The following is a 143,098-nucleotide window of genomic DNA, read 5'->3' on the forward strand; positions in this document are numbered from 1 at the left end:
TATAAATTTTTTTTTCTTTATTTATTAAATTATATGCATATTTATTTTAAAAAAAATATTTGTGCGTGGTTGAAACCACTTACTAATTTATATGAATGTACATATATACACATATATAATAAACATACTTATATAATTATAATTTTGTTACATGATATAATTAAGATTAAAAAGATGCTTATTTTTAATTAAACATTATACTTTTAATGAATATTTTTTGTTTTATTAATTTTCATAGTTAGCTTCAATATTAAAATAATATTCTTATTTCAATTACAATGTTTATTTTTAAAATTTTATTTATTATGAATTTGACCTGAACACACTTGAATGTGATAGAAGAGATTTTTTGTATACACAAAAACTCAAATTTAAGTTGTTTGCTATTTAGACCAATCTTTTTAAATGTTGAGTCTTTTGCAAAATAAATTTACATTATATAATATAGTTTTTATAATGTTTGTCTAATGGTACATATCAATTTTTTTATTAATATTAAAAAATATGAATTATTTTAAATAATAAAAAATTCAAAAAATGTTTTTACAATAATTAAAAATATTTAATAAAATATATTTAATACTTCATAATATATGTTTTTAATGTACATTAAAAATTGTAATAAGTAATCTTTTAAACATGCATAGAAAGAAATATAATAAAAAAATATATATGATAATTTTTATTAAAATCACAAAATATTATAAAATTTAATAAAATTTTAAATTGCATTCACTAAGATTGAAACATAAAACTTAACATGGACCAATCTTTTATTAGTTGATAAATAAATGATATTCAATATAATAATTTTTAATAAAAGTATTATTTATTATTTTTTATTGTATATCTTTAAATGCACTTAAATAAATATACAATAAAAATAATTATTTTTCCTTTAACATAAAAGTGCATTTAATGTTGCTATTTAATGTCTTTGGCATTTTTTTTCTATATAATATACTTTTTTATTAAATATTTATATACTGTCACTTAAAATATAGTAACTTCAAAAGATAAGAATGAGATAATATTTTAAAAAAATAGTAATTGTACCAACTACCCTGTTTCTTAAACAAGAAAAAAAAATATTCCTCTAAAAAATAATTGAAGTACACATCTCAAAGTGGTTTTGTCACAGAATCTGAGATTTTACAAGAAAATCTTGAATACTTGTTTAGTAGATTTTTTTTATCATCCTTATCTTTTAAGAACAAATCACTCAAAATACCCCTTTCTCCTAGTAATTTTCTGCATATAATAGTTAAATTTAAATAAATGAAATAAATTAATTTTGTGATTATTTCTGTAAGATTCTCTCACATCTTTTTCACCTATTGAAATCTGACCCGTCCATTTCTCCATTCACCATTCCGCTTCACCCAAAGGACCACCTCTTTCTAATAAACAACTTTTACCAATTATCGTGTACTTTCCTTAATTCTCCAATCAATTTTGGCCACGTCATCCTCATGATCCTCAAAACTGCATCCCTTCGTGTTCTCGCCAGCATCTGATCATTTATTGAACAAAATACCGACATTGAAACAGAGAAAACTCTCTCTCTCTGTGTCTCTCTCCTCCGAACGTACGGAACCAGCTTTGGTTCGGGAAGTTTCATGGACTCAAAGTGAAGCTCACAGAACTCACCTTAATCCGCAAAACCCATTTCAGGTTTGCTTCGTTTTTCAGTCTTGCGTCTCAAAGTTTCAAACTATATTAGCCAATTTCGGAGCTCACACCCTTTAATTTGATTTTCTTTCCCTTTTTTTAAACCCTCTGATCTGATCTGAGGAGGCATATTCGTTTCTTGTCAGATTTAAGACATAAAGTTTGCATTTTTTTTTTTACCACCTTTCGTCCCTTTCAGGGTTGTCGTTTCGCATGGTTTTGTGTCGTTAATTTTTATTTTGTATTTTTAAATTTTAACGTCCATTCTCTGAGTGGGGGTTGGTGTTAGAAATGTTATGGGTCATTTTGGCAACCCAATTTTGTTTTTTTTTTCTTTGGTTAAATTTCTCTCTGTTTTTATCATTTCGGTTAGGTCTCTGACTCAATATTTTCTTGCATGTTACAGGAACTGTGTTGTTTTTGCCAGTGTTGTCTCGAAAGTTTATATCGTTCATCCCATGTGTTGTGATTTTTGGTACTTGATTAATGTTATCTAGCATTCCATTGATTATTTCTGAACATACCAGCCATAAGAGTTGTTATTCTCTTCCTTTTTAATCGTTGGCTTGTCCTGTACACTGAGATTGTTGGATGCAAAACTTTGGGGAAGGTTGGTAGTAGTAGAGAGAGTGGTTGAACTCTTGTAGAATTGTATCAATGGAACACAATTTGGGTCAAGACACTGCAGCTGCATCTGGGTCCTTTGATAAGTCTAGGGTTTTAAATGTGAAGCCATTGAGGACTCTTGTACCTGTGTTCCCTTCACCATCTAATAATCCCTCTTCATCTTCAACTCCACAAGGTGGTGCTCCTTTTGTTTGTGCTTCTCCTTCTGGCCCTTTCCCTTCTGGTGTTGCACCTTTTTACCCTTTCTTTATCTCGCCCGAGTCCCAGAGGCTTTCTGAACAAAATGCGCAAACCCCGACTGGTCAGCGTGTGGCTGCTAACCCAATATCTTCTGCAGTTCCTATTAATTCATTTAAGAAACCAACTGGTGCTGCAAATGGAGATGCGGGCTCGTCGCGAAGGAATGCTAGAACTCGTAGACAGGTTGCGGAGGAAGTTGGCTATGGTAATGATGAGATGGTTGATGTTGGTGCTGAAGACGGAACTGGAGATAGGAGGTTAACGCGCAAATCACACAAGAAGGCAAAGGGACAGCAGACTGGTGGTTCTGTTGATGTTGATCCAGATGCAGTGGTTAACGATATTCTTAAAACACTTAACCCCATAGTTTTTGATGTACTAAATCAACCTGAAGGTGGCAAGGACTCAGTTGCATATACACTTATGATATATGAAGTGCTGCGAAGAAAGCTTGGACAAATTGATGATTCTACAAGGGACGTAGGTTCTGGAGCAAAACGGCCTGATTTGAAGGCAGGTACACTTATGATGAGTAAAGGGGTTCGGACTAACAGCAAGAAACGTATTGGAGCTGTACCTGGTATTGAGATTGGAGATATTTTCTTTTTCAGATTTGAATTGTGCCTAGTGGGTTTACATGCTCCTTCTATGGCTGGGATTGATTACATTGGTAGCAAAACCACTCAGGAGGAGGAGCCATTAGCTGTAAGTATTGTCTCATCTGGGGGGTATGAAGATAACGTGGAGGATGGGGATGTGTTGATTTACAGTGGTCAAGGTGGGGTTAACCGTGACAAGGGAGCAAGTGACCAAAAGCTTGAAAGGGGTAATCTTGCATTAGAGAGGAGTCTTCATAGAGGTAATGATGTGAGAGTAATTAGAGGTATGAGGGATGTACAACATCCAACTGGGAAGGTATATGTCTATGACGGTCTTTACAAGATTCAAAATTCATGGGTGGAGAAATCAAAGTCTGGTTTCAATGTATTCAAGTATAAATTAGTCAGGTTGCCTGGGCAGCCTCAAGCATATATGATATGGAAATCCATTCAACAATGGACTGAGAAGTCTGCTTCAAGAGCAGGGGTTATATTGCCTGATCTTACTTCTGGGGCTGAAAATGTACCTGTTTGTCTTGTGAATGATATTGATAACGAGAAGGGCCCTGCGTATTTCACTTACATCCCAACTCTCAAGAATTTGAGGCCAACAGCTCCTGTGGAATCTTCTGTTGGGTGTTCTTGTGTTGGTGGATGTCAACCTGGCAGTTATAACTGTTCTTGCATTCAAAAGAATGGAGGCTATCTACCGTATTCTGCCGCTTCATTACTTGCTGACCTAGAATCTGTGGTATATGAGTGTGGTCATTCTTGTCAGTGCCCTTCTAATTGCCGAAATCGGGTTTCCCAAACTGGCTTGAAGCTTCGTTTGGAGGTTTTTAAAACCAAGGATAGAGGTTGGGGTCTTAGATCATGGGATTCTATTCGTGCAGGAACTTTTATATGTGAGTATGCAGGGGAAGTCATAGATAATGCTAGAGTAGAAGAGCTTGGTGGTGATAATGAAGATGATTACATTTTTGATTCTACTCGAATTTATCAGCAACTGGAAGTTTTTCCTGGTGATACTGAAGCACCAAAAATCCCATCCCCCCTTTATATTTCAGCAAGAAATGAAGGGAATGTTGCTCGGTTTATGAATCACAGCTGCTCTCCAAATGTATTATGGCGTCCTGTCATACGTGAAAATAAGAATGAATCAGATCTCCACATTGCTTTCTATGCCATTAGACATATCCCTCCTATGATGGAGTTAACTTATGATTATGGGATAGTTCTTCCTCTCAAAGTAGGTCAGAAGAAAAAGAAATGCTTATGTGGATCTGCAAAATGTAGGGGTTACTTTTGTTAATTTTCTGATGAGTTTTGGATGAGATGGCCTCTGAATGATTATACATAAAGATAAGGTTAGTATTCATTTTTTCCAAATTACTTTCTTATATACTAAATAGTTTTTCATCTTTCTCTGTCCTTATCTTGATCTCTATCTCATACTTTTCATGATCAATGATTAATCCTTGGTGTTGGTGATATATTGTAACATTAGGAAGTTTATAACCTCTATTTTTACTTGGTCCAGTTTACCGGTAAACGTCTAGAGAAGTTCTTATAGGAAAAAAAAATCAGTATAATAGTAAACAAAACTTTTTTCCAAGTTAAAAACAAGTTATCTCCTCAAATTTTAGAGGAGTTAAGAGAGTTTCTCAAAAAATTGAGAAGTATAAGTTGTTTCTAACTTATGAAAAAATTTTGATTAACTTTTTATATTAATTTTTTTTCTTATAAGTACTTCTCTAGAAATTTATCTAAACTAGATCTATCTTTCTAGTCCTCTTGCTTTTTATCATACATGAACCTACAAGGTGCTTCCAATTGAAATATTGAAACTTAAGCCAGATGTTTAGTGGATTTATGTCATTACAAGTATATGGTTAATTTTGAAAGTCTTTTTAGCTTTGTTTGGATGAAGTGATCTTGAGAGGAAAGAAATTGAGACAAGTGGTTTTGTGTAGAAAGTTAAAATTTTGACTTGTTTGGATGTTTTGTATTTTAGTGAGAGGAAAGAAACGAAAGGGGTGGGTCCCAGATTTCTTTTTTTCTCTTTCCGTTACCTGTAAAAACAACAGTGAAAAAGGGGCTTGAATTTTATTTAATTTTTTATTTGTATTAAGTAATTTTAACATGATGTGTTAATATAAAAAGTTTTAAAAGCAAATATTTAGAAAAAAATTATATTAAAAGGTTTAATTTTTAATCTAATCTAATTTATGATTCATGATTATTGTTATAAAATTGTTTCTTGTAAAATTTACTTATTTCTTTTCACTCTCTTTTTCGTTTATTTAAACAAGTGGAGAGGATTTTCCACTTTTAACTCTCCTATTTCTACTCATCCAAAGATTCCAAACAATATATCTTTTCACTCTATTTCTCATATTATTTCTTTCCTTCATATTTCATCTCTCTTTCAAACAAAGCCTTGATGTTGCAGGGAAGATTATCTTTGTGGATTTCTGTTTTTCATTTATATCGGTGACTATTTTTTATAGCTCAGGTCACTTTTATGGCTAACTTTTATGCAAAAGTTAGATAATTATATTGGTATTTCCTTCTGTCATTGAAAATTTTTCCCTGCAAAAAGATACAGAGAAATAGAGAAATAACATAAAGAGCATTATAAATTGGTAATACTTTTAATATGTTTTCAATCATGGAACAGATATGAAACAAGTATGGATATTTGTATTATAGTTTAAGTATGCATATGGGAGGAGGGTGATTATTATTATTTCATTTTTCAATAATAAAGATAGACTGTAAGAAGTTTGCCGCATGACATGATATAGTGTTGATGTAAAGAGTTAAAGCTATAAAGTTTGAAGTCCTGGGTTACACCTGCTGCCAGTGTTTCTTAAATGGTTTGTGGTTCATTCAGATGAAATGGTGACTGCAAATAGAACTGAACTGTTGAACGTATAATGTATGAAAACAAATCATGATAATATTATATTGTGGTTATCCAAAAGTAGACACAATATAGATTTTTTATTTTGATAATTTTATAACTAAATAGTACTCCCTTTGGTCCTATTTATAAGAAACCACTACTACATACTAATACTTTTTTTGTCTAAATTATAAGAAACAAAACTCTATTTTCAGATGCATTAATTGCTAAATTCTTTCTATATCCTTATTTATTTTGAGATGTGTAAACAAGACATCCACCTATTACCTATACAAGTGAATAATATTCATATAATGTTATGAGTCATCAATTTAATCATTTATTACTATGGGTATTTTCATAACACTTCAAATTTATGGCATATAACTCTTTTATTAGTCTTGATGAATTTGTTATTTGCTTCTTATTAATAGGATTGGAGGAAGTATGAAATTCTGTCTTTCCGGTGTAGAAATAGCAAAACTGTTTAGATAATTCGGATTTCACATTGTTAGCTCCCAGCCTCAAAAGAATGGAAAGTCTCATTTATGCCATTGCTTGTTTCTCAGCTCTAGTTATGGCAGACAACAGGATGGAACTATTTAGAAAGATGTTGTTAGCAGACCAACCTTTCCTTTTGGCAATTCAAGTGAATTGGCACAAAAAAGATCAGGTTGCCTACTTACTAATGTGGGTAACTAACAAAAGTTAACTGTAAGGAACATTGTGTAATTTGTGTCTTTTTTCTGTTAGCTATCTTTTCTTTTTACCTCTCTTGGGATGGGAAGGATTTTGAGTAGGCCTTTTGGTCCATATGGTAAGGATGAACTTGACATGTAGAATTGAACATTTAGTTTGTTGCCATCATTTCCAAAAATCATCCAGATATTCTATTCTTTTGCATATGGTTGGCCTGTGGATGATCCAGTCCCGAAAATAATTATTAGCGTCTTGTTGGATGGATCAGAAATTTTTGAGTTTCTATGTTGGAAAAGGAACTAGAGAAAATGAACATTTGGATGTTTAGAAATATGTACTTCAATAGAAAGGATTTCTCCTTTATTGATAGTAGAAATCTGTTTGATATCCTTTCTTCTCTCACTTTGTCCCTGCTATTGGAAAAGAGAAAAACAAAATCTGTTTTTGTTATTTTAATTATTCGTTGAACCATCGAATTTAAATAATTGTGGTTTTTCCTTTCTTTTTATAGCATTTTAAGTTTGAATAGCATTTGGTTTTTAACTGAACTCAAAGACGAACGCCTTCTATGTAGTTCAAGCAATGGAATAAAACTTGATTATCGTTACGTTTTAAGTTGATGTATGAGAGTTATTTTCTTGGTTGTACAAGACGTACTAAACTTATCTCTGTGGCTGCACCTTAAACTTGATTTGTATGGTATGGGATTATCTCAATTTTCCTGCTGAACCCGAACCCAAATACAGGGAAAAAAAAGCAATAGTTTTCAGTGTTTAATCGTACCAAAGATTCCACAATTCACATGGAGGGAAAGTAAATATCCTACTAATAAGACAAGCTAATTTGTATGGACAATGATAATGGACTTGACTTTTATTTATTATTTTTCCATCAATTAGTCTCATTAATTAACACCATGTCTCTTATTTTTCTTTTCTTTATTGGGTACACAAGTTTAGGCCACCGTGGAGCAGGTCCAGGGACAGAATCACTGCTTATAAATTGGTATCATGGAGAAAACTATTAAATTATCCTTTTAAATATCATCATAAAAGGCTTTTAGCTAATGGAAAGATAACTCAAGTGGTACATGCCTGATTTCTTATTTAAAAAGCATGTATAAAAGAATTGCTGAAATTACAAAAATTATATATAATATTTGGCAAAACTTCCTTCAATACAATGCACAATATTATAAATCCAAAGAGCCCACAATTCCACAATAGTTATATAATATATTTGTAATTTTTATTAATTTTATTTAATAATACTGCATTGTACAGAATTTCACTCGTTAATATTTATAATAACAGCCAAAATCAATTGCTCTAAGCAAATTTGGAATATTGAAGAAAATTATTTGCCACCCATCAATTAATTTTAAAGTATCCATGTAGACCTTCACTCCCTATAATTAATGGGAACTATTTTGGGACCAAAAAGGATAGGAAGGTGAAGTTAGCAGTGGCACATGTAAATACTGAGATGACACGGCACTACTTTTGGTGCAGAAATTTTAGAGTACTGGTCTCAATATTCTGATTATGAATGTAGAGAGCAAGGATGTGCGATGTCGTGTACTAGTGGGAGAATAATATAAGTAAGATCTGTGATGATTACTTTGGATGAGGTGGTGCTTGATGACCCTTCAGGATCATCGTTAAAATCATCATTGTACTTGATCTTGTAATGTCTCAAATATTCTCTCGTGTAAGATCTATCTTATGATCTACCTTTTATGTGACGCGAAGACAGCGAATCCAATCCAATAAAGTAATGTTTGAGAAAGAGTACTAAATTCAGTCCTTAGCAAAAGTACTGAACACTGTGATCCTTAAAAAAATCATTTAGACTGTGTTTAAACAATAACTTTCTTGAATGTTTATTTAATTTTTTATATAAAAATTTGTTATAAATTTGACATTTATTGAAATATTTTTTTTTTGTAAAAGTTATATTTTTTATGCTTTCAATAAATTTCATTTTTAGTCTTTTTAAGATTACAAATATAAGACATTTTTATCCTTTTTACAATAAATAGAAAGGATCTGCCATCTTTGTTTTAAATTCTAAATTTATTTAGAATTGAAAATTTGTTGCTTTGGAAAAAAATTGGATTGGAACAGAGATATTTGTCTAAAAATTTGTGTAACCTCTTTTTCCAATATAAAGTGTCCTACCGACGTTGTACTTTATTGTTAACAGGGGTTATTTAATTTTTAAAAAATAAGTTTATATTGAAATTTTTTACATATAATTGTTTGATTTAAAATTTTGATGATGAAAATATTTATCTTTGCATAAATTATGAACGTGATTAGAATTACTGGGAAGATAATTTAGTATATAAAAAATTAAAAATACTAGAGTTAATATTTTTATCAATTCTATAATTATCATAGACTAACAATTCTACAAAATATTTACGTTTTGAATACTGAATACATATCAAAAGGGAGGTTAAAGTAATATGTTTCTACGGTTATTAGGAATATATGCATAATTAGTTTAAATAAATAAGTATAATTAACTGAAATATAAAAGGAAAATAATAAAATTTGATGTAAAATTTAAAATTTTGCAAGAAAATAATTGGAGAAGTAATTTTTTTGGTTCTAAAAATTTTGGTAAGAGAATAGAGTGTTTCATTTTAAAGTAAGAATAGTAGTCCGATTCTTCTTGACTTGACTGACCCTTCTATGTTTAATTGAAGAGTATACATAGTTTTCATTGGAGAAAAAATTAACGTCAAACCAAAAGCAATTAATAATTTGAGTTTGCTTAAAGATGATAAATAATGATAAAATATTTATTTTATTTTAAAAATGCTAATAGTATATTTTTTATTATCAGGTAAAATGTATGTAACATTCATTGAATATGAAGTGAGACCCCCTTCATCTTGTGAGTGAGATTCATATATATATTTTTAATTTTGTCACACTTTTAAGAATTTTTTTATTCCTAGTTATATAGATTAATCTTTTATCAATTATACCCTTAATTTGAAATAAAAAGTAATTAATTAATAAAAAGATATAACATAATTTTAATAATAACAAGAACATTAAATTTATTTTTGAATTCATGACTCAATCCCTTAAAGTGTTAGATATAAAAAAAAATTAAATTTTAATTAATAACAAAAAGTGAGTTAAAAGATGAATTGCCAGCCTTCCTGTACGATGAATTGATCATGACTAAGAATGTGTTTGGCTTTGGTGAGAATGGAAGAGTGAGAAATGTTTGGAATATACGTAACTGATAAGAAAAAGGAAGGTGAATGCCAAGTCATTTGAACATACTCTCCCAAAAAACAATTTTTACCACTTAGGATTTAGCTATGTTATTCTAAAATAGTAGTTGGTACCCGCGAAAAAGCCGGTGGAATTTGAAAAATCGTTAGAGCAAAGCTTGTTTCATGGAGAGAAAGAGAAAGAGGTGAAGGGGTGTGGTGTGGGAAAATGATATAGTAAGAAAGGAAGGAAGGAACCTGAGAAGGGAAATTCAATTCCCTTCTTCTTGTTCCTCCACCAGGGCTAATTGATTGGGTGAGGGGACAGCATAAACAAAAACAAAAAAAGAAGCAAAAATCTTAAAACAACAAATGAACGTGGGTTTTTGCTAACAAAGGAGACTCATCATAGTATTTATCAATATAATCGAAGGTCATAATGTTCACAAGCACCCACATCCCCAATAGTTTGGCCTCTCCCTCCCCTTCTGTGGCCGCCTCAGTGGAAACTTCCAATGTCAAAACCAGAAGGCTCTATCAAGTTTGGAAAGGAAACAATGTACACTTTTTTTTCTGAATTTTTTTTATAGACCCTTTTAAGTTTTGGTGTCACTGTTGTTTTTCTTCGATCAAAATTAAAACGTTGGCCATGTATGTTGGTTTTCTTCCTGTGCCCACAGAAGAAAATAGGTTATTGTGCAGATATTTTTCAGGGAACAAACCAATAGGGAGGGCAAAAAATTGATATTTTTTATAACCCTTTTCGTGTTTTTGAGGTTATTGAACGGCACAGGATTAATGTGAGGTATCTGATACTCTAGGGGGGTGGGGGGAATGTGATCTTGAGAGGGTTGGAATGAAAATGTAGGGTATTTGATATGATGCGTTTCTGAATGAATGTAGAGATATATTTGTGCCCTTATTCTTATTCTTCAGAATTTTGACTTTTTACGGGTGAGTGGAGGGAGCAATTCAAGTAACAGGTAGGTGTATTCCCAACATTTAGTGGAAAATAAGAAAATTCATTTTGTAATAGGTATTTCATTTTTGGGGTAGAATAGTGGAAAATTTGTGGAGTGCAAATGGTGATTACATGCATGTTACTAGAATGCCACTTGATGCTGTTTTCTATTGCATTTTATGTGTCGCTAAAAAAATTATATATGTAGGGTTTGCATTACATTTCCCCCCCAGAATTATTGAACCATTGAAAAGGTTTGAGTTCATGCATGGAATTGTGTAGTTTTTATGTAGACACACGATGAAGGGTTAGGGTATAAGACGTAATGTGAGACATATTCATCTTAGTGAAAGATATATGACTTTTCATTTGAGTAAATGTGTAATTTGTTTTATTAGTTCTGAAAATTTATGTCAACATAAATTGGTATCCAAAGGATGAACTCATTGGTAACGTGACAACTTCAGCAAGGTAAATTTTTTCACGAGTTATATAGATGGAAACTTTCAAGGACTAAGGCAACACAAGTAACATCTTCTGGAACCGAATTGTATTTTACTCCTTTTAATTTATGTGGATTGTGGAACGTTCTGAAGATTACTTTTTGTGGCAGTTGAATGGGCGAATTTCTTCTTGGACCAGACTGTTACTTGGGACCTAAGAAAATGGAATTACAGAATAAAAGAAGAGAGATAGAAAGTTGACGTGAGACAGCTATCTGTCTCTTCCATTCACCACCTTAGCAATCTTGGTTCATTTGCCTTCTTTACAAGGAATAAAACCGTTTGATGCATTTACCCCTTACATTATTAGTCTTCCATAGCAAGACAATAGAACCCCTTAAACACACAATCTGGAAATTTTGTTCTTTAGATATCAAACATATGGAACTTGTAAATTTAGAAAAGTGAATGGTCACTTTGAAAACGGGACACAAACAAATCATATCTGAAGGGTGATTACTTGAATTTTTTATGAGGATTCAGTCTATAAGGCCTTAGATTTTAAGTGAACTATCATGTAAACTGATCTTTGATAAAACTTGTATTTCATGTCAGAAATTTCTATGTGGTGGAAGATTAGTGTTTGGTCAGGATGCATCATCTCTTTATTTAACATCGTTCCTGATTGGAGGTCCTGCAATAACATTCTGCATAAGAATGCTATTAACATTAAAAGATGAAGATCCTCTCTTTAGCCAACCTGTACTGATTGCGGGAGCGGTTCTCACAATTTTGGTTGGTAAAGTTAAAAGGTTTCCTTCTCAATAATGAGTAGTTGGCTTGCTCATGATATTTTAAACATGACATTGAACTTGTTGATACAGGATTTTATGTTTCTCTTCATGACATCTGGTAGAGATCCCGGAATTATTCCCAGGAATGCAACACTACCTGATTCAGATGACTTAGACACAAATACAGCATCCATGGAGTGGGTAAACAATAAGACCCCTAATCTGAAATTGCCCAGAGTGAAGGATGTGATAGTGAATGGCCACACCGTGAAGGTGAAATTCTGTGACACTTGCTTGCTGTATCGTCCACCACGCGCTTCCCATTGCTCTATCTGCAATAACTGTGTGCAGAAGTTTGATCATCACTGCCCTTGGGTTGGTCAGTGTATTGGATCAGTAAGTTGTCCAAACCATCTTCAGTCTATCAAACAAACTTTACATGTATATTCAGCATCTGCAGCTTTCTTTAGCTGAGAAAAAGGAATTTTATGTCTTTTTCTCTGTAATCATATATAGCCACAATAGTGACTTTTATGCTTTAGTCCTAATCATTCATGGTAAGATATAATGATCAATATTTGTCCTTTTCACTCTCATAAAAATAGTCCTCTCACATTCGTCTCTCTCTCTCACTCTCTCACTCACTCACACGCACATATTGCATGTATCATATTTTTATGTGTGAAAAATATATTAAAACTATATGATTTGCTTTGGTTTTTTATTTACATTTGCTTATATTGATACATTTATATTTACATGCTTTATTATGTTGAAATCGTTTACACAATAAACAGTGAAATTTAGTTTAAATTTCTAATACTACAAACTATGCAGACTAGTTTATGCAAGAGAAAGAGAATCTGATATAGTTTATTATTGCATAGTTTAAAGAATCATCCATCACTATTGAAAATGCAAATACCCTCAAAGAGAGGCCAAGCTTTCTTTTTCTTTTGTGTGATTATTGACAGCCGTTTGCATCATTTTTCCTATTGAAAATCTGATTCAAGGTCCACTTAATCTTTTTTTTTTTTTTTCTCCAAGATTGATTTCATTTGTGAGGATAGAATTTCCTTTTTCTTTGATGATTTTGAAAGTCCTTGGAGGTAACTTTAAGGTCATGGATTCAAATCCAAGAAACAGTCTCATTGTTTACAAGGATAAGACTGTATACATCTACCTTCCCAGACTCCAATAGGTGGGAACCTCATGCATTGGGCCACCCTTTTTTTTAATATGAAAGTACTTATTTTAGTTCCTCCCTTCCCCATTATAGATCTGTTTTCACTTTTCACTAATAAATTTGGCATACAGAAAAAAATCGATTGGATTGGGAAGGGCATTTCAGGGTTCAATACTGGATGTCATATTTCCCCATTTTGGTGCCTTTCAAGAATATTATTTCCTCTTTCTTAAGATAAATTTTTGCTTAAGTTGCTGCTTGCTGAAGACTAAGTCATCTCATTATTATTTGTTGTTTTCTTTATTTATTCGCAGTTCACACTGTACTAATTTTTGGAAAGAGAAATGACTTTTGTTTTGGTATGGACTACTATGGTCATATTTCGGTTTCTTTCCTCTTTGTTAGGAAAGTGTTTCATGAACTATTAAAGTTTACAATAAAAAGTTATCCTAACTTAGGATAGTATTTTTAATTTAAGTGTATACAAAAAAGATTAAAAAAATTAGAAAGAGACAACCAATTGTATACAATGTCTCTCATACAGTGTGAATTCTTAGATGTTTAAATAACAAAACTGTCAATGTTACCAGAGTCTATTTATCTTTATCCTTCTCATCCTTTCTTCATCAGAATCTTACACTATTCCTCCTCTTCATGTTTTTTCAGCGTAACTATCCATTCTTCATATGTTTCATATCATCATCAACCTTGTTGTGTATATACGTATTTGCATTTTCTTGGGCTAACCTTCTTCGGCAAAAGGGTAGATTGTTGGTCATCATGTCACATGATATTCTATCGGTTACTCTCATTGTGTATTGCTTCATAGCTGTTTGGTTCGTGGGAGGGCTAACAGTGTTCCATCTTTATTTGATTTCTACCAACCAGGTATTCTCTTTCTTTATTTGATGATCCATATTATTTGATTCTATAAGCTGTGGATGGATATTCATTATTGCAATATCTATGAGTTGCTTTCTTTCTGTATGCATTTGTGAGATTCTTAGTAGTCATTGATTCATTATGAGTTTAGGAGAGTTTAGAATTGGTCTTAGTTATAAATAGTAAATTTGCTAGTCCAAGTTGTAGATTATATTCTAGGGACTGTTTCTATGAACTATGTTTGCTGTTATATGCTATATATATGTGGGAGCTTTCTAAGTTACCAGCAAATGGAGACAAATCCTTGTATCGGTTCTTTCAGTTTCCTTGGGAAGAGTTGTGAGGATATAAAAGATGAAGATAGATGAACATTGTATATGAGAATTTCTTATTGTGTTCATTTACTAAGTTTAGGGTCCATCTTTAGTATTCTCATTGTATATTTGCCTATAAATTTGACCCCTATGTGTGTCATGCAGCATTACACCAACTTTTTTGACATTTTATTTTGTTACAGACAACTTACGAAAATTTCCGGTACCGCTATGATAAGAAGGAAAATCCATATACAAAAGGACTAATGGCAAACTTCAATGAACTTTCCTGTGCTAAGATCCCAAGAAAATTGGTCAATTTCAGAGAATTAGTTGAGGTGGAGGATGATGTTCAAGATATGTCCTATACTTCGGATCTTGAAAAAGGTTTTATGAACCCAAAACAAAAATTCGACATGGAAATGGGAACAATGTATGGCAAGGAAGGCATGCGAGATCCTGGCATTTTAAAGGATTTGGATTACACTGACATTGATGATCACCTGAAGAAGAAGGCAGGAGAAAAAGAAGGTACATATGAAATTTTTGTTCCTGTTGATCAACGGAAATCCAAAACTACAGGAGATAACACTCATGAAGAAAGGAAGTAGCTCCTGCTGATTCTTTAGAGCAAGGTACCATTTTGATGTTTACGTTGGTCTCTATGTACACATGAAAAAAACTCTACATGGGGCATAACATTATTCATGCACAACTTACGTCCTAAATAGTCAATGATCAAGAACTTGTAACAGTCACAGAAGCTTGAGGACCTGCATGATTCAGATTGTGTTGCCTACAATGTAACTGTGTTTTGGCAAGATCCATTTGGGCATATCCTTAAAGGGAATATTTGTAGGCAGAAAATGATGAGTACGTAGGGTGGCAAGAAAAAAAAGGGTAGGAGTGAAACTTGATTTATAATAGAAGTTGTAAAGTGAAACAAATGATATGTCTCAAGGAATGGAGAAAAGGTCAACAATTTACAAAAATATGGCACATGTTCACATATCAGTGCAATACAAATAAATCAATAAATAAAGGAACTACATCAATTCACACTGCTCTGTTACTTTTGGTAACACGACTTATAACTGCATCCTTGCTCCTTCAATATTTGAGACTAAAGCTTATGAGAAGAATTAAGGAGAAAATGTTTTATATTTTTATTTGTAATTGTGAAAATGCCACATTTTTTATTTTCTTTTTAAATATTTAAATCGAAAATGGTGAAAACAACTTTCTCGTTTCAACATCCTAATAATTGGTTGTTAACAAGTGCATTTGAGTTTAGGTCTTTCTTTTGAATTTAGGAAGGCATTTAAAAATAATAAGAGAGAAAATAAAAATAAAACAATATTATAAAAAATATTATATAAGTAATGTAACTCATTTTAAAATGTTAATAATTTGACCCTTTTCTTTCACGACCCTCCTTGTTGTCTCATTCAAAAATACAAACTAGAAATACCATTCTCAATTTGGATCAATTCGGTTTGTTTATTGGGAATGTTATTAAAGATTTATAATAATATAGTTATAATTGGGTTTCCCTCTTAGCTCCAAAATTAGTCATTAGCAATAAAAGTGATTAAAACTTCAAATTCGTTCTTAAATGACGTCTTTTAAGAGAGATAAAAATAAAAATAATTCGTTATCTTATATTAAAATATTTTTAATTGCATCTGCATCTTTATAAAAATTAACTACAAAATTTTAAAAAGAGGTACTAAAATAAATAGCTTATTACATGAAGTTTTAACATGATGAAATTCATTGCATTGTTTTTTTCTTTTCTTTTCAAGAAGACAAATGATAACTGATATATCTGTGAGGTTTATTTTCCAAATGTTATGCAGTAAAAAAAAATTTAAAATGAATTTTTTAATAAAGTAAAAGAAATGAGACCAAGAATAAAGAATTATTTACTATAAATTTAATTTAAAATACATTAACTCGTAAAAATTTTAAGGTGAATAATTCCATGTTTTTTTAATTTACAAATAAACCTACTTGAGGGGAGTTTAATTTTCTCCCCTTAGGCTTGTGAATCCCGCCTTGTGCTTTGTTTTATAATTAATGACAAGTATCGTGTGTGCGTTTTATAATATAAATAAGTATAAAAATTTTAATTCAAAAATTAAGTATAATACAAAAAATATAAACGTTTATAACTTTCAATTTTAAAATTTTTTAAAGCTAATTTAATCATTAGAATAATTTTTTCATGATAATTTATAAATATTTCATAATACTTAATGTTGATGGGAGAAAACCTGAGCATTAAATAAATTTATAAAATAAAAAATTAATTAAAATTAATTAAAAAATCAAATTAACTTCGTTATAAAATTTCGTGACATGTGTTATAAAATAAAGGTTTAAATAATTTTTCACTAATAACAATTATTATATTTAAAATTAGTGCTCAAAACGTTTTTTCTGCAATTTAGTTTCTAATAAATTTTAAAAAAATAGTTATTGGTGTTAACTTTCATTTATTAAAGGTTGGCAACAAAGTTTTAATTCAATATTGTCTTTTATTTTCATCAACACACAATATTTAAAATTATCTGAAAAATAAAGGCTTAGTTAAAAAATTTGTCTTTATGAAAGTTGAGTTTAAAATTAGTTCTTAATTATTTTTTTAAGATTCAATCTCTAAACAAATTAAACAAATAAAAAATTAATTCATATCTTTAATTTATTTTTATTAAATGTTGAGTTACCTAATGAAATATTTATTCAACAATGTCACATGTTAAATATTCAATATCGCATTAAAATTTTAAAAATACTTTGAGCACAAGCTTAAATGATAAGAAATCTTCTTTAAACCACATGTCAAGAAGTTCCTCTTGCTATCATTAAAATTCATTAAATACTTTAATAATGATTTAAAATCTATTATTTTTGTTTATTTATTAAGCTCGAAGATATTTGTATTAAAAAAATATTTAGAATTGGAGTTTAAGAAAATTTTTGAAAAATACTAAAAAAATTATCTAATAAAATTTTAATAAATTATCTTAGTAAAAAATCTAGAACGTAGTATGTAATTCCTTTGAAGTAAATTAGGATAAATTCTTCTTGCTTTGAAGTAAAAAATCTAGAATGTGGTATGTAACTCCTTTGAGATTGTTTCATTCTCTTCTTTTGCAACTCTTTGTCTAATCAATTTTAGCTTTCTATTCAACTGTTTTTAAATTGTGTTGAACCTTTGACAATTAATTGCATATTTTTCCAATATATAGTAACAAAATTATGGAAAAAAAAACTAAGTTAAATTAAATTATAAATTAACATAAAATCACCATAATATTTTGTAAGATAAAAAGTAACAAGGGTTAAAATGAAAAATAAAAAAATAAAATTATGAATATAATTAATAAAATATTATATTCATTTAAATACAATTTAGGAAGTAATATAATATAAAATGATAAAAATAGGAGTTTTTGACCATCTAACATTATTTTTTTAAAATTTTTCTTCTAATTATTTTTATTGGATTTAGTCATTTATTTATTTATTTTTCGTATTAAGTTAGTCTTTTGTTATAACATGATTAACTCTTGGAATACTAAACTTTTTTATTATTATTATTTCAATGCTTCTCGAAATTGATCAAAGGATTTTATATATACCATATTACGAATAACATGTAAAAAAACATGGATCATTTTATCAGTTAAAATAAAAGATTAAAGCGTAAAAATTGGACATCATTTTTTTATTAAAATCCAACTTTGAACATCCATTTTCTCAGGTTATCCTTTCAACAATTATTGAAATTAATTGTGGGTTGACCTTGAATTGTGACTAGTATATCAAATTTTTGCATACTTTCATTGATTAAAATAAGAGATCAAATTATTTTTCAAGACTTATTTTACTTCAAACGTGAAGTCTTTATATTTTAATAATGATTAATCAAATTTTTTAGAGCTTTTACTATTCTCAAAATTTATTAAAAAAGAGTTAAAGGATAAATTTGAAATAAAAAATAAAATTAAAACTGAATTACTAAGTTTACCATATTAAATTTACATTGATATTAGCAAGGTACGGTGGTGGTGTAGCGGTAATTGTGTTTTAGTAACCATACAAGAGCTACGTTTGATACTTCAAAGAAAAGCTTTCAATCTTTTCTGCTAGAAATCGACAAATCTAGTGTTCAAAATTATGCATTGCACTGTGAGAAACTACCCCAATACAATATGTAGTTTCCATTGTAAGTTTTTTCTTTATGCTTAATTATTTAGCTATTAAACACTTGCCTCTGATGCATAGTACTTTAATTTATACAAAATTTTATGTCTCTGTTATATATTACCACTCTTATTTAAATATTTTTTTATCAAAATATTTTTTTCCTTTTGGTTATTCAAATCAACCATAAAATAATTAAAATTAAAATTTCTTAAATTGGAATGATAATAAAACATTCTCCTTTTCCATGTTTTTTAAAATGAAAATTTGCTTATGGGTTAATAATATGATTTTTAGACACATTTGGCTTCAACTTCAACAAGTTACTATTATAACCGGCTACTTATCATAGCATCTCTTAGCGATTTTTGTAGATCAACTAGTTATTTTAATGCCAGCAACATGGGTAGGGCAAAACGGGATTCCTTTGATGGTAGGGTGGGCCTCTAGAAATATGAATGATATACTACTAAAGAATAATAATTTTTATCTAGAAAATATTTCTTAGACAATCAAGAAGGTGTACACTTCCAAAAAGTGATATAAAGAAAAGAGAAAAAAAGTGATAGGATAAGGAGATAAAGAAAATTAAATAAAAAAATATTATTAAGATATTTATAAATCATATTCAATCTTGTATCAAAACCTATAGCCTAGGGATAGTCCTAATAGACATTTATATGAGGCATAGGGCTCTCCCAAAATAGTAAAGACTTTTTCAAGTTAGGAAAAAGATTGGTCCTAATTGCAGAGGCACAAATCAAAGAATATGACCGGAAGAATGTTTTAAAATCTCTTTTTTATTATATTCTTTTTCAACTAAATAACAAAATTTGTATAGTTAGTAAAGTGCTCATTCTATTTTAGAACACCTTATCATTATTGCTCACAATAGTTGGAATTAAATACTATAAAAAGATAGCCTTTTATTTTTCAAAATAAGTGTAATCACTGCAACCTTCTAATATTTTTTTAACATGTTTTTCTTTTTCTTTCTTCTTTCTTCTTTTATAAACACATTTGTCATCCAAAAGCATTATTCTAAGATTGTAGTCTTGAACAATATTACTCTTGCACCTAAGGAGACGTTAATTTAAAAAAACTGCTCATTAATAGCGATTAAATTTTTTAACTCATATTCATGATAGCTTTACTTGTCTTTAAAATTATTTTTTTTAATAGTTAAAAAATTAATGCTAAAATTTATTATATTAACACTAGTGAAAAAAAAAAAGCTTTTTACATCGATTAAAAGAGGCCTTTTACATCAGTTCTGTATCCGATGTAAATATAGGCGATGTAGAAAGTTTAAGATTGTTTACATTGGTTGTTAAACACTAATGTAAAAAGTGTCACATTCTACATCAGTTGTATATAATAATCGATGTAAAAAATATTCTTAATGTTCATCTTTGTCAATGACGTCAGTATTTCTCTTCTCTAGGAGTTTTAATGTTTGCGTCAATATTATCAATATATTTTCTTAAGTTAAATTAAAATCCATAAATGTCAGTGTTTATGATGTTCTTCTTGTTCTTCATGATCATCATGTTCTTCATGTTCGTCGTGTTTGTCATGTTGATTGTGTTCATCGTATTTTATTATTGTTCATCTTTATTTGAATCTAAAACATAAAAAAGATGCAATGTTCATCAAATCATTTAATAAGGAAGAAGAAAAAAGTGAAACAACAGAAAAATGAAAGAAATTAAAATAATTGATATACCTGAAAAACCTTTACATGTTTGTTGTCCACCTAGCTAACAGAACAGAAGTTTCAGAAACTTAAAAAAAATTAGTGTTCAAGTCTCCAATTTATACTACTTCGCTGACGCGTATATCCAAATTTAAAATTTGTATTGATTCTACATCAGTTCCCAGAAACAACCAATGTAGAATATACATTTTACATCGGTTGTTTTTATAACCGATGTAAAAAAGTTTGCATAAATTTTAAAAATGTCACTGCATTTTTTTATATCGGTTATTTTTACAATCGATGTAGAAAGTACTTTTCACATTGATTTTTTTGACAAATGATGTAGAAAAGTTTGCAAAAATTTCAAAAATGTCACCACATCTTTTTCTACCTCGTTTTACAAAAAATTGATGTAAAATCTTGTTGTAAAAAGTGTTTTTTGTACCAATGTAAACTAAATAATAGTGGTAGTACATGATCATAAAAAAATATTGACGTAAACTTTATAGCAATTATTTAGTGATAATTTCAAACTACTAGTAAATTTTGAAATTCAAATGTCGGAAACTAAACACGCGGTAGAGAATATTGCTTTATTTGAGAAATACAAGGTTAAAAGACTCATAAGATATGTCATGTTCATGAAGGTGTTAGCTACAAAAATCAAAATCTACTTCATATTAGAGTTTTATTTGTGGGCAGTAGCCAAATCATCTTTACAAGAACATCTAAGCTCAATGGGAGTGGCAAATTCATGGTTAACTGGTCATATCCATGCTAAGATGGCAAACCCTACCATTCCTCTCCACCATAGCCAAATGCAACTTCACATAAGGCATCACTCTCGCAATCTCAAAAAACACCTTTACTTTTTGTTAGAACACCATTGTTTATTTAGTGTTTAGGAAAAAGAAAAAGTTCATGCTTAGTTGCCTGAGGTTATTTTGTTTGTTCTTGCTACTAGGTATTTGCCAACTATTGACTAATAACCAATGTTAGGGTAATGTCAAACTAATGCTAAAATCCCTCTATTCTGTATGCAGTTATATAAAACTGACATAAAATTTCTTTTCTTTGTTGGCGATTATCTCAAATTGATGTTAAATTCCTTATTTTTATTAGTGGTTGCTAAAATTGATATTGAATGTTATTTTTCAAGTGTTTTGTTGGCAATTATTGGTAACCACAGTTAATGAACCAACGCTAGATGTTGTAGTTCTTATAGTTTGTTCTTACTAAAGATGTTCTTTTTAGGTGAACCCTTTTTAATATCATCTCCATTTTCCAAATATCTTATCTCTTCACATTTTCAAATGTCATGCCTAGTAATTGGTATGATTAAGGTGCTCCTAACTTTCTAAAGAAAGTAAAATGATTCTTTTGATTGTTGCTTTTCCTTCTTCTTCTTTTAAAAGGGCTTCCTTTCTTTCTTTTTTTCTTCTCACAATTTTTTTTACCCATTTTACTTCGCTTCTAAATGCATATGCAAAAGAATTATTTCCCATTTTTTCTTGAAAACTATCATTGTTTTTTATCAATTGTTTTTCAAGTAATCATTGATTGTATATAATAGGTCTTTTCATATGTTAATTGAGCTCAATTTCACCATTTAAATGAGGTCTTGTGATGTTGGACCTTTAATGGACTAATATGCATTTCTTACTTAATTCTCAAATTCTTCTACATCTTGACCTTTCCTCCTTGTGAAGAAAATATTTAGAGCTGTAGATATTTGATTTGAGAGATCTTGGTGGATTTGAAAAGTTATGATAAAGATCTAAAATTTCTCTTGGAATGCTTGTTGGCTAATTCAATCAAATGCAGGGTCATTTAGGCTCAAAGTTAGACACAAAGTTCTTGCTGAACAACAAGACCTTCCTTCACTTAAATAAGCATATCTCATTACATTTTAGGTTCAAATCAAACAAACTATATGTCATTGGAAAGCTTATTCAAAGGGCTTTTAGTTGGGTCAGAGGTAGCTTAGGAATTTTACTTGTATTCAGACAATTATTTCTTATTTGGAGGGAATCTGAAAAGACATTGGACATTAATTTAATTCATTTTACACTTTTCTTGTTTTTAGAAGAGCTTTCTTTCTCTTTGAACTTCTGGGTTTTGTGCTTCCATGAAGATGACCATGAGAGACTAATTTTCACACTCAACCTAAAGGATTCCTTATAGCATTGATTTGATTATGAGGTTTTTGCACTTAAACTTTGAATTTGAATTCTGATTCTCCCTTCTTCTTTCATTTCTGAATTTATTTTGAATTAAATTTGATCGAGTTTGATTGATTTGATCTAATTAGAACAAAACCTTAATGATTCAAAAATCACCTCATCAATTTCAAATCGATCAATTTGGATTTAATTAGGTATAATCAAAGGCTTGATTCACATATCTAATATCAAGGTTAATTGGATAGGATTTAAATCAGTTTACCTAACATTGATTATGTGATTGCTAATTGATGTATGTACATTAATTAAATGCTTGAAGATGTTCATGAAAATAATTCAAAATTAATGAAATTGAATCACATATATACTAGAATTGGTGATGAATTGAACCATTGCATTAGAGCTCTTTAGATTGAACTTTGTTAATTGATTTTTCTGAAACAATTCTTGTTTTGAACTTTATTAATTAATTATTGTTGAATGATAAATCCCCCAAACATATCTCTTCTAATTGTATTAAAAAATGTTAAGTATTGTCTGAAGTTTGACTTAGGTTTCATCACTTACTGCATTTTTAAAATTACTAGTTCATTTGATTTGTGATTGCGATTTAGCATATTAGTTTCCTTATTAACCAATTTAATCTTTGCTTTTAGATAGTACAAATAAAAGAACCAATCTTTGCCTCTTATCTTTCTTTGGTTTAGATTTTTCCCTTTATGGTATTGCACATTTCACTCTCTTATACTAGGAGAAAACTAAGAGTATTTATTGTCTTGAGTTTTGGATAATGTGCATACCACTTTACAGCTATATGATGGTGATTTATCATCTTTTGCTCATTTCTAGGCAGTCAAATAAAAGCAATATGATAAGGGCAAACTGTTTAGGGAGTGTGCTAATTATAAAGTAAGATAGCTCAAAAGTGAACTTGTCTAAAGGAGTCTAAACAATGAACTATATGAAAAGAGCATAGTAACTTCTTCTCTTTTAAAAGTCAAGTCTAGGAGTGTTTCATGACCATATCCTTAGGCATGGTCATGCTTCTCTCTTAATGTAACTAATTAAGATATTTTCATAGGTCTATGAGAGTGAATTTGAAATTTAAATTTGATAACAGTAACTCGTATGTTTCGTTATAGATAAGTCATATCTTTTGTTAGAGATAAAACATATCTTTTGGAAGGTTAAATCATATCTTTTGGAGGCCAAATTATTATTCTTAAATTCTACACTTTATATAAATCACTTCACACCGTGGATACAAAGACACTTAAACACTTGGAGACTTTGGCTTGGCTAACTTTTGACAACTTTTGAAACTATTTGAGAGTAAAGATCATTGGTGAAGATGAATGATACTTTTTTGGGGTCTGAGCAAGTGATCGAGAGTGTTTTGAGGAATAAAAACTCTCTTCATCTCTTTTCCTTTGGTATTCCTTTAGTTTGTGCTTTCTTTTTGAATGAATATAGACTTATTTACAATTATTTCTCTTCCTATTTCATTATAAGTAGTTAAATCTATAGGTAAGGTTACGTTGGATATTTTGCATATTTTATGTAATCTTTATGTTTAATGATAATTACAGTTTTTTTTTAGATTAATTTAGCTCTAATGCGTTTATATTTATATGTTTAGAATTGATCAATCTTAACATATCATAATTGATTGCACTGTAAGCTATCGTATCACATGTAGTTAATGAAGCTATAGGATAAAATGGGATAAAAAATTAAATAGATCAAACCTAATTTTTCTCTTTCAATCAGTTATTAAATTAATAAACTTATAGTTTCTTTATGTTTTTCCTCTCTTTTTACCTTGCATGACCATTAGAGATGATAGTTTAGGAGAAAGAATATTAATATATATTGCATGGTGATTATGTGCTATTAGTTTTAGTATGAATGATTGGTGATCATAGTGAAACCATGATTAGAATTAAACTAAAAGTGAACATAATAAAGTGTAAAGGTAAAATCCTATACCTTAGGTTTGTCTCTAATAATTATCTTGTCAAAAGTTATGTCATGTTCTTTTCTTTTTTATTATTATTTAATTTAAATTATTCATAAAATTTCTTTAATCTATTATGCCCTATTTTGGTTCATGCAATTAAATCATAGTATTTTTTGTACTTGAAAACAACCTCTGCACTCCTCTCATTCCAGCTGCTTTGTTTGTCCTCGAATCACACACTTTCTGAGAAATTCCCAGAAGGTCACCCATCTCATAATTTCTCCAAGTTAAACACACTTAACTTTGGAGTTCTTAAGAGATAGACTACCAAAAAGTAAATGCATTTTGTTGGTATAGATAGTCTTAATTAATTCCTTTAAGTTATCATCAACTGTATACACAGTCTCTGGATCCCTTTTATTCCAGTGTAAGTTCGATTCATTCATATGTCACTTGCCGGAAGTCTGTTAGGAATTATCCATGCCACATTGCACCAACGATCACTCCCTGCACTTGCCTAGCACCTGGATGTCACAAATCTCTTTATTACTTTTCAACGAGTCACTATCTCACAAACAAAAATTCACACTTTGCCTTCCAAGTCCTTTGGACGCTTTCACTTATTGATGACTGACCTTGGGAGCATTATAACTTTTTGCTTCCTAAAGTGTACTTGACTTAATAGATCTAAACTTGACTTTCCAATTTCTTTTAGACATCTTTTACTTATGTGAGGAGAGTTGGGCTATTAAGCATGCTTTGGAAAGTGTCACTCTCTGCTTTTTCTAAATGTCAAACACTTAACCCTTAAAGGTATATACTTGCTAATAATCTTTTGTTAAATAGTTAATTATTCTAAAAAATGTTTTTTCAATAAACAAATTGTCAATCAAGCAAACAACTTGAAATTGAAAACTAATTTCAATAAACAAATAGTCAATTAAGGAACCATAAGGGGTTCTGTTTTCAAATTTCCATGAAATCCAGATGCATTTGTTGTAAGATCCATCTCTAATTTTGTTAAGTTATAGGGGCATCTTCTATTCACTCCTTCCTTGTTAGATCTTCTCCAAAGCATTGGCCCGTTCTTCGCATGGAAGTCAACATTTCATCCAAGCATTGCTGACTTGTCATAGTAAAATCTATCACCAAGAAAGACATCATAACCGATGTGCTCATTGGTCTTACTTTCACCAAAAGCGTATGTAGTTTATGCAACATATTTAGTTTAGCTCATTTCTCTCCTTCCTTGTTTCAAACTATTAGCCTTTCTCTCCTTTCATTATAAGTAGAAAATCCTCCAAGTTGAAAGATAATCTCCTCAATTTCACACTAGCCCTTCTTTATTCCTGTCTTTTTGTGCACCTCCCCAATAAACTTATCAATTATCTCAAAATCTCTTTCTTTCTTTTTTACTTCTTTCATAACTAAATTATAAGGTTCTTATATTTAAAAAGATGGTTATCCCATTTCAAAACAACTTGCACTTCTTGTGCATAGTATTTTGATAACACTCTAGCAATCATATTCATTAACTTTCATTTCACAAAAGAAAAATTGAAGACCTTCGTATATTAGCAATTGATGCTTAATTCCTTTCATTAATCTCACTAGCATCTATGATGATCAACCAAGGGCTAGAAAAATTCATTGTTATACATCATTAAAGAAATTAATACTACTAAATATTCCAACAATACTATTTTTTGGAATTTTAATTGTATTAGTTTATAAGAAATTAGTAAAAAAAAAATATTAAAATTATAAAAAGATTATTAATGATTATTTGAATTAGAGAATTAATTAAAACTTCAGTAAATTGTCATCTAATTATAAACTTCCATATCATTGAAAATGAATAAATAATCATTTTAGTTCATCAAATTGCAAGCATTAATTACCTTGATCCATAATTGTATAAAAATCCCACTTTAATAATTATTTTTATATAACTAAATCATTTTATTCTTTTATTTATTTTACTTTTTATTGTCTTTTTGCATTGGAAAAAATTAAAACGAATGCTATTTTAAAAATTTGAGAATCAAAATAGAATTTTTATAAAACTAAAAATTGTAATAATCAACAAGTTATAAAAGTGAGGTGAGTATTAGTATATGGTCTTATTATTTTAAGCTGGCAGGCTTGCCATGTTGTCCATAGAGATTCTAGGTTTTTTAAAACATTTCTTGTTGAGAAAAAGAAAAGAAAAAACATTTCTTTCTATGGATCATTCTATGCATCTTAATGGGTCCCTTTAATTAGATATTAAAATTTGCGAGGATGTATCTTTAATTCCTTGAACAAACAGCCATTATTTTAGGTTTGACCTTAAGAACCAGGTTTCAATGGATAACATACAACAAAAAGAAGACAATTCACTATATTGAGATTTGTGAGTTAAAAATTGAAGATGAAACTTGACCAAGCAAGTTGTAGTTAGTTGCTATTGGATGCCACGTTGTGCCAAATGCCAGCTTCTTCCAATAAAAGCAGCATCTTTAGTTGAATAATAAGTATAATATAATATCTCTCTCCACCATTCCATTGCCATCATATCTGCCTGTCAACTAAGTACTCATTTAATTTATCGGTTTTCTACATTTTTGTTTTATTTTTAAGTATTTAAAAGTAGTAAAATTATGTTAAGAATGAAATATTAAAATTATAAATATGATATATACATAATTTTTTAAATATTACCTTTATATGTTTAAATTTAATTTTTAAAATTTATGACAATAAAATAAGAATTTTATTAACCTTAATTTTAGCATTGAATTTAAGTTAAAAAAAAACAATTTATAGAAAAAATTCACATTTATTATTTAATAAATTTTTATTATTTATGCATGTTTAAACTCAATCTTTTATGTTGAAGTTAACAAAACTCAAAATAATTATTTTTATTAGAAAATGTTAATGAATTTTCTCAATGTATATTAATTAAAAATTTTAAAATAATTTTTTGATAAAAAAATACCTGTCCTCATCATTTTTAGTATATCTTAATATAAATTTTAATATTTTTTTATTTTTTAAACAATATATTGACATGACTCCTAATTTATAAAGGATATTCTAGACCCACTCCCTTGGAAATTTCGCCTCACATTCATGGCACCCACCATTACAAGATGTGCGTGTTATATATATAATCAATATTTAAATATTGGATAAAAAATTAAAAATAGTTTTTATTAAAAAACATAAAAAGTACTCATTCTTATATTTTTATTATTTATTAATTTCTCAACCAATATATTGTTAAGACCCTTATTTTATTACAAATTGGTCGCACATTCATTCGTATTTATTCTTTCAAAACAAGTGTTTTAAAATTATAAATTAAAAAATTAACAAATAAAAAATAATTAAGAAACTTAATTAAGTATTTAATTATACAAAAGAATTTGAACTTAGTCTCCATAAAATATTTTTTTTATTATATAGTCATTACTTTTTCACAAATTGATTTTATTTCTCTAAGAACACATAAGCTAAAATGAATAAAAATTTGTGAAAAAGTAAAAACTATACCTTAACGAAATATTTTATAGGAATTAAGTCTAAATTATGTAATTTTTATAAGGATTAAACGCTTAATTAGCTTAATTAAAAACTACAGTGAAAATATTTTAAAAATTATTATAAGAATGTATATATTAATATAATAATATTTTTTAATATTTATTTAATTAATTAACTTACTAAGAGTATTAGGGACAGATCTAGAATTCACTAGAGGTAAATTTAGGTTAAGGACAAGGGAAAGATGATAAGAGATTAGGGACATACAAATAGTACAACACTCTCGTGTGGATGTCGAGAATGATTTGTAAGACTAATTATAAGTACATTGTCCAAATTACTGTACATACTAATAAAAAAATTATATTTACTATAAAATTCAGTTCTAGAATTATTTTTTCTGAATAGATTTATGTTATGCGTGAATAGTTTTTTCAGTACTATGAGTTTGCAACATCGGACTTTTAGAAAGTTCATTTTTATTTATTTTTTAATAAATAAATGTAGTTTTTATTCGTTATCTAAAATTTATAAACTGAAACAAGGATGGCAACAATAAGCAACGGAACTACTACATGTTTAATAACGATGAAAGATCACGCATCTCATTCAAAAGTTGTTTTAAATATTTAATTATAAGTGGAAATGAAAATTTTATTTGTAATTGTAAATTTTTTTTTTCCATCATCGGTACCGTTTTATAGTTTTGTAACGGAAAAAGACAGATTACGCGCGTAAAAGCCGCGAAGAATTGGGAAATCCGTCAGAGAGCCCCCAAAGCTGCCAGCACTTTGGATTCCAGGGAGGGAGGGAGGGAGAGAGAGAGAAGAACAAAGAACAAAACTTAGAGAGAGAGAGAGAGAGAGAAACAATAACATAAAAGTTCGAAAACTTTGAGGAGGGATTGATTAGAAAAAGGGACATGGAGATTCTCGTCTTCCGGTGATCCCTTCAATTTCCGGTTTGGATTTGGTGTCACAGCTTCATTCTCAATTGCGGTGATCCCAACATCATCGTCAACAACAATAGACATCTCTCTCTCCCTCTCTCTCTCTCTCTCTCTCTCTGCATTGCCCCTTTTCAGTGCAAAAGGAGGCTTATTGGAGGAACCCCAGAACGAAATTTTGGATTTTTAAGAGGATTCTGGGTCTGGGTGGGACTTGAATTGGGTTTTATGGGTTTTGTGAAGGGGAAAGGCCAATTTTGGTGACACACAACACAAGGTGGTGCTGTTGCCATGGTTGGGGATAGAAATCAGCATATGGGGGCTTCTCCTTCAAGCAGTGTGGTCCACAATACGAAACAATGGAGGCTCTATCAAGTTTGGAGGGGAAGCAACGTGAGTTTTTTTATTTTTTTTATTGCTTTTCATGACTCAAAATTGGATTTTGATGGTGATTTGATTGTGTGTTTGGTCACAATTCAATCTCAGTTTGAACTCGTTGTGACTTGTTTGTCTTTGCTTTGGTTCTGTTTTGTTGTGATTTTTGGACTTTCCTTTTTATTTTTATTTTTTCTGAATATGGTTTTTCTCGCTGTGGAATCCAGCCCTTTTGGTTGTCGGGTTAAGCATGTTTCAAAGTGAATATTGTTTTCTACTTTTCTTTGCATAATTGAGAACTCCATGTTTCAAAGTGAATGATGATGGTAAATTGGCTTTTCTAATATTTTACAGACAAAAACTAATGCTTGGAATTGCTATTTGCGAATGTCTGGTTAATCTTTCATTTTTGTTGTTTCCCTTCCCTTATGTCCATTTCCTGCAGACGTGAGGGTAAACCCATGATTCTTTGATGTGGGGAAGCTTTTGAGTTATCGGTGACACTTCAATTCAAGCCCTCTTCTTATTTCATTTCCATAGATAAATTTTGACTTGGCTATGGATTATTTAAGCTTGTAAATGTCTACCATCTGAAAGTTTTTATCTTTTTGTATTGGATTGAAAATAAACATGATTTGATATCTTGAGGCAATGGAAAGCATGTTATACTTTATTAATTCTTCTTTGTTTGAATTTTTTCAGAAGTTTTTCTGTGGTGGGAGACTGGTTTTTGGTCCTGATGTAGCTTCCCTGTTTCTTACATCATTCCTAATTGCTGGACCTGCAATTGCATTTTGTGTAAAGATATATCTTAAAATCAAGAAGGGTCCTGGTAATGATCATTGGTGTCCTGTATTGATTGTGGGTGCAGTTCTCACTGTTTTGGTAAATACCCTTGGCATTTTGTCCTTGAAGATTTTACAGAAACTACTTTTCAACTCATAAGTTCATTCTGTGTTTTTCAGTTACAAAACTAGAAAGCCAAAATTTCATAATGCATAATTATATGTGTGGTGTTATCTAATGCATAAATAAGAAATGATTAAGGTTACGCAGTAGTAAGAAATTATAATATTGAATATATATAAAAAAAGAAAATTAATTTTACATAGATTACAGATCTACATATTTTATCAAATATGATGTAATTTAAGTAGTATGCATCTGCTTTACTATTTATTAAGGAAAAAATAAATATATTTCAAATTGTTTAGCTTTTACAAAATATCTAGCTTTTCCCTGAAACTTGAATACCTTTGTCCAAGATGAAAGGCACACTTTCCTAAAAATTTGTGCCAATAGTTAAAGGCCCAAGGTCCAAGGATGTTATATATCTTTGACATGCCTTTTCATACAAGGGCCCTTTAGTAATGCACCGTGGGTATTACACATGTTTTATTCATGTTATGCTGAAATTAAAATTTAATTATGGACAATAGGGGAAGCAATGTTCAAACTTGTGACCACTCAGTCATAATAATGGCTCTAATACCATTGAGATTATAAGGAAAAGATGGGGAATAGAGAAAACAAAAATGAGAGAAAAAAGGACTCTGACTAATATTAATATGTCAGTATGTGATGTTACTTCAAACTCAGTGCACCTATTTTTTATATCCAAGGTCAAGTACTGATGTAGTACAAGTGGTGCAAACGCAGCCCAATAATACCCCTGTCATGATAAGTTTCCGTAAATATAATGACATGATTTCATTTTCATTCTCAGGATTGATTGATCCTTGATCCTTTTCATTTTATTCTTTCCTCATAGCTTATGATGAGAGCTCCTTTCTTATTTTGAAAGTAAAAGCTGATATGTCAGACAACTCGTGCAGGATTTAATGTTCCTCTTCTTGACTTCTGGGAGAGATCCTGGAATTGTTCCTAGAAATTCAAGACCTCCTGAATTTGACGATACATATGACATACCTACTCCTTCCATGGAGTGGATTAATGGTTCAACCCCTCATATGAAACTACCTCGAACTAAAGATGTAATGATTAATGGTCATGCAGTGAAAGTGAAGTTCTGTGATACCTGCTTGCTTTATCGCCCTCCTCGTACTTCTCATTGTTCTATATGCAACAATTGTGTCCAGAGATTTGATCATCACTGTCCCTGGGTTGGCCAGTGCATTGGAATAGTAAGTTCACTATAATGTAACAAGTGAAATTTAGAAACATTCAAGGATATAACGTTACATGTTTTTATCCGACAAAACATATATTTATGCTACTTGGAACTTAGTTTAAACCAATTATAGAATGTACTTGAAAGTATACAGTCTTGAGCTTCTGAATCCTTTTGATGACTACAATTTAGCTGGTTAATGAAGTTAGTATGTGTCTTGGATTGTAGTGACAAGCTGGTTCCATACATCTACTTACTGCAATGTACCATTTCTTTAAAAACTCTCCGAACTTAGATCTAATCAATTGACACTCAAACCTCACAATTGAACAAGAATGTTTGGATTGTTTTAATTTTTTGTTCTGCAAGAAAGATGAGTACCTCTAGGCTCTGCATGCTATTACTTTTTGAAAATTTGTCTGATTGGATATTGGAGTGATGATCACCTTAAATCAAGTGGCATACTACTCAAGTATCATTTCATAGAAAGATTGAAATATAATTTGCAATTTTATGTTGATTTGGGATTGAGGAAGTCCTGCATTTGACATGTTAGTTAATATTTTGATGTCCATGTTCCTTCCGTGGAAGATAATCTAGATTTGGACTCTTCTTAGCATCTTTTCCTTGGAAACTACAATTTTCCTATACGAGCTACTACTATGTGGCAAGAACTTTCCTAGCCAATCCATTCTTTAGCAGAAGCTATGAGTAATCAATTCCTCTAAGTAATGCAATTGAAAAAATTGTAAAGGTGCTGAAACTAGGGAATCCATGAAAACTCTAAAATAAAATGTTTAATTATAGAAAATGATATCATTTTCCTAATAATGCAACATGGATGCATAAGGAAATGAGCATAAGGTTACCCATAGAATATGGCAACATTCTTCTATAAAGGCAGTAATTGTTTTATCAAGGACCATTTTGATTTTTGTTTGGTAGGGGATATTATGTTCACCTGCAGATAGGTTTTGCTGCATTTAACTCCATCCTATCCTTTAAGGGGAGGATGAGAGAGAGCAGAGTGCCCAGTTTATATGTGTCTTCTTCCTAGTGATCCCTTTTCCAAGTGTTCTACTACATTCATTTCTTACAAGTACTAACGTTCTCTTACATAATGACATAATTGCAGCGAAACTATCGGTACTTCTTCATGTTTATATCAACATCAACCATTTTGTGCATATATGTCTTCGTGTTCTCTTGTATCAGTATTTCCCAGAAAAATGTTTGGAAGAAAATAGCACATGATTATGTATCAGATTTTCTGATAGTATACTGCTTCATTGCTGTCTGGTTTGTTGGTGGCCTCACAGTTTTCCATTTCTACCTTATTTGCACAAACCAGGTGACTATTTTACTTCTCCAAATGTGAAAAATTTCTTAATCATTTCTGATTCTTTATTCATCTCAATCACATGCTTTAGCCATTTTTCTGTGCTCCCTCCTATGGTATTGCTTCAAATTTCACATGGATGAATTTGTCAGAAAACAAAATGATAATGTTTAATATATTATTCAGGTGATAGATGCTTTAAATTTTAACGAGTGATTAACTATACTCTGGCAATCCTCATTTTGTCGGAAGATCAAATATATTCTTCAATGGTTACAAACATTTTGAGCATCAAATGAATAAACCAGTCGCCAGACAGGATCATTTCAGTTAGCGGGGTTTAGGGAAGGGAAACTGTTTGGTATAAAAAAAATAAAAACTAGAAATTTGGGAATGATAAAAAAAAGAGGATGAAATGATAAAAAGATTTATCTTTTCATCATCTAAGAGGAAGGCAAATGGAGAAAAGGTGAGACAAGAATAGAACACTAAGTTCTGTAGCTGAGTTTGAAATAGATATTTAACTTAAAAGCGACTGTATACTATATTATCAAGTTCATCCTTACTGTCTCACTATTCATGGAAAAATGAATTTTTTTCCTGGCTTTATGCTAGCTATGGATAATAACGTATCATTGCTGACATTGGGATATGGAGTTGGCATCTTCAGCAGCTGAATGAATCATACTAATAGTTATGCATCAGTTAGGATGGCTATCAAATTAAATAACATGATTGTGTAGTTTTTTCATGAATTTTGAAAAGGACTTGTAACTGGGAAAGAAAAAGCAATCCTAGACATTATTTCCTGGGAACTGGGTTGAACTTATTTTTATTTTCTTGGTTCCAGATTAAATAGGCAATTAAATTTTGGCCTCCAAACTTCAATTCTGATCTTGACCAAGGGAGTGACTGCATACTATTTTTTCTATGGTCATGCTGAACTCAGGCTTGAGTTTGGCCATTTTAGTGTCAACTCCATTTTCTTTGAGCGATTGTTATAAATTTGATTTTCAGGATACTCAAATTATTTTACTCATACTTTCATATTCAAGATAGTTTCTTTTTCTTTCTATTAGAAAGAGGGTCTGCTGATTATAATCTATTTTATTGCAACACTTATCTACAGTATGTATCTCCCATTCTTCAGAGACTTGTCCATATGATGATTATTTTAATAGATATATGTTGATACTAAATTGTTGTTTATTGATTCAAGATTACTTATACTTTTTTTGCTTTTGTTGTCATGCAGACAACTTACGAGAACTTCAGGTACCAATATGATAAAAAGGGGAACCCATTCAATAAAGGATCATTGAGAAATATCAGAGAAACACTTTGTTCTAGTATTCCCTCTTCAAAGAATAATTTTCGATCATTTGTTGTGGAGGATGAGCATATGATGGATGGGTCTTTCACTCCAAATATTGCAGATGGAATGTTGACCCCCAAGGAGAAATATGATATTGAAATGGGATCTATGCGTACAGAAGATGGACGTATGCGAATTCCGGAACTCCTGCAAAATTTTGATTTTGATAATTTTGAGGATGAGATGAGGTTTGCAGATGGGGAGGGACAACCTTCTTTTGATCCATTCTACAGTGTTGAGGATGGAAAAGACTCATCCCGAACATCGAATGCTACAGTTTTGAATTTCCAAAGCATTGAAGATGAAACAGAACAGTCTGGGCAAAGCTCCCGTGGTGGAGTCAAAGTCAGAGAATCTGCAATTACAGAAACCAATGACAGGAATAACTAATGTTAAGCCACAATGCCAGGTCTTGGTTTTTATTGAATAGAGGTTTTCTTCTCACTCTTCATCTTTTTCTTTCCTGAAAATTTTGGTTGTTGTTTTGGACCTGTAAAATGAATGGAATCATAAACTGGATTAGGCCTACATTTGTCCATGGATGAGATGTTGCCCAAGTTTGATCATTGTCTATGAAAAATGCTTTTTTCTGACTTAATACAGTAAAATGACTCTACAATCACACTCAACTCTACTCGAAGTACCCGCATGCTGAATATGCATAATGTACCATATAAAAAGGAAAGTGATTTTAGTTTCATTCTTGAACTGTTTCCTTGATTGGTCTATATTTCAGGTCCTCCCTTTGATTGCTTGTGTGCCTTGAAGTAGAGACTCAGGATGGTTTGCTTCCAATGTTGCAACAATTTGTGGTTCGTAAGAATTTCCACTGTGCTGGACTCATACAAGTTCTTTGATGCTATTCATGCTGGAAATAGGGAGATTGACCTTGCACTTGTCTCTCATTTTAGTATAAAAGTGTGGCAAGTGTTTGTTATAAGATGTAAACGTCACTTGCTTTCAAAATAATGCAGAAAGATTGTCTGGCTAAGTTTATGATAGGTATTGTGCTAGGTGTGCCTATCTCTTCCACTCAGTTCTTTGTTAAGATCTCTAGATTGGATGATTTTTTCATTTAATAGTAGAAATTTAGAATTTCTGTATGTAGGACACTGATTTATTTTTGTATGAAACATCTCCTCTCCTTAGGTCCTCGCTAAAGAAGGCTGAAATCTTGAAGGAACAAAGCTAAAATTATGTCACCTTAAAATTTTAGTTGAGGAAAAGTATCACTTAATCAAAATTAAAGCAAGAATTAGAAAACGGAAATGACAGTTCAGTCTAACTTGGTGCACCTATTTAGTTTACGTTAGGAAACACGTTAACCAACACAAATTATATTTGATGATGTTGGAATAAGCATAAATTTATGACTAATCAAATGTGAATTTAAAAACTCACTTGCTTAACTCATTTGATAAAGAATAGTTACATTATTTATATTTAAATCACCTCAATTGTTAACATCAATCTTTAAAAAATGATATTTGATAATGCTGAAAAAATACACTCATGAAATGTTTCTTCTGGTATTGTCTAACCAATTTATCTTCTTTCTTTAAAAAATAATTGTTAACATCAATCTTTAAAGTTAGCTATAAAGTTTTAAAAGTAATAAGTTTTTCTTAAAAAACATTTATTACATTTTATATTATTGTTGTAATGAATATTTTTTAAAACGTTTAATTACGTAAAATAAGTCTTAAAAAATGATATTAATATATTTTTTTAATAAGTATCTGAAGAGAGAAGCAAAGTTCTGCAAATCTAGTTGTTTATTTATATATTAAAAAAATTATCTTCCTAACACTTTAAAAAAACACCCAAATTCACATCTTACCTAATGATTATGCACGTAAAATCTGTTTCTATTTTTCCAAAAGTTGTATCTAATATTTTGTACCCAAAACAAAAGAAGGGAATTTTTGTGGTCGAGCTTTTGTTGTTTCTTTTCTGTCAGTGGGTCCTGCTATGTGTGGTTTACATTGCTGTTGTAGGCTTTCTGCCCCAATTGCTGCTATTGGTGGTGCTTTTGCTCCCAGAGAAGAAAAAATCTGGATTTTATTATACTAAGATTATTAATCTTCAAAAATATCAAATGCTATATAGTTGATGGAGGCCATTAGTACAACACTCTACAATTTGCTAGGGATAAATCCTTCTATCTTTTTCAAGATAGGTTCTTATTTTTCTACCCTTTATTTTGGTTGTTTTCTTTTACTTACCATTTTTTTACTCTAATAAAAGTAAGAACACTATTCTGAAAAAATTATAATACTTATATCTATACATAGTTGACAAAAAGAAACTTATATGTATAGTTAATTTAGTGCCAGGAAAAGAAAATTCTGAAAAATGAAATATCTAAAATAAACTGTTTTAAAGAATGCAAATTAAATTTCATCTTTGAATCAACACGCGTAAAATTTGAGCTGTGGTATGTTTATCAATGTTTCAGTCTCAAAACATAATTTGACTATTTTTTTAATAAAAATATTTATATATAAATCACTCTATAACAAGTTTAATTTAAAAACATAAAATTACAAAATCAATTTCATTTGTCATCAATTCTGCACCCTCTAACTATAATCTAGAGAAACACTTACTTTTATTACTATGTACTAATAATCTAAACAAACCTGAGTTCGAAGTTAAAACACGTATCCGATGTAAGGCACAAGTTGTCATCCACATGTAATCATCACGACCAATCACGAAGCAAAGAGAAGCTTACAACACCTGCCACGTGTCAAGTTGCAATTAACGTTCAAAGATTTCATTGGATGAGATTCTATCACACTCCATCCAACTTATAACTCTTTCTCTTGTTGTCTTGCACACTTCTTAGTCCTCAACCTCAAGTTCAAACCTTTGCTTCTTCCTCCACAAGCCCATCAAAATTATGGCAGCAGAAATGGCTCTTGTGAAACCCATTTCCAAATTCAGCAATGTGACACCCAAATTTGGCACACCCAGAATGGGTTCATACTCCAAATTCAGCATCATAAGAATGTCTGCTAGCCCAACCACCACCACTACTTCAACCTCCACAAAGCCAAGCAAGAAGGGGAACAAAACCTCCATCAAAGAGACCCTTTTGACACCAAGGTTCTACACCACTGATTTTGATGAGATGGAGACCCTTTTCAACACTGAGATCAACAAGAACCTCAAGCAGGCTGAGTTTGAAGCACTGCTTCAGGAGTTCAAAACTGATTACAACCAGACACACTTCGTGAGGAACAAGGAGTTCAAGGAAGCTGCTGACAAAATTGAAGGCCCTCTAAGACAGATCTTTGTTGAGTTCCTTGAGAGGTCTTGCACTGCTGAATTCTCTGGCTTCCTTCTCTACAAAGAGCTTGGAAGGAGGCTCAAGGTTTGGTCCATTTCTTTTTCTTTACAATATGATTCAACATTCAACTTGGCATAATTGGTAATCCTCCTTTTAATTAATATCGAAGGTATAATTAAAAAGAATGATATATATTTTTTTTCCAGAGAAGTGCCTTGGGGGAAAAATATAAATAACGACTTTTATAATGTGTACAAGGGCATGTAATGAAAAATTAATAAAATAATATTTTGTATTAAAAATTATAATATTTAATATCATTAATATATTAAATCTTGTGATATTATGATTTTCAATAAAAATCTATTATGTATAAGTTTTTGTTTCATGTATTAAAAACTGTATAAATAATCATAAGATAATTTTTGTTCTTTCTCGATACAGTTCTAATTCTAAGTTCTAGGATTCCTCTTTTATGATATTGTGGTTGTTTGATGTGATTCTGTTACATTTCATGTCTTACAATGAGCTATCTTGGATAATATTGTTCTTTATGCACTTCTGGTCTCTAAATCTTGGCCTGATTTATTTCTTGGGATGTTGATATTACAGAAAACCAACCCTGTGGTGGCTGAGATTTTCTCTCTGATGTCTAGGGATGAGGCTAGGCATGCTGGGTATAGACTCACCTTGTGCCTTAAATTCTTAATTCTCCTTCTTTCATTTTCTAGTTTATATCTTGTTTGGTACTGCATGACCTCATCCTTTTGATTCTATGCAGGTTTCTGAACAAGGGTTTATCTGATTTCAATTTGGCTTTGGACTTGGGTTTTCTGACAAAAGCTAGAAAATACACATTTTTCAAGCCCAAATTTATCTTCTATGCTACATATTTGTCTGAGAAAATTGGATACTGGAGATACATTACCATATATAGACATCTCAAGGCTAACCCCGAGTACCAATGTTATCCCATTTTTAAGTACTTTGAGAACTGGTGCCAAGATGAGAATAGGCATGGAGACTTCTTCTCTGCCCTGATGAAGGCACAGCCACAATTTCTAAATGACTGGAAGGCTAAGCTGTGGGCTCGATTCTTCTGTCTATCGGTAATTTTTTTCTCTTTCGTTTACAATTTTTTCGTTCTTCCTTTAAGATTCTCAAGTTGAATCTTGAAACCTCAGTACCTAGTGACAATTGGTGCTAAGCTAAAATGTTATAAAGAGTGTAATGGAGATTACAAGAGAAAAATAGGTATTCAGAATACTACAGACCTTAACTGATATGGATGACAAGTATACCCAAGATGCATAATGTCATTCACCTTGACATTCCTTAGAATCATGAAACAATTTATACCAACCAAAGAGATCACATTTGCTGTGTCTTTCATGATAAGGTTTTGGTTATTATCCTTCATAACCCTGCTTAAAACATAATTATCAAATTTGTCCTGCAGGTTTACGTCACAATGTATCTCAATGATTGCCAACGCACAGCTTTCTATGAAGGCATTGGACTTGACACGAAAGAGTTTGACATGCATGTCATAATTGAGGTCAGTTTGTGTTTGCATATTTGCTTCAATCACTGTCGACAGCCATATAAATTTCATTGTGCTACTTTCCATTACTATGTGCTATAATCACGGTTTGTCTCAATTACTCACTTACAAATTTAGTAACTGACTGACCAAATGAAAGAAATCTGGAAGCTTGAGTTACCATTAAAAGCATGTGACAAGTAAGAGTTGATCAACAAAGAACAAATGCGGAATGCGCAAATTACAAGCAGTTACTCAAGCTTCATTTCTGGATTGTTTTTCAGACAAACCGCACAACTGCTCGGATTTTCCCAGCTGTTCTTGATGTCGAGAACCCAGAGTTCAAGCAGAGGTTGGACCGGATGGTGGAGATAAACGAGAAGATTCTTGCTGTTGGTGAGAGCAATGACATGGCATTGGTGAAGAACTTAAAGAGGATCCCACTGGTTGCTGCCTTGGTGTCTGAACTCTTGGCTACATATCTAATGCCACCAATTGAATCAGGATCAGTAGATTTGGCAGAGTTTGAACCACAGCTTGTGTACTGAAGTTGTGTATAAATTCCTCATATCCTTTCGATCTCCATCATAATGTTCATCTTGAGTACTACTAGTATTGCTGCCAAAGTAAAACAAGGTTGTACAAGTCAGTGAGGAAACATTTACCATGATGAGGTCCTTTTTAGTTTTAATCATCTCTCTTGTATCTCCTTTTATTAGTATTTTTAGAAGTACATTAGAAGTCTTAACCTTATGAGTTACTTATCAAGAAACGATTCTTTCCTCACTCTTGTATTCCAATTGGAAGGTGTAAACAGCAAACATTGATCCTGTTACCCTCAGACCCCATTCCTTAGCTGTTGATTTTGTTTTGTCTAATTTTGTCATGCTTTTAGCAACCTTTCTTTTGAATTCAGCTTAGTTTCTTACACATTAAATAAAGTGAAGAATGTGAATACAGGTACCCCCAGCTAGCATCAAATATTGAAAAAGGCACCAGGAAATTCCTTTATTCTTACAGATAAATGACAAGGACTTTTGTCACCATTGGCCAACAATATTAACAGAACATAAAAAATCGATTCCTTTTAGTTGGAGAAGTGCCTGTTTGTATCACCATTTGATACAATCAGAACATAATTTTATGCTTTCCCCTAATTGCGTTTACTGAGAGCCAATTTTTTTAAATTCTCACCAACTTCCATTGTAATGTGCTAATCAACAGGCTCGAAGTGGTTTAAGTTAGAAGATAAGCAGTACTAAGAAAATATTATTGATGGTTTTATACTTTGCTGTAATTATTATATGCATTTAATCTTAATTCAATGAAAGTCTTAAAAGCTTCTCATTATCAATTCAACAAATTGTTTTATTCTAAAGTTGATTATTCTCCTAAATTATATTTAAATCGGTCCTCTAAAATACATTAGTCATTATGTTAGTTTTCTTACGATTTGAAACTAAATTCCCTCAATGTTTAAAATGGAATTTAGTACCCCCTATATATTTTTGGACACAAATTTAGTCCCTAAATTGATATTTATTTTGCACAGTGAAGAGTCAAGTCAAATGTTCAAAATCCATTGCAAACTGGCTTGACGATATATATGTTTGAACGATCATTGAGTATTTACTTTTATTTTTATTGGTGTTCTCAACAGGTCAATACAACCGTTTCTTATCAAGTAGAGCAATTTTAGAGAAAGACACTCTTTTTTTACAAGACAAAGAATACTATTAAAGATGAAGTGCAACGGATACTTCTGCTTATATACATGATTACAAGATAACCATAATCTCAGTCATAACATCAATACAGGAACTCCAAACCAACAATAGCTACATCATTTGATACAATAGGACTGAAGACATAACAAATGGAATAGAGAAAGACAAATTCATTAACGACAGTTAGACAAATGGGAATGCATTGTAATTTGTGGCATCTCTTGGCTAAAGTGAAGCCTAGAGATACTTAAAATTTGAATCATATCGTATTGTTGAACAACATAATATAGTGCCTGTCTGTTTCCATGTTGGATCAAAGGAGTTTGTACTTTGTATTAAACGAAAATCCAAAATCTGTAAATATAAATGACACAAAATATGAGGTAAGTTTAATGGCATCAGATATTTTCTTTCTACTTTCGCAGGAATAGATTCCAAGCCTTACGCAAAGGGCACGGGCCCATAATCATTTTAGAGAGAAAAAGTTCCATTTTGTTATCAGATAAGAGCATGTTATGACTGGTTACAGGACCCACTAATTAATTTGATAAAAATTATGTCATTTTCCCTGTAATATAACCATAACAAGCTATTCAACAACATAAGAGGATCAAAATCCAATTAATTATGCCTTAATATTCAATTATAAAGATGGAAAATTATAATTGGAAGCCATATGAATAATGTGATTTGTCATGAAAAACTCAAGAATCAACACACTTCTCAGGCCTAAGACAACCCCTCGCTTGACAACTGACAAGTTTGAGTCCTTTACGCTTGTCAAAAGTGTTGTATTGGAGTTCTGTATTTCAAAATTCACCGATTTTACGGTTAAACCCTCTTTCCCCATTTGAGTTTCCTCTCCTTTCAGCTTTGTTTTATCATATATCCACAACTAGGAAAAAAGATTGTATTTTCCTCCAACACCACCTACTAGTAGTGGCATCACCCCAATAATTACTGAATTGAAACCATAAAGCTTGAAGTTTGAATTTCTTGGTTTACATGACTTCGGAATGAACTAGTGCTGGGGTGGAATTGAGATATTTTATTAGGGTATTGTTTAAGAAAAGGTAGAAAAGGATACTTCTGATTATCTAAATAAATTAGTTAATCAATTGTGGAATGTGGTTAGTGTACACAAAATTAAGGTTCATAGTACATTGCATGAGAATGCAAGAGAATGTATTGTACAAAAAGACTGTTTCTGGACAATTGATAGGGTATGACTATGAAGTATTTACACAGAACTTATCATTAATACAATGCACAGTGACCCATGATTATTAGTCACCAGCAGTTCTTGGCTTGGCACACATTCATCCCATCAACTGCACAAATAATAATGGAAGCGAAAACAGAACTAGATACTTAGCACAACATGGAGTAAGCTTCAATCTGATTTACTTTTTGAGGCTGCTCTATCTTCTTTCACAGGTTGGACTAGTAATTTGAATGTCCACACTGCTAAAATAGTTGCCTCGATGGGGGCAAGCCAGTATACAAGGATGTGTTCCTTTGTTATGTGATCTCCGCGAGCATAAGCCCACCCCATTACCTAAACAAGTCAAGCAAGGTTTCTTAGAAAGTAAACAACACAGGTTTTTTCTATGGTTCACATAACCAAAGTTCTGTGAACAAAGTAGTGACAGGTAAACAAGGATGCAACAGTACTTACAGATGCGGGGTTCATACAACCACCGGTCAGATCAGAGCCAAGTACATGAAGTGCTAACTTGGAGAGGCTGGAGATCCAAGTCTTCATGAAGAAATTTTCACGAATTCTAGTGGCAAGTCCCAGTGAAATGGTTACAATTGCAAAAGTTAGTAATCCTTCTGTCAGTGCGCCCTGGTGAAGGTCAATATTCAGACGTGGTCCCCGTCCTACTTCAGGAATTGTATCAATAAGAAGTTTAACTCCAACAATAGACCCAAGCACCTGGGGAGATTAAAACCATGCATGCATATTTTAGAATGATGATCTTCAATTCAAGTTGAGTTTGATATACTAATGTCTATGGTTGAGATGCATAAAAAATGGCTCATTAATACTAAAACTTGAAACGATTGGTACATATTAATATTAGCAATGTCATTCAAAATAATATCCCTAGTTCCTCACTATCACCACATATACACCGATGTTCTGCATCTCGAAGAATATAGCAAATGTGTTTCTTTTCTCTGTTAAATAATACACACATAAAAGAAAAAGACTTTGCAGCAAGGGGTATGCCATGCTTGCTTGTTTTATGCTGACAAAAATCTGGAAAAGACTATATAATATATACAGGCATTAATCCTCTGTCCTGAAGATATGATTTTCATATAACTCATTAACCCGAGGCAACATAACGTTTATATATGCACATTGTTCTAGAGCAGTTTTCAGGGAGGACAGCATAGCGGTCGCTATAGCAGTGATTTACGCGATTTTCAGCCATTGTTCGCTGCACAACAGCTGCGACACTCAATTGCGACGCTAGAGGGTTCGCAATAGCGGCCACTATGGCTGCTATTGATAACTATGGTTCTAATAATGATTTTTAGGCTATCAAAATGGAGACTTATTTAGAAGCTTTGAATCTTTGAGAAGTTGATGAAAAGAATTATGAAGTTATTCTGCTACTGCACAATCCTAGTGTGGCTAAAATAAAAAGTCAAAAGGAGAGAAAAATATGAAAAGTAAAGGCAAAATCATGTCTTTTTGTTGGTGTTTAAACAACTATCTTCACTAAAATCATGACTTTAAAAACAACAAAGACAAATTAGGATTATTTGACGGAAAAATATGTCAAAAATGAAAGAATTTGAAGCATGCAAGTGCTGAATTTGATGAGAAAATTTGAACTTTAGAGAATGAACAAGTCTAAGACAATCAAAGTATACTCAGACAAGCTACTTAGTATAACTAACAAGGTAAGATTATTAGACACTAAATTTCTTGATTCTAAAATTATAAAAAACATCATAATAACAACAGTGCCTGAAAGATTTGAGGCTATAATCACTACCTTAAAAAATATCAAATACTTGTCTAAAATTACATTAATATAACTCTTAAATGCCTTACAAACACAAAAGTAAAGACATGCGATGAGACAAGAAGGTGCTGTTAAGGGAGTCTTACATGTCACGCATCGTGAAAGTGTAAAATATAACAAGAAGAAATTTTATTTTCCATGTCATCATTATAGAAAAAATGATCATTCTCCTTTCAAATATTCAAAAAAAGCCTGATTCACAATGCAATAAATGCAGCCAAATGGGACGATAAAGATGTTATAGGCAAGAATAAAAACCAATACCAAGATGAAGAAGTCAAGATTGTTTATCAAGAGGAAGAAGATCATTTGTTTGTTGTTACTTGTTTCTCAGACTTGAAATCAAATGAAGGTTAGTTAATTGATAATGATTGCACTAACCACATAACCAACAACAAGAAACTCTTCAAAGATTTGATGTCGACTAACATCACCACAGTCAAAATAGGTAATGATGATTCTATTTCAATTAAAGGAAATAGGACAATTGCAATAGCAAGCTATTTAGATTCAAAATTAATTCATGATGTTCTTTTGGTTCTAGAAATTGACTAATATTTTTTAAGTATTGGTCAACTAACTGAAAGAGAATTTAAAGTTATTTTTAAAAACAAATATTATTTAATTAAAGATAAAGTTGGTCAAGATATTTTCAAAATAAAAATGAAAAGAAATTTTTTACTATAAACCTATTGGAGGAGGAACAAACAGTTTTCTAATGCAAAAAAAATATCACAATAATTCAATGTAAATGAAAGAGTCTCAAGGATGCAAAAAGAGTAATTAAAAATTTCAAAGACTGAGGTATCAACTTCAAAAGAAGTAAAAAATTCAAGTTGGCTAATTTTTCTAATAATAACCGGATTGACTCTGTTAATGATGTGAGAAATTTCTTTAGATAAGTTACTTTGAATTAAGTTTTGCAGCAAATAAAAATTTTATTTGATTCTAATTTGAAGCAAAAAAATAAATGCAAGATTCTTATTGATAACAAATCCATTTTTTGTTATAAATTTAAATTAGAGAAAAAAAAAAGATTTGAAGTTTAAAATGCAAGAAAGAGTATTAACAATATGTTTTTGTAACTGTTTTTAGTTGTTTTTTATTGTTTCAGTTTATTATCAGTATCCTAGTTAATAAGTAGTTTATACATTTTAGGAATAATTTAGTATGTTAAAAATCTTTCGGTTACATAATTAATTTCTATTTTATTTGAATTATTATAAATGTATTATTACTATTGAATAAAGATGAGTTCATTTCCCATTTATTCTCCTCAATTCTACATATTTTTTCTTTGTTTATTTTTTTTATGCCACAAAAACCAACAAATACTCTTGTCGAGATAAAAACACATTATAACCCAACAAGTTGATTGGTAAGTGTGATTTGCTTAAAGGAGTAGAAACATATAACAACCAAGTCTAATTCCACTTGGATACATGGATTGTGTGGTGACAGGAAGAAAGGGTATAGAAGGATAATTCATGAGGTTGTAGTTTAATCCCACCATCACATGCTCCAACTAGAGAGGTGTTTGTGCTTTCTAGTTATAAAACACAGAATAATTATGGGCAACGGAAATCATTTTATCATGTCTTGAGAAAAGTCTTTCACTAATCAAAATAACAAGATAATTGTGTTATTCTTTCCTTAGAGGTATTTTTCAGCCATCGTCTGTAATTTTCTAGTCCTCCTAGCCTCTCTTATGTGATATCAAGACAGGGAAAATCAAACATGAGAGAAGTACATGGTTTAAATCTTTAGGGAAAATTTCAAACATTAACAACGGCACACCTTTGCTTCAAATTTTTAATTATTCAAGTATCAAAGGTTAGAAGTCTAAAAACAGAACTAAGCCAACTTCTGCACATGGACAATTTAAAGGTATTCTAATAAAACTTGAAATGCTCCACTCAACACTAGATGATTGAGTTAAAATGGATGTTAGTGCCAGCATATTGGGCACAACAGCGCAAAGAGACAGATAAATATTAGAGACTTCAAGAGCAGAAACATGCTCATCCATTCAAAACCCAAAACCTACTCAGAGATAGATATTAAAAAGAAAAGAATTCAACCAATTAGTATAGTCATAACCACATCAGAGACAGATTCACAAAACAAATTTAATTTAAAGAATAAATCAACCAACAATTTTAAAAATTATATTAGGGTGTGTTTGAATAACAACTTCCTTAAGCACTTATTCATTAAGCTCTTATCGCATAAGGGGTTTATCCTATAAATTAGACCATGAAACTTATTGATATAAGTAGAAAAAAGCTTATTTTGATAAGCTATATGAAGAAGCTTATTGATAAGCTGAAAAGAACTTATGAGAATCGTCAACTACATAAACTTTTCATAAAACAAACCCTTAGTATCTAATTCAACTAAACTTATGAACCTTTTCATTAAACTGATAAGAAGAAAAAGGATTACTATGAAGCTGCATTAGCATGAATTTCAACACAGTAAAATTTTAGACATTACCAGCTATTTTATAAAAATAAAAAAATTCAACTTTTAGATTGCCCATGTTAATTTGACAAAACAAAAATTTGTGACGCAATATTTATCAACACAATTCAAACAATATGCAAGACCCCCGATTATGCATTCACCCATTTTTCTTCACATCTCCAACCAATCCAAGCTATCAAAAAATAAATAAATAGAAAAGGGGCAATTCAGATATTATCATAAAGGTGATCTGTAACAGTAGAAAAGAAGAACCTGAGAGGGAATTCTAGCAGCAACGCAATAAATGAAATCGCTAAAGTTGCCAGAGATAGCACCGGACAAAACGGTGAGGGGGTTGTAGGCCCCACCACGCGTAACCTTGGAAAGGTACGCAAAGAGGAACATGTTGGCAATGGAAAACGCAGTCTTAACGACCTCGCCGAGGTGGTCGTGATCAAAGCCAAGGTTTCTGAAGACAAATATCCGAACCAAAACACCCGACCAAGCCCACATGAAAGATAGAACGAAATCTGACACCACAAGCCTCATTCGTCCCATCTTCAATGACAATAGCGAAGATGGTATGTGCTACATGCCCATGCCCATGCCCGTGCCGATGCTCTGTTAACAAAGGAATCTTATTCTCAAATAGTAAATTCAAACTTGGCCGCTTGTGTTTTGGCATAAAGGTAGCAGAAAAATAATGGATTAGAATCCTTTCAGGACTAGTAATTAATGCCAAAATATCATGTTTGGCAAAGAAAGATATAAAAATAAAATAAAATATCTTATGCTAATGGTGATTCTTACTATATTTATTTTGGCTCCCCTTTAGTTCTTCGTAAAGGGCAATCGATTCCATTAATAAAACAACTAATCACTATTGTAGATAGTACTTTGGGTTTCATGTATAACTTATTCTAATAATCTATTTTTAATTTGAAAATCGATCATACATTTACTGGGACTGGGACGAAAATCTTGTCTTGCTTTGCTGTCTTGTGGCTTGTACCACCAATAAAAAATTGCCACATTATTTAAAACAGCCATATCAGGATTTTGTTGTTTAAATTCTTTTATTTAGTTTATCTTCACTTTGAGAATGTAATTTTATCTTTGACTTTTTAAGAATAGTCCATGGCTTCTCATTGTTTGTTAATCTTCCAAACTCCCTTAATATCCTTTAATGATATGCCTTAAAATTGTATATAATTCACTCTTTCTATTACCTCTTGAATTTCAACTCACGGTGTGTTTAAGAGTTTACGCAAACTAAAAAAAGCTGAAGACATTACGTGTGTTATATTATTATTATTATTATTATTTATTTTTGTCATAACAAGTAGTATTTGTTTAAGTGACTTGACAAATATTAAGAAATAACAGTAAATTCAAGTGAAAGGATATTGTATCAAAAGTCTTCTTAACCATGTAAGTATTGAAAGTAGCAGTGATTATAGTCTTTTAAATGCCAAACGACCTCAAAATGTAATATGGAATATAAAATATGTTTAATGATAACCTAATTTTTATACTTTGGCCAAAATTGTTTTTTATCTCTTTACAACTCTCACGTAATACTATTATATTGTTGTATCAGTTATTAGTACCAGAAATTTCAATTTTAAAATATTAAATTTTATTTGAAATTTTTAATTATGTGTTGTTAAAAAAAATATTAGTATGACGTGATTTGTTAGAAGGTGTGTGATTTGGTATCCTAAATTTTTTTATGTGTACTATACTTAAAAATTTATACCAATAAAAAAAAATATATGACAAGTTAAAAAAATATATTATTATATATAATTATTTTAAAATTATATTATTTGTTATATAATCCTATTATTATTACTATTATTATTATATTGTATATTAAATTTATTTTTTTATTTTTTTATCATTTTTTATAAATTTTTAGTTTTAAATAAAATATAATTTTTATTTATTATAAAAAAAAATTATAACATAATATATTAATATAATAATTAAATAATTGAATATTAATAATAATAAAATTAAGAATATAAAAAATATATTAATATAATATTATTATTTTATTTTTAAATTTTAGTTCATTTAGTTTTAATTGCATCTTGTTTTTGTTTAAAGATTTAGTTGCTCTTCAGCTTGTTTAAATATAATAAATATAATAATTTATTATTAAATAAATTTATTATTTAAACATATATATAAATATTTTTAGTTTTAAATAAAATATAATTTCTATTTATTATAAATAAAAAAATTATAACATAATATATTAATAGAATAATTAAATATTAATAATAATAGAATTAAGAATATAAAAAATATATTAATATAATATTATCATTTATTTTTAAATTTGAGTTTATTTAATTTTAATTGTATTTTGCTCCTATTTGAAGACTTAACTGCTATTTAACTTATTTAAATATAATAATTTATTATTAAATAAATTTATTATTTAGGGTTTAGGGTTTAAAAAGTAAATTTATAATTTGTTTAGAAATTATCACAATTAATTTAAAAAGAAAAAAGAAATCGTCATAATTAATATTTTGAGTGTTGGTTAATTATGAATAGTTAGAAATTGTGACGTTAAATTAGGTATGTTTACAATTCTTTTTATCCTATTAATTAGGCCTAAAATTAATTTTGATAGATTTAAGTTTTAAAATTTAAGGATGAAAGGCTTATTAATTTAAATAAATAAAGTTAGGCATGTTACACTCGCATGATATTTTTATTTATCAGTAAGAAAAAATAATTAAAATAATTAAAAAATACAAACTGTTAAAAATTAACAAGACCAAAATCGTACATTAATCAAAATATAAAGAATAAAGGTGGAATTAAACATTTTAATTTCGGTTGACCATAAATGTTTGTGACATTTTCCAGCTTCAAATCAGAGTTAGATTAATTCATAAAGTGGACATATATAGATGTTAATTACAGTCTTGCAAACTCCACCATGTCGTTTTGAAGAAAACAGACACACACTAATCCACACTTCGTGTTAAATTTGAATTAAATAAAATCTTTTTTATTATAGTTAATTTATTAATTTAACCGCTAACTCATAAGACATTAACTTAATTATTGTACAAATCAGATTTTGGATAATTTACAAATTGTCAAGTCTATAGAAGTAGCTCGTTCAAAATATTGTCATTATTATTCAACTATTAATATTCCATCTAGAGCATGAGTATTTTTAAATTAAAGTAAAATGTTAAAAACTAACTCAATTTCAAGAGCCTATTTTAATTTAATATACAATTACCTTATTTTTGGCTTTTACTTAACGATTTCATTGTGATACTTGCACAAGAGCCAAGAGGACTCTTCCCAGGATGTAACCTTTAACGATTTGTGTAGCATCTAGTCTTAATGTAATTGAAGAACAATTTTGCATGTGGTTTGAACTTCATGATTGGTCTTGAGAAGACTTTTACTTATATTCATAGGCTATAAGATGTTCCATGGTAGCCTTAAGCTTGGGAAGCTTTACCCTTGGGGCTTCAGTGGCATGATTAGATTTAGACCCTTGAGGGCAGAAAACAATGTACACTGATGCATCCAGACCAAGTTCTAGATCATATACCCGTTTCCCTGAAGCATATTCCCCCAGAAGTTGGTAAGATCTTTCTGATCGATCCATTGCAACACAAATATCCTCACTACCTGCTCAAATTCAAAGGGTAAAAAAAAAACATAATTGCAATTTCTTCAAAGCCAAACAGAGTGTGCATGGCAATTCAAGGTTAGAACTTAGACGAGAAATAATAGCAACTGTTACTTTTTTTAGTTTTAAAAAAAATTTAACTAAGAACTGTGAGTATTTTTAAAAAATGCTTCCAGGACTCATGAGACTTAGAATGACTCACATGCGGCTAATTCTATCTGAGTCTGGTAGATAAAATCCAGAACAGCTGAAATCTCTTTCTCAAACTTCTGAAACGGCCCATTTGAGAATTCCATCTTTCTCAGCTTACACAATCCTTCCCCCAACTCCATCATGGCTCCTTTATGGTTCTATTAATTCAGCCCATTAAGATTTTTTTTCTTTAGAAAACAACTCATAATCAAACAAAACCATATCATAAATTAAAGGAATAGTAATTATACTAATTAACCTCTCTTAAGGTTTATTCTAATTATACTTACATCCCATTTGACTGAAAAATTATATAAGAAATAAGAAAGGTACTTGTGCTATCAAAAATAAGAATAATAAATAAAACAAGCGAAATTGGTGCAAGTGTTATTAGAAATAATCTAAATCAAACTCAATGTAATTATACTGAAATAAAATGGAACATTGACACGAGTAATGTATAAAAACCTGGTTGAAGAGGTGATGAAAACCCACAGAACATTGCAGTATTCCATGAATGAGTGTCCTAGCGGGTTCTTCAGCGCTGTTCCAAAGGACTTCAAGATAGTCATGGCACTTGTAGTACTCTCCTCCATTGAAGAGAGTCACTGCTTCATCAAAATTGTGCTCTTCATCGTCATCATCATCATCTTCTTCTTGTTCAGTGAAATATCTATAAGAAATAGCCAAGAGCTTGGAATTGCTGCTTCTGTGGTTCTGGTGTTGCTTTGAATGAATCAGTGGATTGAAAGATGATGGTGGAGCAAGAATGATGGGGTTGTGAAAGGAAGTAAGATAAAGCTGAGATGAGATATGGGAAAGGGTTCTGAGAGAAGAAGGAAGAAGAGCCATAGATGATGAATGGCCAGGAAAGGATTTTCTGACTTAGCCATATTTCCTTTCACTCTCTTTTTGTGGTGTTGGTGGAAACTTTTGTGGCAACCAAGAAAACATGAATTCTTGAACTCATGAAAATTTTTGTATTCACGGCACTATACTTTTAGGAGCTAGATTTTTTGAGGATGGTAAATGTAAAAAGTAATAATAAAATATATCTTCATCTCGCCGCTATTTTTTAATTACACAACTTGTATATACTTCTTTGTTTATTTGAATCATTTTCATCGCATTTATCTATTAATCCTTTCTTCATATATATTTGAACAAGGATTCAAAATATTCTAATTACACTTATCTTATATATTTCTTTCTTTATTATTTTTCTTGTTCATTGTATTTATCTATTTATCCCTGTTTTTTTTTCTCTTTCTTTTTAAGACGTATATTTCTCAAGAATGTAAAAAAAAATATCTACGTAATACTGTCAATAAAAGGAAAGGGAAATTTTGAATTAATAATATTAAATGAAACTTTTTTCTTTCATTTTTTACAACTTTTTTTCTTGCTCTAAGAAAAGTGTTATTCAAAAACATTTTTGGTCTGCTTTTTTTGGTGAAATCCAACCAGATTTGTTTTTTATTTTAGTTGTTGGGTCGTCGAGTGAAATTTTGGACTCTGTGGGCGTGTTTGAGCCTGCATAAGTGTGTAGTTGCTTGATCCTGAAAAAACAAAGGTGTCCACTTGTGTTATGTGGACTTAAAAGACAGATAGAGGAAAGGGCTTGGGTAGAGGAAAGTTAAAGAGAGAGAGAGAGTAAGAGATGCTATTGATGATATGATAGAAAAAGAAGAGGGATAGAAGAAAGATGAGGATAATGAATAACGGATGTAAGAAAAAGTGGATATAAAAATGTAAAAGTTGGATCATTAATCACATCTCTTACTTTCTCTCTCTTCCTTTTTTTATCTTTTTCGTTCCTCTACCAATTTTACACCTAGAAAGAGATGTCAAAGTAAATTTGTCCTTAAAAATTCTCTCAACAAACTAATAATAATAATAATAAAAAAAGTGGATAACTTAATTTTAACTTACTAAAAAATCAAGCTAGATCATATCGTCGGCACTAAAACTTACCAAAAAAAAAAATATTCGTTCTTTTTCTCTAATTCAACTCTATTCTTTATTTCTGAAGGTTAAGTTTTAGACACAAAAAAAAAAAAACAGGGACTTTGATAAATATTATCTAATTTAATAATTTTTGAAAATAAAAAATAAATTAATATAAAATTGATCCTTTATTTATATTTATAAAAATCACATAACTCTTAGTTTAAAAATAAAATTTTTACTCCCCCTCTAAAACTCGATTCTTAATCATCCTATCACCATCCTAATGAAGCAAAATGGGACTTTGTATTCTACAATCACGTGTGATCTCCGACATAAGCATCTACCATATATATATATATGGGTCAAGTTCACACAGTATGACATTATTGTTACTCAAAATAGACAGCTCACGTAACATTAACAAGTTAAACTAACTTGTTTGGTTGACGTTACTAATGACGGATAAAGATGCATTGGATATGAAACTCACAGCATGTCCTACGGTAGTCATTCATTTCTCTTTAACCAATAAAAATAAGTTCTAACTAAAAGTTGATCTTGAGTTTTGGTGCTTAAAAGTTGTAGCCTTTTAACACGAATCACTTGTCTCACAAAACAACTGTATTTAGAATCTTCTATAATTTGTGTGTTTAGATTACTATCACCAGCGTCACACAGAGAGCAGGGGTTAATTCGCAGAAATTAATTATCATGTGAGACAAGAAAAATGCAAATTTGAGCAATAAGAAATTATGATGTTCGCTTTTTGTTGGGCGTTGATGAGGATCAAATAATAGAATATTATACTTATGGCAACCAGAAACCGTTAACTGTAACATCAGCAGAAAATTCTTACAGGTAAAGAGGCTATTTATTTTTCCTAACCAACCATTCATAATATTATAAAAAAGAAGTTGAGGACAGAAGAAAAGAGAAATCAGCAAAGAACATACGAGACAATAATATTTAAGAATTGCAGTACTGCATACGTCACCTTACACATACATGCAAGTTTCCACGGAAACAGATTTGAAACAACGAGTCTCCTCAAACTTCTACGTTATTTTACACACGCACACACGGAATGTGCATACATACTAAGATGGTCCTGAATAAGAGAATCTTATTCCCCCACCTAACAGGATTGCCAACAAAGAAAAAAAACAATAAAATAATATAACAAGAAATTAATAGTTCTCTGCAACCCAAGGGTAAAGAAAGACAGCATCCTTTTCACTAAACGAAGAGTAACATCAATTTGTATTACTCGGCACTATCAACAAAGCTAAAAGTTATGTAAAGTAAAAGATGTTGATAACTTGTTAAAGGATTGTCGAGTAAAAAGAATCTATTATATTATCTGATGGAAAGAATGTAACCAAAATCTTGTTCTAAGGCAAAATGAGGACCACCATCTGATCAAGAGCCATACATAAATTGTCTAAAGGCAGGCAATAAAGCAGTGCATGTTACCTAGAAGGTTAATGGTGACCCACCATGCGCTGCTTCCCAAATCAATCCACCTTTGATAATTGATTTGGGTAAACCCATAAAGACAGTTCTTTATGGTCTCCCAAGAGTTCAGACATACCTTCTTCCCTAAATGTCAAATGGAATGGACCCTCTCACATAAACATTGCTACCTGGCTGATGTTTGATGTCAGATAGGACGTGCTTCCTTGCCTACTTTATTGAATCAACGCCACCAAACTTATCAGGCGACCACAGGAAGAGGAAACTTACTAAGAAAGTAAGGAAAAGAACGGGAGAAATAGTCACAGATCTAGAGTTGGGAAACACTCCATCAAGGATAAAAAGTGTTTCCAGCAATTTTTAGGTCTCTGAAATAGTAACCTCAGCCCTGAAACTCTGAAGTCCTAAAAGCCTTAAGAGGCATACATCATAGGCCTAACATTATTATGCCATTCCAAGATACTGATTTGGACTAGACATAACTATAATATACACTTACACAACACTTCCTCACGGGTGTATACCAACCATTTTCCTACATAACTATAGATCATTGCTTTACTTATAGTAATACCAGCACTCAATTATTGAAAGAGCTTAAAATGTCTGTTCTGTGTCATATGTCAACGTAAAATCCGAAAGTATTGTTAATTATATTTGGCCAATAGTTTTTATATGCGTAATAGCTCTACCTATCAAATGAGGTGTGGTACCCAGTTTGTTGCACATTTAAGTAACTCTGATATGTAATACAGCTGGGATTCCTAGAGCGATCGTCAAGATTTACTACATCTGTATTTCTAAAACAGCATATTATGAATTGAGTAAACTGTACTTGATAGAAACTTTACAGACACATAGAATCATCCACCTATCAAAACTGTGTAGAAAAACATAAATAATTTTCTTGTTGAACCTTCTTTTCTTTGTATTTTACCGTGCTCTACGCTAGCCCGAGCAACTATTATCTGTAGCATACAAATCAAAAGTCATCCAACTTTGTTTCAATGATTAAATTCATAGACAGAGAAAGCTACTAACCGATGGCCATGATGCAACCAAATGATGAAGCATCACACATAATTGGTTATTCCATCACTCTATCTACACAGATATCATAATCTAGTCCGGATATTCTTCTTTTAAAATTCAGGCTTTTGTTGTTTACTTATAATACATCGAGAAAGTATGTGTGAGGCAGATCATAGGTTGGGAATTTGTTTCATTATAGAGGGAAGAAAGGGAAAAAAAGGAAGAGAAGGGCATATGATGTTTCTAGTTTTTACAGCTTCATAATTGGTGTCAGGACAAGTTAGTACAGAGACCTGAACACACATATATATCAGCACACAAGGAATTTCAATCGCAAATAGCTCAGCTTTTTCAGTCACAAATATATTTAAATAAACACAGCATAAAAAAATGGAAAGAGCAACAGTGATGAAGACCCTGAGAGATAGAGATGCATCCTTCTCATCATATCTCAGACCCGATAAGAGTACAATCACTTGCAGCCAACCCCATCCTCGAGTTCTTGAAGACTCCACCTCAGAGCTTAGCATATTCGATGCACACAAGTACTTCAACGAAGTAACCATCAATGACAACAACATCCAAAAGGTTACCATCAGCAGCAACAGCAGAGTCTCTCCCATGGAAAACATAGAACGGATCCCAGAGAGAGGTGACGTCATCACAGAAACCACCACCCCCACAACAACAACCAGATACTCCTCTGCTTCATCCTCAGTGGATGGCTACGCCAACATCAGAAACTCCAGAGCGCGTTCCGTCCACGCGGCTACTCCAACTGCTTCCTCAGAAGCCAGTTGGAACAGCCAAACCGGGTTGCTATCTCATCCCCCAGGCGCAATCCCAGTTTCCATGAAAAACCCTCAAAATCAGAACCCGAACGATCTCAACAACAAACTCAGAACATCACTCTCCAAACCAATTTGGCTCCTTAGGAGAAAATCAAAATGTCCATGCACGGGAAAAAAATCAGTTCAAGTCAAAGAAATAACTCCACAACCCAAAACCAATATTCAAAGAGATTACTCTCTCAAGACACAGGATCACGGAGCTGAAATTAACGTTCATAATCACATCACACCCAACAACTGGGTTGTTGACCAAACCGCAGCAACCCTCGTCGCTGCAAAATCACAAAGATTCCAAAACCCTAATACTCACAGAGTTGTGAGCTCTGTGAGAGTACCATTCACCGATGGCTTCACTTTCCCCGTGCTAAACCCTCACGGCTCAGTCACGAAACTCAAAGTCCCGAATGTCGTCGTCGAGGAAGATCCTCCTCGAGATTCCTTGGAGGTTTTCCGACCACCGGACGACATCGTCGAGCCGAAGCCGCTCAACTTCCCATTCCCGCCGAAGTCGCTCGCCGTCGTCGTAGACGACGACGCTGCGAGCGACGCGAGCTCCGATCTGTTCGAGATCGAGAGCTTCTCCACCGCCACGCAATCAACTTACCCCGCCGTCTACCGCCGCAACAGCAGAGACTCGTTCGACGAGGCTTCCACCACCACCGCAACGCCCTCGGGGTTCTTCTTCGGGCGGAGGAGCATGGACGAAGGATCAACAACTCCGACGATAACGGAGTGTTACGAGCCGAGCGAGGCGAGCATCGAGTGGAGCGTGACGACCGTGGAAGGACACGACGACGCGGCCTCAGGCGTTGGCGTGGGCGGCGTTGCGGCGGAGGAGAAGTGGAAACGGAGAGGGGGAAACGGTTTGCTGGTGAGTTGTCGGTGTGAGAAGGCGGTTAGTGTGGGGCCACAACCGGTGAAATGTGGATCAGAGGGACAGAGAGGTGCCACGTCATCAACGCATGTGAATTTGATTGTGAACGGTAACAGTCTTAGTAGTAGTAGTAGTAGTAGGATCGGGTGTGTAAACAAGGCACCTCTTTCGAGGCCTCACCGCAACGCACCTCGCGTGTCGCATGCTTTCGCGACATAGCGTGCCATATGCGCGTGCATGCATGCATCTCCCACGCTTTCTTCCCCCCCCCCCAACAATAATAGCACTTTTAGAACTGCGTTTCAACATGCTTTTAACGCACAACTTAGAACTCATTATTAGTAGCGTTATATTTGTAAACCTGGATCTGTAACGGATCAAACGGGATCCCCGCCCGTTCCGTTTTGTTCGTTTTTTCCGATTCGATTATTTTCTGCCCTTTTGTTCTTCAGTTGTATTTCATTTCCTCGATCGATGGATAGGATGTGTATCTATGTCGTTGTTGTAACACGAGCAGCTGGTAGCCACTGATCTGAGCTTCTTCATTTTATGTTGCTTTTTCTTCTTCTTCTCTTTGTTTCTGCACAGATTAAGATCGAGATATTTCGTGTTTGTTGAATTCACACATAGATTTTTAACCTAATTGGTCCACTGGTTTAGGTTTTCAATTATAAGTGTAATAAAATAAAAATCAAACTGCATTGCATAAAATTTTCAATATTTAATTTAATCAATTTTTAATTATTGAAAATGAATTTAACAACGAACACCCTGATAGTTGGTCTTGCACAATATTAGAAAATAACAATAAGTAGAACATGTGGGTCCTATTAATAATACTGGGTGTATATCCAAATCACATGGGTTTGATTATTAAGTTTGGATCCCAGTTATCTTAGCCAATATTATGTTTAAAAAAGAAAAAGCTTTGTAAGACATTTTCTGTATATGTTTAAGATATGCTTATAAGGTATAATCAAGGAAGGACCTACAGGTTATACTTATAGTTTACGGGGTTAACTGTTCTCGTATGGAAACATTGCATGTGTGTGTTTGTTGGAAGTCCTCACATGCATCACAAGTGAATCGTTACTTGTAATATAAATCGATTATATACTATTTATTGTTCTCGTTGTGCACTTGCTACCATCAACTTTAAACACAAATTATATCAAAAACCTTTATACAAGACATGTGAATTCATAAGAGAAAAACACGGAAGAAACACTATCTTTTGATTGTATAAAATTAGTAAATATTGATAAGAAGACTGAGACATTGAGATGTTAATTTATAAGAAACTTAACGTAGACTTATTTGTCATTTGTCTTGATTTTAGGGTAGTGTTATTAACAAGCTTGAAACTTATATTTTAAACTGTTTAAATAAGAAAAATGTTGTGTTAATATTTTTCATTTAAATTGTTGGACCACGTATGTAATGTGTGTAGAATTGAATGCGTGGGTCCTATTAATATTGGATCTAATACAAAATCACATGGGATTGGCTAGTACATTTGGATTCTAGCTATGTGCATACAGTATCATGAGAAAAAATGCAAAAAGTTTCTGTATATGTTTAGGATATATGGTGTACAATCACCCGACAATTCATATGCACACGAAAAGAAATAGCGACACAATTCATTTGCTGAAATTTAGAATGTTATTTCTTACTTGATTTTTTTTCCTTATATTTAATTTTCGTGAAAAAGAAAAAGAAAAAAATAATTTTCTCTCTCTTTTAAAAAAACCAAATCTAAGAATATTTTTTTTAAATATCTGTATGATAGATTTTTACTATTATTTTATTCATTTAATTGTTGTTTGGTATGCTTTCTGACGATAAGAATTCACTAAAATGACTTTTCTTGGTAGTAGGGTGAACTGTATGGAGATGGATATTGACATCTGATTATGATTGATGCTACTTATAAACCTGAAATTTTCATTTTTAGTGATAAAAGATGAATATGGCTTAGCTACTAATATTGAAAAACATATAAAAAATAAAAATATAATAATAGTGTAAATTTTATTCATATTATTGTTTAATTATAAATGTCAATACATTAAAAATTATTAATTAAGAGGCATGAGCTTGAAGATGACATATAGTTGTTTGCTTGAAAGTAACAACAGATCCACACAGGCTGAGTTCTAAAGAACAGATCAATCACTTGATTGTTAATCTTGCTAAATGCTTTCGTACTGACTATACTCAAAAAGCTATAATGATTCATTTTCTGTCACATTTCACAAAGCAAGGAAGCAGCTATTGTGGCCAATTCTATAAGTAACTACAAACTTTAATTATGATTTTGAAAAAAGCAGAAAATTAAAACGAGTTCATCCCAACAATGTTTGTTTTAAAGAGTAAAAAGAAATTTCATGATAAAAAAAACACACGAATCGTTAATTAAAGCTGACATGATTAGTTGCACGTAATATCATAACTTATTAAGCACCATGCATGTGGGAGTGTAATGCACAACAACAACAATATTAATTGGTTTAATATTACAAGTCACATTTCAGCTTTTGCTATAAATGAAGATAATTTTTCTAGTGCCATCTTTCGAAAGAAATATATAGGTAATTTCTGGACAATTTTTGCACAGATACAGTGTTGTTGCTAAAATCAGAATCCAAATCAATCAAAACCAAAGCACCTTATGTCACATGGCCAAACAGGGCATCGTTTAACTTTGCTCTGTTCATGGGGCTCAGACTTTTTCAAGTTATAGAGTGATGCTTCTCATCACCAAGGCATACATCTTCCATCAAGCTATTATTTTCTAAAGTTTAAATGAATATATACAAAAATCAAGATGAAATTTTTATAATGCATCAAAAAATTCATTTTGGCTAATATATCTATTTAAAATTAAAGGTGGGAGCTAAATGATGGCCACATTTGTAGGATGGTAAAAGGGAAGTGGATATAAATTTCAGCATCTTGAGTTGAACAAAATCTAAATCAGTACACTATTGGTGATTGACATGTAATGGACAAAATAATGCATAAGAACTATTGAGAAGTTCAAGTCAGAGACAGAGAGGGACAAAGACTTGGGATTTGAAGTGAAAAGGACCTGGGAAACCTATTGACTAGTCGAACTACCTGGGTCCATTCTGATCGTCACAAAAGGAAAACAGAATCATTTGAAGGGCATCCTCAAATTGTGACTTATGAGGAACAGAGATACCAAGAGGCAATTTGGGGACTCAAATTTTGGGGCCTTAACAATGATGGGTGGATAGATACACTCACACTCAGTACATAATTAATGTTAATTCAGAAATGCTAACGTCATGCTTTTTAATCAAATTTTTAAATATATTTTTTATTGTTGAAGATTATATAAATTTTATTGTTAATTAAAATATATTAATGCATTTTAAAAAATATTTTTTGTTAATAATTAAAATCTGATTAAACTTTATAAAAATAATGTGAATCTCATTCTTGAATAAATAAATTTTACTCATATTTTTATAATTTTTATTAAAATTTAATTAATTAGTAAAAATATATTAAAAATAAAAAAGGTGTTATTAACTAGTACTTAGTTTGGTAATTTACATTTCATACACTAGTTTGTTTTAATTTTAAAAGTACCGCTATTCAAAATCTATCTATATTAGATTACCATTTACCAACCAAGTAACAAGTGAAGTGATGAAATGGTATCATTTTAGATTAAGAAGAAGAATGAAAAACATGATAGGAAGGTCAAGTTTCCTTGGAGCCTGGACCTGTAGCAATCATATTTTCCAATCATAAACATTTTAATTTTAAATTTTACTTGGATCGTGGAGTTTTCTCTTCGGTTTTTCATTTTGCTCCTATGGTTAGTAGACTAGAACGAAAATAGAAGGGAAAAAATATTAAAACTAAATTTGAAGGGAAAAAAAAGAAAAAAATACTTTGTTTCTAGAATTCCTCCTTTTCTTTATTTCTTTCACTTTCCATCAATTAAAATAATATATCTCTCTCACTTCTACCCAACCCAAGTATTAGAGATGGCTAGCTCACATCTAAAGACAATTGGCTCGTAGTGAAATTGATGGTGAACACAATCAATTAACTCTTTTAACATAACCTGCCTTGGTTTTAGAGGAATTAATTGTGAACGCAGCCATTTAATGAATTTTTCTAACATAGCTTTCTTCATTTTGGAGATTGATAGTAGTTAGCACATTAGTTATGATGATGGCTAATTAATTATGATTCCTTTTTGTATATAAGTTATATTATTGTTCATTGTAATTATCTTTTATTATATTCTATTAACAATACACAGTTTGATCTTCTTAATTTTTGTCTTTTTTTTTTTAAATTTAGTTGCATGTTTCGTTAATATGATGATACCGAACCTCCCATAACAACTCTATGACCTAATTTCCATCAAATTTTTATTTTCTTTCATTTTTTTCAATAACTTTCTTATAATTCCCTTCTTTTTTTTCAACAAATTTATCAATGCTCCTTAGATTTGTAATCTTTTCTCATTCTCAACTTGTTATACATGGCTTTAAGTGTGTATATAAATTGATTGATATTGATATAAAATGTGTAATAATAGCACATATATATATTCATTAGCTTTGATGTAAGGTGTGTATTTTTTATGCTGGAGTATATATTTTTTAAATTATAAATGTTAGTGTAAATAATAAAAGTGAAAATATATTAAACTCAATCAAAGTAAAGATAGTTAAAATTGAACAAAGAAGTTTCAAAAAAATCTAACCCTTTCTAGGATGGAAGGAAAATAAAAATAAATAAATTTAAATTGAAAAAATTCAAAAATAAATTAAATTTTTACTTCTAAAAATTTAAAATTTTTAATTTTTCATTCAATATAAACAAAAATGCATTATTATCTCTTTTTTTTTTTCTTTCTAACCATGAAAACATAGGAAGCTGTTAGAAAGCGCCTTGAAGGAAGGGGTGATGATAGACTGGCCTTCCATGGGATAAGTAACGTCCTTGTAGCTAAAGAACTAAAAAATATTTGTTTGAGATTCCAAAAAAAAAACTATTTGCAATAAAAGCTTGATGTGATGATCCCGCAAGTTGATCAATCAAAGCGTGTGGAAGATAACATCAAATTTTGGATTTAGTAGTGGCTGTGTCGATCACTGTTTCGACTTAAAACAGTGATACTAATGGTATGATTGTAGAAAGAAAGAAAATAAGAAAAAAAAAATGTTACGTGAGAGAAAAATATATGAAAAATGAGATGGAAAAGATGTGTTGTTTAAATGGATAAACAAAAGTAGTGAAATTTTTTTATTTTATATGAATAAAAAAGAGAATAAAATTAGGTAGTTTTTATAAAAAAAATATTTTGATAATTCAATCAACAAAATTTTAATATAATATATTTTTATATTATTTTTAAAATTATTCTCAATAAAATATAATAAAAAAATTACTCTCCTTATCACATAAAATCTCACCATTTCATGTAAAAAAAATTGCGTGAATCCAACAAAAATATTTTTTTCACTGATATAAAACAAAATATCTAAACGCGTGAATTTTTTCTTCAGACAAAAAAAGCATAAGAGTTGCTTGATTCAAAATTTTGTTTACATGGATATTATTTTCTGAAGCCAAACTATACACTAATGGACATCATTGCTGATAGTAATTTTTCTTTTTAAGTTTACAAGTGCCTTTGGTCTACTTTGTTTTTTGATTGATTTGACACCATTTCAAAGCAGGTTTGTAGATGTTTGATTTGAAAGGCTTATCCCTGTCGGAGGAAACGTACATAGATAACTTGCTTAGATGTCAAATGGTTGGAAGATAATCCTCTTTGCCAATCATCTTCAATTTCTTTTTCAGTGAATTTTTCAATTAATTGATGATGAAACCTGGTTTAATTAAGATTGCTAAAGCCTATCATAGTTATTTTTATGTGTCATTTGTTAAATTTAATTAAAGAAAAAGTTTAAGTCACTAATATAGATATTGTTATTATTATTGTTTATATAAAATTTTTAATTTTAATTAAAAAAAATACTAATAGTATTTATTATATTATATCTAAATTTATTTTTTAAAGTAAAATTTTTTCATATTATTATAAATTTAAAATTTTTTTTACTTAATCTGAATTTTTTATTTAACTTATATCTAATAGATTATAATATAATTAGTGAAATAATATATTATAATATGTTAGATGTAAATTAAATAAAAAATTAAGATTGGGTATAGAAGTTTTTAAATTTAAATTTTTTTAATTAAGCTAATTTTTCTCAAATGAATAATCTTCTTTATTTTAATTATTTTTACTTAATAATTAAGCATTAATTGTGACTTTGTGTGGTGGTTGTACTTTTGATTTAATTGACTTAATTTGCTGATCAATTCCATATTTTGAGATTTGGCATCGTGTGAGGCATTGTTTGGCTGGCGTGTAACAGTTTCAGTGTAATATTTTGTCAATATGATTATGACATAATCAATATGTTGTTCATCCCAAACTGTAAGCACTAGCAAAGGCACCTCCTAACTTGCAGAAACTATTGGAGATTATTAGAAACAATTACCAATTTAGTTACTTATGATGATAGTGAATTGGTTAGTAGACTTAATTGCAATCCCTCTTATATGTAAGGTATGATGTAGTTCATTGTAGCCATTTTTATTCAACTCCTCCTTCTCTTTAGATTTTATCATTTTCTCAACACCTCTTCCTCCAGCATTTCTCGTTTTCCATATAAATGATTAGAAATAGCATTTGATTATCACCCTTTAAATCATGATTGAACCAAGTGTTATCATCTTGCACAGTGAATAAACGGTTAGTTGAAAAATACACGAGTGACCAAATCTTCCATGCTTTGTTGCAGTCTCTAAGACAGTTGAATATCTTTTAAAAAAATTATATTTAACTTTTTTTAAAAATTAACTAATTATAAAATATATTTAAAATAACATGTTGCTAGCAATTTTTCTATTGATCATCATACAAACATCTCACTGATTCTAACATGTATAATTTAATAATGTTTATACAATAAATTTTACTCAAAAATTAATAAATAAAAAAAATACAGCGTTAAAATACTTAAAATAGTCTTTGATTAAAAGATACCTGCATAACATCCCCAACTAATGTTAAATTCTAATTCACGTTTTAAAACTAAAGTCCTGCTGTTAAAACCTTAAAATTAAATCCTAAACATATATTTAAAAAAAATAAAAATTTCCAACATACTAGTTGTGAACTAATATGACGGCGCCAATTCAATCTTAGCCTTCTCATAGTTTTTTAAACAATTGAAAATTTTAAAATCCCGCTCAAAATTTTAACATCTTTTAATACACTCTTTTCTATGATTAGTCTACTTTTAAAAAGTTAAATTAATTTGTAAAAAGTGATAACTTTACAAATTGATATTACTACAAATTTATTTTAAAACAATTAATTAATAAAAAGAATAATTTAATTTTACTTAACAATCAAAGTTATCCTTATTGTCAACAATTGTCAGTCAATTCTAATTAGCGACCGCTAGTATTTATCTTGTACTTACTTAGATTGTTTTTATAATTTTTTTTTTTTTGGAAATTTTGTAAATCGTTAATATAAATTTTTTATAAAATTTTAAGATCATTTATTATCATTATTATTACATGCTTGTTTTTTATTTTTAAAATTTTAATTTATTATTAATTAATATAATAATAGATTTTAAATTTAATAAAAAGATAATTGTGTAATGCTATAAATAAATTTTTTGAAAAATCAACATATTAATACTTTCAGTAAAAATTTTAAGGTAATTTCTATTATACTTTGTAAATTAAGAAGTTTCTATTATGTTTTCTAAATTAAAAAAAATATTTTATACTCTTTTATACATGGAATAATTATTACTATTTATTTTATATTAATAAATAATAAAATTAATAATTTATTTGATAAAAATATAAAAATATTTTAATTTTAAAAATATTAAAAAATTACTATCGTCAATTTAAAGAAAATATAAAATATCTTCTCTTATTTATAAGAATTCATGGACGCTATAACAAACATTAATAGAAGAGCCTTATAATTCTGGTTTAAACACCACATAATTAGCATAACAGAATGACAGCACAGCAGAAGAATCTTTTCTATTTTTTCATTTCTGTTATTCCTTTTAGTGAACATTCTAGAGCAACAATGAGCTGTCAATAGATAGTACAGAATATGCTTTTATCCTCAAAAGTTTTTAGGTCACACCAATTCTTTTGTACAGACTATATATATAATGTAATCATTGAGAATCATAGTAGACAGAAATTTATGCAAATTGTCTTTTCTTCTTTTATCTGTTATGGTATCAAGAGCCCTCTAAAGGTTCAAGCTTTTCTAGCTTACCTCTCTCATGGTCGATTCATGCTCCTCTGGAAATGAGGAGGAAGACATTTCACCTCATCCTCCCTTTGTTGATCCTAGCCAAAATCCTTCAAGCCCCTTCTACATACACCCAAGTGAGAGCCCTTCATCTATTGTGGTTTCTCCACCTCTCTCTGCCAACAATTTCCAGTCATGGTCCCGTTCCTTTCGAATGGCCCTTATTTCTAAAAACAAGATGGGCTTTCTCAATGGCGCCATTCCCATCCTAGAAACCACTGATCCCTTATACCCCTCTTGGGAAAGATGTAACACCCTGTTAATGTCATGGATTCTCAATTGGCTTTTTTAATGGCGCCATCCCCATCCCAGAAACCACCGATCCCTTATACCCCTCTTGGGAAAGATGTAACACCCTGTTAATGTCATGGATTCTCAATTCCCTTTCTCCTTCAATCGCTCAAAGTGTTGTGTTTTTTGAGCGAGCCACTGATGTCTGGACTGACCTTCGCGAACGTTTTTCTCAGGGAGATTTGCTTTGTGTTGCTGAGTTACAGGAAGAAATCTATTCTCTCAAACAAGGTGCGCTCTCCGTCACCGACTACTACACCTCTCTGAAATCACTCTGGGAAGAGTTGGACAACTACCGAACTCTAACCCCTTGTTCTTGCTCTGCTCGCACCTACCATTCACAGGATTTCATCATTCGTTTTCTGAAAGGACTTGACGATCGTTTCACCATGGTTCGCTCACAAATCTTATTACTTGACCCTCTTCCCTCTGCTAATCGTGTTTTCTCCATGATAATCCAACATGAGCGCCAATAGCATAACCCATCTTCTTGTTCCATGGAAACCAATCCCTTCATCAATGTTGTCTCTGGTAAAGGCCGAGGCCATCCACAGCAAGGGGGGACAAAACAAACTCGCAAATGTGAATTTTGTGGCCGCCTCAGACACACTATTGATTCGTGCTTCCAGAAAAACAACATCACTCCGACAAAGTGCATCCATTGCGATCATGTTGGACATAGCAGCGATGTATGTTATACTAAGTTTGGCTATCCTCCTGGACATCCCAAATATCCAGGAAAGCCACACCCTTTCAACAACAAGAACACCTTTGGTGGCGGTGGCACAACCGCTGAAGGCACTATGAACAACGTTACTGCCTCTTTCTCTTCAGATGTTGCGCCGGCCCTAGAAGGAGAAAGAAAAGACACTTCAACTCTGGGCCAAGGTCTTCACATTACTATAGCCCAATTCCAACAACTAATGAGTCTTCTGAACAAAGCTTCCGGATCTGGTGGGGAAACTCAGAAATCCCTTCAAGGGCCAATCTCTCTCACTCAAGCCCAAACCAATCTCACAACTCTGGTTTTGGCAGTAGGTTTATCTTTTCCATTAACACCACACACACACACTTAATAATTTTTCACACACCACACCATGGATAATTGATTCCGGAGCCACTGATCACATAACAACTTCATTAGATCATTTTTTTAAATATTCTGAAATCAAGCCATTAAACATCAATCTACCAAATGGGTTTACTGTTCAGGCCCATATATCCGGAAGCATACAATTCTCTCCGGATTTCATTATCCATGACGTTCTTTTTGTTCTAAACTTTACTTTTAATTTATTATCTCTTCCTAAATTATTAACTACTGCTCCTTGCCGTATAATTTTTTCAAATGAATTCTCTAATATCCTTTGTCAAATACAAGACATGAACACATTGAGGATGATTGGTTCGGCTAACTTAAAGGAAGGACTTTTTCACTTGACAATCGGAAAGGAAAGGAGCCCATCTACCAATAATGCTACTGCCACCACCATCAATAACTCCAACTTTTGGCACTTTGGATTAGGACATTTATCTAGTAGCCATCTTAATGTCTTGAATCAACAATTTCCTTTTATTTCAAAGGGTTCTAATGAAATTTGTGACATTTGTCATTTAGCTAAACATAAGAAGTTGCCTTATTCTCCTAGCTTTAGTAGAGGTTCTAAGATTTTTTATTTGATTCACATGGATATTTGGGGCCCCTTTTCCAAAATATCTATTCATGGGTACAAATATTTTCTTACTATACTTGATGATTTTAGCATATACACATGGGTTGTTTTATTAAAATCAAAAAAGTGAAGTAAAAACACATACAAAATTTTATTAACTTGGTTGAAAATCAATTTGAAACCAAAATTAAATGTATCCGATCTGACAATGGACCGGAATTTTTTCTAAAAGATTTTTTTAATTCTAAAGGAATAATACATCAAACTAGTTGTGTTTACACACCTCAACAAAATGGGAGAGTGGAACGCAAACATCAACACATTCTCAATGTTGCTAGGGCCATCATGTTTCAATTCAAAATTTCATCAAATTTTTGGTCCTATGCTATCAAACATGTTGTTTTTCTCATTAACCGCGTTCCCTCACCCATCATTTCCTATAAAATGCCTTTTGAACTTCTAAATAAAGTTACACCCGATTTTTCCATGATCAAAATCTTTGGTTGTTTATGTTATGCATCTACTCACAATCAAATTCATAAATTTGAACCTCGATCTAGAAAAGATGTTTTTTTGGTTTTCAAAACGGTACAAAAGGATATGTTATTCTGGACATTAATACATGAGAAACATTCATTTCTAGAAATGTTGTCTTCCATGAAACAGTTTTTCCTTTCCACACACCTCCATCACTCTCTACACCCATAACCCAACATACCCTATCCATAGAACCAAATCCAGATTCTCCAAACACACTACCCAGAAAGGCCTCAAAACCTCAAAGCCCCAACCCCAACACGCCTTCACCTTCACTAGAACGAAACTGCGACCTCCAACCCTAACTCCACTTTACCAGAAATTCCAGCCCGCCACACACCGTCCCCAAAACACGACACCCATCCTCCTCCATACCTTTCTGAATATCAGTACAAGCTTCCTTCCCTTAAGTCCGCACAATCATCCACAAGGTGCTCACATCTGATTCAAAGCTTTCTCTCATATACTAATGTCTCTCCTTCTCATCATCGTTTTCTCATGGCCATATCTTTTGAGCATGAGCCCGCCAGTTTCTACGAAGCAGTAAAGCACCAGTGTTGGCGTGACGCCATACAATGTGAGATCAAAGCCCTTGAGTTGAATCACACTTGAGATGTGGTTGAGACTCCTCACTATGTTTGACCCATAGGTTGCAAGTGGGTATACAAAATCAAGAGGCTGCCCGATGGAAGCATAGAGCGCTACAAAGCGCGATTGGTAGCGAAAGGGTATTCACAAATTGAGGGCATCGACTATTTTGAAACATTCTCTCCGGTCGTCAAAATGACCACTGTTCGTATAGTCCTTGCCATAGTTTCTATCAACTACTGGAACATCCAACAATTAGATGTCAGTAATGCTTTCCTCCATGGAGACCTTGTGGAGGATGTCTACATGGAGATGCCACCGGGCTTATCAGGATACCATTCTGGTCAGAGCTGCAAATTGGGCAAATCCCTCTACGGGCTGAAGCAATCAAGCAGAAAATGGTACAAAAGTTATCTAATTTGTTGTTGACATATGGTTATAAACAGGCTCATGCTGACCATAGTCTCTTCACCAAAAGACATGGTTCAAATTTCACTGCTTTGATAATATATGTGGATGATATTGTGCTAACCGGTAACTCTGTTGAAGAAATCAACCACATTAAGCATATTCTTCATAGCAATTTTCATATCAAAGATTTAGGAAAGCTAAAGTACTTCCTCGGAATTGAAGTAGCTCACTCTTCAAAGGGGATTTCGCTTTGTCAACACAAGTACTGCTTAGACTTGCTTATAGATTCAGGAATGCTTGGATGCAAACCGTCCTCCACTCCAATGGACAGTACTCTTAGGCTTCACAATGATGCTTCTGACTATCTTAATGATCCATTGCCATATAGGCGCCTTGTTGGCAAATTAGTGTATTTGACGAATACTTGCCCTGATCTTGCTTTTGCAACACAACAGCTGAGCCAATTCATGTCCAAGCCCACCAAAGCTCATCATGCTGCAGCTATGTGTGTTCTTCGTTACCTTAAAGGTTGCCCAGGTACAAGTCTCTTCTTCCCTAGAATCTATCCTACTCAAGTTTCTGGCTTTAGCGACGCTGATTGGGCCACTTGTGTGGACTCAAGACGTTCAATCATAGGGTATTGTTTTTTTATTGGAAGTTCCCTTGTCTCATGGAAAACCAAGAAACAAACTACCGTGTCTCGATCATCCTCCGAGGCTAAATATAGAGCCCTCGCTTCATCTACTTGCGAGTTACAATGGATCATTTACTTGCTCCGAGATCTACATATTTCCCTATCTCAGATTTCCCTACTTTACTGTGACAATAACAGTGCCCTTCACATTGCTGCCAATCCAGTGTTTCATGAAAGAACGAAACATCTGGATATAGATTGTCACATTGTGCGTGAGAAATCTCAAGAAGGCTTGATGACACTGCTTCCTATTCCTTCTGCTAATCAGCTCGCGGACATCTTCACAAAAGCCTTACCTCCACATTCCTTCAAGCTAAATTTATCCAAGCTGTAGTTACAAAACATTTTTGCACCTCCAGCTTGTGGGGGGCTAATAGAAGAGCCTTATAATTCTGGTTTAAACACCACATAATTAGCATAACAGAATGGCAGCACAGCAGATGAATCTTTTCTATTTTTTCATTTCTATTATTCATTTTAGTGAACATTCTAGAGCAACAATGAGCTGTCAATAGATAGTACAGAATATGTCTTTATCCTCAAAAGTTTTTAGGTCACACCAATTCTTTTGGACAGACTATATATATAATGTAATCATTGAAAATCATAGTAGACAGAAATTTATGCAAATTGTTTTTTCTTCTTTTATCTGTTAAACATCAAATTTCAATATGTATGATTTAGTTTAAAAAATTGTTATAAAAAGGATCGATGATGAAAGTAATTGGTTATTGCGCTTTTCTGAGTGGTAACTGGTAAATAGTCATTACCAAGTGATAATGTTCTTATTAACAGTCATTTGGATATTACAATGGTGTATGTAATTAGCACTAGCCATTGTGTGGTTAATAATATGATATGTTACCAATAACTACTACTTATCTCGTGAAAGGTCATAACATATGTAACTTTTCTAAAAACGATTAACAATAGTGACTTAGATTTTATTATTTACTAATTATACGATCAGTACCTTTCTCAACAATTTCAACTTTTTTCATCCTTTTGAAGTAAATATTGATTTTTAATGCTTCTCGTTAATTTTCCCGTGAAATATATGCTAGCGCTGTTAAGACAGAATCCCAAATCTTAAGAGAGAATCACGTTGATGGTGGATTAGAATTTAGCTTATGTCTTCACTCTTCACTTAACTCGATCTGCTCACACTTTACTAGTCTATGAATTATGATTTCACCCCCAAAAAAATCATATTATACCATTTTGGATCTTCAAAATGAATTTCTAAGAGGCAAAGATTATTTAGGTTTTGTACATAAAACAACCAGAGAGGTAGCAGAATACATGGCAATCTTTCAATATGGCATATGCATTTCTCAGTTTACATATAGAAACATGGAACAGGAGAGAACCAGAACAGAACAAATAAGTGGACAGTAATAGAACAATGACATTGCAATTATGGTAATCATAATTTACTATATAGGAAGATGTTTCACGAAGCAAATCATAACTCTCTGGCTAAATCAAATGAATACAAACTCTTGGCTCATGAAGAATCGTTTCCCTCTCTCCCATCATATCCTTCAACTCGTTGTTGTCTTTTTGCATAGCCCATTTTTGGTGCAAAGTTGAGATATCTTCTATGGCATCCGAAGAGGCATAATCAACAGTGGAAGCTTGGATTCTAACCTTGGGACGCACAAATAAAGAGAGAAGAAGTACAAGAGAGGCCATGGCATGGAATTTAATTTAATCAAACTAAACACATAGCAAGTAGCATTTATTTATATAATATAATTAGAGAGATGTAATTGATTACTTGGTGTTTTCATTTGTAGTGAATTGATTTGGGTATAAAGCTTGAGAAGTTGGTTGGGGGTAGTTGCGTTGTTGGGTTCTCTCATTCTTTTTCAACGTCTGTTTTTTTGGCTAATTATGGGATGGCTTAGCATCGCCTATAAAAGAAGATGACCGTCCTTTCAACCGCTTTTACACAACTTAAACATAATCAAATGTGAATTTATTTTATTATAAATTAATAATTAACAAGAAATTAATATTATAAAATGGAATATATGATTTAGTGATATTGTAATAATGAAATAGTTTACAAAATAATGTAAAAATGGGTTAATGAAATTATTTTATATTATTTATATAAATATAGCTTTATTGAAGTGGATTGATATCCTCTGTGGTTGATTATTTTAATTTTATATTTTTCATCCTTTTTATAACATACACTCTGTGGTTGATTGTTTATTTATCATAGAATATATTGATGTTTTATAGTATATAAACTTTTATATATTTGCTATAAAAAATATTAAAATGTAATTTATTGAAGTGGATTGACGTCATGCAAGGAGTCATGTTTATTAACGACGTCCCTTTTATTGAAAACAATGCTTATGATATTTAAAGACAAAATAAAAAAGGCCAAAAAAACATTTTACTATATTTTTAATAAGAAAACTCATTTAAGAAATCAAGATTAAGGACTCAAAATAAAAAACTACTAATGTTTTAGGAGTTAAGAACGTAGTTACTCCAAAAGAGATAATTCAATTAGAATTCAAAAGGTGTTATGTTAAAATACATAAAATTCATTGTCTCAAACCTTACTTCGTCCGAGGGCACGACCACGACACTTGCTATTCATAAGAAATCACTATTCCATGTTGGGAGTTCTTAAAGTTGATAAAATAAGTCATTTGAGGTTTAAATTTTTAATATCAATTAAATTTAGCTTTTTAGCTTGATTTGATTAAATCTAATGCAAGTGAAACTCACAAAAGTCGAAAATTAAATAATTCTTATTGGGCTTGAGCATTAATTTTGTAAACTCAAATTAAACATGTTGTCTAGCTGCGGCCAGTCAACTCAAATTGGTTAGATAATTGGTTTGTTCAGTTCTAAATTTCTACAGTCACTACTATACACTAGATATCACTGCAGAAATCTTTTTAAGATTTAAACAACTTGGTGAATAGGACATGAGAGTTCTTGTTCGTGTTAGACTTCATTGTTGTCATATGAGCCAACTTAGCCTCTGGTGGGAAGATATCGTCAAATTGCTAAAAGGCTTCTCCTCTAGAAAAAAAAAAATATTAACCATTTTACTATTAACTTTTAAAAGAAATATTAGTAACACATTTTTTTATATATATTTTTTTTAACACATTCTAAATATTATTTAAAATTTATTAAAAAATATACAAGTATAATTCTTAAAGGCTCATTATTTGTGAAAAAACTTTTAAAGGTTATTTAAGAATGAAACTTTTGAAGAAGAGAGAAGGAGAAGACAAAATTTATATTTTTAAATAAAAGATATAAATTAATATATTAATATAAACTTAATATATTAATAAGATATTTGATTATCATAATAAACTATATATAATTCTATTAATTTAAAATTAAAAAAAATTCTTTAAAAATTCGTATAGATAAATATAAGATTTATGAAGCAATTATTTAAAGATATATTTTGTGAAATAGTACTTCATATATGATCAGGCTCGGTTTTGAAGGTAGTTTAAAGTTGCGATCACCTAGGGCCCAAGCTTAAAAGAGGGCCTAAAGTAAAAATCGTGTCTTAATTTTACTTGAAAAAAAATTCAGCTCTTACAATTTGCAGTTAGAAAAAATAAAAAAATAAAAAAAAAATTAATTTATCGCACCTCACTTGCTATAAACGTAGTTGACTCATTGACCTCTGTAAACTCAAAATTTCGTTTAATTCTAAAATTTTACTATTCTTAACATTAAATCTCATGGAGAATTTTAGTTTTCTCCAAAAAATTAAATAGTTATTGAGTTTGTCAAATTTGTAGATTATTATTTAAATGTTTTAATCAATTATAGATTTTTTTTTACGGTCTCGGTGACTATATCATCAACTGAAAGAAGTTTTTTAAAGTTAAAGTTAATCAAAACCTACCTAAGGTCATCAATGTTACAAAAACTATTAAATGGTCTCACAATTTTATCAATCGATAAAAAAATTTTAAAAAATATTAATGTTAATGTTATTATTGATGATTTTGCATCTCAAAATGCTCATAAAACTCATTTTTTATGATCTTCTGTGTTTTTGTAGTTAATTATAACATAAGAGTTGGTTGAATAAAAGAATTTTTTTTTTTATAATTTTATTAGAAAAAATTATAGCTATTTAAGAAAATTATTATTTTAATAAAATTATTAATATATACTTTTATTTTGTTTATTATATTTTATAATTTTTTTAAATGGCCCTAATTTTTTATTTTACCTAGGGTCTCAAAAAAGTCTACAACGGCCCATAATAAATCAAATACTTGAGTTAGTATTGTCTCCCTCTCTATTCTCTAACTATCTTTTTCACTCTCCACGGATGCCTCTTGAATTAGATTTACAGTTTGCAATAAAAAAGAACGATTCTAGGGTGAGCCTTTTAAATGGATACAGATCCAGTGCAGTTGACACGGGAACTGCACGTGCAGTTCTTCATTCGCTTAAGCCATTTTGACACGGCTTAAGCGAATTTGACAATTTTCGCTTAAGCCCGTATAGGCTAGCTTAAGCGAACGAAGGCTTAAGCCAATACCACAAGCATGGAGTGACACATTAAACTAAAGCGAATGGGTGATGCGCTTGAGCTAAAATATACTCGCTTAAGCGAAAAATAACAGAGAGGGATTACAAAATGGCTTAAGCGTGCTTGATTTAGCTTAAGCTGATGAGTTGTGGGCTTAAGCGCATATTTATAAGGCTTAAGCGCGTATATGATGGGCTTAAGCGAAACCTTAATGGCTTAAGTCTAAAAAAACAGAGAGCACACCTCCCAGGATTACACATTCGCTTAAGCCTTCATGGCTTGGCTTAAGCGGAGAAACCAATAGCTTAAGCGGATATGCTTTAGCTTAAGCAAAAATTGCATAAAAAGAATGCAGAGAGAATGCTCTTTTGGACTGATAAACTGGCTTAAGCTATAACATATTGGCTTAAGCGAACCAATACCAGCTTAAGCGAACACTATGTAGCTTAAGCGAAATTTGTGGGCTTAAGCGATTATTGGGGGGCTTAAGCGAAGATGCAGGAAAATTGAAAAACAGCAGCTTAAATTGACAGACATGGATATATTATTTCTGAAAACAAAATACATTTGTCCTTTACATAATTATTTTTGGCAAAAGAAAATAAAATGATTACTATATGTATGTGACAAGTTTTAATTTATAAGATAATTTGTTGGGTTTATTTAGTAAACAAGTCATACAAATTATAAAAGAGAATCAAAATAAAAGGAATTTAGATAGGTGGTTAATAAAGTGAAATTTCATAATTTAGCTGCAACAAACTAAATAGGTCCTTGAAACTTTACAATATGAACTAACTTCAAACATAAACTAAAATCTAAACTTTAAAACCAAATAAAGAAAAAACAAAGTATTCATGCATCTTATAGATCAACATCATTATGAATAGGCTGGTCGTCCTCCACATGGTCTCCTTCCCCATCACCACCTTCATGATCAAGTTGTGCTTCCGTTTCTTCTTCTTCCCCTTCTCCTTCTCCCCTTTCTTCTGGTTCCTCTCCTTGTGGTCCACCATCTTCATGATTTGCATTAGGTTCATTTGAGAAGGAAGGTGTGTCTCCAGGCCATGACACTACACCTGCAAAATCCTCTAGGGTTGGCCATGGAAATGTTGAAGTCTCTCCTGCATGCTGGTGTAGGGTAAAGCGATAGAAAGAGTCATTAAGGCTGGTGTAGGCTCGATGGTTAGCCGCCATCTGGTAGTGTATATGTGTATATGCCCGATTGTTGTCCTCCATTTGTTGTTGTATTTGATTCAGATGTTGGGTGATACGCCATTCCATGGGTGTCATTTGGGGGATGGATGGTTGTGCTGATGGTGGTGCTGATGAAGAAGGATCAGAAGCTGGGTGTGGTTATGGCTGTGGCTGGTCCAATGAGTTAATGCAATAGTTGTTTATGAACTGGGCATTTATAAGTTTTTTCAACTTGATGCTTTGTGTTGGATTGTTTGGTATCTGAACACCTTGGGCAGCACATAAAGCAGTGATTGATGCTAGAAAGCCCAAGGGCTTTATTGCAGATGCATTAGGAGAGTTGGTAGACAAAACAAGCTGGTGAATCTCCTCAGAGATCACAGTTGCAATGTTGATTGTGAGGTTTTTCATAATGTTGAAGACAAGGTAGGCCCGAGGCATGCGGAGATCTGATGTGTGAGTGGTTGGAGCAATGTTTGCAAAGAGAAATGACATCCATATTTGAGTCAGTGTCTTCAAATTCCCTCTCATGAACCTCATTGGCTTGCCTTGATAGTTAGTTTCATATGATTTGTGGGAATGCATAAGGACCTTGCTACATCATCATCATTAAATCCTGTGGTCAGGCGCCTCCGCTGCTGGTATTCGCACAATTGTCCTTCTTGTAAGGTGAGAGGTTCCCCAGTAATGCATTGATAGCATCTCTATCATAGGAGATGGATGTCCTTCTAACGCAAGACTTCTTCTCAGATTTTTGTGGATGCAAGGGCCATGCATTGGCATAAAACTCCTTCACTATGTTTTCATCAATTTTATTTGGTGGGTCAGCCAATATATTCCATTTTCTCCTCTGAAGTTCTTCTATAAATTCAGCAAATTGTCTCTCCTCCAAAATAATTTTCCTTTCAGGTAGAAGTTCCCTTGGGTGTAATTCTAAATATCTCTGAAAATGCGCTCGACTGAAGAACCTATATCTGTCAAAGGTAAGTTGCTGACTGGGGCTCGGTTGTGTTAGAGGTTCATTATCCTGAGTTCCTGTATGGTGTACATGTTGTGAAGCCTCTCCAATATCTGAACGCTGCTTCTTTCTTTGGGGAATTGATTTTTTAGGAGCCATATCTGCAAAGTAACAAATTTCAATACTCAGAAAATTGGAAAATAAACATAATTTTGACAAATCTCAATACTCGCTTAAGCCAAAATGAGGCGCTTAAGCGAGTCAGGCGCGCTTAAGCGTTTCTTTACAGAAAGAACCTTGCTTCACATAAATATTGATGTCAATCTAACAACAAACAGAGTGATAATCCTAAACTCTAAAAACATTAACCCTAAACCCTTGAAAGCATTGTTTCCATAATAGTATCCAGAAGCATGGAACTATCCCTAACCTAAAAGGTAGGAGAACAACATATTGCTGTAAGAGTTCTTACCTGGAATCGTTGGGTTGCTCTGATAATGGGAGAGGAATGCTGCAATGGGGAGAATCCTGGATTTGGGGTGGGGTTTAGGGTTTTTCAATATTTTTTGATATAAGGATGAAATGAGAGAATGGGTTTAAGGCTGGGCTGCGTCGACAAATTCGCAAACTGAGAGCAGTTACGGATTTAACCGATCTCAGAAGTGAACTTGGAGAGCAGTTATATTTGAACCGCTCTCAGAAGTTCACTTGTAGAGAGCGGTTATGAGAGCGGTTGCTTAAGCCACTACAAACTCGCTTAAGCCTTTACTAGCTTAAGCCAATAAAGTATCGCTTAAGCCGTAATGAGCTTATGCGAAAATTCTAGCTTAAAAATTATAACTTTCGCTTAAGCGAAAAAGCGTCGTTTTGGCGCGAATCTTTCATTTGTGTGGCGTAAGCTTGAAGAAAAGCTTCATTTAACCCATAAAATGCTCTCTCTTAAAAATATACATGCTTGGTACAAATCAGAGACTTAAACAAAACAAGTTACATTTAACATATACTAACTTGGAGCTTCATTGACATTGATAACCATGGAACCATCTCCATTGTCAGGTATCTTTTTTCATTTTAACATTTACGTCTTTTGCATTTGCTATATCCTAAATTTTTCATAATGTGAGATGTTTAACATGGGATTTTTTGTTTATGTTTTTGGTAGAAGACATAACTAAAAACATTGTGGACTGGAAGCCAAAAGTTGGATTAGAGTTTGATAATGTAGAACAAGCATGGAATTTTTGGACTAAATATGGTAGGAGGATCGGATTTGGAGTTAGAAAGCAGTATTTTAATAAGAGAAAGGAAGATGGTGCTATTACTTCTTGCAGATACGTTTGTTGTAAAGAAGGTCTTCGAAAAGGGAAGAAACAAGATTGTCAAGTTGCTAAACATAGAGCTGAGACAAGAACAGGTTGTTCTGCCAGAATTGCAGTATCTTTAGGGAAGAATGGGAAGTTTATAATTCATGAGTTTATAGAAGATCATAATCATCCCTTACAACTTGAGGAGACAACTCACATGCTTGCTTCTCATCGTAAGATAAGTGAAGTTCAAGCTTATGAGATTGAAATGGCTCAAGAATCTGGTTTGCAACAAAAATCCTCATTTCAACTCCAAAGCACACTTGCAGGCAATAGATGCAATATCGGATATACTCGGTTGGGTGCAAAGAATTACTTGAAGGAAAGAAGACAAAGAAGTATGGTTTATAGAGAAGTTGGTTGTGTGATGGAATATTTTCAGCAACAGTTGTTAGATTGTCCTTCATTTTTTCATGCATATCAGATGGATTGTGATGAACAAATTACAAATGTATTTTGGGCTGACGCGAAGATGATTTTAGATTATGCATATTTTGGTGATGTAGTTTCTTTGGACACTACATATTGCACTGATCGTGCAAATAGACCTCTTGCCTTGTTCACAGGTTTTAACCATTATAGAACCACCATCATTTATGGTGCAGCTTTGTTATATGATGAAACGGCTGATTCGTTTAAATGGTTGTTTGAAACATTTTTAGAAGCACATAATCACAAAAAACCTATAACGATGTTTACTGACCAAGATCAAGCCATGGCTAAGGCCCTTGTAAAGTCATGCCAGAGACACATCATTCTTTGTGCACATGGCATTTAATGCAAAATGGGATCAAACACCTTGGTAATTTGATGAAGGGTGGGAGTCATTTTTTAAGAGACTTCAAAAAATGCATGTATGACTTTGATACCTTCACTGACTTTGAGAAAGCTTGGACCAAGATTGTTCAAGAGTACAATGTCCATGACAACAATTGGATAAACTCACTTTATGCCATAAAAGAAAAATGGGCATCATGTTATATGAAAGAAGTTGTCACCCTAGGGATGCGGAGTACTCAACTCTCTGAAAGTTTAAATTCTGATTTCAAAGCTTCTATGAAACTTGGTGTTAGCATTAAACAATTCTTCCAAAGTTTTGAACGTATAGTTGAAGCGAAGCGTTACAATAAACTAATTTGTGAGTATGAGTCCCGACATAAGCTACCAATGTTGAGATATGAGATGTCTCCCATCTTGATACAAATGGGAAAAATTTACACTTATCCTATATTCACCCTTTTCCAACAAGAATTTACTTCATTCTTAGCATGTTGCATTTCAAAGAGGATTGAATCTCCTCCTATATTTGAATATGTCATCACTATAGTCAATCAAGAGAAATCATGCAGAGTATCATTTGATAATGTCTCAAAATCAATTTCTTGCACCTGTAAAAAATTTGAAACATTTGGTATGCTTTGTTCCCATGCATTGAAGGTATTTGAAGCAAATGATGTCAAGGCTATTCCTGAAAAATATATCCTTAAGAGATGGACAAAGGAAGGTCGTTCCGGCATTATAAATAATTTCATACGAAGAGAGATTGAGGGGGATCCAAAAGTTGCTACCACACAACGATACAAACAACTTGCTTCTAAAATGATTAGACTTGCATCAGAGGTATCTAGTTCAGAGGAATACTCGACATTAGTGGATGAATGATTAAATGTTGTGTGTCGTCAAATCTTACACCTTCGATTACAAACACAACATGTTAACAGTGACACTGACAATCATGCATCTAAGTCAATGATCAATGATGGTACAATCCCAAAAGGTTTCAAGCACCGACCAAGCTTAAAGAGGAATACATATAAACGATTCAAAAGTTGGGTTGAACTACAAGGAAAAAGGAAAAGAAATAGGATAACGAGAGGTCAATTACAAAACCAACATGGTAAGGTACATATATCAATCAATTTGCTAATGCATTACTTTCAATTTTGATTCCTTATTAACCATATGGTATTTATTTGATAAATATTTTAGGAATATCAACCCAGTCCTCCTTCTGAACCTTGTGATATACATTGTTCAGCACCTCCATCTTATCATCCTCCTCAAACTTTGAACAATCAATTCAATTTTCATTAAATTTCAAAATGAAAATTTAGTGCTTTAGTTCATCGTTGTATAATTTTGTTTGATGGATTTATGTTTTTTTTTTCAGGACCCTTTGGATGACACAACTTGTTCAATCCTTGATTAATAATTAAAAGTTGTTGTATCTTAATCATTTTATTTTCTTTTGCCAAAAACAATTATGTAAAGGACAAATGTATTTTGTTTTCAGAAATAGTATATCCATGTCTGTCAATTTAAGCTGCTGTTTTTCAATTTTCCTGCATCTTCGCTTAAGCCCCCCAATAATCGGTTAAGCCCACAAATTTCGCTTAAGCTACATAGTGCTCGCTTAAACTGGTATTGGTTCGCTTAAGCTAATATGTTATAGCTTAAGCCAGTTTATCAATCCAAAAGAGCATTCTCTCTGCATTCTTTTTATGCAATTTTCGCTTAAGCTAAAGCATATCTGCTTAAGCTATTGGTTTCTCCGCTTAAGCCAAGCCATGAAGGCTTAAGCGAATGTGTAATCCTGGGAGGTGTGCTCTCTGTTTTTTTAGGCTTAAGCCATTAAGGTTTCGCTTAAGCCCATCATATACGCGCTTAAGCCTTATAAATATGCGCTTAAGCCCACAACTCATCAGCTTAAGCTAAATCAAGCACGCTTAAGCCATTTTGTAATCTCTCTCTGTTATTTTTCGCTTAAGCGAGTATATTTTAGCTCAAGCGCATCACCCATTCGCTTTAGTTTAATGTGTCGCTCCATGCTTGTGGTATTGGCTTAAGCCTTCGTTCGCTTAAGCCGTGTCAAAATGGTTTAAGCGAATGAAGAACTGCACGTGCAGTTCCCGCGTCAACTGCACTGGATCCGTATCCCTTTTAAATAGCCTTCCACATCCACTATATATTGTGCCTGTTGGAAAGGCACAACAGGCTCCATACTAACACATGTTGGATTTCTATGTTATAGTACCTTTTGCAATTTAGTTACTGTACCATTTACTTGTATTGATAATATATTTTAGAACTTCACTATTTTGGTAAATATTTTTTCTTTTTTTGCCAACTTTAATTGAAAAGCTGTTATTCGTTTTAGATTATTTTTTTTAGAATTATTCGAACTATTGATTTATTATCAAAATAATGGTTAAGAATAATCTATATCCTTACAACAAGGGAATGCTAAATAGATAGAGCTAGTAAAATAGGCTTACTTAGTGAGCTAATTTGATAACGCTCAAGGGGGAAAAAAGGTGAAAGTTTGAATAAATTTGATTTTCTTTTTTTAGTTTGACTTATTTAGATATAATCTTAGGCAGGCTCGAGGTGGGCTAGCTCCATGTCACTTGCAGCTCACATTACTTTTTCCGTAAGTGAATATGCTTTCTTACCTAACATTTATTTTAAATTAAAATTATCATTTATAAAATTATAATTACTAATTTATTTTATTTTAAAATTTATTAACATAATTAATATTCAATTCTAAATTATGATAATAAAAATGCCGACGACGAGAGTGAGATCGTTGAAATTGAATATACAAAGCTTTTTCAAAAATATTTAAACAATAGAAAGATTAGTTAGAATATTTATTTTAAATATTTGGGACTAATTATATTGTTTATTTTAATTTTTTTGAATAATTTCATTTTTATTTTTTGTTTAAAATTTGTTGGATAGAAATTCAATGTTTTATATTTAATATGCTCAAAAATATAATTCATGCAATTTTTTATTTAATAATGTTTATATAAACTAAACCATTCTCATAAGCCCGTTAACTACGAAGGGTCAATCTTGAAATATTACTTTAAAAATTAAAATTATTTTAAATTTTTTAACCACAACCTACATTAATTCGTTACTTGATGCAGATGGAACCGAGAAGCCTCAATTGAAGGCTAAAAAAATGGAATCAGAAACTTACTGATGTGACTTTTTTGTGTACCAAATGAAAATTCCATAAAATTACAGAGGCACCAACAGTATGAACATCTGTGAAGAAAGGCACTTGGCTTGAAAAATTAAGCATTCAAGTTGTAATAATTTTTTGTTTTATTATTATTCTTACCTTTTAAATTATATCTCACGATTTACAGGAGGGAGAGTGATGGACTGTTCTTACAGACTGAGCCATCAAAACTTGAAGTGAGAATTTGCATTTATGACCAGAATGAGGGATGCCCATGGACCAGAATGGGGAATGGTAGGGACGATAATGGAAATAGGAAATATGTTTTCAAACAATATACTCTAATATGTTTCCCCAACTCTTTTCATGGATTCGTACGAAGGGGCAAAAACCTCTTATCAAGGACCTAACCTGGGACATTAGGTTGACCAAAAAAAGGACATAAGAGATACAACTTAGACTTATTGTCGTTTTTTAACGTTGATTCACTGTCAATTAAAAAAAACTATATTATAGTTATAATTATAATATCATTTATTTAAAATTATTTAAAAGCTATTAGAAATATTTACAAAATTAATTATCATGATAATATAAGACGCTTTCCTTAATGATAGTGTAATCTTTACCAATGCTTGAAGTTAGCTTAGCTTTAAATCAACGAATGATAATTTTTCAAGCTTGTTAAGACCAGTCATTAATAAACTTAAACAAGGACACTCACCCCACACCTCTCAAATAAAACACACACAAAATGGGCACAGAAGTGTCCAGCTATCCACAAACATTATGCTACCAATGTTGGTGTAGCAGCAATTATAACATGCCATAGGAAACACCATTAACAACCATAATCCGGAAACAACTTTGTAGTATAGTTTTACACAAATTCAACATAGTAGTTCATGTAACTCATCATCATAGTTAATTTCTTTCTAAGCCACTTAAAACCATTATTGCTAGATTGAATAGGCAGGGTAGTAGTATTAGTATTTCAGTGGCTCACTAGGAATCTTTTCACATTTTAGCCAGGGGGCCAGTTCATCTGTCGTCCCCCAATGACATGCACATGAATGTGGTAAACTGATTGGCCTGCCAAAAACATCTCAGCTCAATAATAAATAAAAAATATAGATCAAACAATCACAAGAACCTATAAATTAAAAATATATAATTGACCAAAGTTCCTTCCTGTTATGGAGAAAAACACTTACACCCATTTGGCCCATCATTAATTACAATCCTGAAGCCATCATCAAGACCTTCTTGTTTTGCAATCAGCTTAGCAGTGTATAGAAGGCGGCCAAGAATCTCGCAGTGCCTCTCCTCAGCCTGGAAACAATACCATAAAACAGATCATTATCATAAAAGCATAAACATAACCCTGACAAAATGTAGAACAATTCTAGGTGCTAACTCAAGGTGTTGAAAGGATTTGCATTCGGTTTGATTTTCCAATTAGGAAGAAAAGAGTTGCTTAAGAATAATTGACTAGTGAGTCAATGACTGCCATCACCAGATATATGCATTTGCAGTTTCTTTTCCTTTTGCACTTTTCCAGAGCAAGTTAATTGATCCGGCTATGGGCATAGCAATGCAAAGAGATGCCACGCAGGAGAAATAAATTAAGATAGTTTTTGGCACAAGGACAGAGTAGAATAGAATGAAATGGAGCAGTTTTGTCATGTTCTCCACTTCTCCTCAATTGTACCACTTGTAGTAGAACCAAAATATACCACTTTTTAAGTTTCAACCATTATATTCTGTTATATTTCTAAAATGTGTCAAAAATAGAAGGGAACCCATATGTTATATTATGTCCCATTATAACAAATCTACCAAACGCTACCTTAAAATGTCTCTTAACCCATCAATAATCAAACTAACACTTCAACTGGATAGAAAATAGTAACACTGCAGAAATTATGAAAATATTTGAAAAGATATAGGAAGAAATGATGAAATTTTAGTGACACTAACCAACAAGATCTGTTTCAGTGATTGATTGTGAAGGAGCAATTCTCAAACTTGACTACTAGATCATAGATTCATAGGGAGACTGACTTGGCTCAATTTGTTAGCAAGACTAATACTAGCTTACATTGATAATCATCAAATAACAGTTGATTTCCCAGAACGGATCAGGCAATACAGTTAATAGGTTCTTGCACCACTGCTTAGAAAAATAATGATGATAGTATGATTGAAATATGGAACAGGTAATATAACCTGATACAAGAAAAGCATTTGACATCAATACCTACCACAAACAAGAAATAGTATTCTGATTAGTTTTCAGGATGATGTACATCTTGCTAACAGTATGTCAGGATAGCAATGAGAAGAAGCAACTACAGTCTACAAGCAAATAAGAGAGACAGAGATGCTCAAGGAAGTTTGGAGGGAACAACAAAGTAGATGGTGGTAACTAACCAAAAAAACATGATTTCAGAGGTATAGCCTGCTTACAGCTTGGTTTCAGAAAGTTGCTTTCAGTTTTCACTGTTTCTGGTATAAATCTTTATAATAAGGAAACATAATGAAAACAAGGTGACATATTTATAATTCCAAGTGAAATAGAAAATGTTTTCTATGAAATCAAACAGCTCCCAAGTTGCACATCTTGTTCACAAGAAAAAATTAAACCTTTCTGCTATCAGTATGCTGATGCTGAAAGAAATTTATCACTACTATGAATTTTCCTAAATAATATGTTCCTTCTAAATGAATTTAAAAATATTATTTTATTCTATATAATAAATAATGTATTTCAAATGAACATCTGACACAACATAATATGCCTACTGATGCAGAAAAGGCCATTGACAAATACCTTGGATAGACCAGTTAACCCATCCCTAACTTTAGGAATGACTAGAATATGGACAGGAGCTTGTGGAGCTATGTCCCTAAAGGCAAGAACCTGCCAAACAGAAAATAAAAGATGAAAGGATTATAAACTGCTACAATACACCTTCAAATAGAATCAAATAACTTAACCAGAATAAGAGATGATGAAACAGTGCTAGCCAGGACTTGTTGAGTTGCTTCTAAGAAATTTATTAACATTTAACAGAAGGTGCAATTAGAAGAATTTTCTCAAGTTCTTTTTTTTTTCCTAGTTATTGATACTATTTTTTACTTAAACCAACTGTCAGACTATATCATAATACTTGGAGGTTCGAGCAAAATGCAGTCACATTTCCTTTAGAACAAGGTAAGACCATAAGAAAATACATTTTTAATCCTAAAAACAAGACAAAATAAAATGTACATTGATGTCTGCAATCAGGCAAATAATGAAATTAGAAACAATATTCTGATCATGTAAGTAAATCTCTTCAAGGGAGAAGGAAATTTAAAGACAGGGCCAGAATTATTAATAAAAGATGAACCCACGGCTAACAAAAAGAAGTACCTCTCTCAAGAAAGCAACTACAAAACATTAAATTTCAAACATTTAGCTATATATAAGTTTTGGTTGAAAGTAGTGAAGGCAGGAAACAAGACAAGAATACATGAGCAGTAGAAAACTAATGGAGAGAGATTAATAAGAGAGTTTGGAGTATCCCCATAGATACATTAATTAGCAGAAAATCAAGTACACATGTAAATTGATTGGAAACCTTCTTCAACTCTGAACTTGAGCCATGTCTAAATGTGTAATCCAGCAAGAAAATCAAAATTAGCTTTTTTTTCTTAGGTGGCCAATTGGAAGAGCACATCACAATGCTTGGTTTCTTTAACATGGACCACCCATTGAAACATTATACACTTTCACATGATCAACAAGTATAGACTTTAGAGTGCAATAAAATGTTAAGAAGACTTCATTAACAATATAGATGAACCAGGACTTTCATTGAAACTGGAAAAACAAAAGAGAACAACACTTCATAAGGCAACAAATGAATTTCAACACGTGGAGATCTTTACAGAACTGCTTTAGTTTTCGATAACAAACGTCTGTTTGTCACCATCTCTTGCAGGTTGTGTGGAATTTGAAGCAATATATATATATATATATATATATACACACCCTCTATCTGTAATTACAGTCACATCCTCAAACATGTAAAAAGAAAAAGAAAGCAAAGAACTTAATAAAGGTAAGTTGAGGATCCATCAAGCATCAGAATCAGACAGCACCTTATCATCCTCGTAAACCACAGTAGAAGGAATTTCCTTATTGATGATCTTGTCAAATCTGGTCATCATAGAACACAAGAGAAAGGAGATGAATACCAGGAACTAAAAATAAATAAAAATCATATTAAAATTTAGTGTCACATCCTACTCCTGCCTCAAGCAATAAGAAGGAAAAACCTTTTGTCAAACAAAAAATGAGGGAACCTAGACGAAAGAAAGCTACCATATCCGCATAAAATACACTAAACACCAGCATATGCACACGCACATACACCCAATTAAAAACAAGTAATTAAGCATTATAGAAATAGAGAAGTTTCAAACTAAAACGAATTGCACCGAGCATATATGTATACAGAATCAACAGCAAATGATACCCATAACAATATTTTGGGACCAAATGGTATCACATTTCCATTATGTTGAAAGCAAGCTTCAATTTTTGGTTACCCATTTAGCCTAACCACATAAAAGTATAAGCTTTTCAGGATTTTCGCACGTTGACCGAGGAAATCAGAACTTATATACAACAGATTAACAACAAAGAATCTTTGCAAGATAGGCAGATACTAAGCAAAGAAAGAGAGCAATGCATGATGAACATGTGCAGTGGATAGAGAAGAATGAGAAGCTCACACGGTGGGAGCATCAGAGGGAGTGGCTGCAAGAGCAGCTTCTTTCTCGGAAGCCATGGAATGGAACAAATGATGATACCAAAAACACTACAAGAACGCTTGCTGACTCACTTTGTGTTTTATTGCTGCTAAGTATGGCCCCTTCATAACCAAATTGGGTCCTACGTTCCCATTTCATTTCATCCTGTTATTTTCTCTTGTGCCAAATTTGTTGGTCAAACAATAATTTTTAAGAATTAAAATACACCAAATTGGGTTAGATTTTGTATAACTCGAAGTGATCTAACTCATGAAGTAATGAAGTTTATTTATTTGATATAAGTCATTTTTATGATTTGTGGTCTAGTTTAACTTTTCAATACGTTTTGATTTTAAATCAAAAGTGAAATAAATTAATTTTTTATAAATTAAAATTAATTTATGCATTTTTATTTTTTTTAAGTTTTAAATTATTTTTAAAAAAATTTATATATATATTAGATTATTTTAATTTATAAGAAGAAATTTAATTGTTTTACTCCTTTTTTCTATAAATTTTTCTAAATAAACTTACTCAAATTCAGTCTTAAAAACCTCCTTTATAACAAGGTGTTTTAAATAGGTAAAAAAAATTCAATTAATGAGTCAAATTTATATATAAATTAATAGATTTAAATTTTTAAATAAATAAATATATAATCCTATATTATTATTATTATTAGTATTATTATATTTTTTAAATAGGCTGACATGTTAAGCCTAAAAAGGTTTTTGTCCTACCCTTTTAGGTTGAATAACCATTTAAGAACTTTTTTTACTTTACTTATTTAATAAATAAGTTCTTCTTAAATTAGGTCAAATATAAACTAGATCATGGACTCGACAAGCTATCACAAGGTTGTATTATAATTTTATCGATCAAAATAATTATCTAATAAATTTGTTTTTGAAATAAAAATGTGAAATTATATTTTATCGTTTATTTGATTATATATATATACTAAATTTAATAGTAACAGAAGTTTGCATTGCCAAAATTCTATAATCATTTCCTTCAATTATAATATTTATTTTAATGAAATATATCAAATTTAATTTAATTTGAACATGTGTCTCGATTATGTTTAATAATTTAAATCAATTTTACTAAATTCTAACTTTTTTTCTTGCTTTGGGGGAGGGAGGGGGAGATTAACGTGTGCTTTTGGTGATAACAATGGATGAGTAATAATTTTTATTATTACAAGGAACTAAAGTTGTGCTTGATTAATTGCATGCACTATAAGTTGAAAAAACGAAAAAACTTTATTAAAAAAAATCTACAAGCAAATAGGGCTCTGTTTTTTTTTTGAAATATAAAAACAAAAAAAATATGATAAGAGAGATTTTAAAAATCTTTAAAAAAAAAACATTTTTTCTGTTTTTAAATTAAAAATTCAAAGAATTTGCCGAATATTTTGATTTTCTAGTTTCCAATTTGTACTTTTTCTTTTGTTGCTTCATATTTTTTTTCTCTCACTTACTCTTTTACTCTTTTCTAAAAATTAGTTTTTGAAAATTATTTTATAAAATAATTTTAAAACAAAAATAGAAAATAATCAAACGCACACATAATTTTTTATTATTATTTTTAAGCAATATTAGTGTTTTTGTCATCTAATTTTAAAGTAATTTTCAATTTTGTCTTTTAACTTTATTTTTTTTTTATCAATTTTATCCATCTAACTTATAAACATATTTTAAATAAGTCATTTTCCATTAAAAATGCTAACTCTATTAAAAAATTTGTTATTTTTAACATGTAATGTGTGGATATTGTTTATCTTCTTCCTTATATTTCTAATTTTGTTTCTTCCACCTCTTCTTCTTTATTCTCCATTTCATCTTCATCTTTTTATCTCTTTTCTTCTTCCCTTTTTGGTCAATTTCCTCATTCATGAGTTATTTGTACAACAATTTAAGTACCATAATTGAGAATGCCTTTAAAGAATAAAGCAGAAGACTATCTTTCTAGAAGTGCTTGAAAATCATTTGTTACTTCTTCAAGCTTTTTAAACTAAAATTTGATTGAAATACTAACAATTTTGTTATAAAAAAATTACACTTTGTTTGAAACTTTTTTTCTTTTAATCTCAACTGTGACGTTACAATTTTGAATCTTTTGTCCTAAGACGAAAAAGTATGTTAAATGCTAAAAAGTCTTTTATGGTTTCAAAGGGAGTTAGGTTAAGTGACCATTTTTTTGTTTACCAATTTTTATGGAGACTTAGATAAGGAAAGAATTGTTGTAGAATAAGAGAAAAAGTAAGTTTAGATGTTGTTGCAAGGAAAACCTCAAGCAACTACAAAATCTGCCATTATAGCAATTTTTCACTAAACATTACATAATAGATTTGAAAACAAAGAAGAATGAAGGAAAAATAAGAAGAAAAAAATAAAAAAATAAAAAAAAAGGAAAGAGAAAGAGAATGAGATGGAAGAGACATAAATAAAGATTTGAGAAAAGATAATTAGCAGTATCTACCCAATACATAAAATAACAATTTTTTAACATAATTAACATTTTTAATAGAAAATAACTTATTTAAAATATCTTTTTAAGTTAGAAGACTAAAATGAATAAAAAAAACTTACCTTAAAATTAAACAATTAAAACACTAATTTTACTTTAATTTTACTATCAAAGCAATAAAGAAAAAATAAAATTAATGAAATTCATCAATGATTCCTTTATAAATAGCAAAACTAAATGAAGTAAAAATACCTTACTAATTATTAATAATATAGTAAAAATAGAAAAACTAATTCAATAATTGATACATTATCTAAAAAATATTATTTTATGACTTTCCATATTGTTTTAGGTGTAGAAGTCACATAGTAAAAATATTGATAATTTATTTTAGATTATTAAAGTTTTATTTTTTACCAACGATATTTTTACAATCTTGAGAATTAGAGAAAATTAAAAAGACTTAGAGCATGCTTGATTTATTTTTAAAAAATACTTTTCTATTTTTAAAAATAAAATATTGTTTTTAAAAAGAAAATTAAATATGCTCATATACTTATTTTTTTATTTCTTATTGAACTTTAAAGTGGTCCTTACTACAACATATAGAATGGATGCATAGGTATTATTGGCTATCATGAATCATTCTCATTATAAGAAAATTCTTAATCATGATTATTAATAATAAATTATTGATTACATACTAGGAAATGAACTAACCCTTTCAACCAATAAGATTATAAGAGTATCCAAAAAGTGTTGAGGATAATTAGCAGTAATAATAGTCATGCTAGTAGAAAGAAAAACAACTTGCTACTAATATCAAATATAAGAACAAAATAGATATTAGCTTTCTTTTTATGTATGTTACTATACTAAGTCATTTTTGCATACTAGCGTTTGACTAACATATGTAAAGAATCCAGTATAAACTGAAACAAATCTATTGACTAGTTAAATTTGTCAAATATAGTTATAGATGGAAAAATTTGTCTATAAGTTAAAAATTGGAGGAAAATTTGGAGTAGGAGTTACAGACAGAAAAATCTATCTGTAAATATTATTGTTTTTGACTAACTTTTTATCTGACAATTTACAGACGATTTTTTTATATGTAACTGTATTTGACAAATTTATAGACGGATAAATCCGTCTATAATTAAACCTTTAAAACGTACCGTTTCATTAAACTATTTACAAATAAATTTTTCTGTCTGTAATATGCGAAACACATAAATCCATGTCTCCTCCTTCTTCTTCCTCATTTTGCATAATTTCCTTTCTCTCTCACCTCTCTCTCTCTAGGAGCTTCAATTTTTTGGCCTTTGTGAGTGATTGAAGCATCCATTTGAAAGATAATTTGCACCATTGTGTTCTTGGTATGAAACTGTAACTTTTAGTCAATTTAGTTTTTTTATTTTTTGATGTATTTTAGAGACTTAAAATTTCTAAGATAGAGTTGTAGGATTGGATATTGTATGACCAGGGGGAAAGGTGTAGAGGTCCTTCTCTGAACCTGATTACTGTGTACTGTGACATTGTTTGTGTTTGTGAAGTTTGTAGAATATGCATGTTGTGGAGTTATAAGGGGATGTGCTCTAGAACGATTTATGATTGTAATGTGTATGTTTTTAATGCATTGATTAATAGATTATTACATATTATACAAATAATGTGTAAAGGAAATTTAGATTTTTGTATTAAGTACGTGTAAACATATATAAGAAAATATTCATATATTAAAAGAGATTCTACCAAAATTTACATTAAAAATTTGTTTGATTAAGTGTAAACAAATATAAGAAAATATTCATATATTAGGAGAGATTCTGCAAAAATTTACATTAGAAATTTGTTGTATCAAGTGTAAACAAATATAAGGAAATATTCATATATTAGAAAAAATTCTGCCAAAATTTACATTAAAAATTTGTTATATCAGGTGTAAATAAATATAAGGAAATATTTATATATTAGGGGAGATTCTGCCAAAATTTACATTAGAAATTTGTTGTATTAAGTGTAAACAAATATAAGGAAATATTCATATATTAGGGGAGATTCTGCCAAAATTTACATTAGAAATTTATGTAATATAAAATAAAAGGTTAATACAATATTATGTATTTGTGTATTTGATCTCTAAACATGTATTATATTTGATTTAATTCTTGAGGAAATATCTTCTCAGGATTCAAAGTCAATTGATAAGGATACTATATGGTCAGAGACGGTGAGTGACCTTTATAAAGGCCGCATTTACGGCATGGGGAGCCGCTTTGCAGACTCCAATGTCCCCTGCATCTGTCACCGGAGATGCCCTTTCTCTTGTGCCTGAGGAAGTGAAGGACATGGTCCGCACTTAGGTCCATGCTCAAGGAAAGTCTATAGAGTAAGAAGTGAAAGAAAAAAATGGAGAAGAAGGTAGCATCGAGGATGCAGAGGAAGGTGCAACAACAAATGTAGCAGCAGCATATGCAGATGTATGCATACTTTGAGCTCATGAGAGCAAACACTTCTACACCTCTTTCTCCTCCTCCACCAGCTCTAACATCATAAATCTTCAGCTCTGTGCGTCATTCTTCCTCTATTGATGGAGATAATTTTTTGGAAGATGATCACACCGATTCTTAGTGATATACAGTGTTATTTTATTTTTGATATTAGCTTTTTAGATGTTTTCTTCTTCATTTGTAATGACATTTTAATTTTACATTTTATAAATAATTTATGATTTAAATATATAATTTTGTAGTTTTTATTATGTTTATAAATTGTGATAATTAGAAACAGTGAAGAATAATTATGTTTATAAAAAAAATAAAATAATGTTTTTAAAATTTCATAAATAAATTACAGACGAATTTTTCTGTTTATAATTTACAGATAGATTTTTTCATCTGTAATTACAGACAAATTTTTTTGTCTGTAAATTATAGACAAATTTTTTTTGTCTATAATTTACGGACAAATTTAAAAATTCATATATAATTATTTATCGACGTGCATATTACAAATAGACTGGAATCGTCTATAAATCTATCTGTAATGTTAAAATTCATCTATAATAATAAAAAAATTCATCTATAAATCTATTTATATTTGCAGGTTTTCTAGTAATGAAAGCAAGACACCATTCTATGTATAAGGTTAAATATGTTTGCACTTGTTCTTTTATTTTTGGAAATTAACTAAATATATTTTTCTATTTGATATCTATAAAATATTTATTATTCTTCTCCATAGGATTATGTGTTTTGATATGTTATCAATCAAATTTTTAAATAATTTTAGGCTGAATTAACTTTTTTCCCTCCCACCATCCTATTTAAGGAGGATATTGCATCATCCAATCATCCTATGTTGCCAAGTTAATTAGCCTAAGCTTCCATCCTACAAATCCTAAAGTTCTTAAATCAACTCAGTAAATATAAGGCTAAAACTTATTTAATGATTTACCATAAATTGTGGGACCCATAAAATATACTTTTGTCAACCATGCTAATAATTACTTTTGGACCATGTTGATAATTCATTTTTCAATAAGTGTAAAATAACATAAAAATATTACTCCAACGGTCATCGAACTCATGTATGTATAAACTTTTATAATCATGTACTATTATCCTTAGTGTGTATGATATTATAATTTTTTATTATGTAAAATATATTGTGATTTTTGTTTGGATATTTTATTTAACTTCATTTTATATTTAATAAATAAATTTTTAATATAAAACTATCATACATATATATTTTTTTATCTTTTTAAATATTTGTAACATAAAAGAATATTTATTTTAACATAACTTTTTATTTAGTATATCTAAATACATAATATATTTATATAATTAATTGTATATATAATATCTTAAAGTGTGTTCCATTCCAGAAGATAGTCAAATTAATTCAGTATCTCACTTAAATCACTTTATTTGTTCTTTTAAGGAGAAATTTAATTTCAAAATTCAATTTAAATAAAAGAAGTATGCCATGTTAAAAAAGCATATTAAACAATCAATGTCATACAATTTATTTTTTTCTTGTCCTCTTTAAAAAGAAACTAACATATGTAAATCTTTTAAAGTAATCCAAATTCCCGTTAGATCTTCGGCCATGAATTGAAATTCAAACAGCGCTTCGGATGTTTTTAACTTAATTCTAAGAAAGAGAAGGAAAAAAAGTAGTGGCGGCTGAGAATCACATCATATATCATAGATAAAAGATAAAAAAATATCTGGAGTGAGACAAAGGGTGAATGTGATTAATATTATTGATTGAAAAAATCAGAAACCCTAGTAGTGTGGCTGAACCTGCACTTCACTCAACAAACAAAACAATGGGAAGGAAGAGAAAGGTGGCACCCAAATCTTCTCAATCCGCTGAACCCCCTCTCAAACACCACCAACCCCAACCCTTACCAGACAATGCACCTCCCGAATACGAAGAAGTTGAAGAAGAAGTTGAGGAAGAAGAAGAAGAAGTTGAAGAAATAGAAGAGGAAGAAGAGGAGGAAGAGGAAGAGGAAGAGGAAGAAGAAGAAGGAGACCAACAACAACAAGAAGAAGATGACGACGACGACGACGACCCTATCCAGAAGCTTCTAGAACCCTTAAGCAAGGACCAGATCCTCAACCTTCTCTGCGAAGCTGCCACCAAACACCGTGACGTGGCGGATCGGATCCGTAAGGCTGCCGACGAGGATCCTGTTCACCGGAAGATCTTCGTGCACGGCCTTGGATGGGACACCACCGCCGGAACCCTAATAGGTGCGTTCCGGCAGTACGGCGAGATCGAGGATTGCAAGGCGGTTACCGATAAGGTCTCCGGGAAGTCGAAGGGATACGGATTCATTCTCTTCAAGACGCGCCGGGGTGCCCGCAACGCGTTGAAGCAGCCGCAGAAGAAGATCGGGAATCGCATGACGGCGTGCCAGCTGGCGTCGATTGGTCCCGTCAGCCAGAGCCAGCAGCAGCAGCAGCAGCAGCAACAACAACCAGCTGCGGTGACGACTTCTTCGGCGCCGGTTTCGGAGTACACGCAGAGGAAGATCTATGTGAGTAACGTTGGAGCTGAATTGGATCCGCAAAAGCTTCTGGCGTTCTTTTCGCGGTTTGGCGAGATTGAGGAAGGGCCTTTGGGGCTTGATAAGGTCACGGGGAAGCCGAAAGGGTTCTGTTTGTTTGTTTACAAGAGTGCTGAGAGTGCGAGGAGGGCCTTGGAGGAGCCTCATAAGGAATTTGAGGGGCATATTTTGCATTGCCAGAAGGCAATTGATGGTCCTAAGCCTGGGAAGTTGCAGCAGCATGGGAATCCTCAGGGTCAGAGGAACCAGTTTCAGAGGAATGACAGTGCTGGTTATGTCGGTGGTGGTAGTGGTGCTGCTGCTGCTGCGCAGCCGGGGCACCTAATGGCACCGGCTGGACCCGGAATTGGTTTTAATCAGGCTGCTGCTGCGCAGGCATTGAATCCGACTCTGGGGCAGGCGCTGACGGCGCTGCTTGCGTCTCAAGGAACATTGGGGCTGAGTAATTTGTTGGGGAGTATTGGAACGAGTGCTGCGGTTAACCCTGGTGTTCCTGCTGCCGGGGCTGGAGTGCAGGGTGGTTATAGTGCCCAGCCAAATATAAGCCCAGGTGTTATTGGAGCATATGGGAATCAGGTTGGATTGCAGACGGCATACCCAAACCAACAGATAGGACAGGGTGGCTCTGGAAGAGGGCAATATGGTGGTGCTGCACCTTACATGGGGCACTAGGTTTGTGGCAGGTATGGTGTATGTACTTATGATGTTTCTTTGAAGATTGGTATGCTTTCCTATTTAGCTTGCTTTTTGATCTGTTGGGTATTGCAATTCTGACTTATATCGAACAATAGGGTAAATTTTGGGGCAAGTGAAAGCAAGCTAGTTTGTTTGGTATTGACTTAGTTTTAAGCTGCATTTTCAAGGCTGTCAAATAGGATATATTGATTGCTTAACTTGAGCTCAAATTATTCATTCTTTTTGGCTTCTGCTCTTCTGACTAACACTTTTGTGGTCTCTTATTCTTGTGCTCTAGAATTTATATTTTTCTTTCAGAAACATAATCTTCATATTTGTTGATAGATTGGAAGTGTAGTTGTTTTCATCAGAGTCAATGGATATAGAGAATGAAACTATTATGTTAGACAATGAAGATGGAGACCTTATTAGTGTGGATGATGAGTATGGAATGACCTGGTAAAATAATGGTCTGTAATTATGCAAACATTTTTTAAAGCAAAATAGATAAATGAGGTGCACAAGGAGTTGGAAGTAAGTGAGATGATGGTGGACTGACAAGATGCTAGATGTTCGCGGTTGGACAGAGATATGTAGTTTTTCATTCATAAGAATTTTTGTCTGTTCCTTGCTTTTTGAATTTCATTGTTTGAATAGAAAAAGTTGTAGTTCCTTGATTTCTCCTTTTCATGTTAATAGTTCCTTTGTATTTGCTGTTTCCCATCTTTTCTCTATTCCTTTGTGGAGCTGTAATGGACTTGTTAATGTTTTGTATGTTCACGAGTTGTAGCACCTATATCCTATTTGGAACATTCATGCCTACACTTTCACCTCAAGCTCTGCATTCAAACTCAAACGTAGCAAAGGTGTAATTGGTTATGCGTTTGGTATTCTCTGTTATTCGTGTGGGATTAAGAATGTACCACTTCGTGGTTGGATGGGGCAACTGTTATTGGTTGGTAGTTGGTAGATCTTTTGATTAGTGTGTAAGACATGTTGTATTCCCCAACACCTTGCATAATAATGTAAAGTCATGGAATTTGCAGGAATTTTTTTTTTCCCTAAAAGAATGGCTATAGCTTTTGTGAGTTTAGTAATATAGTTTTTTGCTCAGTGTTTTCTTTAAAGTATGCAACTTTATTACATTAGATCAAATATCAAAGGGACAATGAATAAATTTGATTTAATTACAAATTTGATTAAGAATTTTAATTTTTATCATTGCAACAAAATGCAGCAGGTAAATATTTTAAGCTATGCTTTGGATATTTGCAATTAGGGCCAATGACAGTGTTAATTTCAGAGACAGAGACAAAAAAGTGATTCATGTTGTCCCCTGTATATGAAACAGTTGGGCCCTTGATAAGAGGCTTGTGTCTAACCCTCTCTGAACCTCTGTTTGTTAGTTTCATGAAAATAGAGGGGGTTTGGGTTATTTATGACCTGCAGTTCTTGGTGGAAGTGAAACAATAGATTTTTTTCAAGGTTATTTCATATACCTTTTTGTGATACATCTTGTTTTATGGCTTTCCCCAGAAGTTGCTACATTTAGCTTCTGAAAAAGCACTAAAACGACTTTTTTGTTATGTTTTCTTTTTTCTTTTTGAAAAATTTACATAATTATTATCAATTTTGTAAAACATATCTTTTAATTAGAACAGCATTGTTTCTTGGATAAAATCTCAAACAAATGTGCCCTTAATGGTGTGCTTTGATGTTCAGCTATGAAGCCCATATACTTCAAAACAGCCAAAGTATGTGTCAGACACATATCCATTACCAATACGTGTCTGATACGTATCTCAAAAGCATCTATAATTTAATTTATTTTTAAAAATTAATTTCCAACCTGACACTGCTTAGATACGGTTGGGATACAGCTCCTAATCATCCGATACGACTTAGATAGATATAAATAGTACAAAGGCATGACTTTCTTTTTGTGATAGTTCTATATTTCTTTTGGATAAAACTACCAATTCTTTCGTGGAATTCTAACTTGAACAGGGAGTAAAGTATGTAATTTTTTTATGTGATCATAGTAGAAGAAATATTTTGACTTAGTTACTTAGACAAAGGAAAGATATGATCGCATGTATTTTTTTTGTAAAATGTGATCATTAATATCCAAATATAACACATTAATATAAATGAATTATCAATATCTCTTTATAAATATTTTGTGTATGTATAAAATATGTTATTTCTTTAAATTTATGTTAACTTATTAAGCTGTATCGTATCTTGAATTTCAAATTTTTTCCGTATTCCTGAATCTGTGTCATACTAAGTGTCCAGGCTTCATAGATGTTCAAACATATTTATTTCTGCACATATCTCTCCTGTTTGCAAATTATAGTTAAGTTTATACTATCTGCATATATAATATCTTAGATATGAAAAATACCTCTAAATTTGATTGAATCCCATTAGTTAGTTAGTTTAGTTAGTTACAATCTGTAGATAGTCAATTTGTTACAGTTAGTAAAAGGTATTTACATGTGTTTAAGAGAGGAAAGGAAGGAGATTATCTTATTAGTTAGAAAGGATTAGACTCAGAGAGAGGTGGCAGAGAATAGGTCCTCTCAAATACCCTAAATATTCAATACAATTTGATTCTATTTCTATCAATTGGTATTAAAACATCGATCTTGGAGTTGTGAGTACTTAGTTCTTGAAGATGATTCTAGAATTTGAAGGGAAAGAAATTTATTGGTAGAGCTGTCAATTCAGGCTATTTGGTCTGGCCTGTATAGTGTAGAGGGCTAATGTGGGCCAAGCTAAAGAAGATTGAAGCAATTTGAGCTTTTGAAATGGTAGTCCAAGCTTGACTCATTGTGGGTAGCAAACTTTTTTTTTTCTTTTCAAAAAGGCCTGTTTTATATCTATCAAAGATTAAGATTGCATTAACAAAAGTTTTTTTAAGCACATTAAAATTTAAAAATCAAATATTTATCCAACATATTTAAAACAAAAAATATTATCCAATGTCATTCAACAAAATTAAAGTAAACACTCCTAGCAATCCTACATATTTAAAACAAACATTTCAACTAGTTTCTCAATTATTTAAACCTCCTTGAAAAAGGTTTGTATCTTCAATTTCAATGGCCTTCCTTTCATCATTATTATTTTCATTATCATAATTTATAATGAAGTATTATAATGATAAATTTTAATGTAAAATATTAATATTTTAATTTTATAAATGACAGTTTTAATTTAAAATAAATATTACATGAAAAAAAAAAATCATACACTTATAAAAACAAAATAGCAATGCAGGGTGTAGGCCTGTCTTGAGTCTGCTTGAGTTTAGATCTAAATGGGTTGGGCTAAATAGTCCTGTAATGCCCATGTTCTCATTTTTTTGTGGGTATTTTTGGACCAGCTCATCAGGTAGGTCCATTTTGTTGGTTCTACTTGTTGGTGGCTGATTAATGTGTAACAGAACTTTGTGGCCATTGCAATATTTGAGGAAGAGAAGATACAAAAGGTTGGAAAAACCATGTGAGGACGTACTTTGGTTTGGTGGTTTGTGTGGAAAGAGGACCATCCAACTACATCATGGTGGGACTTTTTGAAGCCTTTGCTCAGAGTTTCAGCCTGAGTTTGATCTTAATGGTACCAATTTGGGTCCTAGATGAAGAGCAAGAAGATGAAGTGCAAAATGAAGGGTTGAAGATCAATAATCATAATTGCAACAAGGAAGTAGAATCTTTGGAGCAAAAAAAATAGAACAAAAGTAGAAGGTTTGAAGACAAAGGAGCTAGTAGCACAAGAGCAAGAAACAAATAAAAGAAAATTACAAGAATTGGGAGAAACCCAACAACATTCTGGCCAAAGAATCAGAAAATAGAAGCAAAAATGCAGTTCTTGAGATCTAGAATCATAGTGACAAAGAAGGCTTAGGGATGGGTCTATTTTTGGGTTGCAAAGAAGAGGGGAAAATTGAAGGAAGCCCTGTGTTTAGCATGCAGGGATAGCCAAGGATTAATCCAATATCCATTATCCACAATGGCTGATTTGGGTATGGGTTGTAGAATCAACTGACCACAGAGGCAGAATAAGGTGGAGGATCATGACAATCATCAGCCAAAAATATCATAGAAAGTAGAACACCAAAGGAGCATGGGGGAATCCACCTTTTTGTGTTAGACGCGTCACACGAGGGGCTGAGGCTATTTTTTGGTGACAACACAGTGGGTTTTCAGACTTGCTTCAAACAATGGGAGTCCAGTGGACTTTTCGTTTATCTATCCCATTCACCTTGAGGACAATGTTAAATTTTAGGAGGGAAGTATAGAGAAATACCCATTAGTGAATTAGTTTAGTTAGTTATTATTTGTAGTTAGTCTGTTTGTTATGATTAGTGAAAGGCACTGCATGTGTATGAATGGAATAGAAGAAAGGAAAGGAGATATCTTGTCAGTTAGAAAGGATTAGACTCTTAAGAGACTGCATGTGTGAACAGGGTTTCTCAGATACCCTGAATATTTTATGCAATTTCATTTCTTTTTCTTAAATTTTTATCCAATTTCTATCAAAATTATAATTAATATTTAATTGAATTTCAAATAAAAATGCAGTACAAGGTTACATAAAACTCAGAAGTTTCACATGTCAACAACGCATAATGGGCCTGTTTGGAGAGTTTATGAAATGCTTATGGAAGTCAGCTTATGACTTTCATAAACTGTTTTCAGCTTATTTCATGGTATAACTTATCAAAATAAGTTGTTTTCAGCTTATCTCAATAAGTTTCATCATTAAATTTATTAATGTAAATAATTGTTTTTAAAAGAGCTTATTCAATAAGTGTTTAAATAAGTAGTTATCCAAACACATCTATATAAGACACTGTTATTCACAACACATTGAACTTAAACACTGAAAACAGCCTAACTACTGGATATCTAAGGAGAAGTAGAAGTGCAGATCAAACCAGAGGACAAGTAGAGTGAAATAGAAACAGCGATACAGATGGTGACCCAGGAACTTGATATATGGTACAGAGAATGAGAGAATCATTCATGAACTGTAAATACTGGCAGAGAATGACTAAGAAAGGAGGCTTGGACTGCCAGTGTGAGAGATAATGAGAAAAGGAAGAGATTGACAGATTGAGGGGTGATGGACCAAAAGGGGATTGAGATTGGGAGCTGAAGCTCCTATTAGGTCAAAAAAAATTTACCTTGGTCTTGGGTTGTAGTCACAGGTTGCCCAGCTCGAACATCAGTGTCATGGTGCCCAATTTGTGGAATATTGCTGATTTCAGTTGGATTTCCCCAGCGATCCATCAGAAAATAATCTTCTGTATACATGAGATCAGAAACCAGCACGAAACTTGTCCAATCCAATGAATAATGTGCACTTTGACAACCTTGATTAAATTCCAAGTCTTATTTATGGCCTGTTTGAATGTGTTTTTGTAACATCATAGAAAATCATCATTCTTGGTTTCTTCTCACTGCAGATAATTTTTAGTGACCTACATTCACAACTGTTGAATAATTTTGTATACATGAGATCAGATACCAGCAGGAAACTTGTCCAATCCAATGAATAACATGCACTTTGACAACCTTGATTAAGTTCCAAGTCTTGTTTATCTCTTTGAATGTGTTTATGTAACTTCATAGAAAATCATCTTTCTTGGTTTCTTCTCACTGCAGAATATTTTTTACTGACCAACATTCACAACTGTTGAATAATTTTGAATAGAATTATTGCAAGCTCTTTTTTTTTCTTTTTTTTGGTTTTCTTTAACTTTTACGATGAGATATTCCCAGCATGTTAAAATGTCCAATTGAATTTGAGCTTGGTGTTTGATTTTCAATAAATCTCAACCAAATTTGCTAAAGCTTGGTTTTTGGACCCTTTTAAATAAGCTCTGAGAGTTTCTTTTTTCTTCTTAAATTGTTTTTCATGTTTTTGTATTCATTTTGCAGATTCCACATAAGTGCATCAGTCTTTTATTACTGGCCTGGTGATTCTTCTGAAGTTTAAGGAGCTGATGCAATTGGCGTATTTATAATGAAATGTTACTTACTACAATGATCAGAATATTTAAATTACCAAATGGAGTTCTGTTTTCGCCACTTTTTCATCTTTTCTTCTATTTCAAAATATTGTAGTATTTTAACTTTTAGTTTATCTTCAAAAAAATCTTATGGAACTGTTTTTGTACTGCAAATTATAGTTTTATCCGTATTATGAGGAGTTTGAAATGCTGAACAAATTTTATTTTGAAAGTCACGTTTGTGTGGATCATTGTGCTTCAACTTGGTATGTACAAGTTGCTTGATAGTGTTGTTCTATGTGGATATTGGATACTGTTTTCCCTTGTTCTTTTTTATTATTTTCTTGACTTTTTGTCTTAATTGAACATGGAATGATTGATATGAAACGTGCATAATACGCTAAGTGCCTTTTGTCATCAGTTTCATAGCCCTTGAAAAATTGGTTAGGAACCAACTTATCAAGTGTTTTGTTTTTGTTTCACTTCTGTTAATTGTACGTGTACCTAATTTTGTGCAGTTATTTTGCAGGTTTGACAGCCATACTTATATATACATGTACCAGTAATGAAATCAGTTTAAATTAAGAAGGGAAAAACCAATGCTTTTGATTTAAGTTTGATTTTGATATTCTAGTAAGGTTTCCACATTTTGAGAAATCCTTTTTAATATGGTCGGAGTTCTTCAACCAGGAACAGGACACAGTTTTTCTTTTCTATCTTCCTTACACTTTCGTACAAAAGAGGGGTCGCTTTTTAGGGGGGGTTCTATTTCCTCTTCTAACACAATTTTCAATACTTTGTCACAGTCATGCTTTTATTTAAAATTGTCTTTTAAAGAATGTCAGAAGTTGGGTGAACTTTGTTGGCCTTTTTGGGGGTTTTGTCTACTTACAAACCATGTTTGTATGTTGTGCTTTTCTTTCTTTTGTTCCTCTACTTTTTTCTTTTCTCAAAAGGATGACTAATCACATGCATTGAAATAAAAATTTTACCCCTTAAGGGATATATGATGCTTTTTATAATCACTTCAGAATTTGTTCATTTATATTTATTATTGCTTTAAGCAGTTTTCAAAATGTTCTTGCAACATGGGCTTCTTGACATCCTTTTGGATGGTTTGAATATTTCCAAACTTGCACAATGTTGCATTTTTATGTTACTGGAAGCCAAATTTGGTCATTTAAGTTGTGTTTTATGGGTGTTTAATGTTCAACTCAAATCCTGCGTCTGAAGTAAAAGATGAAGTCAGCTCTGTCGTAGTGATTTGGACTTATGTGTGGCTGATTGATTATCCTCAAATGAATAGGTGGCTTTCCTGGACTGGAAGGTAAGTCGCAGTATATTATGTCTAGTTTCTTATCTTTATTTTAGTTGAAAGGTTAATGCATTGACATACATAGTGTTGAAAGTTTTAATTGGACAAATTTGCTGTCTTTACTTGGAAATTAAGAAAAGCCGTTACTCTCTGTTTGTTTGGGAGATAGCCATCACGTCCCACATCTTGGCTCCTCCCTCTAATTAGAAAATAACATGAGAAAGCTAATTAATTAGGCATGCTTTGTATGAAAGGAAGGCGTAAAACATAAAACATCTGCCAGAATATATCATTACTTTGATTAAGCACCACGGGAGATTGATAGGTTGAGGTAAAAAACTTCGTGTATTAGTATTACTTGAGCCAACCCTGATCTACCTTGTTTCTAGAAATTTAAGTTAAAATGCACTGTGGGATATTTATAGGTTGAGGTAAAATCTCTTCGTGCCCGCATTGCTTTTGTTTATTTATATATTTGCTTTTGAGATGTTTATTTCTTTTGTTTTTTTTGTTCAATTGAGATGTTTATATGTTTGACGCAATATTGCATTGTTTTTTTTTGACTGACCGGGGTCCTCCTCCCTCTTAGTTAGATGATGCGTTTTTTTTATCTATGATCTCCTATCTATAATCTATAACATTTGTTAAGATCGTGAATTGTTACGCCCAACCTTGCAACCTTAATATGTATACACTAATTGACAAGAAATGTTTAAAACACTGATAATTAACGGGAGAGAATTGCTAGTAAAACAATCCTTTTTATACATTTGTTGTAATTGATCAGTTTTTGAAAGGTTAAAGTGAATTTTAAAAGGAGATTGATTTACAATGTAAATGCTTTGATTTTCAAAATATAAATTAATCACAAGAATTTTGATTAGTGTGCTTGAAAAGTGATAGCATTTTTTTTAGATTAGGAACAGAATGATATTATCTACTGTCAATGAAAATGTTATTAAAATAAATTTCGTTCTATGTAAAGTATTCTATTATTAATTATATGAAAGTGTTTTAATTTAATATTTTGTTCACAATGAACCGGATATTATTTTATTCATGCAAATTCATTGGACGGGTCATGAAACAGTCGTTTTTATGCAAATAGACTAATATAACATTTTCAAATAATTAATAAAGTACGTATCATTAAAGTAAAAGATTAATTTTTATTAGGAAATAATATTAAGAAAGTGTACTTAAATTGTCCTTCAAAAATTAGTTAACCTTAATTCGTAACACGTTGCAAGGCAAATATTATGGAAATGCGTGCAGTTCTGAACCTTTTGTAATAGTGTTGCAGCGAGTACATTGCCATCTTTTTACCTTAGAAAACAATATCAAGGTGAGTTAATAAGGTGATCATGATTTCTATGTTTCATACTAATAGCTAAGTTCTATCTGTTTTTTTTTTTTTTTCAGCTTAGAAACTCTTTTAGACTTGGTCCAAAGGAGGCCCATTTTTTTCAGTTCCAGTGTAAAATTGGGAGGGGGGGGGGGGGGTGGGTTGTTCTTATTTCTTAGTTAAGTTGAAAGGTGATTATAAATAAAACTTAATGCACCTCCTTAAAACACAAGCATAAGCAATTTAAGGTGCTTTAATGGTAAGTAGATAAAAAGGGAGATTGCGAGAAATTCCAAGAATTTAGTTAATGCGTATTACCTATACATATCAGGAATGACGCCAACTCAATAATGAAGTTTGTGAGATATTTTGTCTATACAATTAACTTTTACCTTCCATTGAGATTAATGTTATCTGTTAATAAGGAAGAAAAATAAAGTAAAAAATATGACAAAAGAGAAAATAAAAAAAAATGCAAGAGTTAAAATATAATTATTTAATATAAACATGGAGTGAGGGGTTATTTTATTCAAGGAGTAAGATGCACAGTTTCCAATCTTCCCAGACCCCTTTTAATTACATAAGCACATTCTGATTAAGTGGGATTCAAACCAGAAACATACATACCTTTTAGCATCTCTTTCGACAGTTTAGCGAAATATGATTTGCAGCTTTTGAAACGCATAATTTTATTATATATTTTCATGTAAAGAGTGCGCTTTAAATGCTGAAACAGGTATAATTCCACTTTAATAATTTTATGCGGGGTAGCTAATCTTTCATTTTAAAATGAGAAGTGATCAATATTAAAATAGTAAAAGAAATTGCCCAGCAAATAATAATACCTAGTATATTTACTCAGCATATGACGTTCCAACCCTTTTTTTTCGTCTACTTCCTTTGGAAAAGGATTAAAGAAAGCTTCAAAGTTCAAATGAGGCACATTAAGAGCACAGATATTCTGGCGATTAATACATACAAACTTGGATAGCCAAATATATGTTTATTTAATTTATGGACTTGGAGCATCAATCACATTTACTTTAAAACAATATATCTGACTTGATTGCGCATGAGCAGGACCTGCATATTCAACACAATCTATGTTCGTAATAGAAATTAATATAAAGTACCAAAAAGAAAAGTATATAACTATATAATAAAACTCTACTTTAACTTAATATACATACTGCAAAACTTTTACATTATAATAAAGCGTTATTGTATAATTTACTAAATTTGAAACTTTATATGTTATCAAGTCCATCGATCAAATTAAATAATTGATAATATATATTTTTCAATGAGCGTTTTAAAATAAAGTTTTTAATAGGAATAGGAATAGGAATCTCTAGTATCTGCCGCCAGCCAGCCGCTTACTTACACTTGTGGTCTCAGACATTTGCTTCTGAGTACTGACAGAGGAGTGGCCTCCAACTTTCTCGATTAAAAAACTTTGTTAATATGGAATGAAGTAGACAGAGAGAAAAGTCATATTTTATATCTATTATTCAGTCTTAACAAGACAAACTATAGATATTAAATCGATGAATCATTTATATTATTTTTATTACCAACGGCTACATATCCCTTAAAGACAAGTAGAGGTAAAAGTAAGTCAGGTTATTTATTGAGAGTCTATTTAGTTTATGGAAAAATGTTAATATGTTTTTTAATTTTCCTTTATTATTCACTGAATTTTTTTGAACCTTATAAAAATTAGGTGAGTTTTTTTTCTTAATTTAATAATATTTATTCATACTTTTTATTATTGTTAGATTTTAATTAATAACAAAAATATAAAAATATTTAATATGGAATTTAAGTTATCTTTGGTATATTTACTAAAATTTAATATTTTATAATTTTTAATTAAAAATTATGTTTTATAGGTTTATTTTTTTAAAAAAAAGTCTAATAAACCAATCTATAATAATAACAACAACAATAATAATAGAAATAATATAAGTAAGTTTAATCACATAATAATAGATAGAGAAATGTTATTAATATATTTTTTATTATAATTTTTAGCATATTTGTAATTATTAATTAAAATTTTGACTAAAATTTATTAAAATATATATGAATTATATTATTTTTTACTCTTAAATTAATATTTTTATCATAAAAAATTTGTTAACCTATTTGGATACACATAGTTAAAGTTAAAAAAAATCTATAATTAGATTTATGTCCACTTATCCTTTTACTTGATAATATATTACGTGAGAGGATGAAAGGGAAAAATAGTTAATATAAGAAGTTTGCTTATTGGTATTTTAAAAAAAATAATTTTTTATTGCAAATTATATTAAAATGTATTGAGAATAATATTGATAACTTATTTTAATGTTGAAGTATGGTGTATCTAAGATTGGAAAATGGAAATTAAAGGGCCTAAGTTTGTGTTGATACGTGAAAAGAACAGCTGCACGTGCATTTCCTCGGTGGAATGAGCACGCGGATTCTTATGCATACATTACATGTGCCTTTGAATGAGTTTGTCCGTTTGCTGAGCCTTCAAAATCACATGCTGCTGCTGCGCCCACTAGTTTTCTTATGGATTTTTTAATTTGTATTTAATACATATTTTTTTATGATAATTTAAAGTATATAATAAAATGTATTTATTTATATTTTCAAATGCAGGTTAGAAAAATTGATATCCCTACAATTCCCCCTTACTATGCAGTATCTCTACTACATGCACTCACACACAAACCCAAGCTAAGAGTGAAGATATTGTTCAGAGTTTTGTAATATTTTTATAAATTTTTAATTTTTTTTAGTGTTTAATAAAATATTATATTTATATAATTTTACAAATATAAAAATATTTAATAATTATGAGAATTCGCAAGAAAATTTTTGAAGTATTATATTGGGCATGTAAAGATATTAAGAGAGCAAATTCATTGCAAGACAACAACTGGAAGTTTCCAAAATCTCAGGAAAGTGTCTGGTGTAAACGTGATTTTGTAATGGTGCATGTTTGGTTTATATATATATATATATATATATTGGAGAGAAGGTGCCTTCAAACTTTGCTGCATCTTAATAGGGAAACTATTTTAAAGAGAAAACAAAAACGCAAGTCTATAAAAGTGCTTCACATTCGATACTTACTTGCTCGTGCTTTTGTCTTTGCAAAGTCTCACACCTGGGTCAGCACAGTTCCTAGGTAGGTAATATGTAATTCTGCCATAATGTTTTGTTGATTCTCTTATATATAACATTTTCTATTTTGCCATAATCTTAATCTCTTGCTAACATAGGCAAAAGATTTCTCAAAGCCTCTCATCTTTCCTAATTTGATAAGGTAGAAAGGAAAAATATACGTTTACTTGATGTTATTTTATGTAGCTTTCCCGTACTCAAAAAGCTATGGCAAATGTAGTACATGTTTGGAATCTCTATAAAATCATGTTAATTGCATTTTAATATAAAAATTATGATTTATAGTGTTAAAATAATCTAACTTCATTTAACTTGAATAAAAAAGTCCTAGCAAATTAACATACCGGAAAAGCTAACAATTCAACACATGCTTTAGCCAAAAAATAAAATAAAATTGGTGATAGTTGTCTTCTGTAAAATTTAAGAACAAACAGGCTTGTGATATTTTTATAAATATAAGTTAATTAAATACTTTCTTTGTTAAAAAATTTGATTCTAACTTGTTCTTAAAAGTTAATTTACTTTTTATGAAGTACTATATTTCTAAATACTATATTTATAAAAACTAATCTAACATTTAAATTAAATCAAAATTTAACAACATATTTTTAAAAGTTAACTCGTAAGAAATATTTTTCATAAGAAGTATTTTGAATTATTTCAAGCCAATGCAAGCTATTTTAATATATTTAATAAATTTATATTATGTCATATTTTTTAAAAAGTAAATTAAAAACTTATTCTCATAAAAAAAAGTCATAAAAATTATGTTTGCTTCCTGTCTCCACAGGGGGAATGGCTATATGGAATAAAAAGGGAAGCTTTGAATTGGTGTTGGTATGACACTAATAAAATAAATGTGGGGCATGCACAGCACCAATGGGAGCCATTCATCGTATTAGCAACCAGAAAGAAAGTAAAATCATTGTTCACTTTGATTACTATGTTTTAATTCTATTCCAATGTTCCTTACTCTTTGGAGAGGGACTCTAACACCTCTTTTTTTATCATTTCTTTTTATTAATAATTAAGTTTTGTTAGAGCTTATAAAATATTGTAGTTTGCAGTTCCTTTCTAATAAATTTTCCTCGTAACTTTATAAATTTAAGTAAATGTCACGCAATGATAAATAATGTCTATTTTCACAAAGTCAATTTTGTCATGCCTTTTTTTTTACACCACTTCAATTATGTAAATCATATTGTATTATTCTAACTTATTTTTATTGGTTAATTTTAAAAATAATAACTAAATAAATAATATTATTAATATTTCTATTTATATTAAAATGATTTATAAATTTTGGTATGACATTTGTTATTATTATTTGTATTGATAGTAAGTGTTTAAATACATTAAAATTAAATAAAGATAAAGTATAATTAAAAATTAATTAATTAATTTAAATTAAACATATAAATAAGAGTATTTTTCCTTCTGAATAAAATTATGAAAATGAATGAAAGTATTACGTTATGAAATAAGTCTATTCCTTAGTAAAATAAAAAAAAAGTTATAAAACACAGAGACCATTTTATTTTTATTATTTTTTTTTTGTGTAAAAGAAATTTAGGTGAGTAAAGTCTCAGGAAAAATTATCCACTAACAGATATTCACATTGGAAGTTGGATTTGAACTCACATGCTTGTAGGATACAAATCCATTCCTTACTAAATGGACCAACCTTCCTTGGCTATTCACAACATCCTTTGGTTTTTTAAATAATAGTTTTCAAACTCCCTACCTTTTATATTTTAAATAATCTTAATTACTAAATAAAAAAAATGTTAAATATTTTTTGTTTTTTAAAATAATAAATACATGCTCTTTTTCATTTAATGCTTACTTTATAAAATAATAAAAAGATTATTAAATAGCATGCCATCATAATGGTAGCAAAAAAATATACAATGTTGATCAAATTTAATTAGTGGATCCTACAATTAATTATGATGAGCATTTATTATTTAATAAAAAATATATATTTTTCTTTAACATAATTATATCATGCTAATTAATGCTAGTAACACACACTCTTTCCCCACATAAACATAATCAACCACCATATGAAACCAGCATAAAAGTAGCAGAATAAATTTCCAGCAGGGAAAGACATGCATAAGAGCACAATAGGCAAGAACTTGCACAACACTGAGTCCTGCTTGGTGCAAAGCATCTTTACTTTTTATTTATTGAATGAATAACTTTTTACCATTAAAAATTAGGAAAGAGAAAAGGAGAAAACGTAGATTCGTTTCCATTTACTACTATAATATATATCAAATTTTGTAAAATGTCTTCAGAGAGACACCTTAATAATTATAAAATATAATGTTCTACAATATAACAATTTTATTAACTTCAATTTTTAAAATAATTTAAGTGTATAAAAATAAATTTTTATTTAAAAAATTATTATATTTTTTAAAAATGTTATTTTTAATGTAATCAACTACTAATATTCAGATTTATGAATGTTATTAAAACTCATTTATTATACTTTTATAACGTTATATAATAAATATATTATTTTGAATAAAAACTGAAATTGAATATTAAAAAAAGAGAATTAATGGCGCTTAATAATTAAACTTAAAGGATGAAGTAATGATATTATAGAATGTAATAGTTTTATCTTTTGAAAAATGGGAAGTACATGTTCCTAAGCTTGGCGTGGTTGGTGTCCCCACTCCCAGATTGGATCGTGCAGCAGCAACTACTAACTAGCAAATAGGTGAAGGACCCAAGTGAAAGTGTAGACAGTACCCTCAGATTTTGTTTTAAGTCAGAACAGTCTATTCTTCCAACAGTTTCCAAAACTTGTTTATTGCTTTATATTAATTCTTCATTTTTCCCTTAGAAGGGAAAACTTAATCATTCTTTTGGTTTACATAAGCAATGTTCCCTAAGAGAATGTTTAGGCCCCTTCTTTCTATCACCAAAAATAGTTCCTTTTTCACTGAGATTCCTTCAGTATCAGCTTTGCCCTTTTGTTCTTCCATACACACTGTCAGTGCTGATCGCTAACGAAAAAAATGATCACGTGCATATTTTGTTGATTACCCTTTTCTCTCTAATCATCATCCAGTGTGGGTCTTGGAGTGGAGCTTCTGTTGGCCATCATTTTTCTTCATTTCCCTTTGATATCTGATCTGGGTCGTCGTCTTTTTCTTCTGGAACCAATTTTTACTTGCTTTGTGTTTGTGAGTTGTTCTCACCAAATCTCCAGAATTCAAGAGAAATTAGCTGTGTTTTGTTTCTCTGGAGTCAAATTTGGTGCCAACTTTGTTCATTTGGATGTAAAATCACTGCATAGACACTTTACCCTTGTTTGTCAGGTCACTTTGTTGCAATTGAGTTTTGTGGGGTATTGGGATTTGTTTATTTATTTAAAAGTGGGAAATGAAACACATAGAGTGGTTGTAGGCTGTTTCCGGTGTTCAGATAATGGGATCTCAAGGTGGGGCAATCCAAGAGCCAAAGCCTGGGGCTTTGGCCAGGCAAGGGTCTATGTACAATCTCACCCTTGATGAGGTGCATAATCAGCTTGGAAATTTTGGGAAACCTCTAGGAAGCATGAATCTAGATGAGTTGCTAAAGAGTGTGTGGACTGTTGAATCTGGAACTGATGCTTACATGCAGCATGGTCAGCTTCAGGTAGCTTCTGGGTCATCTTTGAATCCACAGGGAAGCCTAACATTGTGTGGTGATCTTAGCAAGAAAACTATTGATGAGGTTTGGAGAGATATGCAACAGAAGAAGAGTGGTAGTAGTCAAGATAGGAAAACTCAAGAAAGACAACCTACACTGGGTGAGATGACGCTGGAGGATTTCTTGGTGAAGGCAGGGGTGACTCCTGAGTCTTTTTGTAATGAGGATAATGCTATTGCTATGTCAGGGGTTGATTCTCAACACAATGCATCCCAGCATGCTCACTGGATGCAGTACCAACTTACTTCAGTGCAGCAGCAGCCACAACAACAGCATCAGCAGCAAAATCAGCAGAGTAGTGCGATGCCAAGTTTTGCGGGTTTTATGGCTGGCCATGTGGTTCAACAGCCTCTACCGGTTGTGGTGAATCCAGTTCTGGATGCTGGATACTCTGACACAATGCCATCTTCTTTGTTGGGTGCTTTATCAGATACACAGACTCCAGGGAGGAAAAGGGTTGCCTCTGGTAATGTGGTTGAGAAAACTGTTGAGAGGAGGCAGAAGAGGATGATTAAAAATAGAGAATCTGCAGCTCGGTCCCGTGCTAGAAAACAGGTTTTTCTTTTGTCTTCTTCTTGTTGTATGGTGTTATTTCTTTCAATTTTTTAAAAAAATTTGACACAAGGTTGCATATATGTGAATGGGCAGGCTTACACACAAGAACTGGAGATTAAAGTTTCACGTTTAGAAGAAGAGAATGAAAGGCTTAGAAGACGGAATGTATGTTTCAATCATGCATCTTTGTTTTAATACTTTCTGCTGATATTTGTTGGTCAGATTGCGTCCTTCCATCTTGGCAGGGCAATGGATTGTTGAAATGTTTGTTAATTAAGACTTCAACTTGCCAATGCTTGTTCATGATGGAATGCTTAATATAATTTAATGATTGGTGAATTGTTTCTGTTATCATTGCTTAGCATTTTGACTTTGCTTGATATGAATGTATATTTTCCTTATTAATCAGTGTGGAATATCTACCAAAAATATAGAAGATATGTTTCTCAATGTGAAGCAAAATTTCTTCATTTGCTATCAATATCTGCAAGTGATGCAATGCAGAAAAAAACATCATTGTTTGACAATGCTTGTATTTCACTGTTACATTGCTGTTTGGTTTTTCTAATTATGGCTAACTGGGGAAGTCAATCTGGAAGGAATGGAATCAAAGTATTAGTGTTATAAGTATATTTTGTTAAATTATATAAAATGTATGGCTGTTGAACTAGAAATCTTTAAGTGAATTTGGCATGCTCTAGAGTTTAGTGATTGCAAATGGATTTGTAAGAATCACATAGCCCTTGTAAGGACAGTTAATTTTTCATGCTTCTCCTGTATGGCTCTTTTGTTTTGGTCTTTTTCTCTGGTTAGTTATTATCCTATTGAACTTCAGCAGCCAATAACTTTAGGGTGGTGGGCTTGGTTTTAGTTTTGTGATACTCTTTGTTCACTTTTTTCTGACTTTCATACATTATGAAGTTCTTCCTTATTTGACAGTTGTTACTTATCTCTGCTTAATTTCTTGGCGTTATCACTAGAAGACTTGCAGATTTCAGAACATGTCCTCCATTTGACTGGTTTGATAGTTCCAATGACAGAAATGTGCTCTGGATTATCAGTTTCTGACTTTTTTTTACAAAATTGGAAGTGTGATATATCAATTGCAAGCTTTGATTTGTTGATCTATCTTTGCATGCTATAAATATTTTTCTCCTTTCTTGAGCAATAAAATATTTTCTCTTTCTCTGAATAATGTTTTGGTGAGTATATAACTACTACTCTGTCTGCCATGACTTCCAAAATGTGAGGTCTTTCTGTTGGGTAAAATGTTATTTTAGTGTTTCAAATTAAGAATGTTGGGTAAAAAGTTGTAGGTACAAAGTGTTTGAGATTTTTATGTGCATGATTTCGTTTGAGAGTTTTGAGGTCAAGAAAAGAAAGGTGTGATAGATTTGGGTTCTTTGAAGATGAAAATATGATAAGTGCTTTAGCATTTTGGGCTTGTGTCAGATGAAGAGAAGAGTGTTAAGAAGGGTCTCAAGGGTTAAAAAAAATTCATGTCTGTTCAAAAATATTTTTTCGTGCTCTGGCATTGTGTTTAGTTTGTCGTGCTGACACACTTCAAGCCAATGCTATACGAATCAATATTAATACAGAAAATCAAATCTTGGTGCTATTGAAATTGAATGCAATAAGCTGAATAAAAATAACTTCTATCATATATTTTCATTTTCTGTTTGTATTTGGAATAGTACCATCATACAAGTATTTGAGTTTTGAAGCATTTAATTATGTTTCAGTACCATTTCTCCAAGAGAAATAGCTTCAATCCTAATCCTAAGCCATATCATACTATTATTTTGAACAAATACTGCACATGTAGAGTTTTCATGTACCAAGAGGACTACCTTATTTGAAATTAAAAGTAAACCCAGAAAAATATCCTCACCAATTATACTTTACCAGCTAAAACTTTCTTGAAAAAGCTTCACAGTCATAGAGCTTGAAGGACATAACTCTCTCTCTGTGATATGGCTTTACCCTACAAAAATGATCTATGACCAACAATATGGTATATTGCTAACTGGTAGTCCGAGTTTGCAACTTACTAACTACTATTGTGTACTTGTTTTTCTTCAATTTGCTGAATTGTTTACATTGTTGAAGCAAAATAACTCACGAAGAATGATTTAAATAATAGCATCAGAGATTGTTCTAGGTGATTTATCTCTGCTCATAGTAACCCTTTGTTATCATGCAGGAGATAGAGAGGGTGTTGCCAACTGTTCCACCGCCTGACCCTAAGCATCAGCTTCGCAGAACTAGTTCAGCTCCCCTTTGATGGCTCCATTGCAAATGAGTTCCTAGCAAACTTTTATGCACTCTCATTAGTCCTCATTTGCAATGTATGTAATTGGCAGTCAAGTTTCCAACATTTGGAAGGTTGTTTTTCTCTGGGCAGTGCTGCCTGTTTATTCTCCTCGGCATGCCCTCCTGTAAGAGTATTTTCCTGTATGTACATTTTATAAGCATGACTTCCAATTTACGCAGCACTAAAAATATGCGTTACTGTAATTTTGAACATATTGTGGCTGTGACCATGTTCTTATGTCCTGTTAGCTTGTGTGGGGTGTAACTTGTAATCATTACCCCACTGCACAGGCTAAAACCGGTTAAACGTTTTGGTTTTATACTAATTTCATGAAGAATATAATTTTGCCTTCTAAATAAGGGTGGAATCATAGGTCTCATGGTAAATGTTGCGAATAAAATTGGTTTCTGATATGAGGTTACTGACTATAGTATGATTGGAAACATAATGGGAGACTCCAAAATCAAGTTTGAGGCGGGTGAATGTGATACGCAAGAAAAAAAATAATGATTGGTTGTTTTAAAAAAAAAAAAACAGAATTCTTTTTCACTCTTAAAAGCAAGTTTGACTAAAAGCAGAAAAAGAATCTATAACATATGCTTTGAGTTGGGAGTTTTACATTAAGTTGTAAATTGTAATACAAATTTTAAGATAAATTTTATAGACACCGTTCACTTCACTTTAAAATTAAATTTACCAACATAAAATCATTCAAAATCATCTTTGTAAACAGTCAAAGAAACATAAATACACCTAGATTATGGGGATAACGGGCTTGTGTCTGTTTGGGCCTTTTGGGAACATGATTAATATAGAATGAATGGAATCTGTTATTCTGTAAAGCAAAAATGCAAGGAAAAAAAATCACTTTAAGCTATTTTCATAATATTTGAGAGGCTAAAATCTGTGGGATGGAGTTCAAATGTGTTTAACTTGCTTCTTCTCACTTTTTGTGTGAAGTGGAATTTTATTTTAAAATATAGACCTCATTTTTTTGTTTACACAATTGATGTTAGCCTAACTGGTGCTGAACGTAGGAGTATGAGTATGTCTTAAATATCAAATCCAGGGATGATTTAGGTTAAGAAGAAACACTACAGAGAAACTCATAAACCTTATAATGAATTAATGCGTGAACACTAGCATCAATTACTATCTGGTCCACGGGCCACTCTCTTGAGTCATAAATAAATAGGTATGGGATGGTGTGGGAACTCAAATAGTCAAATCACTTGAACATGTCTGAAAGATCACCTCTTTTGTGGCTTCTCTGAAGGTGGGGTCTAGGTATATCTCTTACCAATTTCAAGACATATACTAGGGAGAAACTTGAAGATTTTGCCCAATTCCTCGCACCAAAATAAATTTAAACCTCTCTAATCTAATCAACCTTATGTATTACATGTACCAAATTTGCATAAACTTGGCCGGGTTTATCCATTGATGTGCCACTATCCAGAAAAAAAGACACAAAATTGATTATTGTAGTTCCAGACATTCATCACTTGTGAAGATGCAAGCTTCACAGTCCATTGGTGATCTAAAATACATTATCCAGAAACTTAAGCAGAAGAACACATAATAATAAATGCCTTTTATTTTGGCTTTGTAAAGAAACTGAGCGTTTTACTAATATATATTGTCTTTAGTCTAAAAGGAAATTTTCGAGAGAATTACAAATAATTTTAATCGTGCATATATATATAAAGAAACCCATTTTTTGTTATCAACAAAAGAACATACAATTGCGCATGTTGTTGAGCAATTTAAGAAGTGTTAGGAACCATTGTAGCCATTTAATTGTCATGTCATCATTGTTTATAACACACGAACATCCGCAAGGCAGCATTAGCATAAATGTATATCAACGAGTAGTTGACATGTTTGCCTAAATGGGGAGCAACAAATATCACTAATACGGATTCCAATGCTGTAATTGGATAGCTCATTAACAGTAGGATTAGATTTGCTTAACTGAAAACGTACGAGGACTAAAATCCAGTGAAGAAAAAACCTAAAGTGACTACAATCACCCATTAGTGAAGTTACTGAGACTAGAAGTATAATAAAGCCTTTAATTTTTCAAAAATTTAGTGATGCTTTTCTCATTATCTTTCTGTATTTCTCTACTTTTCCTTGTTTCTTAAGTTTACTGGCCATATACATGAATCTTCATAATTAGCCATTTCTTTTTTGGGTGCACCCATAACTAATAGTTCTACTTTATGCATTGACTACCATCAGAAAAAAATTGCCAAAGTGTCTCTTTGGTCCCTGGAATGATATGGTTTTTTAAACAAGAGACATGAGATTAAATTTACCATGGATCTGAAGATTATCTTTTTGAAATAAGGTGATAATAATGTAAAGGTTCCTCCAGCTTAAAGTAATGAACTGGCCTTGGGGTACCCTGATATAATGAATAACACTATTATCTTTATAAAGGGAAATGCTTTATTATAATTAGATTTTAAATCATAGACTTGCGTGCAAAAACAGGCAGGTAAACGGACAGATTTTTTATTTATTTTTTTAAAGTGAGGAGCACATCATGTATATGACTTTTATGTAGGTAAGCTAGCTCATTTTACAATCAGTTCCCATTTAGTTAGACAATTGACACTAATCATTCTACAGATTATATTAAAGATAATTCTGGTTCTGTTATTAAACTTACATTTTACATTGATTGTTGAACTTCGACACGCGTAGAAATCATTTATTTATGTGGATGACAAACTTATTATCATAATGCCGGGAAGTAAGAAAGATGTTCAGGGAATACATGGTGAAGTTTCATTTCAAGGCTTACTAGGAAGTAAAATTCAATTCTAACCTGGAGGAACATTTTCTAGAGAGTTAGGCTGAAAAATCTTGCGTGATGTGAAGCTATAATGGAAAATTTTGGTGACCTTTTTCACCAGGAAAACTTTTTTGAAGTTCTACACTCTACAGAATACAGAACTCTCATCCCAACTCCCTTCCATTTCTACCTTAATGAGGAATTAATATATAAACGGAAAAAAGAACCGTAATCTTTATTACATAAATAAGATTCTGGATTAAAATAGTTTAATTAGTATTATCTTTTAACTTAAAATTATATATTTCAATTACTGTAAATACACATGGACTAATTGGTGATATGTAGCCGACTTATTTTCAACTTAGATCTTCAACTTTCTTACTCATTAAGATGGACATTCAAATCTCCAAATTATTGCTCAGCAGCTCGAGAACTGTACAGAAACAAAAAAGAAAGAAATTAAAGATAATTTTTAGTTAATATATGAAGATTTTTAAGTTACAAATAGTAATGGAAGGTAAATTTTTTCTTGTATCTTTCCTACATTTTTTTTAGTACACATAGTAAGAACAAGTTTTGCATCAAACAAGGCCCTACAAATTATTTCAGATAAACAAAACAAGTCAAACGGCAGAAATAGATAAAATGTGCAACGGGTAATAAGAATTTTCAAAACATTGGTATATTAAGTAGAGATGTTGAGGAGGAATAAAAAGAAAAATGTAAATAATAATCTTCCACGATGCGTGCAATCCCAACCTTTTTTTGAGGGGAGTGGGGGGAAGAGGGGTGTTGAGGGGTTAAAAGTATAGAGCTAGCTTCTTACTCTGATAGTCTTATATTTAATAATTTCATTTTGTTTTATAGGTTAGCTAGCAGCACATTCACGAGCCTAAAGAGGAATATATTCCAAACAACATCAGCCTCTAGAAAACACAAAATTAATACAACGGGGAAGCTTGTCATTACTATCTCCATCAACAACAACAATGCCTTATCTCTCAAGATGAGGTTGGCTAAAAGATCAAACAATGTCATCACTGGCTATTAGCTAATTGATAACTCTGATATTGACTCAGACCATAATAACCTGAACATTGATAAGTATCCTGCTCCCAACATTCATCATCCATGATCACAGGTGTAATGCATGTCAATCCATTTCTGTTGGGTGAGACAGCGCAGGGTTTATGACTCTCACAACAGGAGAGAAGAATGCATTATATCTATATTAATATGTACAAATGGATTGCATGAAATATAATTTACAGAAGCATGATTTGTACTTTCTACCAGAAAAAGGCACTACACATTACAATGAGACACGTTGACCTACAAATGGAAACTAGTTCTTACTGTCCACTCTCCTTATCTTCATCCTTTTTTGTCTCCAAATCAAATCCAAACCCAGCATCATCCTCATACAAGTTTGATTCCAACTGAACAACATTACAGTCATTCTTTTGTGCGATCTTTCTTACTTGGGAAGCAGTGAAGCCATCCTTTGAACCATCATCGGTTCTCTGTTTTTTAAGTGGAGACAAGGTGCCTGCAAGGGTATCACTAGATCCAGAAGGCTCAGACTGGGGATAGTTTTGCTTATCATTGGACAATGGAAGAGTTTCCGAGGATGTCAATGTGCTACCTAATTTCTGTTGTTCCTCTATTATTTTTTGCAAGTATTTACCCTGTGCTTCAATTCTCATTTGTAACTGTTTTTGAACCTGGAATATCATTGGAAAAAATGAAAGTCTTTATCATTAGCAGAAGTGCTTACTCATAGAAGCACAATACTACGAAATTTAACATGTTTCATTCATCTTGTTAAATTTCTCTTTATCAGAAGGCTAATTTAACAGGTATATGTGATGGGTTTACCCAGCCAGCAAAAGATGCAAGACTCACAGATAAAACAAATGCATAGTTAATTTGACACTAATAGTTAAAAAAATTATGGAAAAATCAACCCATCTATTCAAATTACTACACTAACATTTGAAGTTTCTATAGTAAGTTAAGCTTAGACCAATCACTTATATCAGCCATATGAATATTTATTCAATCATTCCTCTTTAAGACATGTCACACGTTCCAATTTCATTCAGTCAACAAGAAAAAAAGAAATCATCCATACAGTATAACAAACAAAATTTACTTTAGTTATAAATGACTGAAATTGTTAAGGGAATGATGAAATAGATGTGTGCTTTAGGTGGAGTAGCCAAGTTCAATTTATATAGGCTTAATTGCACTTTTAGCCCTTATACTTTAGTTAATGTGTGATTCTAGTACTCTTCATAATTAATCAATTGTTTAAATTAAACTTTTATTCTGAAATTTCATCCAATAATTAACAAAATTATAATAAAGATGTAATATATCATTGATTTATGTAGATTCTAAGAAAAAGGTATATAAAATAATTAACTAAAAGTAAAAAAAGACTTTATTATATTTAATATATTTTATTTATATATTTTATACACTTTTTCTTTACTAATTTATACAAATCAATAATAGCCACATACCTATTATAATTTTGTTAATTATTTAATGGTATTTTAAGATAACTTAATTTAAACAATTGAAAAATTATGAAGACTAAATACGAACAATTAAAACTAGGAGGATCAAAATTGCACATATGTTTAAAGTAGAAGAACAAAAAAAAGAAATTACACATTAATTATAAAACAGATGAAAAAAATTCACTATTTGCTATGTGATTTTTTAAAACGGAAAGAAAGTGAAAAGAGGGTGACATTTTTTAAATTAAAATAAGAACATTTTCTCAAATCAAACAACCTCTTATATACTACTAAAAGGTGGTATGAATTCTAAAAGGAAGACAAATGATCTGTATTCTAGCATTAGAGAGATACAGGAAGTATGCTATTGCATTTTTTTTCCTTAACCTATTATTTTTGCACTAATTTGTGTTAACAGACTAGCATGTATCTCATTCTAAATCTCTAACCAATGAACAAAGCAGGGGAAGGGTAAGAGTGTTTCTGAGCTAAAATAGCGTACTCTTTCAGCAATTAGGAAAATAGTAAGACCAGGTACCAAACCTCAAGTTGTTCATGTAGACGTTTCTGAACCTCCATCTGCATTCTTAGAGCATCATTGATTGGCAATCCCCTGGAGGTCATGAAGGTTTTATTAAAATATTAGAGGTAGATGTAGCACAGTTAAGGAATTATAATTATCTTAGGGAAACAATTAAGATACCGACGGGGATGAATCTGTGCCAGAAACACTATCTCCAGAATTCCTTTTTTCATCTTTAGAATCTGAAAGTTCAAAAAATTATCCCAGACTCCATTGAAAAATGTGAAATCAAAACATGACATTTCTGATTAATTTGTTTAGGAGGCAGGGCAAGAAAATACAAGGCACCTTTACCATCAGCTGGTGATTCAGGCAAGTACTTTGCAAGGCGATACTTCTACATATAATGATAACAGAGAATTTAGAATCAATGTTACATTAAGTAAACAAGGTTGTCTTATGTGCACATACATAAGTTATTAAACCAGATGATAATACCTGTAAATGGCTTTTAACATGATATATGGTCAGTCCAGGTACACCCATCACTCTAAGAACACCTTTTGGTGTGGCTCCTGTTGTAAATAATTTAAAAATTTAGAAAGTTTCATGGAAAATAGCTAATTTTTTCAAAATCAATAGGCTAAAGAAGTAAAGGCCAAAATGAAAAGGGAAAGAAAAAGAGTAGCACTTTCCATCAATGAGTCTACATCAAGTATAAATAATTAGCCACCAAAAATAAAAATTCAAATGAATTCCTAACTAGAATATGCATTGCCTGCCTGCCTGGCATGCACAGAGTTGAATACAATTGTTTCAAATAACAATTTGTCCTGCCAAACAATTGACTACACATTAAGAATAAACAATAGGAGTCAATCCAACATAACTCACCATTGCTAGTCTTTGTTCGCTCAAGAATGCATATCAGATCCCACTATAATTTCTTTACTAAAAGAAATAGCACTTGAGAAATTTTTTTCCAGAAATCATTAAAAGGTGCATAAGGTGACTTAAGTTTGAGGCGAAATAAAACTTCAGAGTCACTTATGACTCAAAAAGCAGCATTAATTCTCATTTAATAGAATACAATCCATGCATTCCGAAACAGTATTGTCAATTAGTCCACAACTCAATGCAATCCTTGAGGTGCAAGTAACAAAATGAGCAACGATATCAATAGTTACAGGAATAAATTGATCAGAGCTTTCAAACAAAAACATTTAACAGGCCTTTGCACACAAAACTCTGCCAAGTAATTTCCAAAAAGCATTCTCTTTCCTATACATGCTTTTGCAATATCAAGATGAATTACAACAAACAGAATTTTCATTTCTTCCCCCCTAGAGGATACGTGTTAATCTCAATACTGAAAAGAAATACCCACTATCTGGTCCACCAAGTTGTGTAATGGCATCCACAAAACGGTCATGAAGATCAGATGTCCATCGCAAACGTTGTTTCCCACTTCCCCCAGCAGGTGCGGCATTTTTTACTGCAGATCCACCCAAAACACCAACATTTGCAAGTTGTTCAGCTCCACCTTGAGATTTATGTGGGACCATACTTGCCGGCGAAAACTTCTTCGTGTGATACATGGTTATACTAACTACAATTTACCAAAAAAAAAAAAAATCATAAAAAAAAAAAATTCGTGCTGAAGTTCTAAAGAACAACAAAATAGAATCATCAAATTTGATCCACCCTACTGGTAATTTAACAACAGTTAAACCTATACACCATCTATGTATTTTACATTAATAAAACCCAAGTCAAACACCCTTAACTAAAATCTAGAGACAAAAATTCTTTTCGTCAATTTATGGACACCAAAATAAAACTATGCACGGTTTCACAACAAAACTAGAAATCTAATGACGAAGGAAATTTAATTTACCTAAGAGAGACTTAAAATTGAACTAGAGAATCTGAACGCAGAGATTGTTGAGGGTTTGAGGAGAAATCTAGGGAAAATGATAAACAACCACAGAAGAGCTCAGAGAACTCATGCTTCCACCCGAAATTGAAGTATCCAGAATCCAACAACTGGATTGGAATTGGATTGCTGGCGTAAGCGACGAATTGAATTGGCAGAGGAAGCAGGAGCTTCCGAGTGCCAAAAGATGCGTTTTGAAATTTTCCGGGAATCTGAGAGAGAAGATGGAAATGGAAAAAATTCTTGAGAAAAAGAGATTGGGGATTGGTGGTGGTGTGTGTCTAAACGCGTGCTTTTTTGTTTTGTCTTTCAGGAAATGATTGGATTTTAGAGAGAAAGACCCGTTATGAATCCCAGCGTTGAATCAACAGACGGCGGCGTTTTAAATGGACGTTGTCGTTAACCAACGTGGTGGGTCCCACGAGCGTGTCACGTGTCACTGCTCTTTGTGCATACTCATTTCTCGTCGTTTCTCTTTGACATTCATGCCGTTTTACGCTCCTGAAGACTCAAGATTCCCACCAAGACGGTAGAGTAAAGTTGTGGCCGACTAATAATATTATTATATTTGCTTTAGTTTGTATAATTGTGTTTGTTTCACTTTGTTGATAACCATTTGTTTAATGTAATTTATTATATTCATGTTGGTACTTAAAAAAACATATTTAAATTCGAGAGTTGGGTTTTGTGTAGATTTGATTCTTAACTCTTTTCATTTCCTATATCCATCTTGTCAAAAATCATGGATAATTTCCCTTCACAATATATATACAATTTGACACCCATAATGTTACCTCACTTGATTATTGAAAATAAAAATTTTCGCTTATACAAATTACTTAACGAAGTTATCAATTTGCTAACAAATTCATTCTACGGAAGTAACTAACATGCTACCATTCATTCCTTTAAAACCAATTTGTATAAATATAAAAATTTTCAAAAATAAAAAGCTAATATTTTATGTCTGGAAAAGGATTTTTAGAAGAAAAGGAATTTTTTGGTTTCCAATAACAGATTATTTTTTTTAATTTGATACTTAATATATAAGACAAAACAGGGGTTAATAAACAACGCCGAAGGAACTTCATAAAATCAGAACATTTGACGGGTAGATTTCGATGGAAACTCCGAAAAGTAGAATATCATGTGAACTCTTGTGAAGGCGCTAAACAAGAGCCAGAAAAAGGACCAGCCCCAATATCAAGTAATCCCTGATGCGCTCTGCAATAGTTTTCAATATTTCATATCAATAATAATCGATACTAGGACTAGTTTTATAGGGTATCAAGCTATCAACGATGGTAGGCACATCTAGCGTCAAGTTTATAAGAACTTAACTACAAACAAACTGAATCATGCAAAAGTAAACAGCTTCCCAGCAATAGCATACAGGCAATCCTCTCAGTCACAAATAAATTCCTATGCCGCAGACTACTAGCAATTGCAGTATAAGGAAACCATCCAAGTTCACCAAGAAAACGGATAGACAAAGGACAAATGTGTCAGCAAAGGAAGCTAAACATCAACGGAATTTCATGAGCGCAAAGGTGCACAGCTAATAAAGGTCTCTCTTCCGAAAAGCTGCTTCACGTCTCTCCCATGCCGGCTTTCTCTCGCTATCAATGTCCCTCTGGATCAGTCCTTCTATTGGCTTGATGATAAAGAAATACTGTAGGCAGGAACAATTAAACAAAGGAGAAGAGAGAGAATTCATAGCTCCACTGTCAGTATAATGAGAATACAAAATAAGCTTCAAAGTTCAAGAGCTTACTTGGAGAGCAAATACAAGAGGAATCCATAATTTTCCTCTCTGATTTGGATTTGGCCCTTCAATCAAATTCTTGTCAACAAGAACTGACTCATTTTTGTTCAATGCGATTTCTGTTATTGTTTGGACTAGATGAGGAATCCAAGCAGTCCCATTTGGAAGAACCTGTCACCAAGAAGCACACATCGTCTCAATCAGACTAAGAAAGATAAATGAACTAAACAGAAGGTATAAGGGAATGCCATGAAAGAAGTCTCCAACCTTTTCATCAACATCATTTTTGTGGCATCTCCCACTGTTCTCGACCAAAACAACAGGAATAGAAGCAGCCTAGAATTTCACCCAAAGAAAAAAGCAGAACAAAAGCATGAAAATTTTGAGTTAACACAAAAAGCGGTATTTGTGAAAAGCAACAAATAGCAATTCTAGACATTGGAATTATTTAAATAAGAAAGGAACAAATGTAAGTTAATCAACAAAGGAAGTAATTTACAAAATAGAATGATGCTCTCCAAACACACAATACCAATCAAACAAATCCCCACAATGATGTTGTAGACTATAGACTTCAGATTGAAAGAAAAGCCAGAAAGACAATCTTGTCTCATGACAAAATAAGGATAAGTTATGAAGCCCACATACTCCCAAATTGGCATAAAATCAATGTCATGCATGTACACAACAGCAACACACATACAATATGCCTATATACATTTCTATGTTGTAAATTTCATTAACCAATACGTTTTGGCTCCAGCTTTCATATGGTTTTCCACACAAAGATGTGACTTAGAGTTAGTACTGCCATAGCAAACTGGGCAAGTGCTAGGGCTTGTCGATCTTGCACATCACATATCACTGGTCTCGCATGTTACAATCATACCTTGAGTTTTTAAGAAATTTTTGCACCACTGATTTACTGTGTCCACTGTCCATGCAATTTTGTACCCAAGTTCTTATTAATTATCTGCAGTCGCACTTCATAGAGGATAAGGTGTCTCCTTGAAATTCCATAACCAGGAAAGACCATTCAACAGAATAAACAGCATGTCTCCATAAAGCTTTGAAGTCCTTACCTAATAAAACCTTAAAACTTACATTTACTCAACATTCAAGAAAAACCCAAAGCGGCTGTTACACCATATACTATAGAGACTAGAGAGGTGAATGGGCAACACAAGTCTGTTCTATGTAACAAAGTAGATAACTAGTAGAGATAAATACACAAATATGAACTAACATAAAAGATTTCACAACAAATATTTAAGCTATACTCCTGTTAATAAAACCAGACAAATCTATGAACTGGTAACAAAAGAGGTTCAAGGTTTTGAGGTTGGGCTGCGGATCAACTGGAATTCATACATGCATGTATATTCAATAAATAAATGATCCTGTGAAAAAACTAAGGTTAACATATATACAGAGATATGCAAATGGCACAGTAGTTACCCATCACCTTTAATATGCCCTTGTTCAATTCTTACAATTGCCACTTTTTAAATAAATTTTTAATCTAAAAAGGGCATATCAAATTAAAAATAGTTTCAGATGCAATGTTCAAAGACAGCACTGGCATAGTAATTGAGAAACACCACCCTACCAAAGCAACTGCCCAAGTTCCAGTCTTGGTTCACTCTTTTAGTGAAAAAACACAAATAAATTGAACCATGTTTAGTTCACCGGTTTCAAATCCAATCTTCAAAAAACCAGATTTGGGGGCAGAACCGAACCAGCTAGCGTACAATTGGTGGTGAACCCAATCCAACCAGACAATTTGGTAACCAGACCAAATTGTCTGGTTGGATTGGGTTAACCATATGTCCAGGAAAAATAGATTCCAAGGCAAGGGAATGCCTTTGGAAACAGTAACCAACTAATTGGCAAATCCTTTTCTTCCCATTCAGTTATCAGTAGTGCGCAATAGCAGTACTATAGCAGGGTAAGTTGGCTGCATTGTGTCAAGGCTGGCCCCCAATGCAGAAACTACATCAGTGTTTCAGCGACAAGTCTGTCACCCAAAATCATGCTGATTTTCAGCTACACTGACAAAAAGAAGGGGTAAAACCCCTCTTGGCCCCCTTGTCCAACAACTTTTTGACATTATATCATGATTTCATTCCTTTTTTCATAAGAATGGCAATTGAAATCTTTGTTCCAAGCTTTATTTTCACAACATGCACTACTCTCCTCCAGTTTCAACACAAACCACCAACACCCGGTGCTCAACAGTGCTGTTCCTGGCCAAGCTAGGTGTTGTCAGGCCTTAGCATACCCACTTATGTTTTGCACATAGTCCATTTTGTTGATTGTTTGTGCATACTTTACTCCTTTCATTTCTCACAAAAAATCTTGTGTGCAAAAGAAAGCTATGACCCTTCCTCTGCCTCTGTTTCACCACTCACCCTTCTGTTACATCAGTTTTGTTTTTAGGTCCTAAGTCCTCATGCAGTTGTACCTGTTCAGTCCTCTACTCTATCATTGAGCTCTGTTCTGATTTTTTTTTACTATTTATTATCCTTGACCAAACCCAATGTTGTATGATTCAAGTAACCAACCTCACCTAGCGGGATAAGGTTATTGTTAGTTATTGTTGTTGTATTGTTCCTCCTTGACCCAGTCATGACATTTGTCATAATTGATTTGTGTTCAGCTTAAGAATGAGACTTTTTAAGTATTATTTCTTTATAATTGAGCATTTATATGTGTAATATAAATTATTTAGCTTTGTATTTATGTCTACGTGGAAGTGGCAAAAATGCAAATGTTAAGGTGGATAAGTGGACACACAAGAAAGGATATGATACAAAGTGATAGTATATGAGAATGAGAGAATATTGGAGTAGCACCTCTAGTGGAAATGATAACTAAAAAATGTCTAAGTTGGTTCAGTAATGTGCAAGAATACCTTTGGAGGCACCAATAAGGAGAGTGAATTACACGTCTCTTAGTCTAGTAAAGAGGGATCGACGATACCCAAAAGAACCTTAGATGAAATTATTAAAAGAAGAGATCTTTTGATTAACCAGAATTCTAAAAATTTGATTTTTTACTGAGCTCAATGGCTACATGGATGTAGCTGACCTCAACTAGTGAGATAAGGCTTGGTTTTTGTTGTTGTATCTATGTCTATGGAATACAGGAATAGTAATCATCCAGCTATTCATTATCCCTCTTATAGTAGTTTTGGGGTTGGCCACTCTACGAGATTGATAACCATGTTACTATTCAAGAATCATAGTTCAGAGCACTGAAATCTAAATACTCTAACTTCTGATGGTTTAACAGAATAAAAATTTTGACAAACTTAGATGCATTTGAACAAAAAGACTGAAGTTACGAAGAAAATTACCTGAAAGGCTTCTTTCTTTATCCGGGCACCTGATCTAACAACCTTCAACAGAGCCTCAGATCTTTTTGAGAAGAATTCATCGTAAGGCAATCCATCAGGTGGAGAGAACTGAGCATGTGTAAGTGCTATTATAGCCTTGTTCCATATTCCTTTGCCAAAACTGTCTGTTATAGCTTTGGCAACTAACTTATCCAAGTTGTCCACTCTATACACATCCAAGCGATCCACATAAAGCAGAATGTCTATAGTCTTGTTCAGAAGGAAGCTATTCAAACAAACCCAAATTCCCCCAAAAAAACAAAATAAAAGGTAAGGAGAAAGAAAAATAAATCATTTGTAAGACCAAAGACATGCTTTACAGGCATAGTGTTACATGCTTAACATAAGTATACCGTTTAATTATATCAAGTGCCATATCGTTGATGTATCCCCCTTCAATGAGACCAGGAGTGTCAATAATGTTCAAAGTAAAACCTGCCCTTGATCGCGATACCATCACAGGTCTCGGCCCTTCCGACTTTTCAAGATAAAAAAAGTATTTTTTACTCGCATATAAACATAATAAATAGATAACAACACAACCACCACCCCATAGATCGCAAGAAAGTATCATCATGTACCTGAAAAGGACTAATCGAAACTACTCTTTCCCCAATAATGGAGTTCACAGTTGATGATTTTCCAACACCACCATTTCCCATCACAAGTATAGTCAAGGAGTTCACATTCTACGCCAAAACATACACGAAATTCACAAGGCAGAAAAATACATATATACAATTGTAAAACAACAACAACAACAAAAATAAGAATTAAGCACGAAAACTAGGGATAATTCAATGGGGGAAATTAAAAATGAAAAATAAAAAATAAAAAATAAAAAATAAAAAATAAAAAATAAAAAATAAAAAATAAAAAATAAAAATGAAAAAACCTCTTGTTTTAGCTTTCCCAGAAGTTCAAGCAACTTAGTCTGCGTTGCCGGAGCGAAAGTATTAATTCCAGACCACTCACGGATGATTTGGGATGCCATTGAAAGATGTTCTACAAACACCACATTGGAAATAATAATCGTAGTTTTAGTGCATATTCCACCAGACACCAAATAAACCCACCAATTAAAATAAAATATATCATTAACCTAAGATTCACAACAATTACAAAACGTAAAGGAAACCCACAAAAAGAATCCCTAAAACAGAGACATGGGAAGGTAATATGATATCTGCAAGGTAATAAACGATAGGAGAAAACAGTGAAATTGCGCAGAAGAAGAAAGGGAGCAGAAGAGAGGAAAAGGGTAATGAAATGAAAGAGTAAACCTGAAGAGACGCAGTCTAGGGTATGGAGGAAACAGAGAGAGGTAGGAGAAGTGTGACCCAAGCACCGCCCTTGCCCTCCTTATCCAACTATTCCACCTTTTGATAACACTCTGTTTTGCCGTCTTCTACTCTTGCCTTGCTTCTTTAAATATTAACTTCAAGTATTTTCCTTTTTAATTTTGAAATTCAATTATTTTATTTTAAAATCAGATTTATACATTTTATTGTAAATGTAGTATAAATTTATACTACATTTTATTTTTAAAAACTAAAAATTATGTTTAAAAATGAAATCAAACATATTTTAAGAATACGATTTTTTTTTAATTTTTGGTCTTTTTTAGTGGAAGTCTTCCCGAAGAGAACACGTTTGGAGTTTTGAGTATTTGATATAACAATTGAAGTTTACTTGCAATCGTGATTTAATTTAGAGCAATGCTATTTCGTTCAGTTGTTTGGGAAATTATCACGGGGTTCACTTTACTTAACAGTAAAAATAAATAAATAAAAATAGCTATAAGAAATTATAAATTTTTATTAAAAATATTTCTTATATAAAAAATATCAAAGCATAATATATAATACATAATTACCCTCTTAAATTTAGTCTTAAAAACGATTTTGTATCTTTTCATGATTCAATTTAATTTATAGTATTGTTGCTTAGTGTGAGAGTACATGGAATAAGGTATTTAGAGGGTAAAGTGAGTTTCCCCTTGCCATTAAATATTTTGTACTTTGGTTTGTTCCTATGTGCGCTGGGGTCCGTCTTCTTGTGAACTTGTGAGGTTAGATTTTTGTTCTCGACTCCCTCGTTAGAGCAAAACAATGTTTTTACATATCGATTTTAAGTAATTAATGTTAAAAAAAATGGTGTGACTTCTAAAATTTAGATGTTATTTTACTGGATTGGTTATTAAGTAATTGAAACAAACAAATTTAGATTAATTAAACATGTAATCGATTTAAAAATTATATTTCAAATTTTTTTAATTTTGATGGAATATCACAAATATTTTATCATTGTCAATCAATTAAAATATATTGTACAATGATTTGCATCTAAATAAATAAAAAATTGACATGATGATGATCAAATGATAAATTAAACATATAATTAATAAATCTATAGAATAAAATGAGACAAATAATTAAGTGGATCAAACTTAATTCTTTTTGTATCATAAATTTGAATATATTGCACACTCTCTCTAAGTTAAGAATTATGATTCCTCTATTATTGTTTGTGTGCAAGTGTACTTGTTAAAAAATACTCAAAATATTGTAAGATTATTTTTAAATAATAAGATTTTTTAATTTAATTATTTTAACTTAAAGATATGAAATTAAATAAAAATAAGAATTCAAATATAAAAATAGTTTAAAAAAATTAAAATAATGCAATCTCTAACAATAAAAAGAAATACCGAGTGTATAGTTTCACTTTCACATTTTTTTATGTTCATTTACTAAATTTATTCACATCAAATGGTCATACAATATTAATAATATTTTTTTTAAGTTATTACTCTTAATAGTCATACAAGGTAAAGGAAGAAAAAATATAAAATCATATGAGCTGTTAATTTAATAACAATAGAAGAAAAAGAATTAAGTTTGATCCACTTAATTATTTGTCTCATTTTATTCTATAGATTTATTAATTATATGTTGCACGATTGCCTATAATATAATTAATTATGGTATGTTTAAGAGTTATTGATTTTAAGCATATAAATATAACGCAATAGAATAAACATCAAGAAAGAAAATATGAAATTATCATTAATTACAAAGATCTCATAGAGTCATACAAATGATTTACCATAGATATAGTTATAGATTTAGCTAGATATAATACAATAGAAAATTAAAATAATAATAAAACAATTCATAGTTATTCAAAAAGTAAATACAAACCAAAGTAGTCTTCAATGGAAAAGATACAAAGAAAGCTCTTGATCTTAAGACAAATTCTCAAAGTTTCAATAGTCATCAATGACTAGTCAAAACTAAGATCCAAGATGTCTACTTCATAACTCTTAAAGTTCTTTAGATAAAGTTTAAAATCTATCCGAGATGATGATTGTTACCACTACGAGATATGTTTTATCTCTAATAAAGATATGACGTAATAAGAGGAAAAAAATATGATTTGTTAAATTTAAAATTTAAATTCTCTCTTCATAGGTCGCTAAAAAAATCTCTAAGTTAAATCTTGTGAAGTCAAGTGCGACTGTGCTACCCATTATGCATGGTTCTCAAAGCACCCTCATGTTGGCTACTAAAGCATGTGTGCACTTGTTGTAGCACGACCATATTTTTCATTTAATTTGAATCTAAAATGCATTGAAATCTAACTGTGACATTTTAACACAAAATTGCATAATTAATATAAAAATCAGTATAAAATCATCATAAAATAACGGTCATACATATCGATATAAGCTATAAAAATATGTCAAAATACAGACTTATTAATTATCTTAGAGATTAAAGAGTATTTACATCTTTTTAAAATAAATTACTAATTCCATTATCTATTTGTATAAAATTAATGATGATAATTGTTTCACATGTGAAAGGGCATAAAATGCTCTCTTAATTTATAAAGTATTGCAAAAATTATCTAAAAAATATTTGCATTATTAGTGTATTTGAATTAGGATTTTGTTTATATTAATCATTAGGATTAGTTTAAGTCTTTGTGAATAGAAAATTTTGATTAAAAAATATATATTTATTGTATTAAAATTATAAAGAGATAACAAATATTTTTTTTTAGTTAAAATGTTGTTATTATTGTTATTATTAATTACTTACCTTCAATCCTAGTTAACATTTTTCTTTAAATTAAATCTATTTTAAATTAACAACTAAACCTTAAACTTTTTTTTTTTTTCTCTTTCTTTGCCACTCACCATCTTTTGCTTGGACTCATTGGTAACAAGGAGAAGAGAGAGCCAGTGATAGCAATGGTGGTGGATAGATTATTTGGCAAATGATAGAACACAATTTTGGATGGCTAGTCTTCATGGTTACGAGAATTTTGGTGCTCTTGATGCTCACATTGTGAGGATGAGTTGTAATAATTTCTTTGACAAAGATAAGTGACACAATTCTTAACAAACTATGAGGTGGTCGATTTTTAGGTCAGCATTTGTTGCTCATAATCTAATGGTGAACAGGCGAAGGACGATGATTGATAGCTTGGACGTTGGTTTTGCTTACAAGTGTGTGTGAGTCTAATTTTAGTTGTGTTTTCCAGTGAGGTGGTGCATTGTGTAACAATGGTAACAAGGTTAGGGTTGTTAATATGAATTCAGTTTGTTAGATTGACCTATCCAACGTGCTAAATTTGACAAAGCAAGATGAATTCCAAATCCTACGACTTGCTTAACTCGTGTTTGCAAATATAAATTTAAAATATTTAAATAATAATAATAATTTTTTTTAATTTTTAGTTTTTATTTCAGCTTAGTTTTTTTTAAAATTTTTTTACATTAATTTATTAACACAAAAATATTTAAAATAATTTTTTCGTAAAAATGTTAACTCTATTAGAAAATTATAAACTCTAACTATTTCTCTTTTTATTTTATTTTTTCTTCTTCCTTCTTTTCTTTCTTCCCTTACCTCACATTTATGCCTTCACTACCTCTAAAATATTAATCATCGTTATGATCTCATACTCCAATTTAAAACTCATACGTGAGCATGAATGAATCAACAAAGAATGTCAAATTTACATATCTTTACCTCAATTAAAGAGATGTTGCAAATGCGATGAAGCAGCCTAATGACTTTTATTTTTTGGGTATTATTTTCCTCAACCAAATCTTTTTCACTTTCATATGGACTAAGATGCATTTAGATAATTATCTCCTCGTGTATCTTTTTTATCATAAGCAATCCTTTGAATCAACGGAGTTTGCAAATCTAGTAAGTTTAGATGGGATGTTGGTTAGGTTTGTGAGGAGGACATATTATTATGCACAGAGAAAGTGTTTTTATTGGTTTGTCATATTTAACTTCTTTTTTATGACTAGTAGGTTACCATTATTTTTAAAAAAAGAATTGGGATATTTATTGCATGAATTATATCTAGCTTTATATAGTTCATGAGTAGTCTAATAACGTAGATAAGAGAAGAAAAAAAATGAAGAAAAAAATAATTAAAAAAAAATGATGAAAGATACTTTATTTTACCAAGAGTTCATAAGAAAGAAGAAGAAGAAAAAATAATTTTTTAATGGAGTTAAAACTTTTTAAGATTTATTTAAAACATTATTATATGTTAAGGGACTGAAACTAATTTTGTTTAGGATTTAGAATTTAGTCAATATTATAAAATTAAACTGAAACAAAATCAAAAGTCAAGAATCTTAATATTAATAAATTCAATTATTTGTGTAAGGGTTTAATTATATACATGTATGTTGTCTAATTTATATGATTTTTATTTTTTTCTTTTTAATTAGGTTAGTTCGTTTTGCTTTCTTTAATAAGAGTATATTGTTATTTATTGGTGCCTGATATCGGTGATGGGTTGTGTTATCGACGGTGGTTTACTGGTTTAATTTGGGTGGCTTGTCGGTTTTGAAAGGGATGATGGTGGTGCAGACCGAAAAGCTTAATGACAAGTGTTTTTTTCAAAGAAAATTTGCATTGTTTAGATTGATTTAGATTATAACTAAAGTAATAAGGTTGAGAAAATGCGGAGAGAGGATATAGTTATTGTGAGGATATACTTATAACAATCTATATTATTAACTCATTCTACCCTCTAGGTGTACGGACTCATTTTAAGTAGTCAAAATTATGATTTTAGTGACGATATTTTATTAGACAAGTATAAAATTAAAAATATTTAATTGTAACTAATAATAGTTTTTATTAAAAAAAGAAGTATTTAATATATTTTTATACTTTAATATAATAAATATATTTTTTTCATACAAACTTTTTTATAGATGGTTAAAGAAGGCTTTAAGTTAATAAAATCCTTTAATAAATTTTCAGTATTATTTTCAATTTTCATTTATATAATAAATTCCTAATTCATTCTTAAAAATGCTGTAATTTTAAAAAAATGCTATAATTTTTTCACGTACTACCATTTGTGACTTTTTAACCAAAATAATATATAAAAAAAATAAAAATACTGAAATAGACCTGTCCCAAAAATATTTACCAAAGTAGACCGATTTACTGTTTACGTACAGAATTCGACTTTCCAAAAGCCGAATTCTGGTCTTCAAATTTATGTCCGTACAGTAGCTTCCCAGCGGCGAGAAAGGCGACTTCTGAGAGCGGTTAAATACGAACCGCTCTCCAAAAACGACTTCTAAGAGCGGTTAAATACTAACTGCTCTTCAAAGTCAAATTCTGAGAGCGGTCCAATTTGAACCGCTCTCCAAAGTCATTTTAATATGATTTATGAATATGAATATTAATATGATAATTTTATTTTGAATATTTTTTTTATTTATCTCAATCACCCATTTTAATATTTATTTACCTAACTAATAATATTTATCTCAACATGTTTTTATTTATTTTAATAATATTTAATTAATATATATATTAATATAAAAGTTATTAATAAATTAAATAATAAAATTATATTTAATGAAAATAAAACATTAAATTTTTTAAAAATTAATAAATTAGTTTGTAAAATGATATTAATAAAAATAAAATAATTTGATTTATGATAATATCTTTGTTTTTTAATTTATTGTATGCAAAATTAATTAAATGAAATCATTAAGATTATTTTTGTTAGATAATATGAAATAAATTTATAGATAAAAAATTAAATAAAAGAAGATAAACAACAACTAAATGAAACTTTCATAATTAAAATAAAATGAAACAACATGGAAATAGAAAAGAAAATACAAAATACACATTTAATTGGTTAAAAATTAAAAAAGATCTTCTATTGCATATTTTTTTCTCTCCATGATGGTCAATATACTTACTGTCATGCCAATCACGAAGTCTTTCTTCAAGTGTTGGGGGTCGTAGGTCTTTTGTTTCTACAAACAATTCAATCTTTGACCAGTTATGTGTACGTTGAATGCTTGAATAAAGTTCAAATATTTTTTTCCATCGTGCGATCATCTGTTGCACGTCAGAATCATTTTTTATTTCTATGCAATCATAGACGAGTTTTTGGTTGATGACCCGGATCGGTCGTTTATAATTGATTATTGTAATTTGTTTCCTGTCTCCATAATCCAGTACCTTACTTACCTCTTGAAACAATTGATTGAAAGTCCAACTATGTTGGATGATCATTCTTATTGGGTGAAGACATTTAAACATAAGGCCATAACCATGTGGAAAGTTCATGATGGTGGCATGCTGGATAGGTCCTCCAAAATATATTATAGCTTTGCTAGAAGTGATGAATTGAGGGTTTGATGAAGAGCTTGGGGCTGGAGGGTTTAGAAGCGTCATAATTTGTTCTGTTGATCTTTGATAGATGACATAAATTTCAATGATTAAAGAGACTGGAAAATTGGATTTCCAGGAAAGCATCTGCGCCACATGAACATCAGTTAAAATAGAAAAAGCTTCAAATATAACTAAACCCTCACCATTGTGATTTGGTTTCCGATAGTACAAGTTAGTGAACTGGGTGTTATGATCAATGCCTAAAGCATTACAAATTCTTTGTTTCAGCTCCACGAATGTGCACTCATGTGGGATCGTAAATAATTTTGGAGATGAACACTGAAAGCTCACACCTTCGTGATTATGGGTAATCTGGCCATTTGCAAACGTAAGAGCTAGATGAGAATTTGTGAAATTGTCGATGTTTGTTATACCGAAGTCCTCCATCTAAAGTTTTGGATGTTAATTTGTAATGAATGTGTGGTGTTTGTTAACTACATGATATGTCTTTTATAGACAATTTGTAAAGTAGGTGCTTGAAAAAAAAAGGATGGTCAGGATCGTTTATAATGTGTTCAATGGTTGAGATTAATTTTATATTTCCTGATATACTATTGAGTGGTCAAATTAAGACATAATGCAACGTGCCATTGTTTTATGAGATTCTTGATAAAAGTGGTCAGTGACTTATCTTATTTCAGATGAGACAGTTGAAGTGAGTAGTTGCTGATAAAGTTGGTCTGAGAACATCGTGTAGTGTGTTATTGTCTTTATCATATTGTTGGTATGTGTGATAATTTATTAAAGGGTTTTGTGTACAGACATTGACCTTAATAATGGTTTTGCTAACGTAAAGTCAATGACAATTTGACACACTGATGCGGTGTCATTGATTCCTGACGTAAAGTTAATGACACTTTGACGCACTGACATAAAGCAATTGATTCCTAACACCCTGACGTAAAGTTAATGACAATTTGACGCACTGACGCGGTGTCATAGATTTCTGATGTAAAGTTAATGACACTTTGACGCATGGTCCATCATAATAAACAGTATCCCGAATGAAGAACATGAACATGAATATGGCTATTTATAATGGCACATTGGATTCCTCGTCATTCAATGCCATATCACATCTTACGAGTGATTTTGACCTCTCCATGACACCATTCTCCCCTCCCAACCAATAGATAGTGACTAGTCAATCACGCTCAACATTAGATTCTCTTCTCATTCAAGCCATCTCACATACTTCCAAATGAGCTTTGTCTCCTCTCAACCAATAAAGATGCCTTCTGACATTCATGTAAATTAAATTAGTTTTTTTTAAAAATGACATTATTTAATATTATAATTTTTAATACTTTAATTTTGTTTGAAAATGACATAATTTAATATTATAATTTTTAATACCCTAAACTCTAAAACTTTTTTATTATAATTTTAAATAAATTTTATTTGAGAAAAAAAAATTATTTTTAAAAAGTAAATAAAATATTAAATTATAAGTTAATTATTTATACTTGAGACAAATATTTTAATATTAACGGTTTCATATTACTAAGGTAACATTGATGAAGACAAAGTGCATTAACAAAGATGATAACAAATTCATAACAACATTAATAATTAACTATCTCCGTAATGGTGGCCAGTTCCACAACGAGGGCGACGTCTGTGACGTGGTGGGTTTCGTCGTTGTGGTTGTTGCTCTAGAATTTCAAGATGAACTCGTGGAGGATTTGGATCATCATGAAGGTGTACTTGTTGGAATGCATTTGATGAATTATCAGGTTCATTAGCAAAATCTGGTTGGTAAAGAGACTGCATGTAAGTTTGTGCTGAAGATGGAGTTGTAAAATCAACTCCAAATAAGTTTGTAAAAAAATCCTCCGATGTTGTTGCAGACGAATGTCTTGTATTAATAATGTTTGCTTCTGACGTAATGTTCGGAGAAATTGATGCAGTCTCATGGTACGACGGTGTGGAAGTCGTACCGATTTCAAATGTGTTGGTAGTCCTTAATTGTTGGTCACTCCTCCTTGGATCTTGTAGTAGTAGTGGCACAGATAGAAAATAGATGGAATTGGCAATGTACCATTTCATGTATTCTTGTGTGTGACACAATGGGCCTTGCATTGGATGACCCGTTATTGTCAGCTCACGTCTGTTGTTCCATATCTCGATCCATTAAGCATGTCTTGTAACCCAATTTTCATCCTGTCTTCCTCTCATGTCAATTTTGTGGAGGTCATTCAAATTATTTGGTGGAGAAAGGACTTCTTGGAAGAGACGAAACTGTAATTTGACTCTATCTGTTTGATGCCATTCAACAATTGCAAAACAAAGGATGACAGTACATGAAGTCCACAATTGAACATCTCTATATGCTTCCGTGGGTATTGGTCTGCGTGACCTGAGAAGTCACTATCTATTGGTCTGCGTGACCTGAGAAGTCACTATCTCTTGGTCTGTGTGACATGAGAAGTCACTATCTCTTGGTTTGCGTGACCTGATAAGTCACTATCTATTGGTCTGCGTGACCTGATAAGTCACTCTCACTCGTAAAACGTGGTGAAGCATTGAATGACTGCGAATCTAATGTTACCATTATAAATAGACATATTCATGTTCATTTTATTCATTCAACCTTCTCAGCTTGTTCCTTGTTCTTGTGAACCTTCTCCTTCTAAAAATGTCTTCAATCAATGTCATTGTTCACTCTGATGGTGCCATTAACCAATGTCCTTATGAAGGAGTCACGTTCACCTCATCATCAGCTAAATTGGTACAACTAAAGAGAGGAGTAACTCTATAAAGGCTCAAGAAAATCATCCACACAAAACTCAACCGAGACGAAAATGAAAAGGGTGACAACTATACATTTTCGCTACCCAATTAGACTTGGCCCAGGAGTTAGTAACTACACATGTGTTGAGTTAAATGATGATGAAGACGTTGAGTCACTGTTCAACATCCACGATTCAAATCAACTTCAATCAGGTATAGAATTATATGTTACATTTGCTACAAACGTAACCCAGCCACCACAACTTTCGCCTTCATCTTCACCTTACCAAACTTACGAAACCATAAATCCATCTTTTCCAACATATGATATGAATTCCGATCTTCAGTCCTACACACAACTTTTAACTGGTCAATTCATGGACCTTAATGAAATACCCTCACAACCATTTGAGCAAACCCAACCCTCTCAGCCTCTTGAAGAAACTCCTATTGAAGAACATGCTGTTGTGGGTCTCCCAAACGAAGTATTTGATCCTTTTAGCGAGGACGAAGATGAAATCCTATCTCAACAGCAGGATGATGAAGAAGACTCCCTCCCACTTCCAAATATTCCACCATCACAACCATTACCATTATACAACCTACCTCCACATTTTTTAGACTTTTCCAGTCAAATACAAGAACATAACTCTGAGTTTGGCCATATACTTGAACGTGAAATGGTAGTGTATCCACCTAGAACACTATTTGTTGGCCAGCGCTTCCTAACAAAAGAACAAGTGCAAGATGCCATAAATAGATTTCACATTGTCAATCATTGCACTTACAAGGTGAAGATGTCAAGCACAACTAGGCTTGTCGTGGAATGCGTTCACAACAACTGTTCTTGGAGATGTCGCGCAATATTGCGCACCAAAGAGCAACACTGGGAAATAATGAAGCTTGACAGGTGCCACACATGTGCTTCCCCACTCATTTCACAGGATCATAACAACTTGGTATCACGAATGATTTCTCATGGGATTCGTGAAATAATACAGACTGATCCATCCACACCATCACAACAATCTTAGCCCACATAAAGTCCACAATGGGTTACACAATCAGCTATAGGAAGGGATGGTTAGGGAAACAACATGCCATTGAAAATATCTTCAGAAATTGGGAGGAGTCATACCATAAGTTACCTAGACAGTTGCTTGCAATGCAACTGTATATTCCAGGCTTCATCTGGAAATTGAGTACACAACCAGCATACAAGGGTGACTTGCTTGACGAGGGGAATGTGTTCTTCAAGAGGTTATTTTGGACCTTCAAGCCATGCATTGATGGTTTTGCCTTTTGCAAACCAATTGTTTAAGTGGATGGAACATTTTTGTATGGCAAATACAAAGGGACTTTATTAGTGGCAGTTGCGCAAGACGGTCACAACAACATAATTCCCATTGCCTTTGCTGTGGTAGAAGGTGAAACTACCGATGCATGGTTCTTTTTTTTGAAAAACTTAAGGAGGTATGTAACTCCGCAAGAGGGGTTGTGCCTCATTTCGGATCGTCACGAGGCCATAAGAAGTGCATACTCCAAAAATGGAAGTGGTTGGACAGAAAACAATTCTGTCCATGTCTATTGCATTAGACATATTGCACAAAACTTCATATGACGATTCAAAAACGCTGCACTGAAGAAAGATGTCGTCAATATGGGTAATTGTAATTTTTTACGTACTTTATATTCTCATTAATATTTTATACAATTGCTTAGCTAGTTATATTAATTTTATTTGTAATCTTGTTTCCAGCATATGGGATGACTGAACCGAGATTCTTTTACGATTACAACATAGTAAAAGATAATAATCCTGAAGCTGCACAATGGTTGGACAACATCCCAAGGAAAAAATGGACACTGGCATGGGACAATGGACGACGCTGGGACACATGACAACAAATCTAGCGGAGTCAATCAATTCGGTCTTGAAGAAAACCAGAAACTTGCCAATTTGCTCCATGGTCCTGGCAACATACACCCGTTGCAATAAGTTCTTCATTGACAGAGGCATAGAAGTAAATGCAATGATTAATGTTGGACATATGTACTCGGAGGTTGCAACTAAAGCAATTCAAGATGCACAGTCAAATGCAAAAACTCATAGAGTCATCACCTTTGACAGAACAAGCACTAGATTTTTAGTCGAAGAAATGCAACATTCGACAGAAATTTGACCCGTAGGAAGATTTACAGTACGATTAGATGAAATGTGGTGTGATTGTGGCAAGTTTCAAAAAGTTCACATCCCATGCTCGCATGTACTTGCTTCATGCTTATACGCACACCACAACTTTGACATATACATATCTCCCGTGTATACCTTACAACAAGTTTCTAAGTATACGAAGGTCAGTTTGGAGAACTCAGACATGAAGACTATTGGCCAACTTACACGGGCTCAACTTTGTGTCCAAATCCAGAACTGAAAAGAACTTCAAAGGGTCGACCCAAGTCTAGTAGGATAAGGACAGAGATGGACATTAGAGAACAACAAAGTCGGCAAAAAAATTGTTCTTATTGTCACATCCCTGGTCACACAAGGAAGACATGTCCAAACATTACTCAAGCTTCTACTTCCCGTTATTGATTTATGTTATTGTTATTACTTTAAAATTTTCTTCATGTAATTTTTAATTTTATGAATGTCATTGCAACTTATAAATTTTAGTATTAGTAATTTATATTAAATATATTATTATTATTATATATATATATCTACATAATATTATTTAATAATGTTTATTAATATTAATAAAATATTTTTTAAATAAATAATTATGTATAAATTTTAATAAAGATTAATATCTCAAATTAAATAAATAATCTTATTATTATTTAATACTTTTATTTATTTTATAAAAATATAAAATTAAATAAATTATTATTGTAATTTTTATCAAATACAAATTTAAAATTATTCAATTATTATTATAATTTTTAATTTTTTAATATTATTTTTGTAAAAATCTCACCAAATTCCATACATAATTTGTTTTTTGTTTTTATATATAATAAAAAAATATTATCTAACATTTATGTTTATATAATAATTATATATTGTCAAATTTAATAATAAAAATAGTTTTAAATAATAAAATAAAATTTATTATTTGAATTATATTTTTATTTTTATATTGTGTGAAAATAAATATTTATATTATGTTAATTTGTGTGACAAATACATTCCTTCAATTTTGTAAATTACTTTTAATGAGTTCACTTCTGAGAGCGGTTCAAAACGAACCGCTCTCGAAATTCGACTACTGAGAGCTGTTGGTTTTGAACCACTCTCCAAATCCTCCAGCTCAACTGCGTGTACGACTTTGGAGAGCGGTTCAAATTGGACCGCTCTTAGAATTTGACTTTGGAGAGCGGTTCGTTATTAACCGCTCTCAGAAGTAGACTTTGAAGAGCGGTTTGTTATTAACCGCTCTCAGAAGTCGACTTTCTCGCTGCAAATTTAAAAGAATTTACAAAATCAAGGGTCGCATTTGTCACACAGATTAACATAATATAAATATATAAACATAAATATTAGATAATATTTTTTTATTATATACAAAAACATAAATGCAAATTATGTATGGAATTCGGTTGCCCCCAAAACCGAATTCCATTTGGAAATCTTCTGTACGGATCCAAATTTGAAGATCAGAATTCAGTTTTTAGAAAGTCGAATTCTGTACGTAAATAGTAAATCGGTCTATTTTGGTAAATATTTTTGGGACAGGTCTATTTCAGTATTTTTATTTTTTTATATATATTATTTTGGTTAAAAATTCACCATTTGTCTCTGTTATTTTATAACAGATGTCATAAATATTTAAGTATTAAATCAAGACATTAATTTTCTCTTTAATTAATTAATCAATAAAAATATTAAATAATACTCAAATTTATTTAATAAACGGTAAACACGACAAAATAGTTACAAATCAAGCTTAAAACGATCGTTTACCAGTTAAGTTAATTTTTAAAACTTAACAAAATAAAAAAACTCCAAATATGCTTATATATTTTTATTATAAAAAACCAATATTTTTTCAATAAATTATTTTAAAAAAATATTTTTACTTTATATTTTGTTCAAGCACTGGACAGTCCCCAGTCCCCAGTCCCAAGTCCCAAGTCCCAAGTCCCAAGTCCCAAGTCCCCAATTGTTTTTCTTTTTCTCATTATTATTATTTAGTGAATATGCTGCAAAATAGCTAGAGTATAAATTTTTCACGCCCAAAAGGGGAAAAAGAAAAGAAAAAGAAAGATAAGCAAAGAGAAGTTAGAGAAAGAGATGAGAGTGGAAAGAGAGAGGAGCAGCCACAGTAACACAATGACGACGCCGAGAAGAGCGGTGTACATAAACCCCCCAACGACGACGTTTCAGCAGATCTGTCCCTCTTTTGTAGCCTGGTTCTTGCAGAGGCCCCACTCTATCCCTTTTCTCCTCACTCTCTTCTTCTTCCTCGCGTGGATCTCACTCCGAATGCAGCGCGTTTCCCACCCTCTCCCCACACCCACTACCACCGATATCACGGCCAATCTCGTTCGGTTCCTACCTTCCAACGTTGCCAAGGACACCCGTGGCTGGTTGCTCGATCCTCTCTCTCTTGCCCTTGCTTCCGGCGTTTCAGGTATTGTTACTGTGCAATTCCAATACGCCGTCGTCTTCTGGTTCTCGCAACTGAGATTGTCTCTGCAGGTGGAGCTGTTACCTGTGCCTCGCTTCACGCCGGAGAAATTCGGCCTGGAAAGTTAAGAGGAAATCACAGACACCACGATTGTAACGAGACTTTTCTCATTTGGGGTGCTGCAACCAAGTTTAGGGTAACACTCTTTAACACCCTTATCTTTCTGGTTTCTACATACTGAAGATGATTTAGGTGAAAATTAGAAGTTGCAAATAAATGTTTTAAAAAGAAGAAAATTATTATTTTTTATATGCGAAATGGTTAAATTATTAAAATGATAAAAATTTGTTATAAGAAAAAGATTCATTATAAATAAAAATTTCAAAATTATAGATAGAAGTTAAAGTTACTACATTTTTAGATATTTTTTTCTAATTAATTTTTTTCCCGTTGAGTATGTCAGAATGTAAAATTAGTTATTATGAATCATTTTATATTTTTATAATTAATTATTAACATATTTTTTAAACAAAATAAGTTATTTTAAATTTTTTTATGGGGATGGATAAATCGATAAGAGATTACTCCACGTAGTTTTAAGTTTTCAGTGAATACATTTAGTTTGACTCTATAATGGTTTAATAATTTATTATAAAATACAATTTTGTTTAACGATTTCAATAAAACAAATTTTCTTTAAACTGAAATAGTAAATTGTCTTTTAATTTTTTTTAATTAATATATTCATACCCAAATCTTATTTATATATCGTATTATAATAATACTTGATTATAAATATAATCAATCATTAAAATCTAATCCACTCCTACTAAAAAGTCAACTTACTTAAAAAATATAGGGATTTTAGATGAAAATATCTAAAAAGTAATTATTTCTTAAATCCATAATTATTATTTTAATATTGTCCCAATCAAGCAATCACACACATAATATAAGTTCGTAAAATATAATCAATTAGGATTTACAGGTGTACACATCAGTACATCTCGGTAAAAGTTGTTTGGTCGTTTAATTTTGCAATGCAATGAAGAATTGTTTTCCTATTTAAGTACACTGTCAAATTGTTGAATTCACGGTTCTTGTATTAGGAACATTATATTTTGCATGAATTTGTTATTCATGACTAAGCAACTTTTTTGATTGCAGTTGGAGAACAGTGAGGTAAGTGACAATGGTTATGCTGAAGTAATCTTTGGTGGAGATGAGATTGCTGTTGCTGCCAGCCCCATTCATAAAGCGCATGCTTTAGTCAACATAGATCCCACAAGAAGTATCTTCTTCTTAGGATGCCAAGATAGAATTATAAATTATAATGCCTCAAATACTGACTTTAATGTTTGGAAAGATCTGTGATGAAATCTGAAATGTATCTAAGCCTCAATATTGCTGCACAGCTTGAGAAAGTTTTAACCTATTTGTCTATATTTCCACGAAATTTGGATCCATTCGAGTTGTAGACTAACATGATATATTCTTTTCTAAATCAAATCAAATCAATTACGTATTTGAATGATTTAAGTACAATAAATGATACTCGAGACTTACAAGTTAGAATGTTTAATTTCAATGGGGAACTTGTGCAGTGCCTATCACTTGCAAGAAAAGAACTTGTCGTGTTCCAATCTTATGCTCACATCACATCACACTGCATTTCCTTCATTTTCTTTTCGGTTTTGGTTTATAAACTTAACGGGTGGATGGCCGGTGGGAGAAATGTGTAAACTGTATAAGGATTACTTGCACGCAAGGGCCGTGTGATGAATTAGAAGTCACTGGGATTTGTGATGAAAAGGAAATAGAAGGCCCAATTTATTTGTTTGAAACAAGATACATTGATAAAGCTTAGCTTGGCTTCCAAACATATTGGAAATGGGCAGAGTTAGGTCAGATCTTGCATATTTGAATCTTACTTAGACGTTGACCATTAGGTTATAACCAACATTAAAATTAGGCTAAATTATAATTTATTTTCAAAAGAGAGAGGATTTTGCATAGGTTTTAAAAATATAATTTTTTTATAAGAAGGTTGAAGTAAAAGAAAAATTAGAGTAATTTACTCAATTTTTATTAAATAAGTTTCCAAATCAGCATTAATCTATTTTATTTAATTAGTAGAATTGAAATAATTTAAGTCTAATGTGAGTTAGGCCATAAGGACTTGGAACCAGAGATTCACGAGTCAGCATGTTTAAATTCAACGGGAAACTTGCTTGATTAGTGAGTCTTGCAAGTTTCAATCTAAAGTTCTAATTATTGGTGATTGAACAAAGTTCTAGACACAGAACATGCTTTAACATTCAAAACTAGAAGTTCCCTCGCTTGAAAGCCAATACAAATGACTCATAAGGTTGCTTGTAGTAAACCCAAAAGGTTGGCAAGAACTATAAAGTTGATGTGCCATTGGAAGGGACTTAGGGAGTCAACAACCTATTAGCA

The 143,098-nt window shown here is 31.6% G+C and overlaps 13 protein-coding genes and 1 pseudogene across 31 annotated transcripts; 9 read left to right on the forward strand and 5 right to left on the reverse strand.

Annotated features, from left to right (window-relative positions):
* Positions 1-1,508: 1,508 nt before the first annotated feature.
* On the forward strand, positions 1,509-8,509 carry LOC113861242 (histone-lysine N-methyltransferase, H3 lysine-9 specific SUVH1-like). 5 transcript variants are annotated; one of them, XM_027493933.1, is made up of 3 exons: positions 1,509-1,674; positions 2,078-4,504; positions 6,480-7,355. In XM_027493933.1, exon 2 carries the CDS (start codon positions 2,329-2,331, stop codon positions 4,447-4,449), a length of 2,121 nt encoding a protein of 706 aa, XP_027349734.1. In that variant the 5' UTR covers positions 1,509-1,674; positions 2,078-2,328; the 3' UTR covers positions 4,450-4,504; positions 6,480-7,355. The 5 variants fall into 5 exon arrangements, with proteins under 5 accessions (XP_027349734.1, XP_027349737.1, XP_027349733.1 ...); XM_027493936.1 differs by lacking the exon at positions 6,480-7,355 and adding an exon at positions 7,699-8,509 and having other exon boundaries at positions 1,510-1,674; XM_027493932.1 differs by having other exon boundaries at positions 1,534-1,674; positions 6,476-6,958.
* Positions 8,510-10,418: 1,909 nt separating this feature from the next.
* Positions 10,419-15,170, forward strand: LOC113862205 (probable protein S-acyltransferase 1). The gene is made up of 5 exons (XM_027495316.1): positions 10,419-10,538; positions 11,999-12,187; positions 12,268-12,573; positions 14,030-14,251; positions 14,763-15,170. Exons 1-5 carry the CDS (start codon positions 10,419-10,421, stop codon positions 15,168-15,170), a joined length of 1,245 nt encoding a protein of 414 aa, XP_027351117.1.
* Positions 15,171-28,996: 13,826 nt separating this feature from the next.
* LOC113863127 (probable protein S-acyltransferase 4) lies at positions 28,997-35,411 on the forward strand. Of its 2 annotated transcripts, none has more exons than XM_027496560.1 (6): positions 28,997-29,483; positions 30,168-30,350; positions 31,301-31,609; positions 32,732-32,947; positions 34,191-34,742; positions 35,047-35,411. In XM_027496560.1, the coding sequence occupies exons 1-5, from the start codon at positions 29,382-29,384 to the stop codon at positions 34,698-34,700; spliced, it is 1,320 nt and encodes a 439-aa protein (XP_027352361.1). In that variant the 5' UTR covers positions 28,997-29,381; the 3' UTR covers positions 34,701-34,742; positions 35,047-35,411. The 2 variants fall into 2 exon arrangements, with proteins under 2 accessions (XP_027352361.1, XP_027352362.1); XM_027496561.1 differs by having other exon boundaries at positions 29,202-29,483; positions 30,168-30,357; positions 31,299-31,609; positions 35,047-35,171.
* A 1,034-nt stretch (positions 35,412-36,445) lies between these two features.
* On the forward strand, positions 36,446-41,212 carry LOC113860587 (magnesium-protoporphyrin IX monomethyl ester [oxidative] cyclase, chloroplastic). Of its 5 annotated transcripts, none has more exons than XR_003503974.1 (6): positions 37,142-37,689; positions 38,218-38,282; positions 38,387-38,714; positions 39,065-39,163; positions 39,309-39,784; positions 40,809-41,212. XR_003503974.1 is itself a non-coding variant. In XM_027492998.1 (6 exons), the coding sequence occupies exons 1-5, from the start codon at positions 37,216-37,218 to the stop codon at positions 39,333-39,335; spliced, it is 993 nt and encodes a 330-aa protein (XP_027348799.1). In that variant the 5' UTR covers positions 37,142-37,215; the 3' UTR covers positions 39,336-39,348; positions 39,433-39,934. The 5 variants fall into 5 exon arrangements, 3 of the variants coding, with proteins under 3 accessions (XP_027348798.1, XP_027348799.1, XP_027348800.1); XM_027492998.1 differs by lacking the exon at positions 40,809-41,212 and having other exon boundaries at positions 39,309-39,348; positions 39,433-39,934; XM_027492997.1 differs by lacking the exon at positions 40,809-41,212 and having other exon boundaries at positions 36,446-37,689; positions 39,433-39,934.
* Positions 41,213-42,087: 875 nt separating this feature from the next.
* LOC113863442 (probable aquaporin SIP2-1) lies at positions 42,088-47,047 on the reverse strand. The gene is made up of 3 exons (XM_027497026.1): positions 46,659-47,047; positions 42,554-42,814; positions 42,088-42,433 (listed from the first exon to the last, which is right to left on the reverse strand). The coding sequence occupies exons 1-3, from the start codon at positions 46,941-46,943 to the stop codon at positions 42,269-42,271; spliced, it is 711 nt and encodes a 236-aa protein (XP_027352827.1). The 5' UTR covers positions 46,944-47,047; the 3' UTR covers positions 42,088-42,268.
* Positions 47,048-49,421: 2,374 nt separating this feature from the next.
* LOC113862873 lies at positions 49,422-51,182 on the reverse strand. Of its 2 annotated transcripts, none has more exons than XM_027496142.1 (3): positions 50,719-51,182; positions 50,261-50,408; positions 49,422-50,057 (listed from the first exon to the last, which is right to left on the reverse strand). In XM_027496142.1, exons 1-3 carry the CDS (start codon positions 51,100-51,102, stop codon positions 49,825-49,827), a joined length of 765 nt encoding a protein of 254 aa, XP_027351943.1. In that variant the 5' UTR covers positions 51,103-51,182; the 3' UTR covers positions 49,422-49,824. The 2 variants fall into 2 exon arrangements, with proteins under 2 accessions (XP_027351943.1, XP_027351944.1); XM_027496143.1 differs by having other exon boundaries at positions 49,526-49,985.
* A 3,812-nt stretch (positions 51,183-54,994) lies between these two features.
* On the forward strand, positions 54,995-56,649 carry LOC113862207 (protein PHYTOCHROME KINASE SUBSTRATE 4-like). Its single transcript, XM_027495317.1, has 2 exons — positions 54,995-56,192; positions 56,253-56,649. Exons 1-2 carry the CDS (start codon positions 55,096-55,098, stop codon positions 56,647-56,649), a joined length of 1,494 nt encoding a protein of 497 aa, XP_027351118.1. The 5' UTR covers positions 54,995-55,095.
* A 20,138-nt stretch (positions 56,650-76,787) lies between these two features.
* LOC113862208 lies at positions 76,788-78,779 on the forward strand (annotated as a pseudogene).
* A 3,043-nt stretch (positions 78,780-81,822) lies between these two features.
* LOC113863344 (adenylylsulfatase HINT1) lies at positions 81,823-86,014 on the reverse strand. Its single transcript, XM_027496899.1, has 5 exons — positions 85,879-86,014; positions 85,243-85,300; positions 83,927-84,016; positions 82,308-82,425; positions 81,823-82,185 (listed from the first exon to the last, which is right to left on the reverse strand). Exons 1-5 carry the CDS (start codon positions 85,932-85,934, stop codon positions 82,118-82,120), a joined length of 390 nt encoding a protein of 129 aa, XP_027352700.1. The 5' UTR covers positions 85,935-86,014; the 3' UTR covers positions 81,823-82,117.
* A 6,511-nt stretch (positions 86,015-92,525) lies between these two features.
* Positions 92,526-101,591, forward strand: LOC113861895 (UBP1-associated protein 2A). 6 transcript variants are annotated; one of them, XM_027494993.1, is made up of 2 exons: positions 92,526-94,137; positions 100,081-101,591. In XM_027494993.1, the coding sequence occupies exon 1, from the start codon at positions 92,708-92,710 to the stop codon at positions 94,124-94,126; it is 1,419 nt and encodes a 472-aa protein (XP_027350794.1). In that variant the 5' UTR covers positions 92,526-92,707; the 3' UTR covers positions 94,127-94,137; positions 100,081-101,591. The 6 variants fall into 6 exon arrangements, with proteins under 6 accessions (XP_027350794.1, XP_027350793.1, XP_027350797.1 ...); XM_027494992.1 differs by having other exon boundaries at positions 92,546-94,105; positions 100,081-101,561; XM_027494996.1 differs by having other exon boundaries at positions 92,546-94,137; positions 100,670-101,551.
* A 7,226-nt stretch (positions 101,592-108,817) lies between these two features.
* Positions 108,818-112,685, forward strand: LOC113863160 (ABSCISIC ACID-INSENSITIVE 5-like protein 3). Of its 2 annotated transcripts, XM_027496621.1 has the most exons (4): positions 108,818-109,594; positions 109,643-110,257; positions 110,351-110,422; positions 112,461-112,685. In XM_027496621.1, exons 1-4 carry the CDS (start codon positions 109,439-109,441, stop codon positions 112,539-112,541), a joined length of 924 nt encoding a protein of 307 aa, XP_027352422.1. In that variant the 5' UTR covers positions 108,818-109,438; the 3' UTR covers positions 112,542-112,685. The 2 variants fall into 2 exon arrangements, with proteins under 2 accessions (XP_027352422.1, XP_027352421.1); XM_027496620.1 differs by having other exon boundaries at positions 108,818-110,257.
* A 3,636-nt stretch (positions 112,686-116,321) lies between these two features.
* LOC113861396 (myb family transcription factor PHL7-like) lies at positions 116,322-120,681 on the reverse strand. 3 transcript variants are annotated; one of them, XM_027494195.1, is made up of 7 exons: positions 120,326-120,681; positions 119,816-120,037; positions 118,927-119,003; positions 118,777-118,825; positions 118,613-118,670; positions 118,449-118,518; positions 116,322-117,101 (listed from the first exon to the last, which is right to left on the reverse strand). In XM_027494195.1, exons 2-7 carry the CDS (start codon positions 120,024-120,026, stop codon positions 116,730-116,732), a joined length of 837 nt encoding a protein of 278 aa, XP_027349996.1. In that variant the 5' UTR covers positions 120,027-120,037; positions 120,326-120,681; the 3' UTR covers positions 116,322-116,729. The 3 variants fall into 3 exon arrangements, with proteins under 3 accessions (XP_027349996.1, XP_027349997.1, XP_027349998.1); XM_027494196.1 differs by having other exon boundaries at positions 116,335-117,101; positions 118,783-118,825; positions 120,326-120,661; XM_027494197.1 differs by having other exon boundaries at positions 116,335-117,101; positions 119,812-120,037; positions 120,326-120,661.
* Positions 120,682-121,536: 855 nt separating this feature from the next.
* On the reverse strand, positions 121,537-126,929 carry LOC113861729 (translocase of chloroplast 34). The gene is made up of 8 exons (XM_027494729.1): positions 126,810-126,929; positions 126,422-126,531; positions 126,108-126,215; positions 125,880-126,004; positions 125,488-125,752; positions 122,397-122,465; positions 122,139-122,300; positions 121,537-122,036 (listed from the first exon to the last, which is right to left on the reverse strand). The coding sequence occupies exons 2-8, from the start codon at positions 126,518-126,520 to the stop codon at positions 121,923-121,925; spliced, it is 942 nt and encodes a 313-aa protein (XP_027350530.1). The 5' UTR covers positions 126,521-126,531; positions 126,810-126,929; the 3' UTR covers positions 121,537-121,922.
* Positions 126,930-140,258: 13,329 nt separating this feature from the next.
* Positions 140,259-142,163, forward strand: LOC113863482. The gene is made up of 3 exons (XM_027497081.1): positions 140,259-140,644; positions 140,713-140,837; positions 141,809-142,163. Exons 1-3 carry the CDS (start codon positions 140,305-140,307, stop codon positions 142,013-142,015), a joined length of 672 nt encoding a protein of 223 aa, XP_027352882.1. The 5' UTR covers positions 140,259-140,304; the 3' UTR covers positions 142,016-142,163.
* Positions 142,164-143,098: the final 935 nt, after the last annotated feature.

Source organism: Abrus precatorius, unplaced genomic scaffold (genome assembly GCF_003935025.1).
Source record: "Abrus precatorius isolate BTA unplaced genomic scaffold, Abrus_2018 Scaffold3, whole genome shotgun sequence".
NCBI lineage: Eukaryota > Viridiplantae > Streptophyta > Magnoliopsida > Fabales > Fabaceae > Abrus > Abrus precatorius.

Bases quoted from the DNA above. Each gene is read 5' to 3' on its own strand.
- LOC113861242 (XM_027493933.1), top strand. From the start codon at position 2,329: ATGGAACACAATTTGGGTCAAGACACTGCAGCTGCATCTGGGTCCTTT.
- LOC113862205 (XM_027495316.1), top strand. From the start codon at position 10,419: ATGTTCACAAGCACCCACATCCCCAATAGTTTGGCCTCTCCCTCCCCT. The intron at 12,188-12,267 runs GTTAAAAGGTTT...TTGTTGATACAG, and splicing joins TCACAATTTTGGTTGGTAAA to GATTTTATGTTTCTCTTCAT. The intron at 14,252-14,762 runs GTATTCTCTTTC...ATTTTGTTACAG, and splicing joins ATTTGATTTCTACCAACCAG to ACAACTTACGAAAATTTCCG.
- LOC113863127 (XM_027496561.1), top strand. From the start codon at position 29,382: ATGGTTGGGGATAGAAATCAGCATATGGGGGCTTCTCCTTCAAGCAGT. The intron at 29,484-30,167 runs GTGAGTTTTTTT...GAATTTTTTCAG, and splicing joins AAGTTTGGAGGGGAAGCAAC to AAGTTTTTCTGTGGTGGGAG. The intron at 30,358-31,298 runs CCCTTGGCATTT...GACAACTCGTGC, and splicing joins TCTCACTGTTTTGGTAAATA to AGGATTTAATGTTCCTCTTC.
- LOC113860587 (XM_027492997.1), top strand. From the start codon at position 37,216: ATGGCAGCAGAAATGGCTCTTGTGAAACCCATTTCCAAATTCAGCAAT. The intron at 38,715-39,064 runs GTAATTTTTTTC...TTTGTCCTGCAG, and splicing joins CTCGATTCTTCTGTCTATCG to GTTTACGTCACAATGTATCT. The intron at 39,164-39,432 runs GTCAGTTTGTGT...ATTGTTTTTCAG, and splicing joins ACATGCATGTCATAATTGAG to ACAAACCGCACAACTGCTCG.
- LOC113863442 (XM_027497026.1), bottom strand. From the start codon at position 46,943: ATGGGACGAATGAGGCTTGTGGTGTCAGATTTCGTTCTATCTTTCATG. The intron at 42,815-46,658 runs GTTCTTCTTTTC...TAATCTCCCCAG, and splicing joins CTGCTAGAATTCCCTCTCAG to GTGCTTGGGTCTATTGTTGG. The intron at 42,434-42,553 runs GTAAGTACTGTT...TGACTTGTTTAG, and splicing joins GTTGTATGAACCCCGCATCT to GTAATGGGGTGGGCTTATGC.
- LOC113862873 (XM_027496142.1), bottom strand. From the start codon at position 51,102: ATGGCTCTTCTTCCTTCTTCTCTCAGAACCCTTTCCCATATCTCATCT. The intron at 50,409-50,718 runs GTTTTTATACAT...CTGAATTAATAG, and splicing joins TTCATCACCTCTTCAACCAG to AACCATAAAGGAGCCATGAT. The intron at 50,058-50,260 runs GTGAGTCATTCT...GAATTTGAGCAG, and splicing joins TCAGATAGAATTAGCCGCAT to GTAGTGAGGATATTTGTGTT.
- LOC113862207 (XM_027495317.1), top strand. From the start codon at position 55,096: ATGGAAAGAGCAACAGTGATGAAGACCCTGAGAGATAGAGATGCATCC. The intron at 56,193-56,252 runs GTTCGACGAGGC...CGGGCGGAGGAG, and splicing joins CGCCGCAACAGCAGAGACTC to CATGGACGAAGGATCAACAA.
- LOC113863344 (XM_027496899.1), bottom strand. From the start codon at position 85,934: ATGGCTTCCGAGAAAGAAGCTGCTCTTGCAGCCACTCCCTCTGATGCT. The intron at 82,426-83,926 runs GTATTTGTCAAT...TATTGTTTCCAG, and splicing joins GGTTAACTGGTCTATCCAAG to GCTGAGGAGAGGCACTGCGA. The intron at 82,186-82,307 runs GTAAGTGTTTTT...TGTTTTTGGCAG, and splicing joins TAATGATGGGCCAAATGGGT to GCCAATCAGTTTACCACATT.
- LOC113861895 (XM_027494992.1), top strand. From the start codon at position 92,708: ATGGGAAGGAAGAGAAAGGTGGCACCCAAATCTTCTCAATCCGCTGAA. The intron at 94,106-100,080 runs GCACCTTACATG...TTCATTTTGCAG, and splicing joins GAGGGCAATATGGTGGTGCT to ATTCCACATAAGTGCATCAG.
- LOC113863160 (XM_027496620.1), top strand. From the start codon at position 109,439: ATGGGATCTCAAGGTGGGGCAATCCAAGAGCCAAAGCCTGGGGCTTTG. The intron at 110,258-110,350 runs GTTTTTCTTTTG...GTGAATGGGCAG, and splicing joins GGTCCCGTGCTAGAAAACAG to GCTTACACACAAGAACTGGA. The intron at 110,423-112,460 runs GTATGTTTCAAT...GTTATCATGCAG, and splicing joins AAAGGCTTAGAAGACGGAAT to GAGATAGAGAGGGTGTTGCC.
- LOC113861396 (XM_027494195.1), bottom strand. From the start codon at position 120,026: ATGTATCACACGAAGAAGTTTTCGCCGGCAAGTATGGTCCCACATAAA. The intron at 118,519-118,612 runs GTCGGTATCTTA...CATGACCTCCAG, and splicing joins TCTGGCACAGATTCATCCCC to GGGATTGCCAATCAATGATG. The intron at 117,102-118,448 runs GTTTGGTACCTG...ATGATATTCCAG, and splicing joins GTCTACATGAACAACTTGAG to GTTCAAAAACAGTTACAAAT.
- LOC113861729 (XM_027494729.1), bottom strand. From the start codon at position 126,520: ATGGCATCCCAAATCATCCGTGAGTGGTCTGGAATTAATACTTTCGCT. The intron at 125,753-125,879 runs GTATACTTATGT...TTGTTTGAATAG, and splicing joins GCACTTGATATAATTAAACG to CTTCCTTCTGAACAAGACTA. The intron at 122,037-122,138 runs GTAAGCTCTTGA...TCCTGCCTACAG, and splicing joins CTCTTGTATTTGCTCTCCAA to TATTTCTTTATCATCAAGCC.
- LOC113863482 (XM_027497081.1), top strand. From the start codon at position 140,305: ATGAGAGTGGAAAGAGAGAGGAGCAGCCACAGTAACACAATGACGACG. The intron at 140,645-140,712 runs GTATTGTTACTG...TTGTCTCTGCAG, and splicing joins CCTTGCTTCCGGCGTTTCAG to GTGGAGCTGTTACCTGTGCC. The intron at 140,838-141,808 runs GTAACACTCTTT...TTTTGATTGCAG, and splicing joins GTGCTGCAACCAAGTTTAGG to TTGGAGAACAGTGAGGTAAG.